This window comes from Pinus tabuliformis, chromosome 5_2 (assembly GCF_031772625.1).
Source record: "Pinus tabuliformis cultivar Carrire ecotype Pingquan chromosome 5_2, CPIR1, whole genome shotgun sequence".
NCBI lineage: Eukaryota > Viridiplantae > Streptophyta > Pinopsida > Pinales > Pinaceae > Pinus > Pinus tabuliformis.
In genome coordinates, this window is record NC_142306.1 from 161,251,567 (window position 1) to 161,395,745 (window position 144,179).

The following is a 144,179-nucleotide window of genomic DNA, read 5'->3' on the forward strand; positions in this document are numbered from 1 at the left end:
GGGCAGGCACGGATGGTCCCCCGAAGTAGAGGTTGAATCTCCCGTGTGAGAGACTCGTGGCTAAACAGTCGGTAGACTCGCTAAACAGCAGAGTGAACAAATGTGTGTTTGTTTGCAAATGTGAGCCACTCCATCCACCCATTCGATTTTCCCTCCAAGCATATCGAATGGCTAATTCGAACTCCTATGTGGGTGGCCCCCACATTCCACTAGCAACTAAATAAAGTCGATTTGGCCCTTAAGTCCCTAAGTCGAAAGTGTGGGGCCCTCTTCCTTAGTCAAAAATGTGAAAAATTGTGTAGCAGCACCCTGTTACTAATGTGTTTGAGAAGGGTCATGGCAGTCCTCCCCTCCCAAATGTTGCTTGCCCTCAAGCAAGCTCAAAGTTGGGTGCTCCAAAATATGCTCACCCTCCCAGGTGGCATCCTCATCTGGCAAGTTCTTCCAATGCACCAAACATCGCTTGTCCTCAAGCAATGCCTAAACAAACACCCTCTCTGACTATGGACCCCCACTATCGCTGCAGACATCACCAGGGTCCCAAATGTGCCATTGGATCGTCCCTGATCGTTGTATTATCCTATAGTGAAGGAGTCCCTCGATACCAGGATGCTAAGCCAACCTGATCAACGTGAAGCCCCCCTTGCTCCACTCACTATCCTGCCAGATATGGGCATTAGAACCCCTATGTCTATCACCAATAAGTAGAGCATCATGACGATGTAAAACTCTGCCCAAATCCTCATGAAGTTGCTTTACCGAATAGTCCACCATATGCACTCTGATTGTGGGCCCTTGAAGATACAACTCATTCCCTATGCAAATGAAGCCTCTCCTACATGAGCTCCTCCTGAAATCCCCTTGCTGGTCATCCTACCATGTTGATGAAGTCTCCCGCGCCCTTAGCGAATCACTAAAACCCAATGGAGAATCTTCTATAGAAACCAACTCACCCCTATGGGTATCTGAACTGCTAAGTACTATGACGCAAGCGTCCCATGCCCAACGCAGCAAGAAACTGTCTTGCTGACCCCGTGACACCCTAGTCATCACTAACTGTCTAACATGCTCGTACCAGAGCCTCCTCTCACATAAGTGTCTGCCACAATCTATGTGATGATCGAGGTTAGGCCCAACCAGCCAAAGCGACCAAATAGTGTCAGCGCCTATCCCTCCATGGCTGGCCCCAATCTTGAGCAACAATCTGCCTCACCCTATGGTGAGGGCTTCGGTGATTCCCCATGTGTCTACATGTGAATGAATCAATTCACATGTTATCTTTCCCAGGCTAACTGAGGCGTGGAGTATCCCACCAATCCACTAGATCCCTGGATCCCATAACCATACTAGAGGTCCACAACCCCCAATCCTCTCTGCATGTCGTTGTAATATGTTGCTAGTTGTTGGGACTCCTTCGTGCCCCGTCTTTGACTCTTGTAGGTATCCAATAGTTAGGCACCAAGCATCAAGAACCCGTGTTGCAAATAACCGATTGCTTCACGCCTGCCAAATTGCACAGCAAGATCTACTATCCCAACTCCTGATGACGTGCCCTGGTCCTGCTGGAAGCCTAGGCATCATCCTACCAACAAGGGCTACCATCCCTCGCACCTCATGCTCACCTAATGTCTCAAGTTGTCGAGCTAGAAAAGCACCATACAACTCCCTTTAGGTCACCTCCCAAAGTGTGAGCCTAGGGGTGGAACATATGCTACCTCAACAATCAACCATGCTATCCCTAAATCCGTATCTGTTAACTTGTGCACCTACCAAGTGTCTCAACTGGAGAGCCTCCTTCCAACCCATGACACGCGATGTCTCATCCAACTGCCTACGGTGAGCCTCCCATGCCCTGCTGCCTGAATGGAGAATGTCAAGGGGCAACAACCAAACATTATGTGACTGTAAGCAACACCGGAGGAGGATGGGTAGGTATGTCCCGAAGGGTATGATCAAGAGCTTGCCAAAATGCTCAAGAGTAATCCTACGGATGTCCCTGTCTCTGCCTTGGATCTGCTAATAACCCCCTCGAGGCCCTATCTTCACTAAACATGGTGTCACCAGATGCTCAACCATGTCCTCATCAATCCTAGGTGAGATGTATCCAATGGTACACCTACTGCCCCTGTCCATAAGTCTCCTTGGAGGTAACGCTCCAAGCGCCCACTGCACTGCATCCTTTGCCACTGCATACCACCCAGTATCACCGCACTCATCGAGATGCCACTATATACCGCAACCTGTCTCTGTACACCATGGAATACCCCCGACTACAGCCATACCATCCTGTATCATCCTATGTCCTGCCTGTGTCATTGCACCTTTCACTCCCTGCACGTCCTCAATTCGATGCGAGTCACTCCTCCTACCCCACAGCTATGGTATACCACCATGTATCTCCATGCTCCTCTGTAGGCCATTGCTCCTCGCTGCATAGCCCTACACACCACTAGGTGATATAGCCTAGAATTGGGTATGTATGCATCAAGCCACATCCATCTATATAAAAATGGACGCTACGACCTGACTTGTGCAATCTTGTGTACCACTGCCTACTATCATACCACCCTGTAACATATGGTATCCCGCATGTGCCAAAGTGTCTACCACTCTGATAGTGACCCCACCATGACACGTGTCATGTGCCCTCATCCATCCTAGTAGACCTGAGCACCCTAAATCCACTCCTGCTAGGGGGGATATCTCTGTCGTGTCGATCCTCTGTGACCCTTGAGTCCTAAACCTCAATGGGAGAACATCGCCTCCATACAATATCTGGTCTGGTGGCATACCCATGCCACCTCCTCCAACCATCTCTTGCCAGAGAATGCTAATCATCCTGCACCCCCATCCGCAACCAACATGCCAAAACAACCAATGGAGTCTGCTCACAAACCACCTGGCCACTAGCATCAACTAGAACTCCCCTAAGGAATGCATCCGCTCAGGCACGGGTTGACTACCTCATCAATGCCATAGCCATCCCCCCTGTTTGATATCGGATAGGAAGCCCCGCCTGGATCCCAATGCCAACCTGAGCCTCCAACACCCTCAATGTCTGAGAGCTCCCACTGAGCTTTACTCCAGACTACGACCATCTCCATGAGTCTAGCCCACTCCACTGGGTACCAACTCAAAATCTCTCGCCATCCAACCCCAAGAGAGGGATCAAATGCACAAACTCTAGCACATAGAACAAGCCCTCCATTCTGTGGGTGTTGCACCCTGCGCAACTCATGTTGCCTCAACTCACCATCCTGGTCAACACATAAAATTTGTCGGGGAGTCTCTGCATCTCTCTCTCCATGGTGCAAAGGTAGTCTAGCAATGTTGCAAGCCCCATCTATATAAGCCCAGAGAGAGCTATTATTTGGAAGTACTGCAACTCTGTTGACAGTCTGTGCATCTAACAGCTCTAAGTCAGTGGTGGGCCCCAAAGAAGACTGCTCGTCCTCCTCCACCATGGGCTCAACATGAGTCACGAACTGCCCCTCCATGACTAGCTCACGCCCCTCTATGTGCTCTCCATGTTGTTGTAGGTGGTTTTCATCCCGCAACTCTATCGTAGATCTAGGTGCCTCTGTACCTATCGGCTCCTCATCAAGGGTAGTGATGTCTCTTGGCACCTCATCATCATGTCGTGCACTGTTATAACCTGAAAACTTGGTCACAACCCTAGATATCTCAACAACGGATGTCACCTTCTCAATGATGGACATGTTTGTGTCTCCTAGCACCTCATCAATGGATGGTCCTATGGGTGTATGCTCTACTTTCTCCCCCAAGGTGTCAATTGGTGCTATCAAAGAGGCCTCCAACAATGGTGACTCTTGTGCCACACTGGGTTTACCAATGTGATCCTCACACTCCCGTGATTCCTCTACATCATGTTCAATCTCCTTAGGCCCCTGATGTCTAAGACCAGGTCTCCACCAGCAAAATCGTGTCCTTGACTCATCCTCTAACTGTCTCTAGCCTGTCTGCTCCTTTCCAGGAGATCTGGTGCCCTGATTCTATCGGCTTTCCACACATAGTGTATATGGTTGTACTCCCACGGCTTGTGCGCCTCTAGTGTCTATGTTGTAAGGACAAGGATGGATCTGGTCTAACACTTTTCTCAACTGAACCAACCTCTCATCGCTCCAACAGATTCCACCCCAGAATTCCTACATATTGAATCTCCCTTGAGCCGTAGGTAGTGTACGGTGTAACTCGTCACTGTGCATACATGCCCAAATCTCCCATGATCTTACTGGTTACCCACAGCTAGGCCGAGATCATACTCTGATAAGAACACATATAAGAACTGTAAATGGAAAACCTCTGAGCCATTTTATTAATTTTCTGCAAGGCAAATACAATAAATGATGGAATGGTGCACCTGGGCTTGTCTTAATGGACAAGCAAGACCAAACCCAAGTAGGAAAAGGGTTGAGTTGAAGGTTGCCCAGCTATTGCACCACTCTGCACTGCGCTACCTAGAAAACTATTGCTCTGCTGAAGTTCGAATGGTTGGAATGGGTAATAGAACCGCCCAGAAAATTATATCCATTTAACCTCGAACGCCTTGGCCAAAACCCAGAAAAACCTAGAAGGGATTTTAGTTGGTTTTGACTTTGGTTTTTCGACCCCCTTGGAGCCTCACCCTAGCTATGGCTGCCAAATTCGACCTACTGGAAACTAGCTGCAAATCCACCTGCAAACTCCTCCAAAATGTTGGGTTTATCCTTGCTATCCAACTCCTAACTCCCCAAATGAACTCTTGGCCCGACCCAGCTGCTCTCCAAGCACCACGAAATTCTGTTGTGTGGCCTCTACGCTGTCTCTCAGCGCAGAAGTGTGAATTTCTAGAATGTTGGCTCAGTTGGCTAAAAGCTCCAGCGAAAATGTTTGTCCAACACTGCTACCTCAGGTCCCTCACCTCTCGACAAGTTGTGTGATCCCTGTTGGTCTCAAACTCCCTCTGCATGATTCCTAGTTGCCCAAAAATAAGCATTCCCTTCCTCTGCACTGTTGCTCATGTGTGTCACAGCCCCGGAACTCCTGAAAACTCATGTAGAATAGCCTCCCTAGGGCAGGCACGGATGGTTCCCCGAAGCAGAGGTTGAATCTCCCGCGTGAGAGACTCATGGCTAAATAGCCAATGGACTCGCTAAACAGCAAAGTGAACAAATGTGTGTTTGTTTGCAAATGTCAAAGATGAAAACAAAATGAGAGTTGATCTCTCTTTATAACTCCTTTGGCCCCCTTAGCCTCATTTGGGCCCCTCCATCCACCCAATCGATTTTCCCTCCAAGTATATCGAATGGCTAATTCGAACTCCTATGTGGGTGGCCACCACATTCCACTAGCAACTAAATAAAGTCGATTTGGCCCCTAAGTCCCTAGGTCGAAAGTGTGGGGCCCTCTTCCTTAGTCAAAATGTGCAAAATTGTGTAGCAACATCCTGTTACTAATGTGTTTGAGAAGGGACGTGACATCAGATCTCCAACATTCTTACCAAGCCTTTGCCGAAAGGAAAGTTCTTGGTTTTCAAAGAGCAACTTGGACTGACAGATGTATCATGTGACCCTTCCTAGAGAGGGTGGTCATGGATGATAAGCCTTAGATGTGTGATATCCTTGTCATGTGTTGACAAGTGGATCCCCCAAGGCAGTGATGAGCCTTGGATGAGCGAGATCCTTGTCATGTGTTGACAAGTGGATACCCCCAAGCAGTGATGAGCCTTGGATGTGCGAGATCCTTGTCATGTGTTGACAAGTGGATCCCCCCAAGTGTGTATAGGGTGATGGATGTATCTCCCCTATAATGATTCTTCTTCATTAGATTGTAACATCATTGTTCCAAAGCAGATATAGCAGAGACCCTTGTATCAAAAAGAAATTCCTCCTGAGTTGAGAGGGAGTGTTGAAAATTGGCAGCTATGGGATGAATTTCCTTGAATAAAATTTCATTTCTGACCTTTCTAAAGTGACTTTCTAAAAATAGAAATTCATGTCTATGTTTGCAACCATGACTTTCCAAAAATAGTAAATCACCTTCCATCAATTTGTAATCATATATATATGATGGAAAATCACTTAACTTGTCGTTAATCAATCTCAATTGTTCAATTGTTTAACTTGTCCTTAATCAATCTCAATTGTTCAATTGTTTAACTTGTCCTTAATCAATCATCAATAATATTATTATTATTACTATTATCCTCTTTATGATATTATTATATTATTATTAAAAAGAAATTCAAGTCTCTCAATCATGAGACTCAATCATGTCATATGTAACTCCCCTCAATTAATGCATATGTTACTCTCTCTCTCTCTCTCTCTCTCTCTCTCTTTAATGCTCTTACACACCTCTTACACTCTCTAACACACTTTAATGACTCGTCGTAAAAAGATTCCTCTTACACTTACACTTATCTCCTAAATGCATAAGTTACACTCCTCTCCTTTATGGCATAAGTTACACTCCTAATTTGGCATATGTAACTCCTCCTCAAGGCATAGGGGTTACTCCCTCATGAATTCGACCGTCTTGCTCTTCCTATATATTTGTGCCTCTCATCCTCACTTGATACACTTGTGCTTGTGAAAGGAGAATTTGAACTTGAGAAAGAGAGAGTTGGAGAATCTATAGGAAGATTGAGAGAGAGAGCCTTGAAGAGTAAGAGCAAATCTTGGAGAGCCAAAGTGATTCAGTGTTTGCATCAACTACTACTATGAGAGATCTTCAGATTTGGGTGAAATTATCCATTCTCTCATTTTACTTTGTATCTCTGTTGAACAATTGATTTCTAATAAAATAAGAATCTGGTTGGATTTTCCCTTTGTGGGTTTTGCCTTGGTCATTGACCTAACTTCTTTATGTCTCATTGAGTTCTTGGTTGTCTTTCATTGTGCAAATGGTTTATATGGTTTATGTTCTATCTACAATTACTTAACTTATTTTGTAGCATAAAGAAGTTCTAGATTTAAGTGATTGTAACAAAATAGAACATCAGAATTTCAACAAACCCTCCTTACAACACCTAATTAGGGCATGTTCCCTTTCACATAGGTCTGATGTTGGATGACCCTTCAACAGAGATTCGAACAACCTTTTCCCATGGATCTTAACCATAGAAACTTATCAAAATAATTGTGTCCAGCAACCCTAACTTTGACCTATACCAAAACACAAAAACAAGAAAAAACCCACATCCTTATCTTCTTTAGGCATGACGTACCTTAAAATGTTTTCTTCTTGAATGATTGCACTTGTGATGTGTTTTGAATGAGCTCCAAGGGCTCCTATTTATACTAATCATTGGAGGAGCCAAGGGGTGCTGATGTGCCTAAGTGACCCTTCATTTAGTGATGCCAACTTAAGGAAGACCTTTTAATTTGCTCATGAATGCCTTGATATTGAAGCCGACATAATTACTTGCCCAACTAAATTATGTCACATTAAATAATAGTTAGACTGCCAACGAATAGTAATTTCCCTTTTATTAAATTTAAATTCTCTTTGGAGCAAGATGGATTCTCCTTGGGGTAGTTAGGCTTCTCCTTGGGGTAATTGGATTTCTCTTGGGGAAATTCATCCTGAAGCTACCGAAATTTCAACACACGAGAGGCAATTAAGCACGTCACAAAACACGTGGGGAGCACTAGTTTATCCAATGTCCAACAGTTTGCTCCAGTTGTCAAGTACACTTCTATTAGAATTATTATTTCTATTGCTTCTATTATGGATTGAAAATTACATCAGGTGGTTGTGGAGACCACTTTCCTCAATGGAGTAATTGAAGAAGAAGAAGTGTACATAGAGCTACCTCAGGGCTTTGAGGTACATGAGAAGAAATCTCATGTCTGCAGACTGAAGAAAGCTTTGTATGGACCTCGGCCATGAGGGAGCAATAGTGGCAAGACAATTTGCTTCCATGATAAAGGGAGAAGTCATCCCTACTTCAGTGTCAGGCGGAATTGACCTCCAAAGTTGAGATAAAGGATTTGGTTGGATATATTAATTCTTGAGACTAGAAGTGTAGCAGAAGTCGGGCGAGATCTTCCTTCATCAAAGGAAGTATATTATTACATTCTTTAGAAATTTTGGGATGATTGACAACAAGTCCATGGCCACTCGCATGGTTACCAATCTGAAGAAGCTAAGTAGCAAAAGGAGCATCCAGGATTGCCACAACAAGATCTAGTTCAATGTTAGAAGAAGCACCCAATCAGGATGACCAAAAAGTAGTCGTGGTAACTAATCCAATGACGGAAGCCAGTTAGTTTATCATTGAACCTAAGCACATGGCCCAAACATGTATTGAGATATCTGCATGGCACAGTCACTTATGTATTGAGATATGTCTCAATGGTGAAAAATAACTCCAAGAATATACAAATCGAGCTAAGAATGCAAAAGACAGGAAGAGCACATCACGATGTTGTTTCAGGATGAGTAGGAAGCAAACATCTATCGCACTCAACATTGCAAAGTCCAAGTATATTGCAGCTAGTTTGGCGACTTGTGAAGCAGTGTGGCTTCAAAAGCTACTCGCAGGATCATTTGATCAAGTGCAGGAGATGACTGTGATGACAAGTCGAAGCACATTAAGTACCACTATATCTGAGACATGGTAGAAAAGAGAGCAATGAGGCTCCAATGCATTTCTAGAGTCAAGAAGGATGCTAACATTCTCACAAAGGATTTGTCCTCGGGTGAAGTTTGTATGCTTAAAGCACAAGCTTAGAGTAGTTGAGAATGCTTCCCTTAGTTAGAGGGAATGTTGATGTTGTGGCATCAAGGACAGACATTCTCCCTAGGTTAAAGGTATTGACTAGGTTGCCATGTAATTTGGTTAGGGAAAATGGAACTGAGATCATCAAGGCCCAGAGTGCTCCATATTGCCAAGAGGTTCTTATCTAGTGGTTGGAGTGAGTGCCAAAATGGTATAGAGAGCATAAAGGCCCAAAGTGGTCCCCCAGTCAGAAAGTTCTGACCATGTTGCCAACAGGTGCTTGGCTAGTGGGTATAATGAATTCCTTTAGCATCAAGCAAGTGTGTTACCATTCAATTGGCATGTGAGAATGGTAATTGCCCAAGGTTTCACCATAGGTCACAAGTGCTAACCAGGTTCCAAGTGACGACTTGGATAATCGGTGACCCAAGACCAATCTTGACCCCAGAAGGCCAAAAAGGTATTTGGCGAGTGGGTGACTAGATCCATTTGCAAAGGTAAGTTGACTAGTAGGAAACCAAATCCCTTTGCATGATGACGATGCAGGATGTTTTCCACGTGGTTTTGGAATAGAACATGAATTGGATGGACACATCAACATAACTAACTCATTCAACCTTTTCTTTCCATGGAGAAATTTCTCAACTAAAGAACATCTAAAGACGTCAAGGCGAACACCTCCATAGCTAAGAGGGAGTGTTGAATTTTGGTTGTTGTGGTCCATATTCTTCAATCATAATAGTGCACAAAAATAAAAGAGAATGAAAATCTTAATTTGGATTCAAGTCAGCCTTAAAAGGAAAACTAATTAGAGGGAAAATTAAATTTTGATGTAGGCTCCAAAAATATAAGTCAGTCGAGTCAAAAGACACATCACTTGGGCAACCCTTCAATCACTATATATTTCCATTTGACCTCCTCACTTAGAGCAATTCGGATCACCCATAAGATCATCTTATTTCTATTCACACATGCGAAGGAGAGAGAGTCAAGAAGACCGAAATTTGACCCGTGTTGACCAAGCCTCTTTCTAATCCATTTGATTGATTTTCTAGGCAACGTTAACCAAGACTTTTTGGGTTGTTTGACCATAGTTGACCAAGGTTTCTAGCGCAGTTGCAGGAGGCCGAAATTCAGCCCTATTGGCCATAGTTGACCAATTTTTTGAAGCAGCAACAAGAAGGCCGAAAATGTGGTCTATTTGACCAGGTTTGAATCATTGGATATTGTGGTCAGTTTGACCTAGTTTCACTGGAAAAATCAGATTGTACCTCTTGTTGAGTTGAACAATTTCTATAAGAAAAGGTTGTTGGGTTTTTCCCTAGTTAGGGTTTTCCCAAGGTAAAAATTTGTGTCTTGTGTTTCGCTATCTCTTCATGATCCTATTGTCATTATTGTTTTACTATTGAGATTTTCTATGTATAATTGCTTAATGATGTATGTGACATAAGATGAATTAATGAAGAAATCATTGAGAGTGATTATTAGATTAGAAAGTGTTGAAAAATCAACATGGAACACTAGAGTAAATCTTGGAAAACTCAAGGAAGCAGAGGTTTTCTGCAAACTTGTCTCAATGTCATTTCATCACAGAGAAATTAGAACATAAGGTTCTTTCAAACAACTACATGTACTTAAATCGAACCCAAGGCAATATAAGAATTGCAAAAGCATTGACTATTCGAGAAAACAAGTTTCATTGGATTGATATGATTTTCTCAATTTAAAATTTTAAAAGATTTTACACCATCGGCATATTTGGTGAAGTCCTAAAGGTTGTTTTAGACCACTTTGAATCAAAACACAAATCAAAATATTAAGGCAAAACGATGAAAAGAGCTCATAACATCATAGTTTTAAAAATTGGAACCGGTGACCAGTGACTGGTTAGATCTCAATGAACCGGTTTTAAAAAAACACATGAAATAATTATTTTTTAATGAAAAAAACTATTTTTTAGATTTAAAACCATGATTCAAAACCAATAGACACAAAATATGCAGCGTTTGTTCATATATATACCATGTAAAGGTGAATATATCAAAATGGCACCAAGTGCAATACATATCAGCAACAAAATATATAATCAATGAGGCTCTAAATGGCCTCTAGAGTTCAAAAACAAAGCCTACAAACTATGGGGCCACTGGCCTACTACAAGTCTACATATATGATATTAGTGATCAGCATTATCACTTGAAACTTCTCATCATGATCAAACTCAGTTGGTTGAGTCTCGACTCCCAAACTTTGCAACTGCTTGAGTCACAAACTTCTCTATTGGTTTAGTGACTTGAGTCTCAAACTTCTGAAGGTATTCTACCCTAATATTCCATATTACTCCATTTGGTGCTCCACATGGCTTTACATGGCCTCCTATCCCAGCCAAGTGTTGCTTGAACCTGTTCATACCCCCTCCATCAATAGATTTTTGGCAATATTTGCAGATCATTTTGCCATTAATCATATCACAATGAGCCCATGCAGTATCCTTGGCTTTTGGAGGCATGATGACTACTACTTAGTTCAAACTCTTCGTTGTTCCACTACTCCAGCGAAATTCAACACTCTCCAAGCTCCCAATCAAACTCACAAAAACTCCAAATGACATGTATGAGGCAAATGAGGGGGTTGAGCTCCTTTTAAAGGGTTGGAGAGGGTGTTTTTGGAGGCAAACAACACTTACTTTCCCTCCAAACACCCAGGGAACTTCCTTAATGATAGTGTGTGTGTTCGTCGCGGCCTTGGCAGTGAACCGGCCGGTTTAGGACGAAATCTGCCGGTTTGACCATAAACCGGCTGGTTCCATCCTAAATCGACTGGTTAGGACCGGTTTTTGTGAATTTCGGGCGAAGAGGAGGCATAACCCCTGTTTATGCCTCCTCTTATAGGCCCTTTTAACCTCTGTCAAGATAATTGCATTGCCTAATATGGCCTTGGCTAGGGGAACATCTATGAGAACAAAATTAGCAGTATGCATACTAAAGAATAGCCTACATTCATAATAATAGGGGCATTCATGTAATGAAAAACGGTAGATTTGAGTGCATAACTATGACAAATGAATATTGGATAGGGTTGACCATAATACACTATACAAATTATATGCAATGGCCTCTCAAGGTATATATGATTTATTCATGAATTGTTGACTTGACCATTGTTGGGATATTTAGACACTTATGAGTTAGTTAAGTTCAACTCAGTGTAATATGTCTTTAACTAAAAGTTTGTTTCTTTAATATGCATTAGTTGCATTGTAATCCGATGGTCACGACATGTTCTAGACTTAGAGTGATCAGACGGCTCATATTCTCCTTGATACTAAGGACTATTAATTTATGGCTTAACATCTGATTGGTCCACGATCTCTATTTAAAGAGCATGGAAGGTCACTTTTGAAGATCAATTGTGAGAAACCTTCATATATACAAATTTCCTTTCGCATTAACAAAATTGCTTCAAGTGGCCACATTGGATGTGGTTATGGAGTATTTCCCACTTAGAGGGTTTAAACCATGTCAAAACATTGGTGTATTGATCTTGATTTGGTTGTGTGTCATTACTGAAGGTGTTCTTCATGTATGAAATACCTTATTTTCTCGAAGATGGTGTCAAAGACTGTTTAAATAGTTGCTCCCATTGTTCATCAAGATCTTGAATCTGTGTTGTTGCATTTATGAGATCTGCTATTTCTGTACATTTATGGCCTAAACATGTTCTTCCATTGTGTCGGGACCATTGCTTTCAGTTATGAAAGCCTTTCGTTTCATCTGAAAAAGTGTTATTTTCCAGAGACACAATCGTTTTGTCAAATATGAAGACATACAATGCAAATACACCCCTATTTTATAGAGTTCATATTTCGGTTTTTTGTTTCTTATTCTCAGTTTGCTACTTATTCTAGTCTGCACATGCAATTTTCCATGCACTCTGATTTTGGTGAATCAGAAACAAAGCAAAAAAAGTGATTTCCTTACTGCGTATGCTCTTTGGTATGCACTATATGTGATCTCAACTAATCAAAAACAGAGAGAAAACTTACATTTTCTATGCAAGCTAATTGAAATCTAGCCCCATTATTAATGATTTTTGGGTTTTTTTTCAAACTATTGTCTGTTTTTAGATTAACACATTTTTTCTTTTAACAAGCATGCACTTTGAGTCGAAACCCCAACAACAACAATACCCTCATCTTACTCCATTAGTATTGTTATGAATTTTGCACTAGCTCACTTGGATGAAAGCTACTTTAATTACTAAGATATCTTCAGTTCAAGTCTCTTCTTTTAAGTTAATTTTTGAAAGAATTCATGCAAACTAAAGTTATTCACAATTTTATTGAAGGTGTATTTCACTTGTATTATAAAAGTGAATTGCTATAAAGTAACTTTAATATTCTTTTTCTTAGTTACTTTTTACAAGCAGCTCTCATTTATAAAATAACTTCATTGTAAATGTGATCCTCACTTGTTTTATGAAAGTGGGTGAGTTCATAAAGTAATTTATTTGTAAAAGTGAGCTTATAGGCAAAGCTAGTGAAAGAAAACAAAAAATTGTTTCTCAGCAACATCACAAAAATGAACCATTATAAAGTAACTTTAATATTCTTTTTTTAATTACTTTTCGCCGGCCTCTCTCATTTATAAAGTAACTTCATTATAAATGTGATTCTCACTTGTTTTATTAAAGTGGGTCATTTCACAAAGTAATTTATTTGTTAAAGCGAGCTTATAGGCAGAGCTAGTAAGAAAATAATTTTTTTGTTTCTCAGCAACACCCATCACCATGTGAGCCAAGTTCTACTTGCCATGTGGCTTTTTGTTACTATTAATGCCATTATTTCTAAATGGGCATAACTTTTACATCTGAAGTCCGTTTTAGTGCCATTTTTTAAACAACCTATTTTTTCAAGAGCTTTCCATCTAGACAATCAATTTCAACTTTTGAATCCATATTATCTGTGTATTTTAATATGGCCACTCCAAGTGAACTTTGCTTGCCAGCACCAACTACTTCTCATGGAAATCCCACATGGAGGATGTACTAAAAAGTAAAGGATTGTACCAAACTAGCTTGGCAAAACAAAAAATACTCATTAATGTTGATAAGAAAGTCAAATGGGATAATAAGAATGAAGAAGCATGTGGATTAATCAGAATGTCCATTTCTCCTAATTAATGATATCATATTCAAGGAATTGATTACTCGAAAGAAGCCTAGGAAAAGTTGAAAATATATTTGGTGAACCTAATGTAATTTGATCTCATCAACTTGATAATCATATCATGACGTTAAGTCCTAATGATTTTTGTTGCATTGAAGATTATTTACCTAAGTTCAAAACACTTGGACATTTACTTAAACACTATCAATTTGATCTAAAGGATGCATCTTGCTATCTAAGTTCAAAACACTTGGACATTTACTTAAACATTGTCAAGTCGATCTAAAGGATGTCCACTGCATATATATTATTCTTTCCAAGCTTGGTTCTGAAGTCATTTTTTGTATCTAAATTTTATGCCACTAGAGACGCTCTAGGGATTGCATATCAATATCCTTTTCTTGAATCTTTTGGCTTCTTTGATTAGACAACAATACGAGCTCTTGCATATTGGAGTGATCAACATCATAGGTAAATCTAACAAGGCCTTAGTGGCCCAACAAAAAAAGTTAAACCAAGCATCCAAAGAAACAACATCCTCGAAACAATATGCAAAACAAGGGTCCCAACCCATCTCAGCCAATTTCTACTCCCAATGTTGATTGTTGTCACAAAACCTAGAAGGTCCGGTGAGGGGACTCACAAGGCAAGAGCCAAACCCTATGCAACAATGAGGAAGGAATGTCATTGTCACCTCAGCAATCTTTCTCTTGATGTTTAGTGGAATTTCACCACATGGGATGCTTCCCTATATTCACCTAAGGGTAATTTGTTTAGAGGGATCAAGGTGATATGAATAACCTAGGGAAAGATACCTTCAAGTTGAAATAGGCCCAAATCTTCTTTATAAAGGAACAAGGATTCTACCCCTAGATTAGCTGAGGACTGCCACAAGCTAGGATTTATTGATATGCAATGATAAAGAAGTATCTAGACATGTAGAAGTCAAAGAAAAGACCTCCTTAATAATTAAAATCAACAAAGTAATAGGGAATACCCTCAAATAGGCTTCAAGTTGAAGGATCGCTAGATATTAGGGTTTTAATGGCACAAAGGACTTTGGAAAGGATGACGCCAGCCTACTTAGGGCGGTTTTACCACACTCAATGCTAGATTTTGCAGTTAAGAGGTATATGGAGGAAGACCTTGGAATTTCATCCACAAGCATCCACTCAAACTCACCCTTATGGAAAAATCGGCCCTAGAAACTTGCCTTAAAAAGCCTAGGAGAGATTAAAAGAGGAAAATTTTAAGTTATAATAACTTTTTATCAACACATGCCTATTGTAAGGGGATAAATTAAATATTGAAGATGCACCATAGGATTTCATCTATAAGTTTCAAGGAAGAATAATTTTAACATGCAAATTTTCACCAAGATTTCCAATAAACAATATGCATTTAGTCATGGAACATTTAGAAACCTGAGTATAAATTCATTCACATGCAAAATATAGAAAAGTCAGCAATAAACTTACAAATTCCTCCAAGAAAGCCTTCTTTCAATCCCAAAAGACATCTACAATACAAAAATCAATCTCCAAAAGAAAGATGCTCCACAAAAATTACATTTTTACCAAGTAGCAATATAGACAAGGCAATTCGCACTCTCTCTAAGGAGGCCAAATTCACTTGTGTGATGAAGAAAAGAGTAATCAGAGGGATCCTCTACCTATATGAGGCCTATCCCTTCACTTTTACAAAATAATAAATAAGCCAACCCCATAGCTCAAAACAATAAAATAATGCCATAAATGTTCACAGTATGAGTCGATATCCTCCCAAAGCATGGCATCATCTCTTTTATGAGCAAAAAATGCCACAACAAGGTGTGGAATGGGCTAAGGAGATGCCCCACCATCATAATCAACTCCAAACAGCAAGAGGAGACCTCAAGAAGTGCTTCCATGTCCAAAAACCATGCTCTGGGTACCCTACATCACGCTTTCAAGGGCTAGGTGGGTGACGTGGCACCTTCTCTCTCTAGCGTTGGGGCTCTAAGAATGAATACAAGTCCTCCCATTTCATCCTAGGCATGACCATCATCATCTGAACTCCAAAAGAAGCAACGCTGATCAAATAGTGTCTAGGCTAGCCTAGGTTTGTACTAGGTCCATTAGGTATAATATCGAGTAAATCCAACACCACGTTTCAACATCTAAGGGCACTCTAGGGTGTCAATCATCATATGAAACCATCAAAGTGTCCAACACTCTACTCTGGAGAGGCAAAGTTGCATCTGCAAGGTCATCACTACTCTCTAAAAGGTGCAAAACAACTTGGGCATGTTGTGTAGTGGAGTGATGCAATGTGTCCTCAAAGGCCTTTGTTGCTATGTGCAGAACCACCTAACAAAACCATCTCAAGTTCAAGCGAAATCCACCAATCATTAAGGACAATGACCATAGATGCATCATAGTGGACCATACTTAATTGGTAAGGGCATAATTGTTGGAAACACTGAGAGAGGGTGAATCAATATTTCACTTCAATTAACCTCAATTAGTTAATTTTAACTTTAAAGAGCATTAATTATCATTAGCATTAGATTAAGACATTAATTAGCAACACCATTCAACAATGCACAACATCAAAGACAGTGCACAAGATATTTTTAGGTGGAAACATTTCCGGGAAAAAAAACCACCGAATGCTTTTAATATGGGTCTTTAAAGATTACATCAACAGGAAGCTCTGACTTCCAAGATTCTCCAGCAACCACTAAATGGAGGCTCCAACCCCCTGATTTATCAGCTCCAGCAGAAAGGATGTTTCAACGCCCTCATTTACCAGCTCCAACAAGAAGGACGCTTCAATGCCCTAGTTTTATTAACTCTAACTGAAATGGCACTCAATCACCCTAGTTTTATCAGCTCTGACTGAAAGGATGCTCCAACACCCTGCACAAGCTCCAACCTGCCCTAGCACCACCCTACCTCCTTGAAGTGTCCTTAGGCTCTGACTTGAAGGAGACTCCAATCTCCACCTTGCACCACCTAACCACCCTGAAGATAAAAGATAGAAGAATAAAATAGTTTATTTTGGATATGTTGCTCAACCACTACTATCAATACTACTGCTATATTGTCTATGCTCTTGTCATGTCACTATCAAATAAATGCCATTGTTGTCAAGGTTATCATTAGCTATATAAATTATCTCTACTCAAAAGATCAAATCCTAGTAGCATAAATAACTATGCCAAGTACAACCCCTATACTCAAGTCTCTATTAAACCCTAGTATCTTTAACTCAGGTAGAAACCCTTAGATCAGCCCAATACATCAACAGCATATCTAACTTTGACTCAACAACACTCTTCTTCTTTGTCCAACAAGAGGATGTTGCAGTCCAAAATCTCTTTACAATGCAAACCCAATCTCTGCCTAATGCATCAACTCTACCAAACCCTTGTAGTATCCCAAATCAACAACATGCAACTAAACTAGCAGCCAGTCCTGCAAAGTCACTTAGACATACTCTCAGTACGTGGCAGCTATATGCATGTACTCTTTATTGTACAAATCCACTACCAACCAATATCCTTCTCTGCTCTTCGATCTCAAAAGTATATCAAATCTTCAAACCTCAATACAACTCTTCAACAAGGACATTGTCATATGCTTGCAAACCTCAACAACTACCCAATCTTTTAGCATTGTATCTAACCTCGAACATTAGGCTTTGCTCAACAAATCGTAGCAACATATCAATGATCAACCACTATCCAAGCCCTAGCTCACCAATCCAGTTCTGTTGAATACATCAACAGTTGCATATTTAGTATCTCACATATGTATTCAAACATACTCAGCCATACATGAGGTCACACTAACAACCACACTCAGCCATACGAACATTAGCACCATCAGCTTTGATCTAATATATTATCGTCCTCAACAATATACTTATGAAATAGCAGCATCAAAGGCTACGAAGCTACATCTCCAAAAGATTCCATTCCTTGCAATACAAGCTCAGCTGAAGGCTTTTAGTATTTGTACTGAATAACATGTCCTACAAAACATGTTGCAACACTTTACCACTGAGCTCACATTAAAGACCAATCATGGAATTGGCAATTTTCCCATGCATCCATATATTGATGTATTCGCATGGCTATGTTGCATGGCCTATGTATACTATATTACTATGCCAACAGCGAGTGGTCTTTGTGATATAGTTCAATCACTAAATAGCAATGTTCCACCAAGACTCTGGGACGGGGAGACGCGAGTGCGGGGAGATGCACAAAGGGGACGTGTGGGAGTACCCTCAAATTTTAGGGAACTTTAGCGGGGATGGGGGGACGTCGAGGTATATAACTTTTTTCCTTTTTAATATCTATATATATATATATATATATCAAATTCATATTTTATAATGAAAGCATAAATACAATAATACATACATATTTGAATTAAATAATGAAATACATTGATCCATACTCATCATCCTTACTAATACATACATGATTCATCCATAGACCACGAGATTCAATAATGAAATACTCTGATCCATATTCATTATTCATTATTCACCATTCTAGAATCTACATTGATTTAAAAATTAAATTCATCATTCTAGATTCTAAATTGATTTAAAATTTAAATTCATCATTCTAGAATCTAATTAGTACTAAGAAAAATAGACTATAATAGATACTGAAATCTAAAGTCTGGAATAGTAAATTGATATAGCTAAAACTCAAAAACAGTGGAGTGATGAGTCTAAAAGTCACTCTAAAATACACAGAGGGCTTGGTGCTCTTGATTAAATACTAATTCCATACCCTTGTACATGACAAAATGCAATGGAAACATTGCAATCCATCGAATCCTAAATTCCTGAAAAACTGTTAAGTCTGCTGGATTTTGAGTGAGATCTAAAATTCTACTTTCTCCATATGAAATCCAATGAGGTCGGAACCACTCTCAAACATCCTGAGTCATTTCATGGTAATGTTAAAAATTTAAGTAAAAGGATGAAAATGAAAGATAAAGGAGAATGTCACTTTTACTTTAACAATTTAACATTACCATGAATTGCATAGCATTAGTAGGGAAATATGGTCAAATACTAGGTTTCCCATGTCATAAATCATTGTTTACAAGCAAATTTAAGGGGGGACACATAGCCTATTTTGAGGGGGGGACACCCAAGCGTCCCCCTTTTGGGGAGTCGCGTCCCCCGCACTAGGGAAGCGTCTCCCCGCGTCTCCCCAAAAGGGGGACACGCGGAAACGTTTCCCCAAATGTCCCCCCATCCCAAGTGCGTGGGGTGCGAGGGGTGCACACACTCGACCCTGGGGGGCGTGTCCCCGTGGAACACTGCTAAATAGTCAATATCATATTGCTACCTACGTAGCCATATAACAACCAATCACGAGATAGTTAGTTATACTTTCCTTCACAAACGAAGGTCCAACATGTCAATATGCATGTCCAGCTGATTCATCCATGTCAACCCCATATCACATATGTTGTGATTTAGTGCCAAATATAATAGCGCTCCTCCAATTTGAATTACATAATGTAAACAACGTTGTTGTTCGAGTGGCACATTATCCAGCTTCTGCCACATATAATGCTAAAAGAGATAGATCCTTAAGACGAACTTCTTAGAGTTTTATGATCATTTTGTAGTTAAGAAAAACACAGGAGCATCCTTATTCATCTTATTAGCACCATTGCATTGCTTCACTTTAGATACTGGCAGCCACACGATCAGATTATTAATGCATTCACACAACACGTAACTCAGCTCAAATATATTTGGTATTAATGTGCACTGTGTCAGCTCCAAAACGCACTTTGTCTCTAGTCGATCAGCAATTCAGATCGATTTGACATATTGAAGGCTCCAATCGTCCAACTTATTGAAATTCTTAGCGCTCGGATATATTCTCATACTGTGTCTAATCGTCGGTCTAACCATCAAAGGCATACACGAAACAAGATATCATAAATTCAGAAATAAATCAAACAAAACAGCCTTTGAGCCACTCCTTTATTGTTGTTCTAGATAACTTTATGCATTCAATATAAGTCAAATCTTTGCAAAATAGAATCACAACTTCACCTCAAATGGCTTTAGAATCACATCAGTAACATGATCTCAACCCAACGATTCACCAAAAAAAAAATGAAAAATGAAATCCAAAGCCCTTGTGACTCAGCCGTTGTGCCAAATATGCATTATGCTTCTGGCCTCAGACAAAAATTGCTTGAGATTTGCCAACGAAAAAGCAAATACCCAAAATACAAAATCAACCCAAAAAAAACTTTCCAAACTCGACCTCCTTCTCATTTGGGTGTGACTACACAGGGGCCTTAGAAAATCGCAAAAGATATTTCAAATTTACTGCTTGAGATTATGTTATTGAAGGGCAGACAAAGGAGGCTTCTACGAGGGGGGCCAACCTATTCAAAAGGGTGTGGAGCCGACCCTCTAAAAATTAAATTTGAATTTCAAAATTTAAGGAATTTTGGAGCCAAAATTCAATTTCCCTTTGAGGCCAAAAATAGGGAAATATTATTTTAAGTTGTCTTTTGTAGCTGATTGGGACTAAATAACTCCTATTTGGTGGGCAAAGAAAATCACACTTAATAATTAAAATTAGCTCAACCTTTGTCCAATCATCAAGCTGACTTTCAATATCAATTTGGGGCTCCTTGACTACATATTTTGGGGCAAAAACTTTGATCGAGCAAATCTCCTCGACCATGAAAAGTTATGAGGCGTGCCACCTACCGTTGGAATCGGCATGGTGAGGGCTATCAAATGAAGATGGAATTGCTTACAGAAACATTGAGCTTCTCATCCAAATTCTTCATCAAAAGCAAGGCATCATGACCATGTCGCAGGAGCTTCTCATCCTTCCAAGGCTTCTTGACCCATGGAGCTTCCAGTCAATGCTTCCTTAAACGAATCTTAAAAGCATTCAAATCTTGATGTTGCCATCAATGACAACACCATTCAACACATAATGACACTTCAAATTGAGATCACTTTCATATATCTAACTAGACCATGTCACATAAAAGTGTTCCCTACTTGTGTTAGAAATATCTAGATAGTCAACTCTATTAGGTGTTTCCAGCTCCTAAAGGGTGGTGACAAGTCCTCGGTCAAACCTTCAAACCATGGGTGCATGTGATAATAGTAGAAATGCAGGGGAAGGTTAAGTTGGATAAATATACACCACCACATACTCGATCAATGTCTACATATATGATGATGGTTGATTTTAGCAAAAAATTTGATAGATCTTGAGAATAAGGTTACCAAACATTCTAATAAAATCAAGGAGCTCCAGGATACAACAAAGAGAATAGAGAGTCCGGTCGAGCAGAATCATAACGAATTTAAAAAGGATCATGCAATCCTTTCAAATAAGGTGGATCGAAATCATAATGCAGCATCAATAGCTCATGATCAAGCAATGGTGATGTTGACCTGTATTTGTGACAAGTTGAAAATTACACCTGATCAAATACTTTACTGATCATGATGATAAATGTTATATATTGAATTTTGAAAGCTTGAAACTTTAAGATTGATGAAAATCATGAGACTTGATCTGTTGTATGTTACTAACTTGTAGACGTGGTTGATGAGGATTATAACTTCTAGATGATTGATGTTATAAGGTTCAATCCATGTTTTTATGTTTTTTATATCTAGTTCATCATTCTACATGATTTTGTCGACATATATACATCAAAATATATAAAAATATATATTATATAAAAATTCGCTCCCAATTCACTCCCAAATCGGGAGCGTTTGTGTTAAAATTGGCAACTAGGGTCAAACTCCATGTGGGTCATCTTATTTATCGCCGCTGATATTTTTCTTGGATCCCTCTCATCGAGAGTAGGATTGATCTAAAGTTCATCTGATTCCGATAAGTATTCATGGAGATATGAATTTATTTGTGTTATGGGACAATTCGTCAAGGTCGGCCAGCAACTAAATTGCCCCCACTTGTGCTCCAGGTTTTGGTATAAATACAATTGCCTTGCAAGTCATTTCAACACACAACTCTCTTGAGATTTCTTCTTCTCCACTTGTTTTGGGTTTTAGTGGAAAGAAGAATCTCTAAAGGAAAAACACAGGTCTAAAAGGAGACCCTATATGCAGCAAAAGAAGGATGCCCTAGCCGCAGGTCTTGTGACGGTTTGGTCGTAGTTTAAAGGGAGCTCCGTCCACTGTTTAAAGGAGCTTCAATAGCCCTAATCTTGGAGCCCTAGCCGCAGTCTATTCATAGACTAACACAGTCCTATCATGCCCTAAACGCAGGTCATAACAAGCCCTAGCTAAACGCAGTCATGCCCTAATCCATACACTGTTTTGGACGAGTTTGAGACAGCCCTAGACGCAGCAAAAAGGGATGCCCTGGCCGCAGTAAACAGACTCTTATACGCTACGCATACCTACTCCTATACGCTGCCCTAATCTATACGCAGCAAGGCAGCCCTAACCACAGCAAGAGGAGCTCTAATGACAGAATGAAGAATGAATGTGTTTGGGTGCTGGCAAGTGCTATTAGTTAGGCATTTGGATGCCACAGCTGTGTTAGGGAGATAGGTAAAAGTGTTGGGCCTGAAACTACCTCAAAGGGGCAGCATGGAGGGCAGCATCTATGTGGAAGACAACAGCAGTCATTAAGTGCAATTCTGGGCAAGTTTTGATGGGTTGTTAGGGACTGTGGTTAGTACCCTAACCAGTCCCAGAATTGCAGCAATGCACAGTAAGTACAGTGGCATAATGATGTGTTCGGTGGCAGCATGATGAAGGCAACATTGTGTAGTATGGTGCAGCAATGGGACAGCATGGTAATGATGGACATGCAGCAGTATGGACAGCAAGAAGTATGGTGCAGCAATGGGACAGCAATGCTACATGGTGCTGCAATGATAAGCAATGGGACAGCAAAGGCAACTTGGTGAAATATGGTACAACAATGGGACAACAATGGTCAATGGCATATAGTGCACAACGTAACAACAATGGTACAATGGTACAACATGGGACAACTAGAACTTAGTGCTGCAATGTTTCATGGTGGATACACAGGACAGCCATGACATTATGCAGCAGTGGCACAATGGGACAGCCATGACATTGTGCACCAGTGGCACAACGGGACAGCCATAACATTGTGCAGCAGTGGCACAATGGGGCAGAAAACATGCGCAGCATGGTGCTGCATGATGAGGTGCAACATGATGACGAGATGCAACACAACGATAGGTGAAGGAGTCACCTTGGAGAATCAGTTGAAGCAACATGTCTTCAACTGATCTCATATATCATCTTGTTGGAGATGATCTATTCTCTTATCTAGAAAGTCAAAGTGTTGACTTTTGTTGTAAATGTACTCTCTCTCTCTCTCTCTCTGCTAAACTATTGAAGAACATATAAGAAGAATTGATCAAGGGTTCCCCACATTGGGGTTTGTCCCTGGCTAGCGCCACATCTTGTGTCCTCTTGTCTTGGCTTGTCTTCTAGAATTTATATTTATGTTCTATCTGTAGTTTACTTTAATGCTGATGTGATTGCTAATCTGGAAAAGATATTGAGCTAACCGTGAAAATTGAAATAAATTGCTCTAGCATAGAACATACCTAAATTTAACATGGTATCGGAGCTGAGGTGAAGGCAATGCCCAAGCAAGAGTGAAAGAGCAATCACCGAAGACAGTTGGGAAAGGACAAAAGGATCAATGGATTCCTCATCCCTCTTCAAATTCACCAAGGGTGAAATCGAAGCAGAGAATATTACCAGAATAGCGCTGCGGAATATGGCCTACCTAAAGATCACTTCATTGGGAAGACCAGATCTCAGGGTGGAAGGAAAGGCAGATATCTAGTTCGGCCATTATGCGAAGAAGTGTCCGAATGGCAGGGACACATCACTTGATGATAATAACAATCATTCCAGGGACATCTTCAATGGTCAGAGGAATGACAGGTAAAGCAAGGAACCCCAGGTATGAAGAATCAAATGTTGTTTCTGATAAGATAAAGAAGCGCTATCTTGTATTGGCCCTCTCCTTCAGATTCTTTGGGAATTCGGCTTACTAATTGTAGTGCTCCAAAGCACTGCAATGGATAGAAGGGTGCTCTCTCTAATTTGGTAGAGATGGAAACAATCGTGAGATTATACTTGGAGTCGATGCCACCTATCCCGAAAAGGGTGTAGGATATATTACCCCTCAACTGAATGAGGGTAACTCGATTCATTTACAGAATCTCTTTTATGTACCTAATCACAAGAAGAACCTGGTGTCCATTTCGGCAATGGAAGTCAAAGGTTTCAGGGTGGCATTCATCGATGGAAAGGTACGTGTTTGAAAATAGAATTTTCAAAAGATGTTTTTACACATGGGCTCAGGGTTGGCAATTTGTATCAAGTTGCAGGATGGTCCATTAGGGACCATGTCAGTTGACACATCTCATCTATAGCACCGGAGGTCTACTAATTATAGGACCCTACACGATGTGAGTTAGATGGTGACAGGGATGCCTGAATTCAAGAAGAGCATGAAGGTACATGTTTGAGATGTACCGAAGGAAAATCTTACAAGGGGACCATTCCCCTCATGTAGCAGGTCCACAGATTTGGAACAACCCGAGGAGTTTAAGATTCATGATTGGGAATCTCATGTATACAGGTGGAAGAAAGCCCTCAATGGCTTGAAGCAAAACACCTTGGGCATAGTATGAGAGGATTGATAGTTGTCTGATGAAGCTGAGTTTCACTAAGAGTGAAACCAATCCAAACCATTGCTCGAAGGTTGTGGATGATAGACCTCTCATACTGGCACCTTATAAGGACGACCTATTTCTTACAGGTGCAGACCCTCTCATTTGCAGAAGTAAGAGGGAGTTGGAATCCAGATGTGGAATGGTAAACTGCAAGCCCGTGACTACCTCAAGCATCTTAACTTTCAAGAAGTTATATGGTAGTGATGTCGGACCAGATTTGGGAAATGCCTCTGAGTTTCATAAACTCATTCGCATTGATGTTCTTGGTGAACTTTTGTCCATATATATGCTTTGCAGATAGCATTGTGAGCTCATATTTGGTTGAGCCTCACTAGATTGGTGCCAAGAATCTTCCAAGATATCTTCAGGGCACAATCTCTCATGGATTGAGATACACTTCCAGAAATATGAAGCTACATGATTATTCAAATGTTGATTAGGCAGGCAGTGTGAAGGATCGTTAGAGCACTTCTCAGTGTTGGTTCTCTCTGGATTCTACTTCGATATCATGGATGAGCAGGAAGTAGAAGTCGGTTGCTATAAGCACCGCCGAGACCGAATACATAGCTACCAGTATGATCTCGTGTGAAGCTGCCTGGTTGTGGAAAGCTCTTCCGTGAGTTGTTTTGTACACATGATGAATACCACTTCGATTCTTTGTGACAACCAAGGGGGGATTCGATTATTGAGGAATCTCGTGTTCGATGATTGCCCCAGCAGATAGACATCAGATACTACCTCATCTGGGATATGGTAAGTCAATGAGCGAGGAGGCTCCATCACATTGAGATTGATGTACAGGTCGCAGACACTTTGTCAAAGCCTCGGGGAAAGGTCAAATCTATGATTTTCCCGAATGACTTGGAGTCATTGAAAGACCTTCGTACAAGGGTCCTGCATGTTGCATGCATTGAGCTCTGGGAGCTCTGGGGGGCTTGGGGTACTTACTGGAGCGACATACGACCACAAGGCGACTCACGCTCCCCTAGTGGTGCGCTATGTACAGGGTGACAGGTTCAACCTTTCCTTGTGATACCTCGTGGCGACTATGGAACAGGATGATTAGTTCTCCTGTGTGTCGGGATGATTAGTTCTCCTATGGCAACTATGGAACAAGATGATTAGTTCTCCTGTGTGTCGGGATGATTAGTTCTCCCGTGGCAACTATGGAACAGGATGATTAATTCTCCTGTGTGTCGGTATGATTAGTTCTCCCATGGCAACTATGGAACAGGATGATTAGTTCTCCTGTGGGCCAGGATGATTAGTTCTCCCATGGAGACTGTGAGTCAGGATGATTAGTTCTCTTGTGGGCCAGGATGATTAGTTATCCTGTGGCGACCAATGGACAGGATGATTCGTTCTCCTGTGGACAGGATGATTAGTTCTCCTACCGAGGCATCTACCCATGCAGTCTAGGACTCATGGGAAGTACCTCTCATCTGATCAATGAGCAGGGAAATGGGGTTAGGGACCATAGTAGTACTATCGATGGACGCATCGTTGTATCTACCATACTCCTTATGCTAGGATGACCTCCATTGGTCTGGGATCAATGAAACTGATCTAGGATCAGTATGAGTGGTTTGATACACTCTCTTGTGATATTGATTTGGGATCAATAAAACTGACCTTGGGTCAGTAAGAGTGATATGACACACTCTCTTCAGATGAAACTGACTTCGGGTCAGTAGAGAATGGTATGAGACATTCTCGATCAATTCTTCTTCTTCCTAGTTCAGCATAGCAGAGCAGTGCAACGCACTAATGACAGAGATAGTACAATCGGACATATGGATCAACGGATGGAGTTCTCCCAAGTTGACAGGGAGTGTTAAAATTGGCAACTAGGGCCAAACTCCATGTGGGTCATCTTATTTATGGCAGCTGATATTTTTCTTGGATCCCTCTCATCGAGGGTGTAGGATTGATCTAAAGATCATCCGATTACGACAAGTATTCATGGAGATATGAATTTATTTGTGTTATGGGACAATTCGTCAAGGTTGGCCAGCAACTAAACCGCCCCCACTTGTGCTCCATGTTTTGGTATAAATACAAGTGCCTTGCAAGTCATTTCAACACACAACTTTCTTGAGATTTCTTCTTCTCCACTTGTTTTGGGTTTTAGTGGAAAGAATAATCTCTAAGGGAAAAACACAAGTCTAGAAGGAGACCCTAATGCAGCAAAAGAAGGATGCCCTAGCAGCAGGTCTTGTGAAGGTTTGGCCGTAGTTCAAAGCATAGTTTTAAAAACCGGCCACAAAAACCGGTAACCGGTCTAACCGGCCGGTTGGAGGCCTGGCCGGTCCGAACCGGCCTAAAAATCCCGGTTTAATACCTCTTGTGACCAAAATCTGGCCCTAACCGGTCAAAACCGGCCGGTTTAGGGCGGAACCGGCCGGTTTGTAGCAAACCGGCCGGTTCCATCCTAAACCGGCCGGTTTATGGACAGCCCGCCGATTAATGAAAAAGGTGCAGTGGTTTTGTGGTTTAGGGGTGGTTTAGGGGTTTTGGGGTTGTGCATTACTACCTTGACTTGCCAAATATGATAGAATTTTCATTACCATTTCCATCCTTCGGTTATCCATGGGTGTCTTTCTTTCTTTAAGAGTGCAATTAATCCAGCTAAAACAAAAACATTTTCTAGAACATAGATATTACTACCTTGATTTGTTATTCATGGTGCAATTTCCAGCACCATTGAATGCTTTTGACCTCGACATTTAAACTTTGTTACAAGGCTACAGCTACAGATACTTGAAGTTTATTCAAAACATTTTGGATACAATACCACTTGATACAACATATATTAACATATTTATCTATCTATCCATCCCTCTACACAAACACACATATATCCATTTTAAAGGATGGTACTAATTTTAAATCAGATTCCATGAAGAAATAGAGTTAGTTATCAGAATCTAGCAGGCCTATATGCAAAAAAAAAACAATAAAACTGCAAATACAGATATGAACTGCAATAAAGAAAAATTTGATATCTGCGGAGCTCAAATTATAAGAAGATCCAAAAACTTAAGACTGTTAGAGGCACCGGAACACTCAAGTGGACTGCACCTGTAAATATGAATGTATGGAGACATCTCCATTGAAACTTTGTTGAATACATAGTTGAAGTGCAAAAAAAAGGTTACAAAAAAGCATCTGGAAGGCCCCTATGTACACAAAAGAGAGAGAAACCTCATATTTGAGGCCCAAGTTACTGTTGAGAAGTACCTAGGCCCTAATTACATGAAAATGACATTCATTATTGAATTTTGAAACATAATACCATAAAGGCCCACGGAAAAAACATTATTACAACATTATGAAGCTTAAATATACCTTAAATACATGAATTTGTTAGTGTGAACAAAAATGTTGTGCTTAGGTGCACAACATGCAACTCCCCAGGAAGCTTTGTCCCCAAAGCTAAAAACCGGAAAGGTGGGAGTCCAAGATTAATAATTTTGATGACAAGCAGAACTTGAAAGATGTAATTATGCCACAATACAAGTCCAAAATGCATAGTATAATAGCTCAAAAAATGCAAAAACATACCTCTCAATTTCAAAAAAAAAAAAAAAAACATTACAATTCTGAAGTTCATCAGTTTACACCACCTTTTGGACTCCCAAATAATCTGTGATTCAAAGAATATGGAATTTGGTTAGGCATGTGTATTTGCAAATATAAACTAAAAAGGTAGAGTAGGGTGACCCCTATACTTATAATCAGGCTAAAAATACATAAGAAATGAGCCTCATTTCTTATGTATTTTGCTATTTTGTCGATGATATGTATTGCACTCGGTGCCATTTTGATATATTCACCTTTGCATGGTATATAAATGAGCAAACTTTGCATATTTTGTCTCTATTGGCTTGGAATCGTGGTTTTACATCTTAAAAATAGTTTTGTTTCATTAAAAATTAATTATTTAATGTATTTTTTAAAAACCGGTTCATTTAGACCAAACCAGTCCCGGTTAGACCGGTTCCGGTCGGTAAACCGGTTCATTAGGTGGACCGGTCCGGTCACCGGTTCCGGTTTTAAAAACACTGGTTCAAAGGGAGCTCTGTCCACTGTTTAAGGGAGCTTCAATAGCCCTAATCTTGGAGCCCTAGCCGCAGTCTATTCATAGACTAACGCAGTCCTATCATGCCCTAGCTAAATGCAGTCATGCCCTAATCCATACGCTGTTTTGGAAAGGTTTGAGACCAGCCCTTAGACGCAGCAAAAAAGGATGCCCTGGCCGCAGTAAAAAGACTCCTATACGCTGCCCATACCTGCTCCTATATGCTGCCCTAATCTATACGCAGCAAGGCAGCCCTAACCACAGCAAGAAGAATGAATGTGTTTGGGTGCTGGCAAGTGCTATTAGTTAGGCATTTGGATGCCACAGCTATGTTAGGGAGATACGTAAAAGTGTTGGACCTGAAACTACCTCAAAGGGGCCGCATGGAGGGCAGCATGTATGTGGAAGACAACAGCAGTCATTAAGTGCAATTCTGGGCAAGTTTTGATGGGCTGTTAGGGACTGTGGTTAGTACCCTAACCAGTCCCAGAATTGCAGCAATGCACCGTAAGTACAGTGGCATAATGATGTGATCGGTGGCAACATGATGAAGGCAACATTGTGCAGTATGGTGCAGCAATGGGACAGCATGGTAATGATGGACATGCAGCAGTATGGACAGCAAGAAGTATGGTGCAGCAGTGGGACAACGATGCTACATGGTGCTGCAATGATAAGCAATGGGACAGCAAAGGCAACTTGGTGAAATATGGTACAGCAATGTGACAGCAATGGTCAATGGCATTTAGAACACAATGGAACAGCAATGGTACAATGGTACAACATGGGACAACTAGTACTTAGTGCTGCAATGTTTCATGGTGGATACATAGGACAGCAAGTACATAGTGCGGCAATGGTTCATGGTGGATACACAGGACAGCCATGCCATTGTGCAGCAGTGGCACAACGGGACAGCCATGGCATTGTGCAGCAGTGGCACAATGGGACAGCAAGCATGTGCAGCATGGTGCTGCACGATGAGGTGCAGCGTGATGACGAGATGCAGCACAATGATAGGTGAAGGAGTCACCTTGGAGAATCAGTTGAAGCAGCATGTCTTCAACTGATCTCATGTATCATCTTGTTAAAGATGATCTATTCTCTTATCTAGAAAGTCAAAGTATTGACTTCTGTTGTAAATGTACTATCTCTCTCTCTCTCTCTCTCTCTCTCTCTGCTGAACTATTGAAGAACATATAAGAAGAATTGATCAAGGGTTTGTCCTTGGCTAGCGCCACATCTTGTGTCCTCTTGTCTTGGGTTGTCTTTTGCAATTTATATTTATGTTCTATCTGTAATTTACTTTAACGCTGATGTGATTGCTAATCTGGAAAAGATATTGAGCTAACTGTGAAAATTGAAATAAATTGCTCTAACATAGAACATACCTAAATTTAACAGTTTGAAAATGTTGCTCCCCGCTCTAGCTCCCAAGTAACCTTGGTTAGGAGTACATGTGCTCAAACAGCATTTGTCCAAGGTGCCATTCACAAGATACGATGAAGCCCTTGGAGGGTTTCCCCGAGGATATTTTCTATGGAAAATCAAAAAAAGTGTAGGACATCGTGATCTTACTATCCACTGAAAGAAAATTGAAGCTTGGAAAGAGCCTCCTTTGTGGTATTAAAGACCATCGTCTTTGCTTTACGAAGGTGCACAACTTAGTGTCAAAGATCCAAAAACAAACCAATGAATCTAGTCAGCCCTGAAGCTCTTCTAGAGGTGAGGTTAGGACCACCATTGGCAAAAAGATAAGGAGAGATTGAGCATCCCCACTTAACACCAATGGTGCTACATATATAATGAAATAAACTAGCTAGATGGAAACAACCCAGAATAATCAAATAATGTCTCATGATAGCAGCTACCGGGAGCTTGAAAATGTGAATGGCCTATAGTGATCCAAACGGTGTCTAAGAATTGACCCACAGGCTTTTCTAAGATCAACAAAACAACAGGACTTTGGCCTCTTTAATGATGACTAGAGTGTGAAAATATGGTCCACTATCTGATAGACCTTCCTTCCGGAAAACAGCTTAGCCTTTAGCCATAAGGATTCTCTTTTTCAATACATTGGGAAAGTGCATTTCTAAGGGCGTAGCATAAAGTTTCACTAAGGTATGCCAATCTTAATATTCCAAAAGTAAATCAGATTTGGAATATCAGCTAACTTGTCAATAGTCAAGAAGTTAATTCCTTCATCCTCATGGCTAATGCTTGAAACGTGCCCAAGTTTATAGCAACTTGCAATATTTCTCAATATAAATTGAAAGGAAGATTAGAAGAGAATTATGAAAGCATGTTAAATGCGTGGTTTGAATTGGAAACAGGCAATATTTCCCATTAAACCAACTGACAACGTCCAAGAAAGAAATATACAGATTTGCATGATCGACACAACTTGGCACAATACATTTTTTGTGCAAGCCTTGCTCCATAGTTACTGAAATTATAGACCCACCCATAATTACAACAGATCAATCTCTTGAATTGTAGTTTCTCCAGAGAGACAGATGTTGACAGATCTTGCCACTTGTCATATACTAAGAGCAAAATTCCACAGGAGTAAGTAATAGCAAAATTCCACAGTACTACATACAAAAGGAAAAAATATTCTCAGGAGTAAGTAATAGCAAAAAAAGCTATACTTTAGTTCGTCATTTTCTTGTATTTACTCAAATGAGTAATGAAGGAAATGGAAGTCTGTGTCAGCTGTAAAATAAAAGAATACAGATAAATTCATTTCTCTCATTCAGTTTTCCATGGAAATATCTTAAAGAAACTACAATTACATATCAATTTGCAATGAGATTGCACAATCCAAAACTGAACATCTAATGGACAATTTTGGAAAATAAAATACATAGACAACTTTGGATTGTACACAACCCACAAGATCAAAATAGATAAAGCTGCAGCCAACTGATTTGACTAATTCGGCCACAATTAGACACAAAGGACATTAGCCACTGCAGTAATATGGAACTGCATTCTATGCAAGATGAGGGTGACAGAATATGAAAATAGTACCTTTGCAATCGCACTTGAATTATCACACTACATTTTCGTTCGATAAAGAAGCTATTAGCTGATATAGTGCTACTTGGGCAGGACAAACGAACCCCATCCTCAATAAAATCTAGTGCCCAGGTAAATCTTTAGTTTCAGTCAGCTTCACAGACAAATGGCCAGGCGTTTTTCTCAGTATTTCTGCTTCTCGAGCTATCTGAATATCAGAAGGCCAGAACCTTTGCTTCAAAACTTTCAAAAGAAAGCGAGGCAGCAGTGCTAAAAAAGTTATAAGGATAATATTTAGCCAATAAGATGATGACTTGGCTATTTGATATATTGTCCTGTAAAATACATATTTCAATTAGCATTTAGTTCCTAACCATAAGAGTAATTCAAACAAGACTACAATATATGCCTTGGTATTGCCCATATTAACAATAGAAATTTGTCTAGTAAGTATATACAGGCTGACACTATAACTCAACAAAAATATCTTACCAGTAGTTTGGAAGTCCAGGCAGTGAATCCAAGACAAGAAGACAGGCATATGTAACAATAATCGAGCCCCATACAGCAACATGAGTGATTAATGCCCAACGTTGAATATCCATTGACAAATGAACATTAACTAACACAACAACTGCAATCGTCCACAAACTCCCCATGCTCCAAATGTCAATTGTACTGTTCTCGTATGATAAGTAAGGTACATAGAAAAGAACAAGACTTTGCCATAGCGTATCGGCCATCGTCAGCCAAAAAAGTTGCAAGTTGTAACTTTCCTGCCTGTGTCCCGACCCATAAAGTTTAGGATAGCGAAGCAGAGTTTTGTGACTCAAATCTTTATCAAGAATGCCAACTACAATTGTCGGCACTGACGTATAGATGACAGAATAGAACACACTGCTCCAATCAGTTAAGGCAGATGTTGTAGAAAAGGCTGTGTACAATATATACCTGCAAAATACAATATAGAGCACATCGTTAACGAAAACTTGCTTCCGAATAACTATATTACAATATATCTAAAGCTTATATATATTGTTTATTTTAGATTTGTTAGCTCTAAGTATGGAGTACTACAAGGATACATAACGTTGACTATGTCATCAGAACAGTCGCAAGGTTTCAAAATTCCAAAAAAATTATTCAATTGTAGTCATGAGACTTGAAATTTATCTGCAAAGTAACGAACATATCCATAGTATCTTTTATCCAGTAAGTGAGAACTAACTCAGGATGTTAATTTTAAATATTCTATTGTTAGATCTAAGACTTTTGTGATCCATAATGTAAATATAAGTATTTCAAATGAATCGCATCGTTCCCATCGCTAGGAACGATGTGATTAATCCGAAAGACTTATATTTAAATATTCTAATTAGTTTTACAATTTTCTAGGTTGACAAATATTCACTCTTATATTCCTATTATTTGTGTTGCATCTTATTATATCGAATATTGCATCTTGGCCTTACTGAATATGGGGTATCCAATGTATCTGATGCTTGGACAAACTTTAGAGGCAAGCCATTAATAAATACTCTCGGTGTGTCTTCTAGTGGTGAGGCCTTTCTTTCAGCCCATGACTACTAAATTACAAGAGTAATATTAATTCTATAGAACCCTTAATTAAAACTATTCAAAAGATTGTACCATACAATGTGATTCAACACATTACTCATAACATTGTCGCTTGTAAGGAAGTAAAAGCAATCATTGAGTTTATGTACCCAAACATATTTTGGTTTAGGTGTTTGGTTCACTCATTGAACATCTTGATGCATGATAATATTAAGATGAAGGGTGTAATGTCCCTTTCCAAACCATAATAGCAGAAGGGATATCTTGATGCATGATAATATTAAGATGAAGGGTGTAATGTCCCTTTCCAAACCATAATAGCAGAAGGGATCAAATTGGTAGCCTATCCTGATTCCCGTATGCTATGGTCAAAAAAAAGGGATCAGTTGGTTTAATTGTTGGGTGACATTATAATTAAAAGGCAGCATTTTTATAATATTAAATAATTAAATAGGAGTATGGTAAAAACAAAATGAACCATGGTATTCCAAAAGGAGCAAATCGTTATAAAAAGAAAGAAGGAATCTTAACAAAAAACATGAGTTGATGATTTAAGAATTGAACTTGGAGATCGAGTAGCTTACTGTGTGAGGGGAAACCCTTGTGTAGAGCCCAATCTCGGTGGTGAACCTATCCACCCTAGCTGGTTGTGATTAGTTTCAATGGTGAAACATCCACCCTAGCTAATTTGAAGGGAGAATTATTTCAAGTTCTCCATTGGTGCTTAGCGAAGAATGGAGGATCAAAAAGCAACAATTTCTAGGAGTCCGGAGAGACAAATTTGCATCACCTCGCATCACTAAGAAGGGCCCGAAATCTACAAGCCAAACAACATCCCTAAAGTGGGTCGAATTACTTCCAAGGTTAGGTCGAATTCTAGTGTCATATGTGTTGGAAAATCAGGGTATTTGTAGATGGAAATTGATTCTCCTTACTTGATAATTACTTGTGATATTAGTTGGCCTTTTATTACTTTAGTTTTACTTCTTCTTCAAGCAATTACCAAAAAACATGAAGATCACAAAGACACAAGATATAGACTCCAAGCCAAGGCAAAACCCCTCCAAGGGGAAAACCCAGAAAGAATCTCTCTTCTTATAGAATCAAATCAAAATGAGACCTCCAAGACCCAAAGACCAAAATCAAGATTTCTTCCAAGCACCAAGGCAACCCTCCAATAAGCAGTGTTGATAAATATCGCGATATTTTCGGCGAGCCGAAATATCGCCGACCAAATATCGCGATATTTTCGAGTTTTGAAAATCGCGTGAGATTTACGATATTTCGGCGATATCTCGGAAAATATCGCGCGACGACCTAAAATATCGCCGGTGACCCTGAAATCATTCCGTGCGGCCTATATAATTCGATTTTTGGTTTTTTTTAAGTCATTTTGTTTTTTCTGAGCGCTAGAAGTCCAATGTGGTTGCTGCCAAGGAGGGTATGAAGCCAATATTCGCCAATACGCCACCAACAACAAAGATTTCTAAGCTACAAGTGCCAAGAACTGTAAGACAAACTCGATTCTCATTCTTCCGGTTCCCTACAATTATTTTGCTTGGTTTTTGATTTGATTTCAAACTGCAAGGGTTTGCATTGAGCAATACCACACATATTTATAGAAAATAACTTCATATTGATCACTGTCAAGGTAAACCGTAATACAATAATTCCATTCTCCACCTACAACAGTGGTATCACGGTTCCAACAAAAGAGACATATTAACTTCATCTTATTGTATCCTATACGGTTTTTGTTGCCTGTCTAAACAATCTCTTCTCCACAAACATAAACCACTTCCACCGGACAGGAGCAATCAACAGACAAGTCACAAAAATATGCTACCATTACCATATAATATATATGCACAGCGTGACAGCATAGAGGATTTACAGATGGCAGCTGTGTAATATGCTAGGCTGCAGAAACAATCAAGCATCTAATGTGCGGCTACAAAATATTTTCAGTGTTCACAATTACCCATTCTGCAAACAACATTCAATATACAGTTTCTCATGATCTTAACTTGATGTCCTCATGTCAGTTTTTGGAAAGAATGTAGAAGTATGAATGGGATAAATGAGCATATATTCCTCCTCTTCTACAGCATTTATGCCCAAAAGATGTAGGGAATCATCACCTACAGCAGGTCTAGACTCTAAATTTTAAAGTTATAAACCATTTGCAAACTACATATGTCATAAACCATCAGTAATGTGATGTCAAGTTTAAGAATGGAATGAAAAATGCCTCTAAAACCTCTCAATAGGTATAAATTTATAATGCTAGCCCATGGGGATATTGAACCGTCAAATATTTGATTACCCTCGAAGAACAAAAATTTCAGGCCTATACACTTTAATAGAATGCCCACAATTATCTAAGTTCCTGACTTCTTCTATTTTCAACATACTTCAAGAATGTCCATTGTCTACCTGATGGATCTTAGAACTTTAGAAGCCAATGATAATGCTTACAAAAACTCAGATGAAGCAAAGGATGATGATATTCTCAAAGATCCGAACCTTTTCAACTGCTAAAAACATGTTGTCATGGATAAGTATCAAAGTTTGAAGAAGTACTGTTGGAATTTGGAAACCTCATCTTTTCTCTCCCATATCGATGCAATCATCAAAATCCTCCCTCCATCAGCTCAAAAGGTGTTGCCTTCTTCTTCAAAGATTTCACCCTGCCTTGCTGGTTAAAGATGTAACTTTCTCTGTGCTCACTGCTATGAACTTATGAAGTCTAATAATGCATTATGCACCTACAGCAGTGGTATAAGTTATAAGTTATAACAGTTATATATTTTTCCCATGCTTGGCATAATTCTGAAAGAAATTGTTCTCATTCCGTGCCAATTTGCTATGTGTTTCATTTGCCATTTGGATACCTCACGTTACAACATGTTCATACTCTTTTGTTCAAGAGTATTCAACAGTCAACTTGTACTACACTTCTATTCAACAGTCAACTTGTATTACACTTCTATTCAACAGTCAAGTTAAAACTTTTTTGTAAAATGATGTGGTTATTAACTTATTTGTAATTTGAAAATTTTGTATTACTTATTAAGTTACTAATTCCAAATTTTTTTTGGTGCTCTAGGTTTCCGTTTGAGTTAGCCCACTACAAAATACAAATATGCCAAAAGCCTTGGACCCATTTTGGGAGCATGGGAGCCCTGATGGTGGGACAAATCGTGCATATCTTACATGCAAATTGTGTGGGGACAAGATGACAGGTGGGATTACACGACTGAAATACCATCTTGCTAGACTCAGTGGACATGATGTTGGGCTTTGTACAGTTTCTAGTCCGGAGCTTATACAAAAAGCTCTTGAGGCAATTGAAGAAAAGGACAGAAAGAAGGAAGAGGTGGAAAGAAACAAAGCTGAACGTGCAGGTAGATCTTTCGGGATATCTTCTCCTGATTTTGGTGTTGAGGGTAGTGGGCCTAGTGGCCCTAGTGGGAGGGGCTCCACAACTGGCACACCATCACATGCTACTGCTAGTGTGAGTGCGAGGTCATCATTTTTTGTTCCATGAACAGGCGTTGGAGCACAATCTGGCATAAAATCGCTTGTTAAAAAAAAGGAGAAGCAAGAAGCAGATAGAGTCATGGGGAGGTGTATTTTTTGGAGCGACTTACCTCTCAGCATCATGAAAACCAATCCATTTTGGCAGCCAATGTGTGATGCTATTGTTGTTGTGGGCCCAGGGTACAAAAGTACCACATATGAGGAGTTGCGGGGGCCAATTCTTCAAGCAGAAAAACAGGACATCAACTCTAGATTGGCGGAGTTGAAAAAGACATGGGAAGTCACTGGATGCACAGTGATGTCTGATGGTTGGACAGATAGGAAGGGTAGGACCCTTCTAAATTTCTTGGTACATTGTCCTAAAGGTACCATGTTTATTAAATCGTTGGATGCATCAGAAGATATCAAAGATGCAGCAACGATATGTGAGTTGTTAGATGGGTTCATTCGGGAGATTGGTGTGCAGAATGTGGTGCAAGTCATAACAGACAATGCAGCTAATTATGTGTCTGCCGGCAGAATGCTTATGGAGAGGCATCCCACATTGTTCTGGACTCCATGTGCAGCGCATTGTCTTGCTTTGTTGCTTGAGGATATGGGGAAACTCTCCTTCATCAAGGAGGCAGTTGATATGGCTAGGAGCATCCCCAAGTTTATTTATAACCATGCTTTTGTTCTTAGCCTTATGAGGAGGTTCACTAGAAACAAGGAGTTGCGACGTCTTGCCATCACACATTTTGCCACAACCTTTATTACTCTTCAGTCTTTGCTTCAATGTCAATTCGAGTTGAAGCAAATGTTTGTGTCTGATGATTGGCGTAATTGTAGATACAACAGGAGACCTGATGGGAAAGCCATTGCAAAAATGGTGTACTCTGAGAAATTTTGGCATGGAGTAGAAGAAGCATGTGCAGTTAGCGAACCTATAGTAAAGGTTCTTAGATTGGTGGATGGAGAGAAGCTTGCAATGCCCTATTTGTATGAGGGCATGGATAGGGCCAAGGAGGCCATTCGTTCCTATTATGCAAACAAGGGTTCTGCTGGCCTTGATAGGCAGATGATGTTATGGGATGTGATCGATAGTCGATGGACAGGGATGCTTCATCGACCCATTCATGCAGCAGCACTCTTCCTCAACCCCGCATTTTCATACAAATGCAACTTTGATTTTGATGGCGAGGTGATGGAAGGGCTCCATTCCTGTATTCAGAGGATGGTACCTGATCTTGAGCTTCGTAGCAAAATCAATCGCGAGGTACAGTGTTATCAGGATTGTGTTGGCCTATTTGGCTTTGATGATGCCATTAGGGAAAGGGCCCTCTTCATGCCACGTAAGTGACAAGTCATCACTCATTAGAAATTACAAATTTGAATTTTATTATGTTTTAACTTTTAAGTTTTTGAATTTTTTATTTCATTATTTTGTTGTAGATATTTGGTGGCGAAGCTATGGTGCAAGGGCACCAAATTTGCAAAAATTAGCTATACGAATCTTAAGTCAAACATGTAGCTCTTCAGGGTGTGAGCGCAATTGGAGTGTATTTGAGAAAATACACGCCAAAAAGCGCAACAAGTATAACTTTGAACTCAAACCTTCAGTTGAGCAATTACACTTATTGTACTTTTTAATTTTTAATTTATGACCTTCAACTTCAAGTGTCAAGAGTCAAGAGTCAAGACTCATTACTTTTTTTGACACTCTTACAGGTTGGAGTTCGCACGCCTCAATGATTTGGTGTATGTGCATTACAACATCCGACTTCGAGTGAGGCAAATAGAATCACCAATGGATCCAGATGCCATTTCCTTAGACAATATTGATGTATTGTCTCCGTGGAGGGTGGAGTCTGAGGAGCCCATATTGGAGGAGTCACCTTCATGGTTAGAGCCAGTGGCAGATGATCCATTAGAGCAAGGGCAGCAAGAGGAGGACTCGGAGTCAGAGGAGCAGCAGCACTTAGAGGAGGAGCAGGAGGAGGAGGACACTGCGGGAGCATCAGCATCAACACCATCTGCTATAGATATAGGAGAGCATAGCTCCATGCCTAGCACTCATTATTTGACATTAGGTGCAGAGGCAGGGTCAGGGCCTTCTACTACTAGGGGCAAGCCTGGCAAACAACCCATCATGTTTTCCCGTAAAAGGGGGAGAGGGCAGTAGATAGATAGCTACTAGTTTTATTTGTTATGCTACATGTAACTCATGATGATGAGATAATTTTATATATGTGATGTTATTTTGTATTGGTTCTCCACATTTGAGTCCTTGAATGGACAATTATCAGGGATCAGCAGGATTTGGTATCGCCTTTGATATATCATTTCTATTTGACATCATATATATCAGTGTTTTCTTCATATTTATGTGCCAATGTGTTTATTTCATGTTGTTATTGCTTTATATGTTTAAAAATCTGAAAAAAAATGAATATATTATGCATTTTTTATGCTTGCCGATATTTGCCGATATTTTCGTCGATATTGCCGATAAGATATTTTTTGGACCCTCGCCGATATTTTCCCGATACCGATATTATCAACACTGCCAATAAGATCTCTTCCAAACAAGCCAAAGTCCACCAAAGTCAACAAAGGTCAAACTCTCCAAAATCTTCCCTAGTCAAAGTTTCAGCCATCTAACTTCAGGTCTGCAATTTGGACCTGCAATTCTTGACCGTGCAAGTCGAACAAAAACCCTAATCTCTTCGCACGTGTGAGTAGAAAAGGTCAAATTTCAAGTCTCCTTCCTTTGCTTTTGACTTCCTCTTTTCTCCTTGACTTTCGTTCTTGAATGCCTTCTTATTTTTCTGCAGATCAAACTTGTGGATGTGTCTCCAAATGAGTCAAAGTCTCTTCCTATATATACTCTTCTCAAGAGGTCGAATAGGCCTCTCCTTGGCCAACTTATCCTGGCAGGGCCGACGTCGTCTTGGAGGAAAAAATGACTTTGCCAGACTCAAAAATAATGATTTTCTTTTGTTACAAAGAGTCCAAATAGGACTATAATACATGACAAATATTTTCCTTTGACTCAACAAGCCCTAGAAGCATGAAGAACACGCTTTGACCTAGACTTGAGCATGAAACCCATACTTGAACAAATAAAATTATTTTTCTTTTCATGTAAAATATACAATATCATGATTACAAAGTCATTATGAAGACGAAATCTAATTACATTCTCCAACAATATGGAGGGTTGAATTACCTTTAATAAAGGTCGAATTTTGGTGCCATTGGAGGGCCGATTTGCATCATTGGGAGGGTCAAATTCCAAACCAAAATTCTAAACCCTAGCTTGCTAAACAAGTACAAGAAGATAGTTGAATTGTTCTATGTCTGAGGTAGCCAAAATAAGGAAGCCACATTGCATTTATCAAGTTATAATCAACAAGAGGAGCACATAAATCGAGTAGACCAAAAATTGTGCCCAAGAATTCAAGCATTGATCTGAGAAAGTCGAGCTGGAGCTAATTGAGTTTGCCAATGTAATTGCAACCAGGGTTTCAAGCCAGAAAATCCTCCAAGAGTGGGCCAAATTATTTTCCAATGGCCAATATAGCAGGTTTTGCCAAAATAAATTAATGTAAATCTTCCTCAATATTTTTAATAAAAATTAGTTGGATTTTTTGGCTTTGGAATTGTTCCATTTTGTGGGTGATATCCCTAGGAGAAATCTTTTTCTCCAAGATGGTCCTCAACCAGCAGCGAGCAGCCCCTTGTAGCCACCAGCTAGCTCATTGTGCCATTTCTTTGCCACCTAAGCCAGCCATGTGATCCCTCACCCATCTACCATGACCGTATGTTTGAAGGTGGGCCTCCCGAACCTAAAGGTATGCCTTGTCATTTGGTAATTGAGTATTGTAGTTTGCTTATCATGGACACTTTTGGGCATGGATTAATGGGGGGATTCGGCGGAAAGAATGGGTTAGGTCTGTGCTCTTGTCCCCTAGACCCCTTTGGATATTAACCTTGGATTCTAGTCCCGTGGGATTTCACGAGAAACCCTGATTTTGGTTGTGTGGTCCCGCTCTCTTATCCGCTTATATTAACCCCCTTCCACTTATTATTACCCCATTCATCATTTCTCCCACCTAGGTCCACGTTCCTCCACTGAGTCCACATAGGGTTAGCTCGCCCCTTCCCCTTGCCCACACCTTGGGTCAGACCTGGAATGATGCCCCAGAGGTTGATGCAACTAAAAGGAAATACAAAAGCATATTTGGCCACATTCAACAAGAAAATGTACCACAAAATGCAAAGGATGGTAGGGGCAAACACATTTAGCACGTGGGCAAAAGTCAATACATGAGCTCTACCCCGTCATCATGGCCATCACCTTGGTTCCTACAGGTTCTATGAGCCTCCTTCATCATATAGGAAACCATGATTGTCCCAACCCCTGGTGAGCAATGAACCACCCTACCTTAAAAAGGGGTATTCAATGCTATATCTTATGCATCATGCTCTTACCCCTTGAGCCCCGAGCAATTAATTAAAGAAAATCATAAAAAGGCAAAAGCCATATAAAGAAGGGTGGAAAAATCAAGGCCGAGGCACCTCATGTACCACGATTGCTCCCTCCTATACATTATAAACCCCAAGTGTGGGCTTCCCTTTTATTAGCTACCCTTGTACCCCAGCATGTGAACCAACGCTGCCCCTTCTCATCCCCCACTTCATTCACCTATCTACCACGTGCCACCACCTTTTGAAAGATGTGCCTTGAACATATTGTCCCCTTTAGAAGTAGAAACCACTTAATAGGATACTTGGTTAACCCCATTTGGAGTTAGGAGACATTGGCACATCCCGAAGCCATTATGAAGTCCCGACCTGTGGTCCATAGTTGGTAAGCTCATTTACTCGATTTCTCTAATGACGTGTTGTACTGGAAGGCTAGGCGATGCATTGGATCTTATGCAGGATTGCAAATGGTCTCCCTATATGGGGTCGTAATCCTCCAGAGGACTACATTTGTTGAAGGAAATGTAACTAGGTTCAGTCTTCATAAATGTACTTTTGACATTTGTATTTGTTCAAGAAAAGAAATATTATTTTTATAATATATGTCAATGAGTTTCTTGCTCATTGAAGTACGTCTAGCACATGTCAAAGTGCTATAGGTGAGTCAAAGAGTCAAAAGAATTATGTTGAAGACCTTAAGGGTATGTTACATTATGTATATTTATGTATAAAAGTCAAAGAAGACACCTCCAAGCAAAGTCAAGTATCCTCCAAGCAAAGACATCATCAAAAGAAGCAATGGCACCATTAAAAGCACCTATTGCAACAAAGAAAATCAAGTCGGCCTCAAAGCAGCAAGTCGGCCTAAAGGAGGGACAGACCTCTATATATAGAGGTTGTCCACTCCCTCAAAAGACAACGCATTCCTCTCTGAAATCTGTGAAGGTACAAGGCAAGAAAAGGGTAACAAGAGTACAAGAAAAGGGTCTCCAAGGCACCGAAGAAAGGAAGAAGAAAACCGAAGTTTTAAAGGACTAGTTATAGCCACACATGAGAGGAAGGTAGAGTTGTCTCTGCGGTTATGACAGTTGTAACATACAATTTACCATATATCATTGTTTAGGGTTCAAACTAGGCCTACAAGGCCTCTCTCTCAAGAGTGGAAAAATAAATAAATTCTTCCAATTACATAAAAGTAAAAATAAATAAATAAAATTATTAATAATAACATTTTTGACTCGGTAAAATCACATAAAAATAAAAATTAATTATTACAATTGTTTATTATTAATAATTAAACCAGCGTACATCCATTTTAACTTCAGATCTATCAAGATCTGAGAGGGATCAAATCTCTCGAGGTGCAAAACTTTCCTCAAGTTTTGCACTCAAAGAAGAGGTTTGCACCTCGAGAGATTTGATCCCTCTCGGCACTCGATAGATCCGGATCTAGGCTAGTTACCAATCATAGTCATGCCCACTACATTTTCTGCAATCATTCTATGTTGGAGTTACTTAAGATTGTAAAGACCAAATTTGCTAGTCGTTACCTCTCGTTCAAGCGCATTTTGAAAGTAATAGAGACATTGGCTAGTATGGTCTCAAGTGATTTGTGGCAGGGTTTAGAAGACAAGGTTGCATCTACATCTAAGAGAAGAATGGCATGGGTTAAGAATGAACACCATTCTTGATGGTCATTTTTGGGCACAGGTTAAGTATCACCAAGCCAATTTAGGATATGATTCGATTTGCAAATACATATCAGTTGATGATTGTTGAGGTCTATAAGCAAAAGGACAACATGCTAGGCCAAATCAAAGACATTGTTGACCCAAGAGATGCAATCATATCATAAACATATGGTCAAAAGGTGGGATAATCTAATGTTCCACTCTATGCCTTAGCATATGTCCTTACACCCAAATATTATTCTCTATATTGGTTGCCCAACCAACACCTAGGGGTGGGGTTAGAAGAAAACCACATACAAATCTAAAGGTACATAGTGGGTATATGCTTGCATTAGAAAAATCGGTCCTTAATGAAAAGGAGTGTGCTCAAGTGTAACAAAAACTAAACAAGTACATCAATTAACATGGATTATTTGCTAATTTACATGTAACTAAAGATAGAAATAGGTTGAATCCTATTGAATGGTGGAACATGTATGGTTCCTCTAACACACATCTACATAAATTCGCAATGAGGGTTCTTTCACACATTGTTAACACTTCTTCTGCAAAGGAGTGTTGGAGTACCTACAACAATATCTATAGTTTGAAGAGAAACAACTTGAATGTAGATCGAGCAAGAATCTTGGTTTATCTGCACTGCAACTTGAGGTTGATTACTCATTGTTGTAAGGTAGTGAAAAATGATACAACATATGTAACTTTGGACAACAATCTAAAGGAGCCTAATATGGGGGATGGAAACATAGTTTTAGAATACTTGGAAGCAAAAATTTTGGGTGATATTTATCGGACTCATGATGGTGATCATGTAGTAAGGATGACCCCCAATCCAATAGTAGATTTAAACATAGTAGATTTTCTTTTAGCTTCACCACCTCCAACATTGTGTGGGGGCCATGTAGCTCATGGTCGTTTTTAATGACCACTTCCACCTACTACTACTCTTGTTCATAGATCACAGGAAAAGAAAATGTAAAAGAAAAAGTTCCTCGTGGCAACAGGAAAGCTTAATAGATAGGATATTAATTTGAATTTTTGTTGTTTAGAATCTAGTTTCTATAACTTATTACTTTCTCTTTATTGGCCTATTTTGTAAACATTATACAACAATTTAAGTTTTAATTTTGAAACTACCTTTGAACTATTAACTACATATTACAACTCTTTGGTCATGAATATGAAGTTCCATTTCATTTTATGGTTGATGTTATATGTTATATTCTATTGATCATAAATGTTATCTATTAAAATTTAAAGATAGATGTTATGGTTGGTCATTCAATGACAATGATAACTTAGGATTGGTAGACAATAAATATTATATGTATGCCACTTGGTTGATGCTTTAATAATTTAACATTAATCCAATCCTAAAATCTATGCTTTCATGTTTTCTGCAGCGAGTTTGACATTCTATATGCATCAAAATATATTAAAATATATATTATATAAAAAAATGCTCTACGCTTGAAAGCTTTTGAAAGGTGCTTCCCACTTTGCATTCACTCCCAACAACACAGCCATAAACCTCTCAAAAAGGCAATGGAATGTGCAAAAACAACCCACCAATGTCTCATAAAGCCACACTACTACAACAACAACAAGACTGAGCACCCCACGGTTATGATATTTCTCAATAATTAAATGTGTGGATAAAATGTAAAGGCTTTACAAAATTCAATGAAGCAATCGTCGACCTTTGAGGACCTCTACCTAGCCTCCTCATTGATAGCACAAAGAATGAATATATGATCCACTATCTAGTAATTCCTCTTTAAGCCTACTTGGACCCTAGCTCTCCACTCACACTACTCAAACCAATTGGAAAGGTCAAGATTAGGAGTTATGATATAAAGTTTAGTAAATGCATGACCAATCGCAATAATCATATAATTATTACGATCTGGAGCATTTCCTAATTTGTATATAGGGTAAATGATATTCTGGAACCAAGAAGGGTGGAAACCTAAGTTGCAAAAAACAGGGAAACGGGGACGGGTATGAAACGCGATCCCCCCAAATTTTGGAAACACGGAAACCCGAATATATATAGATATATATATTCCCTGGACGGGTATGAAACGCGATCCCCCCAAATTTTGGAAACACGGAAACCCGAATATATATAGATATATATATATATATATATTAGAATTTAGGACATTTAAGAAATGTTATGTGCAATCATAAAGCATACATGATACATTATAATTTATTACATTTAAAGTTTAAACATTATGATTAAATTTACATCACATTTACTCATGAATGATCACATAATGAAAATAACAATATCGGAATATCCAAAATCAACCTTTATTATATATCCAAATCTCAAAATCAGCCTTTATTATATATATGAGGCTGCAAGTACAATAAAGACTATAAGGCTGCAAGAACTATAAAGACAAAAGACTAATCCTCATCATCATAATCGTCATCAAAAATAGAAGCAGAAGCATGCTCAACAGTGGATGGTGGTGCTAAAGAAGATGATGGGCCAATTCCACTTCCAGGCTGGACCTCAATATTCAGGGCAGCAAGAGAGAGATCCAAATCAGGACTTTCTGCATCCACATCCCATTCTTTAGAAGGACCATTGTTGTATTCTGGACCCCTACGAGATGCAAGGCGAAGGTTGGAGTGCACATAAACAAGATCCTCTGCCTTCTGTGAGCCCAACCTATTGCGCTTCACAGAATGAATAAAACCATAAGTGCTCTAATTCCTTTCTATTGATGAAGAGCTTGCCACTTGTGAAAGAATACAAATGGCAAGGTTTTGCAAATGTACACCATTTGCTTCATGACAAATCCACCACCTAACTAGATTCATGGTGCTTCTCTCCTCCAAAGTTGATATATTTGTATAATCAACTATTCTTGCAGCAAAACTGGCAAATTCTTCCTTTACCTCCCTTGTGTAGATGAGCAAGAAACATTCTCATAAGGGCTTTTTTCACCCTATTATCCACCTCTCTATCCTTATGGGGTGTCTTCCTCTTCCCATTGCTTTGAGCAATAAGCTCCTCATCATAAAATTTGGGGTTCAAGGCATGTGCTAAAGTGTGCAATAGAGTGTTGAAATTGTTCCACCTATCAACAATGGTTTTCTTGACTAAATCAGCAAAATGATTTTCTGAATCTGCTTGTCTCCACTCAATCCGAAGTTGACTCACCACCATAGAAACTAATGCATGCTTAACCTCAACAAGGCGGCACAACATCAGAAAGTTTGAGGCATATCTTGTCTCAGCAACTTTTAACAACTCCAATTTGGAGTACTCCCGAAATATTGCCTGAGATTGGTGGTGGTTAGTGATGAATTTGACAATCTCCCTTGCTTCCCCTGTGATTTCCTTTATCCATGAAACTTTGTTGTCGATCTCCTCTAAGATCAGATTCAGATTATGTACAATGCATGGTATCCAAAAGTTGTGGTCATACCTCCCCTCAATAATTAAACCTACATCTTTGCAAACTGGTGCATTATCCGTGATAACTTGCACCACCTTGTTACGCCCTATTTGTTCAATAGCTTTTATAATAACATCAGCAATGAACTGTGCATCTTTTACCTCTCTTGAGTAGTCTTCCGCCTTGATAAACATTGCTCCTTTGGGGGAAGTGGCAATGATATTTATCAATGGTTTGTGCCTTGTATCTGTCCATCCATCTGAGACTATGGTAACCCCAGGGCTACTCCAGGAAAAACGAATTGGTGATAAAATATCCTCCACAAGCACCTTCTCATTTTTGAGAAGCTAAGTTCTGACTTTCTCATAGTTGGGCCCCTTGTACCCTTGAGGAGCTTTGTTAATTTCCCTTATCATATCTTGCCAGTAAGGAGAGCGAACAACATTGAATGGGATACCACATGCATAAATGCACCTAGCCACTCTGGAATCAGTTTCTTCTCTCGCTTGCACATTCACCAATTTAGCAATTCTACTATCCTGAACTAACTAAAGGGGATGCCCCTTTGGTATCTTTGGGTGTTGGTTGTTCACGTCGTTGAGTGACATTGGCTCTCCTCTTTCTTGCTTCAACTACAATCCTTGGCTCAATGTTATACGGAGCTTGAGTAGCTTGACTAAGCTCATCATGCCTTCTCTTAATAACATTCGCCTCATCTTGCTCTCTTTGATATGCCCTCCTTGCCAATGGGTTTGTTGTTTTTGTGCAACCTACAAGGCTACAACCCCCTGTCCTCCTCCATGCAAAAGATGTGCCTTCACTCTTGGGTAGGAGCCCTTGTACGAATTATTGCAAAGATTACATCACCATTCCCATGAGCAACCACCTCCACATTTTTTAAGCTTTTGAACATGCCTCCAAAGAGGATAATATTCTGAACTTTGGTTGGAAGCCATTGCTGCAAAGAAAAAAAAAATTGTAAATAAAAAACGTCTTTCATATTTTTGGCAACATAAACCCTCCAAAAATTGAAGAAATAGTAGGAAAAAACTAAGAAAATGAATGTTGCTTACCCAAATTAATTTTCTGTAGCTGAAGCTACCCCAAAATGCTAGAAAAGACAAGAGAAATATGGTTGTAGCTGAGCCAAAAGCCAAGAATGCCATAGCCAGAAACTCTGCACTCCAAATCTGCTACTGAAATCTCTTTCTCTTGCTGCTGAAATCTCCTTTGCTCATTGTTGAAAACACCCTAGCTGAAACCACTGCTCTCTTCCTCTCTTCTCCTTTGCTAAAATCGTCTGTCTCCAAGAGAAACAACTTGCTCAATTGTGTGATGAGAGAATGAGGCGAGGGTCACTTTTATAGCTTGAGAGAGATATCTAGAAGCAACTAGAAGTCACTTTGGTTGCCCAATAAAAAATTAGAAGATAAAATATTAAAAAAATACAAGAAAATGTCAAGTTGGAAGAGGAAACTCTGTTGTGCGGCCTGGAAACTCGTTTTCGACCGTACTGGACACGTTTCCTCCTCAAGAAACAGGTCAATACGGCCAGAAACAAGTTTCTAGGCCGTATGGTACGATTTTCCTCGTTTCTGTTTCGTTTCCGGTCGAAAACTGACCCTTCTCCAACGTTTCATGCAACTTAGGTGGAAACCAAAACAAAAAAACATATCTGAAATGGACATCTAAGAGGCAATACAAGGATCCCATCTGATATTTGTAGAATACATATTACAAACTATAAACCTTTAAGGTCAACAAACTTACTAGTGTTAAGTATATGGGTGGGTCTTTGGATAAGTTCAAGGGAAAAGAGATGACAAGAGGATGAGAGGATACATAAAAATGGGTGGATGGTCGAAAAATTCATAAAGAGAAGAGGCAGTGATCTAGCAAATGTCAGGGTCAATGTCAACCAATGGTCATTTCCCATGAGAGAAGGTGTGAAGACATGTCAAGAGTTGTGTGAAGCTCCCTTCTCTTAGTGACTAAGAACTTGCATTTCTTCAATCTAAGATGGCAGTATTACTTCTTATGGGTGGTTGTGACTATCTCAAGATGAATGGCTAGCCATTAAATCTCATTTGAGTTTTCTTAGCATAGATTTATAGTGGTCATGACTCATGATACCATTTATTCATAAGACATGAGGATGGGTCCACCACAATGAATGAAGGGCATGAGAGAAGAGTCGTGGGCAACAATTTAAAGTATGTGCCAAGAAGTAAAATTTTATGGAAGTTGTGGGGACTATTACCACAAAATCTAGCAAGCCTAGTGCAAAGCCTCACTAGGAAATCCAGGTCTTATGGAAACAAAGAAATTAGACACCATTGTCACCTTAGTGGCCTTTCTCCTACTGTTTTGTTGTTGAATGTTATCCCCCATGAGGGATACTTTCCTGATAAGACTTAGAGGTTAGATGACTAGGGTTCTGAGACAAATGTCTCTCTAAGGAGCTTGCAAATAAATCACCTAGAAAAGTCTTCAAAAAAAGAGGGCTTATGGGTGATAAGAGTCTAATGGTTATGGGAGAAGGTACCAGCAAGGTCTTGGAGGCCCAAATAAGAGTTACAAATGTGCAAGTTCACTTTCCACCAAGCCCAATAAACTAAAGAAAAGTTGTTATAAACTAGAGTTTTTATGATATGCATATTTAAAAGATGCAAAAGTGTATAACAGCAAAGAAATAGCCTATAAATGATGAGATCAACAAAGAATTAAAGGGTATTACAGCAGTAAACAAGGGATTGGCCAACTTTAGGTTTTTAATGGTTAAAAATACATAGAACAACAATATAAACCCTAAATGTCAACCCTAAATTTGGGGTAAAAACATGCAATAAATACAAGATTTTGTTCTCAAATATTAATAAATGCAATTTACACCTAGAGGAAAATAATATTTAGGAACAAAAATGCTATTAAATGCAAACCCGAATCCAACCCTAACCTAGTTACTAAGAATTAAAGAAAAGGGAAAAAATTTAAAAGGTGCCCACAATTAGACTAGTGCCTCTAATTCAATTGGGCAATGGAGTCAATTAGAGTGAGGCCAATGATGGAAGGACTTGGATAGAGAGGATGGAATCCTAATTTACTTCTCTTAGAAACCCTAGAAATTTCTTTCATAGGAAATTAAATTCAAAGGATGCATAAAACAAGCCCCTTTGATGGATTCTTAAATGAAAAATTTTCGATAATCACATCGAAACAAAAGTTCATAAAAGATATTGCTCTTTTTAATATGGGACAAGATAACCCTAATTTCATAAAAAGGCATGCAAAATGGAAGAAAATAGCATTAAACTTACACAATTCAAGTAAGAATCACTACATCAATCTAAAGGATAGTCTCTCCATGCAGAAATATGCTCACCAAGAAAATTTGCACCACTATTCGACCATTGCATCCAAGAAGAAAAGAGAAAAAAGCTAGTGCACACTCAAGAAAAGGGAGATGAATGTGTGTGATGATGATCCAAAAAATGACTCCCTCTATTTACATGAGGGAAATCAAGTCATTTTCATTAATTTACCATTGCAATGTGCCCTGCAAAGTCTGAATATACTCTTTGCCTTCCCTCCAGAAAAGATTTCTCCCATTCCAAAACATATCCCCAAGAAACTACAAACAAGGAAATGCCTTTGGAATATTTTGATGGGACCTCCCACGGAAATCTCCAGAGGAGCAGAAAGAATCCTAAATCTCTCAAATAATCACATCTCTTTTTCTGCTGGTATTGACAATGAATAAAATAATTTCCACGAATTATTAGCACTTGAATTTGTTTCGTGTTTGGCTCAGGTAAAAGGAATTTCCCACTTACAAATCCATGGTGATTCCCTGCTGATCATAAATTGATGAAAGCGGTTTTCTCAGTACAGCACTTCACAATGCAACTTTTATTTCAATATACTCGACTGAAGGAAGTTATTCATTGTTCTACTTAAAGCTGGTTATTGCTAAAGATAGACCTCTGTGAAATCTACACAGTCACAGCTTTGTATTTTCAGGAGACAACTTGTGTCTTGTATTTGCTGGTTTTAAATGCCCTCTTTGCCCCAAGGGTTAGCTCAATTGGTAGATGTTCTACTGCAAAAGTTCATAGAGATGTTGGGATCAAATCTCATTGAGTCCCTTGGGTTACCAGCCGGTATTTTGGCTGACAGTTACTACCATCCTCCATCCAGAAAACTGAGGAAAAGGAAGGGAATCCACAGGGGGCTGTAATGGCACCAGTGCCTTCACTTGGAATGTCTAACAAGTGGGCGAGGGACTATATTTCTGTATAAAAAATATATAGATATATTCTGCCACTCAAACAAGGTAGAAATGGAAGACCAATTCATGCTTAGATTTGTTGCTTCTGATTGTCTAAAAAGGTATAGAGGTGACTAATGTAATGTCTCATTGCATGGAGCAACTATTCAAGGAAAGAAGCTTTTCCATAACAGGAAAACTCCTGATGAAAGCAATGCCCGAGCAGGTAACACTGCAGGGCCTTCAGGCTTTTGAATGTGCAAGTAACAGTTGCACTAACAGTCATCTCTTCTATTCTTTTTCTCCATTACATTAACAATAATTGTTTATACATTAACAATAATTGTTTATATAGAACTACTATTTAATAAAAATTCATTCATGGGAGGTATACAGAAAAAGAATTTGATAGTGCTTCTCAAGGGAACCCCAAAAAAGGAGATTCAGGAGGGATCCCGTATCTTTCCTCAAATAACAGTATAGCCTTCAAAGCTAGAATTGGGCAGGAAACTGACAATTATTGTGACCTGATGGCTATCAAGTTAACCCTACAGTTGGCTCAAGAATATCGTATTATAGAGTTGCAATTTTTTTGGGATTCTCTTTTCATTATGCAATCCTTAAGAAAGGAAGCATCCCTCAAAAATTTCACCTTACAGCTTTTTTTGATGATATACAACAAGAATGCCAGCCTTCTCACGCATCTTTTTGTATCATATACACAGGGACAGGAATAACGTAGCTGATAGCCTTTAAAAAAAGGCATTGAGACTCAAGTGCGGTGGACCATCTCCATCGTTCAAGATGGGCATACAAATGGTTTCTCTAATGCACCTTGGGTATAAAATTATTAAAGTGGACAGATTCTTGCTTCCAATCTTCTGAAAGATGTATTTGTCTTTTAAGGCCATGAACAGTCATATTTGTTGTTAATACCAGTGTTGCACAACCCTTCCCCCTCCCCGAGGATCCAAGGCCAGAACAACGTCCCGTACTGATCCTTAGGCGATCGTCCAGCAGAACCGCAGATCTGATTTTGCCGTTTTGAGGCGATTCCTGGAAATCCAGAACCACGCTGGCCCGATCCGTGGTTGCAGATTCCCAATCTGCAGATCCGAAAAAGGATCCATCGCGGATCTGTGGAGGTTCAAGCGCGGATCGCGAGCAGATCTAGAGGGAGACAGGCGGTTCCGCAAGGACCCGATTTCTAAATTTTTTTTATTTTTTCTTTGACTTAAGTTGGGTTGGGGCTTCCAAGACACCCAAGGTGCTCCCTTGATGCTCCTTAGATGCTTCCTAGATGCTCCCTCATGGTAATGTTAAATTCTCAAAGAAAAAGTGATATTTTACTTAAACTTTAAACATTAACATGAAATGACACAAGATGTTTGAAAGTGGTTCCAGCGTCATCGGACTTCATACGGAGAAAATAGAATTTCATATCCTATTCAAAATTCAACAGACTTAACAATTTTCAAGAATTCAGGATCAATGGGATTGTGGCATTTCATTAGATTATATAATGTATGAGGGTATGTGATTGACATTTAATCAAGAGCACAAAGCCCTATATATACCCTAGTGCGTGTGGTGTTAATTGTTGAGCTCTTTTGTCATGGCCTTAGCAAAAAATTACCTTTCAATCAAGTCAGAATCATTGATCAAGCATGTTAAGCTTTTTCTACCATATTTTAAGGCTTGTATTAGGTAGTTTGACCAAACTTGGGCAATGTTAACTAATATCCCTAGACAATCCACCACAGAGGCAAAAGGCTAGACAAGAGGAGAAGAATCTAGATTCTATATGGTTGATGCTTGAATAATTAATCATTGATGTACAATGGATGCCATATCTATCTTGATTTATGTACAAATATGCATGTTTTCACATCTACAACTAATTTGGTATTTTGGATTTTTTACTATAAATGCAATATATATTATATAGTAGATGCTTCGCTTCCTAGATTTTTGGAAAATGATGCTTCGCTTCCAAAAAGCGTCCCCGCTTTGTGCAAAATTGGTTAATACAACTCATGGTTTTGTAATAGTGGACAGTTTTCAGATCCCACCATTGAAAGATGTAATATGTGTCCTTCCAAATCAAAAAACAATTTTGTTTTTATTTAGTTCAATGAGATGTAAGGCATGTATGCAAAATTGTTATGCTCAATCAGGCTATAGAGAACATTTTTGAATGCCTTGAGGCATATGACAAAAAAATTGTTTATTATGAAGTACTTGAATGCCTTTTGCATCAGATATGGCCCACTATGATACTCTTATGGCTTTTTCACCCATGATGACAAACTCACTTGATTCTGAGTATTTTTTAGATGCTTGCTCCCATGAACAACTACCATCCCTTTAGGAATTGTGTGAAGCTTCTCCAACACTTCAAACAGGATATCCAGCCCCATTTGATGACCACACTTGGCACCAGAGCCAAGACATTGACCGCCTTTTGAGAAGCATTGACCTTGGAGTGAATCCAACATTGTTGGTGACACTATGCTCTCCCTCCAGAACCTAAAACACTACACATCTAAGCTAGAACGTTACCTAGAGATCTAATGTGCCTCAAAAATGATAGGGCATCCCCAAGCTGGCATTGCACTTTCTTGATGGACATTGCCTTGTTTTTGTGCTGATTTGATGATGATGATGATGATGACTTAAAAGTTAAGATCCCTCTGGAGGGTATGGTACATTTCCCTAGATGATGTTATCATGCCCTAGCCTTATAATGTCCTCTTCATGCGGTTGGGATTGAGGGCGTGGGCTTGATTCATGATGATGTCTTATTGAGGGAGCCTTGTGATGAAGAGATCTTTCTTTTGGTGAGGAAACCTTTTTTTGACTCATCCATGGCATATTTTGGTGGAAATATGCACTTTTAGAGGATGGCATCACCCTTGGGGCCCTTTTTGCTCACGCATGGGTCAAAAAGAGGCTTATTTTTATGTTTTATCATTGAAATAGCTATCTTTGAAGTCGGTTTGTGACCTACTTAACTTGTGATCACATATTAGATATCATTTTTGGGATTCAACTGCGTTAAGTAAGTCATTCACGTATGACCATTTCCATGAGAGGTAGTCGTAAGTGACCAATTTCTCATGATTTGAATAGTTCACTTAGCACTCATTGCATCGAGTGATGCTCACAGGGGTGAAGAAGTGGGATTGAAACTGGTGAAATAAATCACATAGCGTCAATCATCACTTCCGGGGCTTGCACCCGGTAACCAGGACTTCCCGGGAGGTCACCCATCCCAGATCTCCTCTGGCTCAAGCGCGCTTAACTGTGGAGTTTTCCCCACAATCAAGCCCACTTAGCTTGCTACCCCATTTGCAAAACCTTAGCAAGTATTGTGCCTCATGAACCATTCAAGTAGAGATCCCTTCACTCTTTTTTGAATTTAATTATAGGGGATTTACGCAGTGCATTATATTAGATATCGTTTTTTGGATTCAACTGCGTTAAGTAAGTCATTCACGTATGACCATTTCCATGAGAGGTAGTCGTAAGTGACTAATTTCTCATGATTTGAATAGTTCACTTAGCACTCATTGCATCGGGTGATGCTCACAGGGGTGAAGAAGTGGGATTGAAACTGGTGAAATAAATCATATAGCGTCAATCATCACTTTCGGGGCTTGCACCCGGTAACCAGGACTTCCCGGGAGGTCACCCATCCCAGATCTCCTCTGGCTCAAGCGCGCTTAACTGTGGAGTTTTCCCCACAATCAAGCCCACTTAGCTTGCTACCCCATTTGCAAAACCTTAGCAAGTATTGTGCCTCATGAACCATTCAAGTAGAGATCCCTTCACTCTTTTTTGAATTTAAGTATAGGGGATTTACGCAATGCATTATATTAGATATCATTTTTGGGATTCAACTACGTTAAGTAAGTCATTCACGTATGACCATTTCCATGAGAGGTAGTCGTAAGTGACTAATTTCTCATGATTTGAATAGTTCACTTAGCACTCATTGCATCGGGTGATGCTCACAGGGGTGAAGAAGCGGGATTGAAACTGGTGAAATAAATCGCATAGCGTCAATAATCACTTCCAGGGCTTGAATCCCAAAAATGATATCTAATATAATGCACTGCGTAAATCAATTCAAAAAATTGTGATCACATATTTTATTATTTTAGGGCTTTTAGTCAATTTTAAAGCAAAATTGACTTGGTTGCACTCATATAAATATAGGGAAGTCAATTTAGTGAGAGATCAATGTAACACACTCATTCACACATTTGGAGAGTGTGCACTAGTTGTCTTTTTTTCCTTCGTCGCTATGGAGCATCGAATGACCAAATTGTCTTGGGGAGGATATTGTAATTAGATGGATTTTTATCTTGGATGATGACTGGTGATTTTGTGGTGACTTTGTGCAAGTTATTGTAAGCAACTTCTTCCATCTTGTATTTATTGTAAAATAAGGGTTTCGCTAAAATTTCCACCCACGTGTTCAATTTTTTACATCTCTAACATCTCAAGTTATTGTAAGCAACTTCTTCCATCTTGTATTTGTTGTGAATAAGGGCTTCACTAGAATTTCCACCCATATGTGTTCAATTTTTTATGTCTCTAACATATCCTTTTGCAATATTATCATCAAGCTCCCATAAAGGAACCCTAGTATAGCTTCCTCGCTTTTTTATCTCCAATTGATTGAAAGAAGCTAGGGTTTGTGATGAAGGGAAACCTCATTGTAGCCTTTTCTCTCTCATAACCCTCTTCCATTAGTCCTCTTCCATCAACCTTGCCTTAGACTCCATGAGCCCCTTGATTGAGAAAGGCACTAGTCCACTAGTGTGTCAATCCTCTTTTTTAAATTTAGAACCCTAAATTTTATCTTTTACATTTTATAGGGTAAATTAGGGTTAGGTTATGCCAAAATCTACATTTAATAGCATAAGATACCTTGGACCTTATACTATTAGGGTTAGGCCCTGTATGTACTAAATTGGAAATGCATAAATAATATTTTACATGCATTCTTCAACTATTAATTACGACTGTCGTCTAGGGTTTTATTGTTGTTTCATGTGTTTTCAACCATTGAATATTGTTGTAATCTATTTCCTAGTTGACTCATTAAATAGCCCTTTTGTTCCCACTTGTCTATTATCACTTTTGGACTATTATGTTTATTGATATTGTAAATCTTGCATGTTGTAAATTGTGCTGCTAAAAACCCTATTTTATACTAGCAATTTGTAATTTAAATGTGGCGTGTGTTTTGGAACTTATTTGAGCCTCTCCAAGACTCATTAAACCCTCTAGATTTGACCATAGGGTCCTCTGATCTCGTTACCTTGGAAATACAGCTCATCTCACTCGAAGCCTTACTCACTGAACATTATCCTTTGGTGTTTTTATTAACTAAACCATTAGCAGGTATTTAACCTAGGAGTACTTGGGTTATCTATTCTCTAAGACCTGTTGGGGAAGCCTGCCTGGGAGGATATTGTCCAACCACAAAATAGTAAGGGAACAGTTACTAAGGTGACAATGGTGATCGATACAATTTTTTCCCTTAACCTAGAGTACTTAGTGAGGCTTTGCACTAAGGTGTTAGATTTTGTGGTAGCAATCCTCCCTAGTTAAAAGGGGTCAATTATGTTTGTTTGCATTCTAGTTTGTGTCCTTGTGAACGTTCTTTCCTAGAATCAATGTAATTGTGTTGGCTCGGTACCAGCACATTATCCTTTAATGATAAAAAATATGCTAGAGGATTGTGATAGAGTTTTTCTATATTTTCAGTGCTTTGAGTTGTCTCCAACCTCTCTCTCTCTCTCTCTCTCTCTCTCTCTCTCTCTCTATATATATATATATATATATATATAATGAAAAAGGAAGTTTGTAGTGGCACTCTCAACTATAGAAGTTGAATACATCACAGTCACTTATGCAATAAAGGAATTAGTATGTTTATAGAGACTTTGTTTAGGTCCTAGTTTGTTAATTTTAGGTATGTTCTATGCTTAGAGCAATTTATTTCAATTTTCACAGTTAGCTCAATATCTTTTCCAGATTAGCAATCACATCAGCATTAAAGTAAACTGCAGATAGAACATAAACATAAATCGCAAAAGACAAGCCAAGACAAGAGGACCCAAGATGTGGCATTAGCCAAGGACAAACCCCAATGTGGGGAAACCCTTGCTCAATTCTTCTTATATGTTCTTCAATAGTTCAACAAAGAGAGAGAGAGAGAGATAGTACATTTACAACCAAAGTCAACTCTTAGACTTTCTAGATAAGAGAATAGATCATCTCTACATGAGATCAGTTGAAGACATGCTGCTTCAACTGATTCTCCAAGGTGACTCCTTCACCTATCATTGTGTTGCATCTCGTCATCATGTTGCACCTCACCTTGCCGCACCATGCTGCACCCATCATCACATTATTGGACCTCATTACCATGTTGTACACATCATGACATCGCTGGACCTCATGACCATGTTGTACACATCATATTGTTGCACCTTATGCTGCCACTGTTGTCCCACTGTTTGTGACATTGCCATTCCATGTTTCCCATACTTTTGTCCCATTTGCTTGCTCCATCAAGCTTCATTGTTGTCCCAAGTACCATTGTTGCACTTTGTTGCACCATGTACCAGCTGTACCATTTAGACATGTTGTAACTTGTTGCTCCATGTACTAGTTGTCCCATCTAGACATGTTGTACCTTGCTGCTCCATGTACTCGCTGTCCCATCTAGACATGTACCTTGTTGCTCCATGCACTAGTGTACCATCCACACATGTTGTACCTTGCTGCTCCATGCACTAATTGTCCCAACTAGACATGTTGTACCTTGCTGCTCCATGTACTGTTTCATGTACTTGTTGTCCATGTATTGCATCATGTACAGCTATATTGTTGTCCCACTGTAACACCTACAACACACATAGATTTCCATGATGTCGCCTACAGCACACATAGGGTCCTTCTTACGTGGCTAGGTCTCCTTTTCTAGCTGCGTATAGGTCTCCTCAATTGCTATGAATCTGGCCTCTCTTTACTGTGGACTTAAGCCTCCTCTAACTGCGGATTTAGGCCTTCTTTATAGGCCTCCTTTAACTGTGCATTTAGGCCTTCTTAAACTGCGGCCAGACCTCTACCTTAACTGTTGTTAGAGCTCTCCTCCATCTGCGGCTGAGTCTCCTTTCCACCTACAGCTAGGGCTTTTATCATGACTGTGGCTAGGGCTAGTCTGTGGCTCCATTTAGATTTGCGGCTAGGGTTAGGTCTCTTCTTTAGGACAGCAGCTTAGGTCTCTTCTAGACTAGCGTTGAGGGCAGTTTAGAACTTCTCCTTGCTGCGCTATAGTAGTCTCCTCCATGACTGCATTAAGGCTGATTAGGGCTTCTTCATTAGGGCAGCGTAGAGCCTAGGGCACTCCCTCTAAATAGCGTAGAACCTTTCTCCATTAGGGCAGCGTTATCCCTTAGGATCTCTCCTCCTACTAAAACCCAAAGACAAGTAGAGAGGAAGAGATCCCAAGCGAGTCTGTCCAAATGACTTTTAAGGCACCTCTATTTATACTAAAACGTTGAGCACATGTGGGGTTTATTTGGTTGTTGGCCAACCTTGACGAATTGTCCCATAACACAAATAAATTCATATCTCCATGAATACTTATCGGAATCGGATGATCTTTAGATCAATCCTACACCTCTCGATGAGAGGGATCCAAGAAAAATATCAGCTGCCATAAATAAGATGACCCACATGGAGTTGGCCCTAGTTGCCAATTTTAACACTCCCTCTCAACTAGGGAAAACTCCATCCTCTTATCCACATGTCCTACTGTACTATCTCTACCATCAGAGCCCTGCACTGCTCTGCTCTGCTGAACCATGAAGAAGAAAAATTGATCAAGAATGTCTCATAGCATTCTCTACTGACCCGAAGTCAGTTTTATTGATCCCAGATCAATATCACAAGAGAGTGTCTCAAACCACTCATACTAATCCCAGATCAATGGAGGTCATCCTAGCATAGGGAGTACGGTAGATACAACGATGTGTCCATCAATAGTACTACTATGGTCCCTAACCCATTTCCCTGCTCATTGATCAGATGAGAGGTACTTCCCATGAGTCCCAACTGCATGGGTAGGATGCCTCGACAGGAGAACTAATCATCCTGTCCCTAAGTCGCCTCGGGGTATCACAGGGGAAGGTTGAGCCATTCACCCTATACACAGCGCAACATTAGGGGAGGGTGAGTCACCTTATGGTCGCGTGTTGCTCCAGTAGTACTCCAAGCCCCCGGAGCTCCTAGGGCCCAATGCATGCAACATGCAGAACCCTGATAAGAGGGTCTCTCAACGACTCCAAGTCGTTCAAGAAAGTCACAAATTTGACCTTTCCCTGGGGCTTTGATAGAATGTCTGAGACCTGTATATCAATCTCAATGCGATGGAGCCTCCTCGCTCATCGACATACCATATCCCTGATAAGGTAGTATCTGATGTCTATCTGCTAGAGCAATCATAGAATACGGGATTCCTCAACAATCAAATCCCCCCTGGTTGACACAAAAGATCACGGTGGTATCCATCATGTGTACAAACAGCTCACTCAAGAGATTCCAAACCTAGGTAGCTTCATACGAGATCATACTCGTAGCTATGTATTTGGTCTCAGCGGTGCTTATAGCAACCGACTTCTGCTTCCTGCTCATCCATGATATCGAAGCAAAATCCAAAGAGAACCAGCACCCAAAAGTGCTCTTGCAATCCTCCACACTGCCTGCCTGGTCAACATTCGAATAATCATGCAGCTTCACATTTCCGGCAGTGTATCTCAATTCAGGAGAGATTGTGCCCCAAGATATCTCAGAAGATTCTTGGCACCAATCCAATGAGGCTCAACCATATATGAGCTCATCATGCTAATTGCAAAACATATGTCCGAACAGAAGTTCACCAAGAACATCAATGCGAATGAGTTTATGAAACTCGGAGGCATTTCCCAAATCTGGTCCGGCATCACTACCATATAAATTCTTGAAAGTTAAGATCCTCGAGGTAGTCACGGGCTTGCAGTTTTTCGTTCCACATTCGGATTCCAACTCCCTCTTACTTCTGCAAATGAGAGGGTCTGCACCTGTAAGAAATAGGTCGTCCTTAGAAGGTGCCGGTATGAGAGGTCTATCATCCACAGCCTTCGAGCAATGGTTTGGATCGGTTCAACTCTTAGTGAATCTCAGCTTCATCGGGCAGCTATCAATCCTCTCATACTATGCCCGAGGTGTTTTGCTTCAAGCCATAGAGGGCTTTCTTCCACCTGTATACATGAGATTCCCGATCATGAATCTCAAACTCCTCGGGTTGTTCCAAACCTGTGGACCTACTACATAAGGGGAATGGTCCCCTTGTAGGATGTTCATTTGGTACATCTCAGACATGTACCTTCATGCTCTTCTTGAATTCAGGCATCCTTGTCACCATTTGACTCACATCGGGTAGGGCCCCATAAGTAGACCTCTGGTGTTATAGATGAGATATTTCAATTGACATGATCCCCAATGGACCATCCTGCAACTTGATACAAATTGCCAACCCTGAACCCATGAGAAAAAGCGTCTTTGAAAATTCTATTTTCAAACACGTACCTTTCCATCGATGAATGCCACCCTGAAAGCTTTGACTTCCATTTCCGAAATGGACACCAGGTTCTTCTTGAGATCAAGTACATAAAAGAGATTTTGTAAATGAATCGAGTTACCCTCATTCAATTGAGGGTAACAATTCCTACACCCTTTCCGAGATAGATGGCAAGGGATCCAAGTATAATCCCACGATTGTTTCCATCTCTACTAAATTAGAGAGAGCACCCTTCTATCTGATGAAGTGCCTTGAAGCACTACAATCAATAAGCCATATTCCTAAAGAATCTGAAGGAGAGGGCCAATACAAGATAACACTTCTTTATCTTATCAAAAACAACATTTGATTTTTCATACCTGGGGTTCCTTGCTTTCTCTGAAGAGTCGGCCATTTCCTTGATGACCTGCATTACCTATCATTCCTCTGATCATTGAAGATGTCCCTGGAATGATTGTTATCATCATCAAGTGATGTGTCCCTACTATTCGGACCCTCCTTCGCATAATGGTCGAACTTATTGCAACCAAGGCATCTGCCTTTCCTTCCACCCTTAGATCTGGTCTTCCCATTGAAGTGATCTTTTAGGTACGCCATCAGAAACTTCCGCTGCGCCATTCTGATAATATTCTCTGCTTTGACTTCACCCTTGGTGAATTTGAAAAGGAATGAGGAATCCACTGATCCTTTTGTCCTTTCCCAACTGTCTTCGATGATGGCTCTTCCACTCTTGCTTGGGCTTTGTCTTCACCTCGCCTCTAATACCATGTTAATTTTTGGTATGTTCTATGCTTAGACCAATTTATTTTAATTTTCATAGTTAGCTCATTATCTTTTCCAGATTAGCAATCACATCAGCATTAAAGTAAACTGCAGATAGAACATAAACATAAATCGCAGAAGACAAGCCAAGACAAGAGGACACAAGATGTGACACTAGCCAGGGACAAACCCCAATGTGGGGAAACCCTTGATCAATTCTTCTTATATGTTCTTCAATAGTTCAGCAGAGATAGAGAGAAAGAGAGATAGTACATTTACAACCGAAGTCAACACTTAGACTTTATAGATAAGAGAATAGATCATCTCTACATAAGATCAGTTGAATACATGCTGCTTCAACTGATTCTCCAAGGTGACTCCTTCACCTGTCATTGTGTTGTATCTTGTCATCATGATGCACCTCACCGTGTTGCACCATGTTGCACCCATCATCACATTGTTGGACCTCATGACCATGTTGTACACATCATCACATTGTTGGACCTCATGACCATGATGTACACATCATATTATTGCACCTTATGCTGCCACTGTTGTCCCATGTACCATACTGTTGTCCCATTGTTAGTGACATTGCCATTACATGTTTGCCATATTGTTGTCCCATTTGCTTGTTCCATCAAGCTTTATTGTTGTCCCAAGTACCATTGTTGCACCATGTACTAGCTGTCCCATTTAGACATGTTGTACCTTGTTGCTCCATGTACTAGTTGTCCCATCTAGACATGTTGTACCTTGTTGCTCCATATACTAGCTGTCCCATCTAGACATGTTGTACCTTGCTGCGCCATGCACTAGTTGTCCCACCTAAACATGTTGTACCTTGCTACTCCACGCACTAGTTGTCCCATCTAGACATGTTGTACCTTGTTGCTCCATGCACTAGCTATCCCAACTAGACATGTTGTACCTTGCTACTCTATTTACTGTTTCGTGTCCTTGTTGTCCATGTATTGCATCATGTACAGCTATACTGTTGTCCCATTGTAACACCTACAGCACACAGATTTCCATGTTGTCACCTACAGCACACACAGGGTCCTTCTTACATGGCTAGGTCTCCTTTTCTAGTTGTGTACCCCGTATAGGTCTCCTCAATTGCTATGAATCTGGCCTCTCTTTACTGCGGACTTAGGCCTCCTCTAACTGCGAATTTAGGCCTTCTTTATAGGCCTCCTTAACTGTGGATTTAAGCCTTCTTTAACTATGGCTAGACCTCTACCTTTACTGTTGTTAGAGCTCTCCTCCATCTGCGGTTGAGTCTCCTTTCTACCTACAGCTAGGGCTTTTATCATGACTGCGGCTAGGGCTAGTTTGTGGCTCCATTTAGATCTACGGCTAGGGCTAGGTCTCTTCTTTAGGACAGCAGCTTAGGTCTCTTCTAGACCAGCGTTGAGGGTAGTTTAGAACCTCTCCTTGCTACGCTATAGTAGTCTCCTCCATGACTGCGTTAAGGCTGATTAGGGCTTCTTCATTAGGGCAGCATAGAGCCTAGGGCACTCCATCTAGATAGCGTAGAACCTTTCTCCATTAGGGAAGCGTTATCCCTTAAGATCTCTCCTACTAAAACCCAAAGACAAGTAGAGAGGAAGAGATCCCAAGTGAGTGTGTCCAAATGACTTTCAAGGCACCTCTATTTATACTAAAACGTTGAGCACATGTGGGGTTTATTTGGTTGTTGGCCGACCTTGACGAATTGTCCCATAACACAAATAAATTCATATCTCCATGAATACTTATCGAAATCGGATGATCTTTAGATCAATCCTACACCTCTCCATGAGAAGGATCCAAGAAAAATATCAGTTGCCATTAATAAGATGACCCACATGGAGTTTGGCCCTAGTTGCCAATTTTAACATAGTTTTAAAAATCGTTCAAACCGGACGGTTAGCTCCCTGAGATATAAAACCGGCCAAACAAATTTGATTGGTTGGTTGGTCAGGACCGATTGGGTACCAAATCGGTCAGATTTGTAATTGACCAACTGATTTTTGTAAAAAAACTGGTCAATTAGAAAGCGACATGGTTGGGCATGTCAATTGGACTCCCAGGTGGTTTTTGGCAAACCATGGCAAGTTCCCTTCTAAATTTGGCCCCCTAAGCTTATAAAAGGATGCCTAAACTCCTAGTTGCCTCACACATTTGATTTCTAGTGTTTGTGTGCATATGAGAGCTTGGACAATTCTAAAACAACAATGAGTTTTGGAGCCACAACAAGTTTGGAGGTTCTCTGTCATCTTGGAGCTAGTTTGGAGTTGTCTAATAGATTTGGGGGTGTTGATCCCAATGCAGATCTAGTAGTTGAACCAAGAGCTGAAAGAAGTGAACCAACAAGACCAAGCATGGCACATGGTGACTCATGAGGGAAGCAATGGTCGTGCAGCTTAGTGAACTCGTGCTTCTATATTTGCTAGGCCTAGTGATGTTGCTCATGCTACTACTAGTACTACTATTGAGGTTGGAGAGGAGTTTGAGGAGTCCTCAAACTCTGAGCTAGATGATGTTTATGTAGCTCCTAGTGATGATCCCATGTGTAGTATTAGTGATGAGTTTGACGAGTGATCATGTTGATCAGTGATTTCTAGTAGGCTAGTGGCCTAGTAACTTGAGTTGTAGCATTGTTTTTGGACTCAAGAGGCCATTTAGAGCCTCATTGTAGCATTGTTTTGGGACTCTAGAGGCCATTTAAAGCCTCATTGGTTATGTATTTTGTCAATGATATCATTGGTATGTATTGCACTCAGTACCATTTTGATATATGCAACCTTACATGGTATATAGATGAAAAGATGTTTCATATTTTGTCAATAATGGTTTGGAATCATGGTTTGTAATCTTTAAAATAATATTTTTTCATTAAAATTAATTATTTTATGTATTTTTTCCAATTCCGGTTTATTGAATCCCACTCGATCCAGTTTGATCCAGTTCCGGTTCGAATCACAGTTAGATAGGCAGCCGGTTCAAACCCCGGTTCTAGTTTTTAAAACTATGGTTTAGGTATTGGGTTGGTACAACGAGCTATGGGGATAGATTGTGGTAGTCAAAGTGCAATCTTCCTAGCAAAGAACTCAACATATAGAAGATATACAAGTGGTTATGTGTTTAACCTATTTGGAGAAGCAATCAATTGGATGAGCAAGAGACAATTTGTAAATGCACTCTCAACTATAGAGGTGAATACATGGCAACTAATGCAACTAAGAAAGTTGTAAGGTTACAAATTGGGTTCAGGGATTAGGTTTGTATAGCAAGTTGTAAGGTTAGATTGTGACAGTCAAAGTGCAAGCTAGCCAAACGCCTAATGATATTGGTGACAACTGGTTGAGTTAAACCCTTGAGGTTGGTATGGTTGTAATATATATATATATATACACACCAGTCTGCATAGACTACTATGCACCACTGAAGGGTCTAACTAGACCAGTTGTCTCCAATATTTGTTAGGCATTTGTACAGCTCCGTGTAAGCAGGTGCCTGGTTCAAATCCCCTTCAGTGGTGCATAGTAGTCTACGCAGACAGGTTTACTAGGGATGCTTTCCATTAATGCGAAGAAGCATCCCTTGAGTTTCCTCATGAGGTTTTCTTTGGAAACTAAAGATTACAGCAACCCAACTATTTCCTTATGATAGGCATGATGACTTTTTCACCCTGTCATAATTAGACAACAGCTCTATCAAGTACTAAAACAAAATATAAATAATGCACATTAAGAAGTAATAATTGTCATCAAATGAAAAAATAGAGAAACTTTCAAAGAGCTATCTGAAAATGAAGCAGGAATTGAAAGTGAATGAAAATGGTCTCACTTGAAAACAAAGCTATTATAATGATTCCAGGCAATCATACAAAGCAGGCATGAGGTAAGGAGGAAAAGGCCAGGTAAGCAATATAAGCAGCACAAGCCGGAGAACTAAACAAAGTAGAAAAAACAGAAAGAAGCAGTAAATCAGATGACTCAAACTTCAAATGTATATCTTGGAGATCACTAAATCCATGTTTACAGAAGAAAAAATCATATTCTTTGAGAAAAATAAGAATATGGCAAGAGTATTTACCAGAAAAGCATCAGAACAAAAACAGCATTGCGGTAGAAGTTGTATAACACCAAATACCCAACACGTTGATAGTTCCAATGACCATGAACAAGTAATAACCGTTTCAAAAATTTAAACTGTCCCATAGCAAAATCTGATGCCATCACAGCTTGCCGTCCTTCTTGACCACTAATACCTACTCCAACATCTGCCATCTGAATCATAGAAACGTCATTTGCTCCTGCAAGGCACAGAATTAAAGGAGAATATTTAAAGTTTAAACACATTTTAAATATACATCCTTCCATAAATTCTTACACAAAACACTAAGTATTCTTTACTAAGTTGCACAGTTATGGATATTGTATCGAGAATAAATATGGAAAAAAATACAATATTGCTAGGATACAGCAAGTATATACATAAATACATACATAATCTAATTTTGAGGTCACAGCCAATCCAGACACCATATTGGTGTATGAAACCCCCTTGTTCGTAGGACAAGGGAACCCCCTCTAAGCAGGGTGACTGCTAAAGTCTATGGAGATGTACATACTCTAGACTCTCTGGATTTGAACCAATGACATCCTAGGAGGAAACAGACGTTCTTAAACATTAAGCCCATTCAAGCTCTACATCCATATATGTATGTATACATTTATACAAAAAAACACTAGATGTTAGAAATTAGAATTTTAAAATACCATTCATAAATTTCAAGTTTGGAAATAAAGTCAAAAAGAGTTATCATTAAGGTGTTGAAATTGGGTAGCATTGAGAGGTACTGTCACATGCCCTTTGTGCTAGGCTTGTGAGAGAAACTCATAAAGTGTAATTTTATGAGTGTGTGGGTTTTGCACTCAAGTTGTGAGCTTTGTACCCAAAGTGATGAGCTGGTTTAGGGCTGCTGTAGCAGCCTGCAGGGCATAAGAGAGAGAGCCGAGCCTGTGAGAAGGCTGGCTGAGTCGTTTGAAGATCAAGATTACAGGCCACATCAGAAGGAAAGCTGTCGGGCCTGTTTTGGGGCCATCCAAGCTGGTTGGCTGAGTCGTTTGAAGATCAAGATTACAGGCCACATCAGAAGGAAAGCTGTCGGGCCTGTTTTGGGGCCATCCAAGCTGGTTAAGGAAGAGGCCTGACCCTGCGGAAAGGGCGGGATCTGTTGAAAGCTACAGGCTGCAGGTTGAGGAAGACTTGTATGAGGTTTTGGAGCAGACCAAGGTGCCCGTGTAGTGGCCGGGCCTGCTGAAAGGGTAAAAGTGGCAGACCGTTGTGTTTTAGGGCCTAAGGGGCAAGACCATGGCTGGTAAAGAGCACCAAAGGTTGCTAGTAGGGTTAAGGAGTAGCCTGTGTTGAGTTGAAGGCGAACTGTGTTGTTTGGAAGGGCTGGGAAAGCCCTAGGAGACCACAGGAAGGTTTTTGGGAGATGCTGTAGTAAAGAGACATCTACAGCACCCCTATGGATTATCTTATTAATGGAATTATAAGAAATCTAGTGCATTGATCTAATTGCTGGTATATTCCCGTGCAAAAGTTGTTTTAACGTTAGGCATTTCAGTGTGTTTATGTTTTCTCTCTAGACTCTAAACATAGACCAGGCCTGGGGTGCATGGAATTCTAACATAAGGGAGACACAAACCCTCTGTTTATTATAAGACATTAGGGTTAGAATTTATCTTTCTTTTTAGTGACCGAAACACTGGCTGAAACAACTGCAACCACTAAAATGCAAACAAAACGACCAACACGATAAAAAAAATTGTGATGCATTTCAAAGTTCAAACCACCATTCATAAATTTCAAATTTGGAAATAAAGCCAAAAAGAGCCATCATTAAGGGAGACACAAGCTCTCTATTTATTGTAAGATATTAGTGTTAGAATTATTTTTTTTAGTGACCAAAACACCAGCTGAAACCACTAAAATGCCAAACAAAATGACCAATACCTCTTCTAAAATTTTGGGGAGTCACTGATGATCTTCAAAACTCTTCCCTCCGCACCTCCATCCTCTCATCCCCTAACCACTATGAAACATAATCAATTATCTAATTGAAAGAGAAACCTTATCACTCTCTTTCCCTTTTTTTGCCCAACCATATTGCCACCCATCATTTTAGGGTTGTGACATGGGGAGACAAACAAGAAATTGGATCCTGTCAACTTGTTCAGACTTGGAATAATAAGCTCATGTACTTGATCTAACTTCATTCTCGAGAAACAAAAGAAAACTCAGTATGAGCTTAAGCTCAAATGTGACTCGCTCCCATTTGCGTGGAGTAATGTCCCTTGTCTAAGAGAGGCCCTTCATTCTTACAAGCAAGTGTACCTTTATTTTTCAAGTGTGTTAGCTTTCGAGGTTACTCTGAAAGTGCTTACACCATGTTTGGGGGTGCCTTATGACTCATGAGATTTGAGGTCTATGGTGTATGTTCAGCCCATAGATGGTCCATGATGGATTTACACGTGAGAAATGGCCCATGATAGATTTACACAAGAGATGGCTTACTTAGTGGTTGCTTGACCTTGATTGGGTGTTTGCATGATATTTTTCCCTAGGGTGTTGGGGATCTCCCAAGTTCTAACAGCTTGGTGACATTCTAGAATCTACACAATGGCCACATGGAGATGTGGTTGTTTGCTTGGAGAACGCCCTAGTAAGCAGGAGGAGTGTTTTGCATCATGGGGAAGAGCATCAGGCCCTAGACACCAAATGGTAGCTCGGATTCCTATATAGAGACTTGGAGTTGGCTCAAGGATGCCTAGATTGCAACAATGGTCATGTAGGGGCAGTGGGCCCAATGAAGTACATGGCTTAGGAAGATTGATAGAGTCTTTGGAGGCTTGTATGAGGTGCATTGGACACACATCGTGGTTTTCCATAGCTAGTGTCTTTGAGAATTGGAGGAGTGTATTAACCATGTGATAAGGCTATGGTATGTACATGAACTTCATCTTTATGCATATTAATAAATTTTTCAGCTAGGTAATTGAAGATTTAATTTTCATTCATCTATATTCTTCATGGTCTATAATTTCTGGCTCTAAATGTCTTGCTGATTTGACATAAGAGTGATTATGTTAATTAATTTAACATTGCAATTGAAGAATAAAAGTAGATTTGCTGCTAGTTATGCAGCTATAATAATAATTTTTAGAGTTGGTTTGTTCTTTGATAAGATTGCCCTGGAGGGCTGAAACTAATCGGAACACATTGGTATATTTTTTCTTGAATTCCCTAGAAATACTGTCCATTGTTTTTGTTGTTTTGTTTATATTTCATAACAGCCCAGAGGATGAAAATTCACAAGGTTACAATCCTAGAAACCTCTAGTTAAGAGATGAAATTCATGACTCCGTTTGAGCACAAATTTCCATATGGTATGAGAGCTTTTGTGACTGAGATCACTCTAGGTGTAAGTGGTAGCTTGTATTTCATTTGAAGATTACCTGCAAGAGCTATTGACATTGTTTGCGGTTGTTGGGTGTGAAACCCTAGGTTGCTTGAGACAAACGCTAGCAAGTTGCACATAGGAGAGGTTTTGACTAGTTTCTCTTGTGATGAGAGATGATGTATCTTACTACACGGATGGTTACTATTGATGTAGTTTCAGCTAGTGTGATGCCTAGGACCTATGATAGGTGGCTAATTTGTTCCAATGGTTGCCATCGATAGGTGGTAGATCTATGTGATTATTGGCTAGTAAGATTTTATTTTCAGTAGGTGAGATGCCCAGACGATAGGTGGTTGATTTGCAACAATAGATGCCTACGTATTTTTCACCTATGATAGATGGATGATCTTCTTCATAATGCATGTTTTTCAATATGGATATGGCTATGGTCTCTTGTTTGTCTATTAACACGGTGTAAAGTGTTGGATGGTATGTGGACAATGGAGCTTCAAGACATATGATATAAGATAGGTCATTATTCAGCAAATTTAATGAGCAAGAGGGGGCATGAGTATGGATCTTAGTAATGATGCTACTTACCTATGAGAGGAGATGGCTCCATTTCCTTTTAGATGCCTTCAAGTGATGTTCTTTTATTGGATAATGCTTTGTTTTTCCCGAGTTGAAGAAAAAACTTCGTTTATTTTCTAGTACAACAAATGTATAGTGGATAGTTGCATTTGAGGGACAGCAGTGCATTATTAGTGATTGTAGTCTAGCTAGTCCGAGGACTTTGGCTAGAGGGTTAAAGAGGGTGGCCTTTGTAGGTTACTTGCTCATCTAGTAGAATTTGTACATTCCAATAGGGTGTTGAAACAGCTTTCTAGCTTTGAAGAGGCACATGCATGGCCTAAAGTCATGAAGAAACGCTTAGAACCTATTGTCGTTTTAGTGATTGATTCCAGGCTTGTTGCTAATGGGAGTATTGTAGAGTACAAGGATAGGGATGATGGATTTTCTCTCAAACATAGGGAGTTGACAAAGATGTTACTCTTTCTTCAAGATTCTCTTGGGATGAGGGAGTTCATGTAGCTCGGGTTATTTCAATTGTGGAAGTGTTTGAGGTGAATAAGAAGGATTCTCATGTTGACAAGTTGTTTACAACTTCATAGCCCTATGTGGATTCTTACCTATACCACTAACTTGGTATTTCAAGATCGATTAGTTGACTTGTGCAGATTTCTATCTTTGTGATTTTGATAGATTTGATCCACTTGTCTTGGTCTTGTATGGAGATGTGATTAACTTTGCAGAATGTCCTAAATAGCTCATGATGTGGTTCCCAAACACTTGAGATGATGGAGTTTGGCAGGTTGCTTATGATCTAGGGTAGTCTTCCTTCATATTTACAAGTGGTCAGTGTTCTTTGGAGGTTCAAGATGTTGCCATAGCATCATGTATTGATGAAAGCGGTAATACATCCACAATTTACAAGATCAATATTCAACCACAATTGGAGACTGCAGTGAAAAAAGATGTGATGTTAGATGAAGACAAGAGATCATCCAATTCACAAGATTCTTCTTCAATGATTGACGAGAATGAGGAAGATGTTGTTCTAGAAACTCAAGATGATTCAAATTGAGATGGAAATGGGGTGAAATTGGGTTTAGATATGCACTCACCTTCTACGCAAGCATGCAGTTGTCCAATATGGCTCACCCAAACATTACAAGATGCACAAGGGCATGTAGGAGTGCCAAGATCTTTAGTGAGGCCAAGTATTCCTCTTAGGAGATCTGCTCGTCATGTTGCATTGGTTCCTCCATTCACAAACCTTCCAGTTATCTTGAGGAGGAGAGGTGTGATGTATTGATGGAGGGGTGTGATGTTTGGGAAACAGTGGTTAATCCCGAGATTGCAACAAGTGGCATGTTTGGTGCATCAACAAGTGTTGGTGAAAACACTTTTCTCATAAATATGGAGTGTTATCTTTCAAGGTTACTCCAAAAGTGTTTACACCAGTGTTGATAATATCGGTATCAGGAAAATATCGGCGAGGGTCCAGAAAATATCTTATCGGCAATATCGGCGAAAATATCGGCAAATATCGGCAAGCATAAAAAATGCATAATATATTCATTTTTTTCAGATTTTTAAACATATAAAGCATTAACAACATGAAATAAACACATTGGCACATAAATATGAAGAAAACACTGATATATATGATGTCAAATAGAAATGATACATCAAAGGCGATACCAAATCCTGCTGATCCCTGATAATTGTCCATTCAAGGACTCAAATGTGGAGAACCAATACAAAATAACATCACATATATAAAAGTATCTCATCATCATGAGTTATATGTAGCACAACAAATAAAACTAGCAACTATCTATCTGAAATCACTGCCCTCTCCCCCTTTTACGGGAAAACATGATGGGCTGTTTGCCAGGCCTGCCCCTAGTAGTAGGAGGCCCTGACCCTGCCTCTGCACCTAATGTCAAATAATGAGTGCTAGGTATGGGGCTATGCTCTCCTATATCTATAGCAGATGGTGTTGATGCTGATGCTCCCGCAGTGTCCTCCTCCTGCTGCTGCTCCTCTGACTCTGAGTCCTCCTCTTGCTGCCCCTGCGCTAATGGATCATCTGCCACTGGCTCTAACCATGAAGGTGACTCCTCCAAGAGGGGCTCCTCAGACTCCACCCTCCACGGAGACAATACATCAATATTGTTTAAGCTAAGTCACATGACACGGGGACACGAGACACGGAGGACACGTAAATACGAGTATTCAATACGAAACACAACGACCTGGAAACAAGACACGGGGGACACGTTTTATATATATATATATATATATATATATATATATATACCAAAATATAGTTTATTATCCATATTAAATTGCAGGTTGCAGCTTATCTAATCAAATTAAAATATAATTACCTCTCAAATTTCATAGTTCACTTTAAAAAAATAAATAGAATCAAAATTTACTATTTAGAAATTAGAATGTGATATGCTTGGTCTTGATTCTTGAATATTCAATGTTCATTGTTCATGTACAACTTACAAGCACATAAGAAAATAACTAAAGTTTAATCCTATTGATTTCCTCTGCCCCTCTTGTGAGAAAATGCCACAGCTTTCCCTTTCCCTCTAGATGTAGATGTTGGTGCTGGTGGAGTTGGCAGTGGAGTTTGCTATGCTCTAGAAGCTGAAGAACTAGAAGTAGGAGCTATAGGAGGTAGACCACGTCCTCTACTGGTGGCAGGGGTAGCTCGGGCAGGTGGTGTCACCTGGAAACATTACAATCTCCCAATCCTGAAATCCTAAAAAACTGATAAGTCTGCTGCATTTTGAATGAAATCTAAAATTCTACTTTCTCGATATGAAATCCAATGAGGTCGGAACCACTCTCAAACATCCTGAGTCATTTCATGGTAATGTTAAAAATTTAAGTAAAAGGATGAAAATGAAGATTAAGGAGAATGTCACTTTTACTTTAAGAATTTAACATTACCATGAATAGCATATCAATACTAGGGCCTAGAACGCTCAAACCCTACTTGGCAACAACCACATAGCTCTCCCCTTCCTTCTCCAACAATCAGAAATGAAAATGATATGAAAAAAAAACCAAAATCGGATTTTTATAGGCCGTGCAGAAATTTTTTACAGTCGCCAGGCAATATTTTCGATTATCGCGCGATATTTTCCGAAATATCGGCGATATTTCGGAAATCGCGCAATATTTTCAAAAGCTGAAAATATCGCGATATTTTGTCGGCGATATATCGGCTCGTCGAAAATATCGCGATATTTCCGAATATCGCGGATATCTCGACGATATTATCAACACTGGTTTACACCATGTTTGGGGGTGCTTCATGAGATTTGGTGTACATGTTGTATGTTGCACACTTGGATGGTCCGTGAAAGATTTACACATGAATGATGGCCCATGATTGATTTGCACACTAGATATGGTTTACATAGTGGTTGCTTAATCTTAGTTGGGTGCTTGCATGATATTCTTCCCTAGGGCATTGAAGAATCTCCTTACGACATTGCTGATGTGCTACATGATGGCCACATGAATATGGTTGCTTGCTTGGAGAACACCCTACCAAGGAGGAGTATTTTGCATCTTGGAGGGCATCAAGCCCTATATAGCACAGGGCAGCTTGGATTCCTGTATGGAGGCTTGGAGTTGGCTTGGAGTTGATGGACCAAGTTCCAACATTGATCACAATTAGACATGCAGCCTTCGAGATGATTAGCTATGAAGCAAATATCATCAAGTAAAATGGAGATACTTATATCAGTTTAATCAATTATAGTGATCCTATCAGACAAATCAACTAAGCTATTATATGTGTTCTATTTGATCTTGCTCAAATCGATTAAGCTTCCGCAAGTTTGATTGCAGAAGTAGATTAAATATTTTGCTTTAGTTATATTGCATAATCAGGTTAATCTACAGTCAGAATTTCTACATGGTATCAGAGCAAAGGTTATTAGAGCTGTGAACAGTATGCGGAGAAGCGAATTCGAAGTTTGAATTTCGGGATTGCAGGTACAAATCGAATTCATCTCATACTTCAGGTTGGTCAATGGCGTTGTATAGCTTGAGACTCGAGTATGACTTGGATGGCAGCTCGAATTACATAGCATGGAAAGATCGCATGGAGGTTATATTAGAAGACAACGGCTTGAAGGATTTCATTGATCAAGAAATCCCAAAGCCAGGTTCAACTAATGCACAAGAGTTGGCTGAATGGAAGAAGTGTGTGGCGAGGGCGAGACGGATCATCCTTGAGGGAGTTCAAGACCATAATGTCTCGAGTCTCCATGGGAAGGATACTCCATATTCAATGTGGAAGACATTGAAAGACCTCTACCAGAACAGTAGCGACCAGAGGAAATTGGCGCTCAAGGACAAGTTTTGAAGAATCAAGATGGAGAACGGTGATACTATTTCCACATATCTGAACAAGCTCACCCCCTATAGAGATGAGCTTGGAAGTGTGGGAGTAACTATTGCTGATAATATGGCGAGCCTCACTCTCCTTGGCCTTCCAAAGAGCTGGCATAGCTACCAGGACTCTGTGAATGGAAGGGAGAAACTGTCGGATTGGGAACGACTGTGGTCAGATCTCATGCAGGAGGAGATCAAGAGGAGCACACGAGATGGTTCTTCATCCAAGGATGATAAAGAAAATCTGGCCTTAGCAAGTAATGCAAGGAAAGGAAAGGGGAAAGCGTCCCATTCTGAATCGAATTCTTCTCATGGAGGGAAGAAGGTTGACAAGTCTAAAGTGAGATGCTTTAATTGTCACAAGATGGGTCATTATGCGACTAATTGCCCATCGAAGAAGTCCAAGAAGGGATCCTCGAAAGGATTTGAAGGTGAGGCATTAGCCTCTCTGTTCGAGATGGACTTTACTCTCATCGCATGCATGGTGTCATCAATGAAGGGTTGTGGTTGGTTTTTTGACAGTGGAGCCTCATTCCACATGACCGGCAATAAAAGTTTATTCAGTACCTTGGAGGAGAAAGACCTCAAGATACTCATAGAGATGGGTGACGATGAAAGGTATAGTGTTTCAGAAGTGGGCACGGTTGCTTTTCAGAGGGAGCATGGAGCTCTTATCACCTTGACAGATGTGAAGTATGTGCCTGGACTGAAGAAGAATTTGGTATCGATCGCGATGTTGGAGGACAAAGGCTACGATGTTGTCTTCAATAAGGGAAAGGTTTTCCTTAGACACATCACCACGAGACAGGTGAAGCAAATCGGTTCACGAGTCAAGAACCTATATGCTCTTGAGGTTCAAGATGCATGCAAAGCCTTGAGGAGCAAGGCAAATGTTAGAGACTTGGTGGTTGAGAGGGAGAGTAAATTACCTCTCAACATGCAGTCCCAGAAGAAGTCTCAGATAATTGTGGAGGAGCCACAATTGGAGATGCTGAGAGGAGACCGAGTGGAAGCATCCGCTCATGCAGAGACCTCCAGTAGGGGGAAATTTCGAGCCAAGTTAGCAGAGGGATCACATGCATCCATACCTCCAGGTGTGAGATGGGGCAATGTGAAGTGATAGTCTCAAGAAGGCTGAAATTGGGCAGGGTCCATTGAGAGGTTTTATCTCATAGATCGTACCTTGCTACGAGAGCCCAAAGTACATAGTAGCGGGAGGAATCAGTGGGATTGATGCAATCAAAGATGAAAGTGACAGAGGCTAAAGCAGTCAGACACTGAAGAGCATAGAGAAGGATTGACAACAGTGCAAAAAGGCAGAGTTAGCCGAAGTGCAAAGTTTTCAGTTGACAGAGTCAATAGCAGACAGAGACATTGATGACAGATGCAGCATACTGATTCAAGTTGGATGTTTTTTTTTTGAACTTTCTGGAGCAACAACACTAGAGAAAAGCGCTGCATGTAGAACATTCCAAAGGTTCAGGATCGGGATCGAGTTGAATTCCTTTCTTGTTGAGAGGGAGTGTTGAAAATAGCAATAGTAAATGTTAAAAATAGCATTCAGAATATTCCAAATTTGATTTGCCCTTGAATTAAAATTCAAATTTAGTCTCACCAGCTGCTTGAAAAATAATTAATTAATTCATCTTGAGTTAATTAGTTGGAGAAATTCAGGCTAGAAGCCTTTGTAAAGTCATGCATCGGTTATCCCTTAAATTAAGGAGATTATCCCTTAATTAAGGAGATAAGGATGAGTTGTAATTAGTTAGTTCAGTTAACTGAGTTATGTCCAGTTAAATTAGTTCCAAACAGTTTGAGGAACTAATTGTGAGTTCAGTCAGTTAATGCATGCATGCATCAAACTAGTGTATTCCAGATAACTGAGGATTCTCTCATAAATAACTCATGCATGTCTATTCAAAGAAAGACCCAGTTGAGATTAAAGACAAGGACATTGTACTATCAGTTGGGGGAATTTTCCTATAAAAGAACTCATCCATGCAAAAGGAACAAGGTTCCTTGAGGATTGCGCAGTTTTACAGGGTGTGAGATCAGTGTGAGAGATCAGTGTTACACTTGGTAACAGCAAGATCACCCAGGAGAAACTACGCAAGGAAATAGGAGGCTTGTAGGGCAGAGGAGAAGGTTTGTGAGAAGCCTTGTTTGCCTGTGAGCATCCAGGAGGATTGTACTGAGAGCTGGCTAGCTATGAGAGCTAAGGCTTTGTGTAATTCTTAGATATTTCCACCTTGTATGATAATACAGATAGTGGGGTTTTTCGCTGAGGCTTTCCCCAGAGTATTCTTCTGTGTTTCATGTGTATTGATTCTTCTTCTCTGTTATATGTGTTCTGCTTGATCTTGCTCAAATCGATTAAGCTTCTGCAAGTTTGATTGTGGAAGTAGATTAAGTATCTTGCTTTAGTTATATTGCATAATCAGGTTAATCTACAGTTAGAATTTCTACATATTTTTTCAAGATGAAGATGGGTTTAGGAAGAGGCACAAATAACTACTCAGAACTCAATAGTCTCAGACTTCTCCTTATATTTTCCCTTAATAAAGGATGTCAGCAGCTGCAAATCTTTGGTGATTCCAACCTTGTCTAACTGATTCAACCTTCAATCACAATGTTGTGAAAATTTATGAATCTCCACATCAGAAACCCTACTGCAATCACTGGTTTATCATCTCCTACTTGTTTTTACATTCAACAAGTTATTTAATTATTTCAACGTTGATGAAAAACACTACTGCAGACTACACTGACATACAGATCATAAACTGAAATAGATATGAGACAAACACAAAAGGGACACCGTTATTTTTGGACAAACGTCCTCTGAAAAACCCAATGCGGGAAAACCAGTGCAGTATATAAAGGATTTGTATTATTAAGCAAGCAGAATCTAAGTACAACAGGTTGCCTCTCACACTAGCTAACCTTTCAGAGAAATCTCGGCAGCAAGAAATACATACGAGAGTTTACCTCGTTCTCCAAGTCACAACTGATCCACTGAGTGACCTAACTCCGGCAAGCACTGCGAAAATCCCAGCGCAATCTCTGCTTGGGCCAGCGTCTTGCCTCTGGGAGACTGTGTCACTCCTTCTGCTAAATCGATTTGCTGGAGGAAGACTGTTGTTCAGCCCTCCCGGATCAAAACCTCTCTTCTCTGACAAAATCTCGAACTTCTGATGATTATCCTGCACTGCCACTACAAGAGACCCTCTTGGCCTGTGTCAACTCTACGTGAGCCCCTTCCTGGGCTACGTAGGCCTTTGCGCTGCCTCTCTGCCTAGTACTCGTTGGCTCAAAACTCCTTTCTGATCCAACTCTCTGCTTCTGCCCCTCTCATTGCAACTCAAATCACCTATTCAATTTTCTCAGCAAACCTCGCCCCAGAAAAATCGAACTGACTGATCAATATCGTGTATCTCCAACTGACCCTCAAGCCTCCTCTTATACTTTTCATGTTGATGAATCAATGGTCAAGATTAAGTCCCTAATCAACAGCTAAGATTAAAATATACTTGATCCTCGTCTCTTAGAAGATTCTCACCCATATTTTTATTAATACCCATTAATATTTTTATTTTCCTAAGTTTAGACTTAGGAACCCCATTAAAAATATTATTTATTTTAATAACTCACAATCCGGGTGGAATTTCTCCAAACGATTTATGGGTCTTGGAGATCTTATGTATTCTAGCCCCTCCACAAAATTTCAAAACTAGAGCACATTCGATGCTACCCAAAATCAACAAATGTCACATGCACACACTCAGAAATTTGTTGGATGAAATTATTGTTTTAAAATCGTAGTTTGACTATATATCTTGTCATCATATATACAAGGAAAGGAACTAGATTTCCAATAGTCTTTCCAAGGAAGCAACGCAGCAACCTTGTGGTTCTTTGCTGGTACAGGAGCAGGATGGACAGGAGTTCTATCAGTATTTTCACAGACCTTTCATTGACCAACAGCTTTCGGCGGCAACTACATAATTCTTCACAAATTATAGATGGACCTCCTTTTTTGTATTTTTGTGTGGATTATCAGAACTATGACAAGGTATATATCATTTTGTTTCTCACTTTATCAGTTACAGTTATGTAACAGCTACTCTTTAGACTTCAAACAGTAAGTGGCTTTCATGGACCATGGTCACAATTTTGGCATATGCTCATTATGCAGTGTCTACAGCATGTAATTTACAATATTTTATATAATGAAAGTTACGATTTTTCCTGGGGAAACCAAAAAAAAAAAAAAAAAAAAACTTTTTTTCTTTTAGATTTATTTTAAAAAATGTTATAAATTAAATTAAAATAAAATATTTTGATTCTGAAATGAGTTATGGTTTTTGTGCATGTGGTCTTCATAAGCCATGGTATTGGCCCATGATATTGTAACAAAGCTACTTACAAATTAATAATATCCATGGTAAAGTGGGGGTGAATATCCATGGTTCAGAATCTTGTTATACTATAAGTTTATTGTAATTATTATGTTTTTATGTGCTTATTAATTAAATTTAAATACGGTTACAAAATCATTAATTTAATGTATATGGTAAAAAGGATCTTAATTTGTAGCTACTATTTATATGTTATATATTTTAATGTGATATGTATATTATGACTTTATTTTATTTAAAAAATTATTCATAATTTTATTAATAAAACAAAATTACAATATAACAAATTAAATTTTATTATTTTTATTGCTTTTAACTTTTTATATTTACTAAGCCAACATTTAAATTTTAACACTCATTTACGAACACTACAACATCTCCCATATATTGGGTTTTATATTACTTTTAACCTTTTATTATTTTTTAAGTAAGTCAACATGTAAATATTTACAAACATTTAAACCACTACAACATCACCCCCCATACTGGTTGTAGAGTGCCTCTTGGGTCAAAGAACTCTGACAAAGACAACATAATATGAACCTACATATAACCAAGGCAACGGAAATAGAAGGTAATGCTGATCTTTGTAGCTCAAGCAGGTACTTCTGCACAGGCCCAAGTGTCTAGGTGGGTAGAAGTCACCCAAAGTCTTCTTCGACACTTGCTCTAGTGTGAACAAGGTGCAATTGTAACTTAGCCTAAATTTTGACTTAGGAAAAGCACATAAATGTTATGTTGGTTAATTGAGCTAAAGAAACATTAGAAAAAGTATTTACTTTAGTAATTATGTTTTAATCTCAAGTGACACGAGATCTAATCTCGGTCGTCAATAACTTTGGACATTAGGGTTAGGGCTTTAGCCCAACAAAAATTTATAAAAACAACACTAAGGACAAGGAGAAGATACACTATATAGTAGCACAAGACAAAGAGAGGCATCTCAATAAGGAGTATAATACTCTAGTGTGTTGGGCCTGCGGAAGGGAGGCAGCAAAGAGATCCAAATCAGCCAATGAGGGCTTGCTCAGCTAGATCAGATCTAGCGTTTACACATATTTCCTCAGTTGGGCCATTATTGTAGGAAGTACATAGTAAAGAAACACACTTTACCTAACTCTACATTATACCAAGTTATATTTAACTATTTCCTATGTGTCAGAATATCCTAACATCCCCCCTTAAGAACAACTTGGGATAGGATTGACGGATGTACAAATATGACACAATACGAGAAGGAAGGAGGCATTAGAGCCTATCCCCCCTTAGTGACAACTTCTTGAACTCCAACCATAAATCGAAGATTATTAAACTTCGCCCCCGTGAGAGCCTTTGTAAAGATGTTTGCAACTTGATCATCTGTTGTACAATATTGCACTTCAAGAACATGTCATGAATGAGCTTTCTGATGAATTGCATGTGTAGTTCAATGTGTTTGTTGAGCTGATGTTGGACTGGATCTTTGCATAGTTGAATGGCACTTTGATTATCACAACAAAGTGTAGTCGGATGCTGCTGCTGAAAGCCAAACTCTAATAGGATCTGACGAAGCCACAGGGCTTCCTTACTGGCTTCTACAACGCCACGATACTCTGCTTCTGCTGAAGAAAAAGAAATGGCACTTTGTTTCTTACAAGCCCATGTAATAGGTCCATAACCAAGAGTGAAGACATAACCTGCAGTAGACTTCCAATCATCAGGGTCACTAGCCCAATCGAAATCAGTGAAACCAACCAATAAAGGAGATGCTTCTGCACTGTAATGAATCCCAAATTGAATTATACCTCGAACATAACAAAGTATTCTTTTAGCTGCTTTACAGTGACTTTCATGTGGGTTTTGCATAAACCGAGCAATAAGGCCAACAGCAAAGGAAAGGTCAGGACAGGTATGGGTCAGATACAAAAGTTTTCCTACAAGCTGACGGTATAAGGTAGCATCAACTTCAGGGGACATACAAGTGACTGAAAGTTTGGCTCCAGACTGAAAGGGAGAAGGGGCTAGCTTACAATCTTCCATGTGAAAGTGATGTAGAAGATCACAGACATACTTGGACTGGGAAAGAGAAATACCTTCCTTGGATTGCAAGACTTGAAGACCAAAAAAATAATGCAAGGGTCCTAAGTTTGTCATTTCAAACTGATTTTTAAGGCTAGACTTCACATGGTTTATAAGGTTGGGATCACTACCAGTAAGGATAAGATCATCAACATAAAGAACAAGAATGATAAGAGACTTACCCACTTTCTTGGTGTAGACAGTATTGTCATAATGACACCTAGAAAAGCTAGTATCTAAAAGAAAGCTATCCATTTTGGCATACCAAGCCCAAGCGGCTTGCTTGAGACCATAAATGGATTTCTTAAGCTGATATACAAGGCTGGAGTCTATTTGTATAAAGCCAGGAGGTTGTTCCATATAGATTTCTTCATGCAAGTCCCCATGTAAGAAGGCAGATTTAACATCCATCTGATGGACTTCCCATTTGAAAGAGGCAGCAAGGGAAAGAACAAGGCGGATAGAGTTCATTTTGCCAACAAGGGAGAATGTTTCAGTATAGTCAATGCCTTCAACTTGTGAAAATCCCTTAGCAACAAGAAGAGCTTTATGTTTATCAATTTTTACATCTGGTCCAAACTTGGTTCTATAAACCCATTTACATCTAACAAGTTTTCTTCCCTTTGGAAGAGGAACGAGATCCCATGTATCATTTGCCAATAATGAACGATATTCTTCATTCATAGCTGCGTCCCAATCTGGATGGCCTGAAGCTTCTACAAAGGTGTCAGGATCATAATTATTTGAAGCCTAAGCCAGTAAAGAAGAGGCTCTATCAAACTGAAAACGTGTACATCGCTGACCTATAGGATCACCTGCAAGAGAACCTGTTGCATCCCGAATAGCACGGACCCATTTTGGACGCTGAAGGAAGACCCTGAGAAGGTGGGGGAGGATTTTCATCATCGTCATCATCTGAAGAAGAAATATTTTCAGAAGTAGAAGGGATAGAGAGAGGTGGCACATCCGCTGAACTACACTCGTAGGCCGATATATTTTCAGCAAGCTTTACATCTCTTTTAATGATAACATTTTTTGATTTAGGTGAAAGAAGTCCATATCCTTTGACATCTTCAGAATATCCAACAAAAATACATTTTTCACTCTTAGGTTTTAAGGCTTTATGTTTCTCATCGGGAATATGGGCCCATGCTTCACTTCCAAAAACACGAAAGTGACTTACATCTGGTTTAATTGAGCTCCATGCTTCTTCTGGAGTGATACTCTTTAAAACCTTAGTAGGAGTGTGATTTACTATGTAATTTGCACAGTTAATGGCTTCTGCCCAAAAAATAAGACTAAGTCCTTTAGATTGAAGCATACAATTAGCCATTTCCTTTAAGGTGCGATTCTTCCTTTCAGCTACACCATTTTGTTGTGGAGTATATGGAACAATATGTTGCATTTGAATTCCATGTTCAGTGCAAAAGTTGATGAATTTGTTGTTAACATATTCTCTGCCATTATCAGATCTTAGCTTAAGAATTTGGTGTCCAGATTGCTTCTCAACAAAGGCCAAGAACATGTTAAATACTTCACTTTTGAGTTTTAAGAAGTATACCCAAGAGCGTTTGCAGAAATCATCAATAAAAGTTAAGAAATACTTGTAGCCAGAGAATGAAACAACTGGAAGTGGACCACATAAATCACTATACACAAGCTGTAAAGGGGTTGAGGCATGCCAAGAGGCACGTTTTTCAAAACTATCCCAGTGATGTTTTCCGAGTACACATCCAGAACAAACACCATCTCTGCAAGATACCATAGGAAGACCTGTCACCATATTTTCTTTACATAGATTTTGAAGGGAGCGATAGTTTAAGTGGCCAAATTGCTCATGCCAAAGTTTGTTCACTTCATCATTATAAGCAACAAATACCGAGAGAAGAGTTGATGACCTAAAGTTGTTAAACTTATACAACCTTGTAGAATCGTCAGTAATTCCAGTAGCTAAAATCTGTCTAAGATCTCTGAGGTCCTTAATTACAACATCATGAGGTTAAAATTCAACGGTTTTACCTTCACCTGAATGAGTTATCTGATATACAGATACAAGGTTGCAGGATAAAGTAGGAACACATAATACACATTAAATTGACCATTGTCTAGATGAATAGTTCTAGTCCCTACAACACTAAGAGATCTATCATCACCAACATAAATATTTTTGGTGTTACAATCATTTAAAGAAGAAAACATGGCTTTGTTTTTGGCCATGTGATAAGAAGCTCCAGAATCGATGAGTCACTCATGAGAATGAGAAGAAAAAGATACATTTAGTGCATAACAAAACCGAGATGCTTGACAACCACATGCAGAAAGTGTTATTCCTGAAGATGAAGATGAAGTTGAAGTTGAAGAGTGCTCCAAATGGATGTTATGTTTCTTCATTGTTGCTTCCAAGGCATCCATCTTCTTAAAGCATTTGGATTCTAAGTAGCCATCTCGATTACAAAAGTTGCAATGTCTATCAGTCTTCTTTCCTTTGTTTTTATTGCCTTATCATTTTGTTGAATTAATTTTTCATTTTAAGACTGAAAGTGCTTAGGACCCTTGGTTGGTTTAGAACCATTCTTTTTAGGATATTGCTTCTTAAGATTCTTTGAACTTGGTTGCTGCTGGGCAGCTAAGGCTTTCTTAGAAGAGTTTCCAAGATTAAGAAGACCAAGATGTAAGAGTTTTTCTTGTTCTCTTATTAAAGAATCACAAAAGGCATCAAAAAAGGGGGACTTGTAGGCTTGTCCTTAAGAAATAAAGGCTTATCTAATAGAATGGAAGGTGGAAACAAACACAGAGCAGGCTGGTCCTAATTTAGTAAGAATGGAATAGATAAGACTACCATCTTCTTTCTTAACTTTAACACCTTCCAAGAGAAGTCTAAAGGTCTTGAATTTGGACAAAAAATCTTCAATGGAAGAAAAATTATTGGAGTCCAACGTAAGCAACTCATTTTCGAGTTGATGAACTCTAATTTCATTTTTAACTCCAAAAACTTTATTGAGTTGTTTCATTGCTTCATCAGGGATATCAAGTTTTGCGATATGGACTCTAAAGTCTGGAGAAATAGACATCCCTATCAACCCACGTGTTTGATCTTGCCTAATTTTCCATTTGGCTGCCTTATCTTCATATTTAAGTTTAGATTCGTGGCCTGAGGCTATTCTATAAAGACCTTTACTTCTAAGTAAATCCACAATGTAGAATTAGCATTGGAAGTAGTTGGTGTTGTCAAGAACAACTTGGCATGGACTTTCCATTTTAACAGAAACTGAAGTGTTCCAATGGAAATATCTCGAAAAATTAGGCTGATTCAAAAAAAACGGCTCTGAAAACGGCTTACGGATGAAGAAGTTATGGCTTTTTGAAGAAAAGTTGTTGAAGGTGCCGACGAAGTACGTGAATGTGCGGAAGTGAATGATATTATTATATTTAAACCCCCCCTCCAAACTTAATCTAATTAGCTCACTTTAAAAAAAAAAATATGTGACCCACTTTTATAAATAAGTGAAAGTCACTTTTACAATGGTACTTTATGAGCTACCCACTAAATTGTAACTTAAATAAAAGATAAAGAGACTTTAGAATTATAAGTGACTCATTTTTTATAATGGGTGAGAACACTTTTACATAAAGTAACTTTAAAACATAAGTTACATGTGTTTTTTTAAAAAGTAACTCAACAAAAAGAAAGACTTGAACCCAAGACCTCTATTCTCATGAAGTAACTTTGGACCAAGTGAGCTAGTTCAAAAGGTTAGTAATTTTTGGAAAAGAGGAAGGGGTTTTTTTTTAGTCACTAAAGCTTTGAAGTGTGTGCTCACTTGAAAAAACTATTTTTGCCTACAAAACAAAAAACCACGCAACCCAACACGGACATGCAAAACAAACCAAACCTTATGGCTTGAAGTTAGCTTTAGTCAGTAACTAAATATTTTCCTCAATGTTTCTGATTTTCCGAAATCACACTAAGGCGCGGCGGAAAAAAGCATACACATGAGAAAAATCCTTCCTCCCCGTTTCTGATTTGCCCAGATCGCACAGAGTTGCGACGCAAAAGCATACGTAGAAATGAAAGGTATAAATCCGGTAATAAAAAAACAGAGAGCTAAATAAACTGAAATAAACAGAGATGAATAACTAAAACTGCAAATAAAAATTGTATACCTCCAGATCTTAAAAATGACATAGCTAAGGCTACCAAAAACCTTTTCGCGTGAAACGAAAAAAGTTCCTCACTGGAACAGAGATGCTTCTAACATAATAGAGCAGTCCTCTCGGCCTGAAAGCAGTCAAAAACAATAGATCTACGAAATGACAGTCGGATGAAGTTCTACCATCTTCAGATTTGGATCACCAACAGATGTGGCCCTCAAATAGCTCTGATACCATGTAGGAATTTACAGGATAAGTTCCTTAGATAGAACACCAAAGGACACCGCTCACAAATAGATCACAGATCAATACACCAGTATTTTTGACATGATTAAAACCCTCAAAGAAGGAAACAGTGCACGGCCTGAGCCAACGCGGCCACTTCAAACAATTTATTAATAAAAGAAAGAAAATTTACATAAGATTTTCTCATGAACATTGACACTACAAATGAACCTCCATGCTCTTTAAATAGGGATCACGGACCAATCGGGTGTTAAACCATGGATCAAGTGTCGGTAATACCGAAGAGAAAATGAGCCATCGGATCACTTCATGTCTAGAACATATTGTGACCGTCGGATTGTAAGTTACAAAAGTACATAGTAAAGAAATACACTTTACCTAACTCTACACTAGACCAAGTTATATTTAACTATTTCCTATGTGTCGGAATATCCTAACAATTATCCCAGGACAGAAGCCCGAGTAGGTTTTGAATATTTTAATGATGAACTGATATGCTAGGGCAGAATCTATGTCATTTTTATGCGAGACTGGTTATATTTTGATTCCGCCAATTAATGTTAATAAGCTAGATGTGCATTCATTCAGTAGATCTGTAATCTGCTAGATCAACAGATTGCCAGGTGCTAGGTTTGCAGGTAAATTAACAGGCAACGTGAAAAATATAGCCTCTGGTTGTGACTTACAAATTGTAATGCTCAAAATTCTATTTGGATGGCTTTTGGAAGAAGAGATACTAGACAAGCAAGAAAGGTTACAAAGAATTGCAACAAGAGAACAATGGCAACAAAAAAAGCATTTAGATTTTTTTAACAATGTAAGTATTCTGTTCTAGATGAGGTGATACAAACAATGGCGGACAGATCAGCAGGTGCAAAAAAGGGAGAAAAACTGTGATGGAGAATTCCCAGCGTAACACGGAAAACAGCAGGAACAATATGATGAAACAGAGTGACACAGCAACAAGAAATAAGCAATTAAAAATTCATGCAGACACTCTGCTGCAACTCGTAGCAGCACAGCAATCACTGCATACAAGCAAACTGCAATGATGACCTGGGCAATAAGCATTAGTTAGTCAAGGTAAGTGAAAAAGATAAGCAAGGAAAAGTTAATCTGGGAATACTCAAATGAAAACATCCAATTCAATATTCAAAATCTGATCATTATAAATTTACAGAACTAGAAGTAGGTATTATAAAAACATTTCCACAATGGAAACTCCATCGATCATTGATATCTCCAGCCATTATACTCTTACAAAAATAATATGTACACGTGTCAACCATGACTTCGTGCTATACATATACAGAGTTAAAACCTACTTAAAAGGGGCTGTGAAGGATCACAATTCTCAAAGTATCTCAAGTCTTGCACAAATGAGGGTGAAGCAAGTTCTTTAAAATACAATCGACAATTACATGCATAATTTTCAGGCACACATCCCATCACAAAACTCTGTACATGAAAAATAAAAAAGGTGATACCCATACAAATTTCCTCCGTTATGGTTCCTTGACCAGAACCAAGGAGTTAAATCGAATAGGCTGCAAGTAGTTTTGGGCATATTACCCTTATGCCACATAAGCTGCCACCCTGTGACCTCTTGCCCCTAGATAAATCATAATATCATGCAGCAGTAATGTTTCAACTTTCAAGGTTCTGGAATCTGCACAATTGATACATCATGGATAACAAATAAGAATTTTCACATCCAACAAAAAGGGTACTCACCATCACCAATGGCCAGTGTCATGTCACTTGTCCTGCTCTTTATGAGGTCAACAACACCAGCTTTTTGCAAAGGAGCAACTCGACAGCAAAGAACTACTTTACATGATATTGCCAAATCAAAGAGCTGAAAACATCACAAACAATATCCATTGTATAAGATTAAAATCATTTAATAAATTATTACTGATCAAAAAATCTGAAGCAATGCCTCACATATACTCTCGAGATCCTAAAAAACCCATACACATATCCATTTTCAAGTGAAATGGCTGCAAACAAAACAAGCAAAAACAGGGTCCATCATATAAAATCATTTATAGGCACAGTTTTAACTTCTCTGCTAACAAGATAATGAAAACAAACTTGATAGCTTAAATTCAGAAGGCACATGCCTCTTGCTCCAAGTCACTTTCCAATATGTAGACAAGGCTGGTGCCATCAATTATAAGTGCCAAGGGTGGATGCCTCTCTGCTGCACCTACCGTACCATGGTCCTTAGGGATATCATTGATATCTGTAATCTGTCTGATAACATGTGACCTGGACTCAGGAAAGGCCTGTATACCCTCAGTTTCTTGTATACCCTCAGCCTGAGCAATATCAATACTTTTCTGCCTTTTTGAAAAGCTTTTTCTTGTCTCTACTCGACTTATTCTGTATGTAGCTTTTGCCTCTTCTAAAAGTTTCTTGCAAGCATCTTTAGAGGTGCCATTAATAATAACCTGCTGCATATTATGAGTAAGAAGCTTACATGAAAGACCAATAGAAATTGCAGTTTCTTGCTTATCTCCAGTCAGAACCCAAACCTTAATCCCCGCTTCTCTCAATGATTCTATTGTTTCTGGGACCCCATCTTGCAATTTATCTTCAATCCCTGTGGCCCCTAGTAGGTTGAGATTGCATTCAATTAGACTTGCAGCTTCCCTAAGCAATGCTGTCCTATCAATTAATGCTGTACTGGCTTCCTGATAAGAATGCTGCCATTCTTCAAGCTCTTCATCACTAAGGTTTTTTGCTCCCACAACAAGTGTTCGTAAACCCTGTGATGCATATTCATGCAGATGGTTCTCTGTTGCTTCCATATAGGTTACTTGATTGTTATTAGGAGTTTTGGACATAATATTAAGCATTGAACTATCTGCCCCTTTTACCAAAACTTTCACAGTATTGTCAGGACATCGAACTACTACTGACATTCTTTTGCGCACACTGTCAAACTCATGCAATCCCAACACATCCAATCTGTTTTTTCAAAAGTAAAGTGTCAAAGTGAGAAAGCGAATAAATGGACTACTCTGAAGGACACATTCTCTAAGATTATCTAGAGGAAAATATAAATTATTGCATTATAAACTCTCGATTTGCTTGCTAATTAAGATTAATTCTACATGAACTGGCAAGAAAATATCCCAATCGAGTGTAGTAGACCACCTGAAAAATCCTAGCCAATGAAGATACAAGAAAACAGTACCTTTGTCTTACACCCAATATATCAATCACAATGTGTCCAGAAGTTCGCTCAATAAGGGCATATCCATAAGCAGCAGCAGCCGATACCAGAGCCTGTTCATCGGGAGACTCCCCCTGATAATCAATCGATCTTTCACCTTCTATTATGGTAGGGACTATTGTATTGCAAGCTGCCATAGTGAGGAAGTATTCATATGCAACCTTTCTCTCCTGTGTAGAAAAACTTTTACCTAACAACCGAACAAGCTCAGCATCCACTTTTACCTCCATCTTTGGCCTCCAAACCTGTCTATCCAGTACTTCTGTAGTGTCTCTAAGGCAAGCATCCAACAAGACAAAGAAAACATCAGAAACAAAACCACAGCATGACACAGACTTGAAACCAAGAAATTGAAAACTAAATCATTGCTAAGAATGGCAACATGTAAAATGAGATATTCCATTGATATTCATAAATGAAAAATCATTTATCAAACTCCACAACCTCAGAAGTTCAGTACAGTTTCTTCCTTTCTTTAAAGCTAACCAACTGTCATACCGATTCAACAAGCAATGAACAAGAATGAAATTAGACCTTACAATGGAGAATTGTTAATAACAATAACCCAAGTTATCAGAATATTGATTGTCATTACTGTGTACCTATCAGTTAGGATATAAGCTAAGTTCCTCTCCATAAGAATATAGGAACAAATGTGGCTTAGGGTAATGAGGAAAGCCATGCTATATAGGCATTAAGAATAATATGCAGTGGTCCATGGAGACACATCGCCCACATTTCCCATGCTCCAGGGATGGGGCAGGCACCTCAGGAAATATTTCTTCACATCCCTCTGTTGGGGAAACATGTCCACAGTGTGAGGGACACATTTCCCCAAGAGTGGGGCATCTGGGTGTTTGACCAAGTTCACAAATAAGAGTTCTGTGAAAGGCAGCTTGAAGGATTTGAACCACAAATTTGATTGGTCAAATAGGTAAGGGTTCAACCCCAATCCAATCTCAAACGATGAATCCAATCTAGTCAGGTTTCTGATGCAAATAGACAGCCATACCAAACTTTGTGTGAGAATAAGAAAATTTCAAGACATAGACACAGCCTATATGTGCCCATGCATTAACCATGGTTGACTCAAATTTACTACAGAGACCAACAAATATTGACAGCCCAAATTACAGTGAGGAATAAATATTGAATTGAAGCAATTTAAAGCCAGAATCATACCATTCCTTAGAGATGATAAAAAATCTTATTTCCAAATCCAGGGTTGAAGCATGCACATACACACATATATACAAATTTATGTATATATGTGTGTGTGTGTGAACAAATTCGCTAAGACGAACTTAGCTTCTCAATGTCAAAATGATAGGGAGAGGGCCATTTGGTAGCTTCAACTTGATGGGGTTTCCACAGTTGGGTTTCTAAAGGAGCAACCTAGGTGGATGTTGTTGAGAAATCTGGAGGGCGATAGTTAGAATGATTTCTCTTATACTTGATAACTGCTTGTGATGTCTTCATACTTTTTCTTCCTTATTAGGTTCTTCTCTTTATATTATGTTGTTCTTATCATCAAACAGCTATCAAAACAAGAATATCAACAATACACGAACACAAGATATAGGCTGCAAACCAGGGCCAAAACCTTTCCACTTGAGAGGAAAACATACAAATCTCCTCTTTTTATAGATTCTTCAATTGACATATTCCAAGACCTCTAGACAAAGACCAATACCCTTCCAAGACCAAGTCCAGCCTTCTTGATGATGTGTTGCTTCCTTTGTCCAATACAAACCCAGTCAAATCTCTTCCAGCAGCACAACTTCGAACCCCAGCAATAGAATTTCGGCCTCTACTGCAGATCTAAGATTTTTGGCCCTCCCAACGATAGTTGCTTCCACAGGTGTGAACTTATTTCGAGTTCCAAGACTTCTTGAGACCTTCGCTTGACGTTCTCCTTTTACTAAGGCTTGAGGATGACCTAATGAGCCTTCCTTCAACCTTCTTTCTGCACTTTCTCCAAATTCGATCCTGCAGCAGCAAAACCCTAACCCAACAATGAAAACCCTAGTTTCCTTCCTCCGCACGTGTGAAGAGAGAGAGAAATGACCCAATCACTTGATCTTCTTCCTTCTTCTTTCTTTGCAAGCGTCTTTCTTCTTCTCCTTCGCTTGCTTGATGAGAGAATGAATTGTGTCCATAAGAGGTCGAGTTCCCTCCTATATATAGGCTTCCAAGGTGGACGAAGTACCTCAAATTAAACCGACTTCTTAGTTGGCAGGCCGAATTTGTCTTGGAGTATATTTTGACATTTTTAAATACAAAAAAAAAATCTTTTTACAAGTTACAATGTGTCCGATGGGTTCTTCATCATATGACAATGACTCTTTTGACTTCTTAACCTACGACAAAACCTAGAAGCACTCAATGGGTGCTTGGCCTCTAAATAAACGACCTTGAGCATGAAACCCATGCTTCAAAATAGAAATAATAATTTTTATTTCATTTTACAATATACAAGAATCAAAAGTACATTTCATATTTATGAAGACCGAACCTAGTTACACATTTTTCAACAGATGTAGGGTGGACATGTCAACAATGATGTCTAAATTACACTACATGGAAGGCAGAAAGGGGTATGAGGAGGAAGCTAATGAATTCATCAATGATCCACCAGAGGAACAAATGCTTTGTTCCAGAACTGTTGTAGGATGTTTGGATGTGATGCGGGATTCCAACAAGCTACACAATATGGGGTCTGAATCTTTGGAGGAGGTGACAATAACAATTTTGGCCGATTTGGCGCACCCACTGAGTGCATAAGGTGCCAAAACCTCACAGAAGACATAGAAAAGGGTGACGAGACTCACTAGCAATCAATCCAAGGAACACAATTGCTTAAGTACATTGCCCCATGCTTAGAGTTACAAACCCAATATTGGATCCATCAACCCTAAATGCATGGTCAAAGGAGGAGAACACTTTATTACACTCCAAACTTGAAATTGAGAACACATGGAATGAAGCATGTCAAGACATTGATTTCCTTTGCAATTGTGCTATCAATCAACAAGATTATTTTTCCAATTCAGGTTTGTTGGCACTTTGTTAGATTTGAAGCTACTAAGTGGTGTCCCATCCTCAAACTTGAAGGTGTTAGGGATTCAATCTCAAGAGGCTTCAAGAAAGCCAAAGAGGCACAAATGCATCAAAATGACAAAGTAGGCCATCAACCTGAGCCTGGGTGGTAAAAGTAAATTTAATGACAATGGAATTGGGGGATTGAACATTGGTAGGATATTTTCTTGAGAAGAGACTAAGTAGTGAGGAGTTGAAGAATTGGACAAAAATCAACTTCGAGCAAGTGGTGGAAGCCTCTCCATGCACCTTGATTCTAGCAAAAGGATGGTTGGTTTGGGCTCTTAGAACGGATGGAAAAACAAAAAAACAAAATACTACACTAACATTGAAAGTGGGGGTCTCAATCCCTGTTCTTGAAAAATGGCATATAGAGTTTGATGCTCAATCAACTAGTGTCCACATTCTCCTAATATGGGTTTGTATGCCAAGATTGCCATTGATTTTATGGTCCGAGAAGTGTTCGACAAAAATTGTAGCACTTTGGGTACTTTTTTACAAAGCAAATAGTCATTGTAAGAGGCTAGGTATTATGGCATGGCTTGAATCTTGGTAGGGTTGAAGGTGAGCGAAGGTCAAAGTTTACTTGTACCTTAAAAGGAGTGGAGCCTCCAGAGTCGCTGTTGCATGTGGATGCACCGCCAGTGGGCAACTGTTGAAGGATCTGGGCAAAGTTATCCATCATCGCGTTCCTTTGTTTCTCGAGGGCCTCCTCGAGCAATATTTTGATAGGATCTCCTGCCCCCTCATCTTTCTTTTCTTCCCCCATGGGCGGCTGTCGGGGTTTGCGAGGCTGATCTTGCAAAGGTTCAACCAGATCGAGCCCTAGCTCCTTATATCCCGACCTCGTTAGGGACATGCAAAGAAAAACAGAGAAAGAGCAGACTGCTCTGATACCACTAATCCGGATTTAAACAGGAATGCAACAAATTACAAATATAACCATAAATACAAAGATGCAATAGAAATAACACTTCATTTCATTAATATCAAATACTGAAATATGCTTACAAACAGAATGGAAATAAGACTAGCTCGAGCGATGGTAGCTTATCTCTGAGAAGAGATGTGGCGGCTACATGCCTCTGAACTGTGTTACAATGAGGCTCAAAGGCCTATTTATTGTTGAGAAATAATGGAAAACCCTAAACATCCAAAAACCTAACCCTAGGAGATGAAGCGCCAAACTATGGGCCCCGTTTGGGTAAATTGGTACATCAACTTCCCAAGGTCATAACTTTGGCATACGATCTTCGTTTGACGCGCACAATACCTCGTTAGAAAGATCTATCTGAGGACTACAACTTTTGAGTGACCAACATGGGTCTACGACGCATGTTGATCCCATTTTTCCCAAAAAAAACGTCGTTTAGGGCCTCAAAACGGCTCCGAAAGTTCAGGACTCGAAAAACTGCCAAAAATAGTAAATTGTGCTACAAATAAGGAAACTGAAAAACTGAAAGAAACAATGGTGGGGGTCCAAGTGGAATAGGCAGGTGGCCACCAATATCCACCTGAATCAAGTGGCCAAGAAAGAAACATCCTCTCACAACCTTCTAGGAGAGCAACTATTTAACAAGCTCTAGAGAAGCATATAACAAAGCGTCAGACCCCATCAAAGTGAATTCACTGGAAGTGGTCATGAAATATCCATTAGAATACCACCTCATCTTGTATAAGACATTGAGATCTCGAAGGGAATGAATACTCTCAGTCATATTCCAGTTGTATATTAGATGTATACTCCCATATTATTGTATTCATACGCATATATGGTAACTCCAGTGGTTGAGTGCTTTGAGCTTATGCAGCTTACAGGAAGTCTCAAGGTCAATACCTCAGGCTGGCTGCCTCTATTGTGTGCCTCACTCAATGTCAGGCCAGTCACCATAACCAGCACCAACAGATTTACACTAGGTACCATCCACAAAAGACAGGGAAGTGCCCAGTCCCCGGGGTTTTCCTAGAGAGATTTCCTTGTGAAAAAACATCTTATATATTATCTAAACTGTTATTCACCAGTCTCACTAAGTATTGTTTCAAGCAGATGAGTTCCAAGTAGAAAATATTCAACTAAGCCTGTAACATTTAATGTAATCAATTTAACAATGGGTAGTGGTACAAACACAGCTAGAACAGTCCCTACTGAGAGGCATGTTTGACTATAAAACAGGACCATAAGCAGAAGCATAATACAAAGAAGAAAAAACAACAAGAAGGTGACTTCCAGCCAAGGCACCCCTCCTGCCAGACCTGAAAGTTGATGATGACTGTCGCTAAGCCTGCACACTTCAATTGCAAATATCTTCTAACTGTCAAAATCCTGCACTCAGTGGCTGTGACAAACAGGATCGTTAGTGATAATGGTTAGAACAACAGTTTTGTTTCGATTTTAGATATATTGATTGGTTTTACCACAAACCATAAAATTCTGACTGACAGATGTAGGAGAGGATGAGATTACAAAATTTTCTATGATGATGATTTCTCTTTGGATTTGTTTTAGTGGACATATGTATTACATAGTCAAGATTCAAAATTCCTTTGCAAGGGCCATGCTGCCTTGTTTAGTTGTGAGGTATATAATCTTCCCAATCTTAAAAAAGTTCTTTTAAAACTAGTAAGTCCCTATAGTTCATATACCCAATAACGAGGATCATCAAACTTTATGGAATAAGGCAAAAGATAAAATAGATGAGACAGTCTGCAACTGAATCAAACCTGTACACAGATTAAGAACTTAAGAGATATGTTAGAGCAAAGATATAAAATACAGTAGACCCTGATGTTGACACCTAATCCTCTGCGATTGGGTGAATTTGAGTAAATAGTTAAATTAGGAATGTGAACAATCATCAGGAGATGAACTGAGCAGTCACATCCTTTGTATATAACAATAGCTACCTAATGAAATAAATCGAATCAGTTTTCTACCAAACTGGAGTTACTCCTGGCCTGACATGGTATCAGAGCCAGCTCCCTGTTTAGTCTTTATGTCTTTGTAACTCCTGATCTGCTCCATTGCTCTCTCTATAATTCTGTCTGCCATACCTGCGTTCTGTCTGCCACACCTGCGCTGCCCTGACATATTCTATTTATGATTCTTGCGCCCTGTTCAGTTGAATACGCTCAGACTCCATAAACGTTTCATATTCTCTGACCACTGACCATCCGTTTGAATGCGTTGAGTGCCTGCCTGACATGGTAGCTGCGCCTGACATGGTATCATTGCATACTATGACTGCGCGGATGACTGATTCATAAACGTTTCTGCCATGGACGCGGGCTTTGCCAGAGAGTTGCAGTGTACGAGCCCTTTCTAGATTCCAATCTCGTCCACTGCTGCGTAGTCTATTCGTCTCTCTCATTCTGCTGAGGCTTTGAAGTCTATCGCATAAAAATCGACCCCTATGAGACAAGCCATCAAAGGCCCAATCCCTCTGGTTTCCTTTTCCTTCAAATTTAACCAAAAATTGGCAGATACGGCCCCATAATCCTACCCATAAACCTGTTTTCTCTTAATTTTCGCATACGAGTTGATTGATTTCGGATATTAGTATGGCCAAGCTCATTGAGATTCATTCCTGCGTTCCTTCAACGGAGAGGGGCCGTGGGATTCTCATAGCAGGAGATGCGAAGACCAACTCTGTCATTTAAAGAATTTATTCCAAAAATCTTGTGAGGTTGCTCGAGGTCTGCGGATCGATTCCCAGCCGTTCAAGACCAGGTTTGATACCTCTGGGCCATTATTAAATCCTCAAGGAACGCGGCGGGAACATCGTATGACCATTCCTCTGGACTTGAAGCGAAAACTCAAACTGCTTCATAAATTTTTGTTAACGTTGTTCCATATATTTTGATAACGTTGTCCCAGTTGCTACGCAGAGTTGCACATGTGGTGCAGCTGCTAAGGAGAATTGCACGTCGGGGGCAGTTGCGAGACAGAGCCGCGCTTGAGCAGTTGATAGACATAGCCGCACTTGTCTATGGCTTGAGAAGAGTCCACAACAGCCGCATAGTCACAAGTTATGTGGAGTCCAACAAAGTGTTGAAGAAGGTGAATAGTATCAATGCGCAGTTTTTTAAAATCATTTAAATCATTTGAATGGTAATGTTACCCTGCTGCGTTGTATAGTTAAAGCATTGAAGTGATATGTAATATATAAATATATTACATTTTAAAACATTGAAGTGATATGTACATAATATTTCAATGAAATGCTGGATGCTTTTATCAAACATTGGAGGGATTTGAAGAAAATATAGTGCATAAAGTTGTAGCGTAAGGAAGACATTTGAAATCTTTTGAGAATGCCCTTTTGAGTACAATTTCACTGTATATCAGCAGAAGTATTTTTTCTATCAGCAGAAGTATTTTTTTTTACAGAATGCATTCAATCATCTCTATGGTAGGAATAGTTCTCACTGGCAAGGAGAGCTATCCTGAATGGTCCCGGATGATAAAACACACCCTCATCTTCAATGAGTTGTGGAAAGGAGTGTGTGTCATAGAAGGAGACAAAGACCCCGTACAGCCTACCTCAGATAAAGAGCTCGTCATTTGGGAAAACAAGAACAGCAAAACCTATGCATTAATCGCAGCATCTGTAAATGAAGAGGTGAGTCACCATATTTCGTCATATTCAACTGCCTTTGAAGCCTTACAAAAACTGAAAGAACTCTATGACTCACATTCTGCACTTGAAGTTGTTCAGCTCATGATTAAACTCTTCACTCTTGAACTAAAAAATAATGATCCTCTTGCTCTTGCATCTGAAGTAAAGTCTATAATGCATGATATCAATTCCACTAAGGTTGAGCTGGATATCCCTCTTATTGCTTTTCTCAAGGCACTCTATCCTACTTACTCCAATTATCTTGAGTCTTTGCAAGAAAATGGAAATCTCAAAGATATAACCTTTGACTCTCTTGTGAAAAAGTTTGCTGAAAGAGAGAAAGCTTTTGGAAAGAAGACAGCCCCTGAATCTTCTGAAGAGACTATGTGCCTTGCTCATAAAGAAAAGCATCCGGATCAAGATTCTACAAGAGGAAGAGGTGGACGAAGAGGAAGAGGAAGATATTTCAGAGGCAGGGGGGGCAGACATTCTCAAGGAAAAAAGGCAGACTTACACTGCATTCGCTGCAAAAGAAATGGATCACATGATGCCTCTACATGCAAGCTTCCATGGGACAAAATTGAGCAGAAAAGAAACCAACAGAAAGGTAAAACTGATGATACAGACAAAGGTAAAGCACCTGAATCCGCTCACTATATTGAGGCACAATGTAACATTGGAGTAAATGAAGATTTGTTTAATGCTTCACTTGCTTCTTCAAAAAATGATTGGTTGCTTGATTCAGGAGCAACCTGTCACATGACTCATAGAAAAGATTTTTTTGAAGATTTCACTTACAATGTTGATGGAGCAGTATACTTTGCAGATCAGTCAAAAATCAAGCCATCAGGGCTCGGCACAATCAGGCTTAAACTGCCTGGTCTTCCAGACTTTCTTCTGGATCATGTTCTATATCTCCCACAGCTCAAAAGAAACTTGTTGTCCTTGGTCCACATCCGCCAGCAAGGTCACTCCATTCATATGTTTGATAGCAAGCTTGAGGTAAGAAAAGCATCTAACCACTCACTTGTCGTGAGGGGAATAGAAGAAGAAAGGCTTCTCAAACTGCAAGGAACCCCTGCTCATACACAACATTTCTCATATATTTCTCATCATGAAGAAGGTACACTTCCATCAAGTTTATTATGGCATGCTAGATTTGGACATTTAAACAATGACAATCTCCGCTTATTGAAGAAAAATGGTGTTGCTGGTTTGCCTACGATTCCTAGGAAACATAAGCAATGTGATGCTTGCATTCTAGGAAAGCATAGAAAACAGTGTTTTCATGATTCACATTCAAGAGCACATAGGAAGCTTGAACTCATTCATTCAGATTTATGTGGTCCAATTCCTGCTCCTTCTGCAAATGGAAATAAATATATCATGACATTTATTGATGATTACACCAGAATGTGTTGGGTTTATTTATTGAAGAACAAATCGGATGCTTTTCAAACATTCAAGAATTTTCATAAATGGATTGAAAATGATGCACAATCTCATATTGGGTCTATTCGCACTGATAATGGAAAAGAATATACATCAAATGAATTTGAAAACTATCTTCGCCAACATGGGATCAAACATCAAACAACTGTGCCTTATAATCCCCAACAGAATGGTGTAGCTGAAAGAATGAATAGAACAATCTTGATATGGTACGATCCATGCTTTTCTTCAAAAATGTAAAGATAATGTTTTGGGCTGATGCTATTCTATGTGCTGCATATATAAAGAATAGGTGTCCATCTAATGCTATAAGAAACAAGACTCCTTATGAATTGTGGTATGGACATGTTCCTTCGATAAAACATCTCAGGGTCTTTGGTTCCACCTGTTATGCTTTGATACCAAAGGTACATAGAAACAAACTTGGTGCTAGAAGTCGTAAGTGTATCTTCCTGGGGTATTCAAACACCTCCAAAGCATACCACCTCTATGATGAAGTAAATAAAAAGTTTGTTGTAACTTGTATCTAGAGATGTAATTTTTCTTGAATCATCCAAAACTGACAATGTTGTTGAGCGACAACTTGATCGCTTGGATAGATACGCTAAAACAAAATCATTTCAAGAATTTGATAATCAGATTCCACATCTTGAAGGGGGGATTCCTATTCTAGATCAACATGTGGAATCTTTTTCTGAAGAACACTCTCACCCGAATGAAACTCCAACAACGGATGATGCTTTAAGTGATGTAATTGATAGAATTGGGAGACTCAATCTTGATTCAGTCCCAACTCAATCAACAGAGCAGCCTGGACCATCTCAGAAAGGTCCCCCAAAGTGGCTGACAAAGACACTTGAAAGTGTTCATCCTGATGAAATTGGAAAAACAGGAACCAGAGATTCAAACTGACAAAATGGAGGTGATGTAGATGACTCTAATTCACCTGTTGATATGGATGTTTCTTATGATTGTGAATTGAACTTGTCTACAGATTTTGAACCAACTTCCTTCAAAGAAGCGATGCAAAAGGAGTATGATGCCCTCATAAAGAACGGCACTTGGAAGCTGGTTGATCCTCCATTTGGAACCAAACCAATTGGCTGCAAGTGGGTCTACAAGAACAAGTACAAAGCTGACGGTTCACTTGACAAGCACAAAGTTAAGCTTGTGGCAAAAGGTTTTGCACAGAAGGAAGGGGTCGATTATGAGGAAACTTTTCCCCCACAGCAAAATGGGCCACCATTCGGACACTCTTTGCACTAACAGCTCAGAACGGTTGGAAAGTCCATCAAATGGATGTAAAAACTGCCTTCTTGAATGGAGATCTAAAAGAGAATGTTTTTATGTCCCAGCCTGAAGGATTTGTTGTGAAATGACATGAACATAAAGTATGCAAACTTGTGAAGTCCTTGTATGGCCTCAAACAAGCACCGCGAGCCTGGTATGAAAAACTAACTGAGCATCTTCTGAAACTCAACTTCAATCATTTTGATCTTGATGATGCAACTTTATTTGTCAAGAAAGTTGGCAAAACAGCTGTATATCTTGTGGTATATGTAGATGATCTTTTAATGACAGGGAACAATGAAAGCTACATTGCATCCATAAAGAAGGAATTGGGGAAAAGTTTTGAAATGACTGATTTGGGCTATGTTCATTACTATCTTGGCATTGAAGTAACCCAACATCCAAAATCCATATTTCTTTCTCAAAAAAAATACATTGGAGATTTGTTAAACAGATTTGGCATGACAGAGTGCAATCCTCTTTCTACTCCAATGGAACAAAACTTAAAGCTCACATCTATTGAAGGAAAGGAATTTGAGGATGCAACAAAGTATAGACAGCTTGTAGGAAGTCTCATCTACCTCACTACTACTAGACCAGACATTTCATTTGCTGTTGGAATCCTCTCCAGGTTTATGCAAAAGCCTTGTGAGGGACATTGGTCTGCTGCAAAAAGGGTTCTAAGGTACTTGAAGGGAACTCAAGACCTTGGAATCAAGTATACACAGGTGGACGACTTCAGCTTGATTGGATACTCTGATTCAGACTTCGATGGAGACAAAGAAACTGGGGTATCTACTTCAGGATATGCTATGAGTCTTGGATCAGGAGCTGTCTCCTAGAGATCACGCAAACAATCAGTTCGAGCAGATTCCACAACAGAAGCAGAATACGTGGCAGCAGCTGAAGCAACAAAAGAAATTGTGTGGCTCAGGAAAATTCTTGAAGATTTGCAGGTAAAACAAGTACAATCAACTCCACTCATGATTGACAACACCTCTGCAATAAAGTTGGCCAAGAACCCAAAGTTCCATGATTGTACAAAGCACATCAATACTAAATATCATCTGATCCGACATCATGTTGAGGCCAAAACAATCCATCTCCGTCATTGTTCCACAAATGAGCAAATTGCAGACATCTTCACCAAAGCGCTTGGAAGAGAAAAGCTTGAAAGATTCAGAACGATGCTTGGACTCACCAACATCCCTTCAGATTAAGGGGGGGAATGTTGACACCTAATCCTCTGCGATTGGGTGAATTTGTGTAAATAGTTAAATTAGGAATGTGAACAGTCATCAGGAGATGAACTGAGCAGTCACATCCTTTGTATATAACAATAGCTACCTAATGAAATAAATCGAATCAGTTTTCTGCCAAATTGGAGTTACCCCTAGCCTGACACCTGATCTAACCAACAACACAAATTGTCACAAGTGTAAAATCAACCAAGGTCTGACACAACAGGTATATGTAAACAAATTTCAACTTAAAATGAAGACCATGCATACAGGTCTAGATAAATGTAAGAGACCTCCAAAGCAAAACAGGAAAATAGGCAGTACTACTTGGGAAGAAGGACCTTGTGAATATGCAACACAGGCACTAGATAAAACAGATGTCACAACTTATAGCTACTGCCCAACCACTGAAGGTGTGCACAAAGAACATACAATCTTCTAGCCACAAAAAGATTCGGAAAATGGGAAACCTCAAAACAAAGATTTATAGCACAAAACAAAAAATAATAAACTCACCTCTGCACCTATTGTCATTAGTTTGTTTGAAAATTAAAAAGGCAAGGGAACTTCAGGCAGAGTGCTAGAGGTGGTGTGTTTTCCTTAACTAGCATCAATAATTGTAGACCTATAGTTGTTTCAAAATTGAGATACATAAGACTTCAAATGTAGAACATCTTGCAGAGTATATAGTTCTAAGTTCTGCTTCATCCGCAGAGAGAATCTTTATTTTGTACATAGTTCAAAGTTTTGCTTCATCTATAGATAGGAAACATGGGTAAGTGATAGAGTGTCGCATACTAATAAGCAAAGCAGCTGATGAGGAAGGCTACAAAGCAGAGTTCTTTAAGCACGGTTTCTGTGCTTTGGTTAGCTACTTGGTTGATCTCTTCAACCATGTAGTCCGTGAAGGTTTTCCACCAACATGGTCACACCACATCATCCATCCGATCCACAAATCAGGTTCCAGCTCAAATCTCAATAACTACAGAAAGATCATGGTAGACCACACGTTCTCGAAGTTGTATGCTACTGTTCTACATAAGAAGCTCTCCACTGAACTTGAGAAGAGACAACTCAGAGCAAGGGGATAGGCAGGTTTTCGACCGGCTCATCAGACCATTGACCACATCTTCACCCTTTGCTCCGTGATTGAAGAGGCACGACACCACTCTTCGAAGGTCTACTGTTGTTTCGTAGATTTTCAGAAAGCTTTTGACTTTATTCCGAGGGAGGCCCTGCTCCAGAGACTCAAAGATATTGGCATCTCTGCAACCCTATTGACCGCTATTATGCACCTATATGAGTTCATTCTTGGTCATCTTCACGCAGCCCATGGGATGTCTAATTTCATCCGAAGCACTATTGGGGTTAAACATGGTTGTCCACTATGCCCTACCCTGTTTGGGATCTATATTGATGAGTTGGAAGCATTTCTACACGAGCATATCCAAGACACCGATGGCTGCCTTCTTCACCAGGTTCTGATATCTATTCTACTCTTTGTTGACGACATGGTCCTCCTCTCCTCATCACCAGAAGGATTACAAAGGCAGTTGGATGCCTTAGCTTTGTTTTGTGATCATTGACAATTGACGGTCAACCTGTGTAAAACCAAGGTTATGATCTTCAATGGGGTGAAGAAAACCTCAGACCTTCACTTTCTATTCAAAGGGGAGGAGATTGAGATCACCAGCACATATACTTACTTGGGGGTGCAATTCTCAGGTCCCCGCTTCAGTACTAGCGCTTCAGCCTCGGATCAACAAAGGATATGGATCCTTAGCCCTTCTCGAGAGACAGTGCTTTCGACATCACTTCCAAGACATCTCGTCCAAGATGAGCCTCATGGACACCTTGATCCGTCCCACTGTTCTATATGGCTCAGAGATTTGGGGACCGTCTTTACTTGAGTCAGATTGGGCTTCAGCTGAGAGAGTCCAAATTCTTCTTCTCTGCCACATCATTAGGTGCAAACTGACAGTACCGCAACACATCATCCTTGCAGAGTTTGGAGCTCAGCCCTTTCGGCCTAAGACGGTCTTCAAATTGGTTTCATTATTGCATCGTGTCTAGGGCTTTGCAAACTCGATACAGAATAGGGACAGATATCCTTACTTGGCATATTGCTCTGCTGAGACTATTGCACGTTCTACTCCCTCAGGCCAAGCCAGATGTTGATTTACAAGAGTTTCAAATCTCCTAGAGTCAGTGGTAATTCAGTTGGATCATCTCCCTCTTTTTTGATATTCCTTAGATGCTCATGGTCACCTTTTACCTACTAGACAGGAGCTAAACAAGATCATCAGGGAGGACATCTACAGGCGTCCAGGTCACCTGGGCCAATCCTCCAAGAGGGTTGCACCTAAAGATGGCCTTCTACGTTGAGCACTTCTTGGAGTTGAGAGATGGGCTCATTGTTCGACCCCAGTATACTTTTTACCATTAGATGCATGCTCTTCGCATTCCTCTAAGCCAGTTGAGAGTAGGTTCTCATAGACTTAGGGTAGAGACAGACCACTAGGTGGATAGACCAGACATACTTTACCAGGTATGTCATTTACAGGAAGTGGAGACCAAGGTGCAGTTCATTCTTAGATGCCCTGTCTACTACGAGATCAGAGGAAGATTTCATTGCTTGTTTAGAGATTCTCGGACCCTCGCCAACTTTTTCAGGTATCCCAATCAAAGATGTTTGGCCCTATATATGCAGGAGGCTCTCAAGTTCCGAGCACATATTCTTCAGCCTCCCATCAGACCAGACCCCACACAGAGAATCACGACATTTTTCAGGGTACTACCTTCACACAGAGGCACCAAGAGATTGATTGATATCAGTACGTATCCAAACTCCAGATCAATGAGAATCCGTGGGACCTCACCTTGCCACACGAGATCTCAGCAACAGATCCGTCTCAGATCTGTTCCTGGGAGACGGACTAGGTCCTACAGCATTCAGCAGCGCGTGAAGCCCCCCAGGAAACGATTTAGTGGACAGTACGCACTTGCCACCGGCTCTTCATCGGGCTAACAGACTTTGTTGAGTTTCTTCAGTGTTATTCATACAGCCTCGGATGTTAAGAGAAATGGGTCTGATCCTCAGACCTATTAGCTCCTGGATCTTCTCCGTTAGGGCCAGATGTTGATTTACTTCATGCATTGTATCTTTTATAGGAGACTGTTTGGTTCTTCCGCTTTGTATAGACATCATTGTACTCAACAGTCCCTTTGGCCTACTTTGTGGTCATTAGTTGGACATAAATATAATTATCTTATCTTATCTTTTCTTTATCACATCTGGATTTCAACTTGACAGATCTAAGTTTTCTATTCAATCAATGAAGCTTTTATATGAACTTAGACTAGCAAGAAAGAAATGTTAACACACCTAACCTTTTGCATCAATAGTAGTTTTGTATGGCATTAATATTTCTATCATAAGAACTAATATTGATTTTATCTTGAGTTGCAGCTCTCATCAGACTGGTTCATCAAGAATGAATGGGCAGCACTGAAAACTGATATTAGCCTAATGGAAGCAATTAACTCGCTATCCACTTCCCTCCACCTAGGGAACCCCCAACTCCCCACCCAGCTCCTACCCCGTGCCTGGCCTCCTGCATGGTCTTGGGTGTATTTCCTTTTTGGATACAGGGAAGATGAACCTACTGCTTAATAAGGTAAGTCCAAAATAGCCTGCACTAAGATTTTCTGAATGGTGAATAGAGGAACACTATTATGTGACAGGTTCCAGAGTAGATGATATAGTAGAATGTTTACAACAAGGGATGTTTATGAATCAATCATGATAAAAGGGAAGGAAGTTTATCGAGGACATGAAAACTGGTTCTAAATTTCCATCCGGGTTCTTACTTCTAGGACTCAGAAGCTTTCTTGTTAAGAAAAAACATTATGTTTACAATTAAAGTTTGGTAGAATTTAAAATAGAACGGATTTTCCAAATACATGAAGAACAATTCTAAATTATTTTTTTTATTATTAATCCTAGGTACCAAAAGCCTTCGTGCTGAAATAGACACCATAAATTAGTCCACTCATTCACACACTTGAAAAACTTTTACAAGCCAATTTTAATGCTGCAACGTTATTTCATGATAATTTAGAATGGTCTCTGTAGAGGAAAGCATGCTCTCAAACAAGGCTTAAGCATCCAGTGCTGATGATTGGTTGAACGTGCAGATCTACGAAAAAATAAATGTTTGAGTTGCATTTGACAAACATTGCCCTCCCCAGAAAGTATCCAAAAAGATAAAAAAATAACATAAGAACCTTTCAAAATAAACATGCTGAGGATTAAATGCAAAGAGGAGTATTTTCCAAACCTGCGATGCTTTCCTTCTCTTCATGCCTGCCAGTTGATTCTTGGCCCACAGAGTCCATCGTAACTTTCCCATTGCAGTAATTCACCCCATATATACTTGCATTACGAAATTCCATCTTGTTCTCTGTCAGAGTACCCGTCTTATCAGAAAATACATATTTTATTTGACCTAAGTCTTCATTTATATTTAATGAACGACACTGGAACCTTGAATTTGAATTGCTGTCATACATCCTTGTATCCCCAATCATGAAATACGACTGCCCCAAACGGACCAATTCCATGGATATATATAGGGATATTGGAATCATTATCTGAAAAACTATCACAGAACTCAGAAATGAGATAAGGATTTCCATGAGTACACCAAAATAATTGCATTTCTCTCCATTGTCATCACCGCTAGTAAAATACTTCTTCCTAAAATATGGAGAAGTATCAAGTTGGTCCCTGTGGCGCTCTAGCCACTGACCCATTCCTATTGCAACAACTGCACACATAATGAATAGAAAGACAGACAACCACAATGTCTCTCTGTTCATGTATGCTTCCAATCTGCTTCTCTTCGAGGGTGTCCCTGAGCTATTCAGCATTGCTTTTGTTTCTTGGCCAGCATAAACAGCCACCCCCACTGCCCAATCAGTATTTTTCAGCTGACAACCCCGGAGAAGAATATTGGACGGTACAAGAGGAATGCTTCTCCCACCAACTTCAACTTCCATGTTCGCAACAAAACCATATATGTTTCTGTTTGGTTGTTCACAACGAATGATGCCCGAAGGAGGTTCCGTTTCAGGCTTCTTCGATGCAGTCTCTTGCCTCGCATATCTGGTTTTCAGATTTGACTCCCCATCGAGATTAATGGTCTGAACATATGCAATTCCACTCGGGTCACTTGTTCCTAACAAAACCATATCACAAGAAATTGTTTCAGTCGCATATACCTTTAGAACTTCCCCAACCCTGACATCCTTCCACTTCTTGTATTGAAACTGACCGCCCTGCAGCACCTCTACCAACCTGTTATTTTCTTTCCTATCAGAACGATGCCTGCGCCAATCCTCATACCCATCTTTGATGGCCGTCACACATAAAACAAACAGAAGAGGGAAAAGTGATACAGTCCTCCCAAAAACTGCAAGCCAAGGAAGCTGATTCAAAGCAGCAATTACCAGAAAGTAGATATATGCAACACGATGAAACTGAACAAATAAATTCTTTGGCAAAAATGTGATGACAGTGTACTTGCTAGTCCGGATCTCATTTCCTGTGAACTCATATTTGTCATTTGTGAACTCCGGATCATTGATATGAATCACCCTCTCATTTGCATCACCTGTAGTAGAATTTTCTGTCCTCGAAGGTTTTGATCCGTGGTGCCCCTTTGCTAAATCTGCTTGCCGTCGCGCGGCCTCGGTTTTCTGGGGAGAAGGAATGTTTGTTGTGCTGGAAATTTCAAATGTGCCTCGATTCGATAACCCTGGAGGACCGCCGTGGAGCTCCGATGAATAACTTTCAGGCTTTGACTTTGAGGCATGGCATTGGGTAGAATTCGCATTCGCACACTGTTCCAACTCTAAAGCCTGCCAATCGTCTCCTAAAGAAAAGACACCCTGCTGAGTTTCCCAATCATATAATTCACTGACACGAATCGCATCTGGGTTGTGATTCTGTCCAGGATTTTTGTTAGGGCTTGAACCTGAACCCCGTATTCCAGGCATCGAAGGACCGTTAGTATTATCAAAGGAAGGCATCTCGAAGAGAAACTGAGATTCATCCCTGCTCGAATTCAAAGATCGAATCGGAGGAGAGATACAGGAACCATTTCCATTACGAAGGCAATCAAAGCTTCCATTGTTCAATGGAGGAGAAACGGAAGTCACCGTGAGAGGTGACGACGACAGCAGTAAAGGCTGGTTGGAAGTCATAATTGTGGATTAAAACAACATCGTAAATGCATAAATCTCCAGATTTCTCAAAATACCAGCATCAAAGATAAAGATAGCAAAGCACTGAAAATCTAGAAGCAGGGAAGAATTGGAGGCCCGGAAATGATCTCCTCACCTTCCGTTCTAGGCCAGAAAGTATTAATCACTGGAATTTGAAATAACATGAGATTGAAAGCCATTTCCTTTAACTTGCCATTTTGCACACTCAACCAGCATTTCCTCCTCAAACTCTAGCCTTGGAAAACATAAAGTGGAGATCAAATCTCTAGCGTCGCAGCACTAGTAAAGAAATAGCAAATTAAAGCAAGCAAGTCGGGGTTTTCTTACCTCGGCAATGCCCCCATGTAAACCCTAGAGAGTTTCGACATCCACTCAAAATACGCCATCTGAAACACCAATCTGGCCCCAAATCATGACATATTTAAGATAACCATTCATCTGAAAGTTATCGGTCCCACTCTTGCTCTTCTCGCGGTTTTCTCCGCGATCGAAGATGCCATCGCTTTCCCATCTGTTTCCTGAAAATTTCTTGCAAGTGAAAGCGCTTTCCCGTAGTCAAGAAACGGATGACTGTCTCTGTTGAGAATCGAACCTGGAACCTGCGTGTGCCGATGACGAAGGCTTGCGAGCCCCTTCTCAGTACTTTTCTCGGGCGTGTACTAAATTATTCCCTGTGCCTTTTTTGGTGATTAATTTTGTGTTGCGGATACATTTGCTTGACTTGTGCCAGTTCCACCAGACGAGGAGATCACCAGTGCAGCACGACGTGACGACCACCACGGCCGATCCGTCAGCTGAACCTGACGGACGATGACGGACCTCCGTTTCTGTCGAATGGCACGTGGAAAGGAAAGTTGTGCCACGCTGGAAACTGACATGCCAATTTCGTAGATGCTGACGGTGGTGGTGAGGGGTATTTATGTTTTGAACTACCAGCGTGGCCACCTGATGTAGCCTGTCTTTTTCCCTACAAATCACATCATTCGTTAAAGACGACGGGGGATCAGGATCGGGATGGGTACACGGTAAATAACGTCATTTTTGTCTTCAGATAAGGTGGGCACACTAGGTATATATAGGCTGTACTGGATTTCCAGGGTCGGGTCCTCGGTCACCCGGATCCGGATAGGATTGAATTTAATTTAATTGCTATGTCATAGTAAGGGTTAATCCAACCACTATGACAATCATATTACTAATTTCTTGATCAAGATTCATGGTAAAAAAGGTAGGTTTATTGGGAGGGAAACTTAGAGATCGTGATGTTTGTTTTGGTCTGTAGTATAGGTCTTTTAAACTCGTGAACCTCATTAAAATTTATTCAATTCAATTTAAATAATTTTTATGTCACAATTTTATTCTCATAGATGTTTGGAATTTCCTACCTGAAATGAAATACATATTTTTTATTATTATTTTTTTTTCTATAAATAATTTTTTATCTCTTTAAAGTCTAATAGACTATACAAGTTTTAATGGACTTTAATCATATTTGTACAGCTGGTTTAATGATTAAGAATATATGTTTTCTTATTAGAGAGGTATGGTATGTATATTTTCATAAAATATGTATCTCAATTTTTATACATGAGACTCTTGTCTCGTAAATAAAGGAGTTTTGTACATCAATTTATTGTTTCACTATGTTGTAATCATACGTTAGATTATTAATAGCACATATGCATCAATAAAGGTGTCTTGCATATCAATTTGTTGTTTCACTATGTTGTAATCATACTTTAGATTATTAATAGCACATATGCATCAATAAAGGTGTCTTGCATATCAATTTGTTGTTCACTATTTCGGAATCATACTTTAGATTATTAATAGCACATCTGCATCAATAGTGAATGCCCATAAGGATTATTAACCATGTAAACATCTCTCCTTCATCAACTACACATTTCTCATCCACCAACTATATAGACATTTTTAATTTCATAATTAATAGTTGAACAATTAAAGTATTGAATGGTAGGGATTAAAATAAACCAGCATAGATCCATTTTAAATACGGATCTAACATGAGCCGAGAGGGATCAAATTTCTTCATGTGCATGTTTTTTATGCGCTGACATTATTTAAATGTTTTGTATAGTTATTTAATTTATTTATTTATTTTCAAAAAAAGAAAATGGTCAGCATGAGAAAATTTTCAAAATTTTAACTTTGATGATGGACGGACAGCGTTACACAACATACTGGGTTGTAGAATGAGGCTCTCGACTCAACTAGCATAGATTCGTCTTAACTAAGGATCTACTAAGCATTGAGAGGGATCAAATCTCTCGAGGTGCAAACTTCTTTTTGAATGCAAAACTTAAGGAAAGGTTTGCACCCCGATAGATTTGCTTCCTATCTTCGCTTGATAGATCCTTAGTTAAGATAAATCTATGCTAGTTCTCAATAATATTATTTATATTATATTATTTTTGCATCTCTATATATAAAAGTATTCTCATTTTTAATTTTATTAAAACTTTCCTTTAATCTCTATGGAATATCCACGAAATATTTTTAGTAGTGGTGAGGATAGAGAGTTTAAATATATCTCAAAAGTAATTATAACCTTTTTGTTTTTAGAAGATTTTAGGATAATTACTCTGACTGAAAACTGGGTTCTCATAGACACACTGTAAACACACGCTATGGAGGTTGGCATGGTTCTTGAGTATGGCAATGGAGAGCCCCTGCCTGTGAGAGAAATTCTGGAGAATGCCAACAAACATTACCCAGGGCCAGACGCAGAAATGGCAGGAAAAGTTGACGCTTGTGAGGGGTGCCCTAACCAGCAAATATGTGCCACTGCTCCCAAAGGGCCTGATCCAGCCGACAAGCTCCTCTGTGAGAAAATGGACGCCGAGGGTCTCTGGAGATTCATCGTGGAACCGAGAAAAGTCGTTTCAGCACTTAGGGTCGAGTTGTTGTCAGTGCTAGAGAGTGCCATTGATCCTGCTCGGCTGGTTTCACAAGCTCTCAAGGGTTTTTATGACAAGGGTAATAGAAAAATAGAGAAGAAGGACTCGGGTCTTGGGCACCAGAGACGAGCCTGTTCTTTGTTGCTAGAATTGATTCTTCCCCTCCTGGCAAACTCTATAATGGGAGCCGAGCAACCCGTTGTGTCTCAGAGAACTAAGGAGCAGGCAAGGTTTATCACCAAAGAGTGGAAGTCGAGGATCGATGTTGATGTGGATCCCGCCAATAACGCCAAGTCCTTGCAGGTACAGGCATTCCTGCAGCTAGTAGCTACTTTCGGCATTGTCGTTGAGTTTCCGGAAGATGATCTCTACAAGCTGCTTCTTACGGTATCAAGGCGCAGGCAGATTCTGAAGCTCTGTGGTGCTCTCGAGCCTACAGAGAAAATGCTAGATCGAGCCCAACACCAAGCAAATCCAATCAATCCTGACCTGGATCTGATCCAAATCTTCATAAAATCACCTTAAGGAAAGAGTATCTGCAGGAGAATCACGAGAGGGAGATGGATCTAAGATTTAAGACACGAAATCCAGACAAACTTAGGCATACCAGCAAGCATGCAAAACCTTATTTACACAGGACACGGCCTACAAGATAACCACACACTATAGGATTATGGTATTGACATAGACTCAAATATCATGGTCAATCTGCGGCTGCGAGGAGGATGCTCTGGTATCAGTGCAAGGGGCACTGGCACGTTTAAGGACGCAGTCAAAGGAAAGGAAAAAGCCTAAACCAATCCAATATTATCCCCTAATCTACCAAGGCCCTACATAATGGAGCAAAAATCTCATAATCCCACCTACACAGTCTCAATACCTAAGGTAAATCGGTTGTACTCTAATTTTCTTACCAAAGCAGTCATATGCAAATTTAATGGGTTATGTCCCAAATCTGATCATTTGCACCAATGGATTTTTGTTGCTTGGTCACAAACCTGTGAATCCTTTTATGTTCCAAAGGGTTTTTTTATTGTTAGATTCACCACAGTTCAAGAAAAGGAATATATACTCAATAAAGGACCATGGTTCAGGGGCAACGCAGGGCTCTTCATGACCCCTTGGTGTTGGAAATAATACTAGGGGGGGGGGTTGAATCAGTATTATCAAATCAACCACTTTTCAATTTTCATATTCTGATTCATATACGCTACTTCAGTTAAAGATATCTGCATATATACGCGACTGAGTTAAAAGCAACTAGCGTACATCCAGTAAACTTTATGATTTAGTTAGTTCATCTTCAATGAATGCATCAGAACATTGTTAACCATATGAACAGTAAACAGAACAGATCATCACACATAAAGAGCACACATGAACACCATGATATAAGGTGGAAACCCAATGTGGGTGAAAACCACCTGCTGCAATTTGTTTATATCTTCCTTTAATAAGAAACTTCTTTTACAATGTATTGGTGCAGTCCTTTACCAGCACGCAGGCTGCAACCTGCAGAAGGCTACAACCTTCTTAGCTCTTGTACTAGCCGATCCATTTACTAGTACGTAGGCGCCGGCCTACTGAAGGCTCCAACCTTCACTCGTTTTCCAGCTGCTCCTGCAAGGGAGCTACAACCCCCTAGCTCTTGTACCGGCCGATATGTTTACCAGTACGTAGGCGCCGGCCTACTGAACTCCACAATCTTCCCGGGACCACGTTTCATACATTTTCATACTGGATCCACAAAACAATCACCATTGCAATACAATCATCAATCTCTGAATCACCCAATACTGAAACCCTGTCAACAACACCGTCACCAAAACACAGAACAGAACACTGAACTCTGCAACAATATTCAGAACCAACCTTCAACTTCAAATATCATACTTCATATTGTATACGCTACTCGGACGAACCCAGCTTGCGTGTATATGCGCTTTTACCAAAGACAACCCGCGTACATATCTGCAAATTCTAACTTATAGCTTTGCAGCTATTTCAGACATCAGAACATAACATTTACAGAATAAACATGCGCCAATAATTCAGATCTAGTCTATCCATAATCATACCATATAATCATAAACATTCCAAGCCTTAATATCCCGATCCATCATCCATCATCATCCGCATAGGTGCATCCTTGATTCAGATCAAGCTAAGCATCACAAACCCATAACCAGCATACTAGATCTCACACTTCATCAAATATTCATCACCTTCTCACACCTCTCTTGGCCTAATGATCTTCTCCTTATATAGGTTTAGGCTTCTCTCAATACCATGGCCCAAAACCATGTTGAACCAATATTGTGGACCCAATACCTGGGGTTAACACTTCGGACCAAATACCACGGACCAATACCATGGACCAAATACCACAGACCAAAACCATGGTTTCCGACATGTGCGCGCCTTTCCTTCTGTGAACCTGCGTGTGTACGTGTACGCGCATTTTGCTCCGCTAACCCGCGTGTATATGCACTTTCATCACAGTCAACCTGCGTATACCTCTCTCTTGACCTACTGCACTATGATCTGAGTTGCCATCAAGGACAACACTTGTATCATACCTCTGAGTGAGTTTCCATCAAGGACAACACTTGAATCACAATGCCAACAATCTCCCCCTTTGGACTTGATGGCAACAACCATACCAAGTCACTCTCCCCCTTTGACATCAAGGGCAAAGGGCGGACCAAGATATTCTCTTCTTTAATCTCCATATGTTGTCCATACTCCCCCTGAGTACCTGCTGAAATCTCTGATTGAGCTCCCCCTTTGTACATGCCAAGATGTTCCAATCCGTCCATGCTCCCCTTGAGCACATGCAAGGTCTGCAAAGGCATAACATGACTCTATACATACATCAGTCTCCCAATCAAGTGGGAATACACCGTTTTGACTCATCCACCCAACCAAGTGGGGATATACATGATTCAAATTACATCATTCATCCCATGCATAGTGGGGTAACACAATACATCATATGACTCACAAAGACCAAGGACCTAAACAAGACCATGATAGTTATCAGCAACTATCATACACCATATGATCTATCATTAGCATCCAGACTTGTAACCTGCAATCCATTCTTTTGGCCAAGCAAGATATGTCAATAAGCATCATCACCATAGACTTCTAACCATAATGACAACAATGCATTATTTGAAGTATATGCTCCCCTTGAACCTGTGCCATGCCATCATCAAAACAATGACTAAATCATATCAGACTTCTATACTGCTGCTTTTATTCAGAACATCATATATGTGACTGTGCAGCATATAACTCGCGTATATACGCGACATGTCTTCATGAAACCTGCGTATGAGATTTAGAACACTGATGTTCCACACTTCTAGCTTCCTCTGAATCTGTCATGTCTGTGTACTCTGCTATGCCACATCTTTCTGGTTGTACTTCCTTTTTCTTCCAAATCTTCAACTATGATGATGTTTTCTTCTTTTGGTTTGGTGTCCACAATCTTCTCCTGCATTCTTTCGCTATATGTCCAAGCTTGTTGCATGCATAACATCTTACATGTTTCATATTCCTCCTAAAACAGTCAATGGCTTTGTGACCAAACATATTGCAAGCAAAACAATATCCCTTAAAGAACCTGGAACGTGATGATCTTTCTGTTTGACGGTCTTGAAACATTCTACTTCTGCATCTGGCTGCAGCATGTCCAAGATTATGACATACATAACATTCAACATTATTCATTGGAGGAAATAATTGTCTATCACTCCCAAAGTTAGGAGCAAAAGATTTTCTTTAAGGAATTCCTTTCCTTGGCTGTTGATGGGGTTGTCTACTTATCTCCTTGTTGATCATTTTTTATTTCTCATTAGAGTTCCTTGCCTCACCTTGTGAGCTAGATTCACCTTTAGCAGATTCATAAAAACCAAGACCAGTTTTGATAGCAGGCGACCTTTGACTACTAAGAATATCATCCAAGATCTTAGTACTATCTTGAAATCGTAATAGCTTATCTTTTTCCGCTAATTTACCTTTCAAGATATTTACCTCAACTTGATGTTGTTCTTCCTTTTCCATACATTGCTTCGTCAAAGTTTCTTCAGACTTTCTTCCTTCTTCCACTTGTTGCCTTAGTTTGAGAATCTCATTTTCTTGTTCTTCATTCAGCACCTGCAGCATTTGTCGTACTCTGGAGGTACATCCCAACTGAGCTTTTAAGTTGATAATTTCTTCTTTGAGGGCATTCTCCCATTGGCTAGTTAGATCTTGTTGATCTATGATTTTATCTGATGCTTCATTTGCTTCAACCTGAGGTGATTCAGGCTCTGAATACTTGCTTCCACTCAATAGCAGGCTGTCATTGTTCCTTTGAGTTGTCTTCTTCTTTTGACGCGCTTTCTTTCCCATTGTTCTACGGATCTCCTTCAAGCGATCAAGCTTCTACCAAAGGACCTGCTCTGATACCAATTGTTGGAAATAATACTGAGAGGGGGGTGTGGGGGGTGAATTAGTATTATCAAATCAACCACTTTTCAATTTTCATATTCTGATTCATATACGCTACTTCAGTTAAAGATATCCATGTATATACGCGACTGAGTTAAAAGCAACTAGCGTACATCCAGTAAACTTTATGATTTAGTTAGTTCATCTTCAGTGAATGCATCAGAACATTGTTAACCATATGAACAGTAAACAAAACAGATCATCACACATAAAGAGCACACATGAACACCATGATATAAGGTGGAAACCCAATGTGGGTGAAAACCACCTGCTGCAATTTGTTTCTATCTTCCCTTAATAAGAAACTTCTTTTACAATGTATTGGTGTAGTCCTTTACCAGCACGTAGGCTACAACCTGCAGAAGGCTACAACCTTCTTAGCTCTTGTACTAGCCGATCCATCTACTAGTGCATAGGCATCGGCCTACTGAAGGCTCCAACCTTCACTCATTTTCCAGCTGCTCCTGGAAGGGAGCTACAACCCCCTGGCTCTTGTACTGGCCGATATGTTTACCAGTACGTAGGCGCCGGCCTACTGAACTCCACAATATTCCCGGGACCACGTTTCATACATTTTCATACTGGATCCACAAAACAATCACCATTGCAATACAATCATCAATCTCTAAATCACCCAATACTGAAACCCTGTCAACAACACCGTCACCAGAACACAGAACAGAACACTGAACTCTGCAACAATATTCAGAACCAACCTTCAACTTCAAATATCATACTTCATATTGTATACGCTACTCGGACGAACCCAACCTGCATGTATACGTGCTTTTACCAAAGACAACCCGCATACATATCTGCAAATTCTAACTTATAGCTTTGCAGCTATTTCAGACATCAGAACATAACATTTACAGAATAAACATGCGCCAATAATTCAGATCTAGTCTATCCATAATCATACATATAATCATAAACATTCCAAGCCTTAATATCCTGATCCATCATCCATCATCATCCCCATAAGTGCATCCTTGATTCAGATCAAGCTAAGCATCACAAACCCATAACCAGCATACTAGATCTCACACTTCATCAGATATTCATCACCTTCTCACACCTCTCTTGGCCTAATGATCTTCTCCTTATATAGGTTTAGGCTTCTCTCAATACCATGGCCCAAAACCATGTTGAACCAATACCTTGGACCCAATATCTGGGGTCAACACTTCGGACCAAATACCACGGACCAATACCATGGACCAAATACCACGGACCAAAACCATGGTTTCCGACATGTACGCGCCTTTCCTTCTATGAACCTGCGTGTGTACGTGTACGCGCATTTTGCTCCTCTAACCCGCGTGTATACGCACTTTCATCACGGTCAACCTGCGTATACCTCTCTCTTGACCTGTTGCACTATGCTCCGAGTTTCCATCAAGGACAACACTTGTATCATACCTCTGAGTGAGTTTCCATCAAGGACAACACTTGAATCATAATGCCAACAATTGGTTCCCAGAATTTGATGCCAACACAATGGTGGTATCAAAAATGCCAGTTTGGGTCAGATTACACAACCTCCCATTACACTTCTAGCATCATCAAGTGTTAGAAGGTATAGGAAACTCCCTGGGGAAGTTCATAAAGATTGATCAAGGCAGATTCACAAGGGGCATATTCACTTTTGCCAGGATATGCGTCGAAGTAGACCTTAGTTAAGGACTACCCGACAGTATTACTTTGATCTTCAATGACACACACTGGACATAACCTCTGGATTACAAAAATACAGCTTTTCGGTGCCGTGGATGTTTGCAGACAAGCCACCTTCACAGTGCTTGCCCACAAGTTAAAAAAGATCCTGAAAGGAACAAAAAGCAACCCAAAAAACCAAGTCGTTGGCAATGCACAGACATTTTGGGAGAAGAAGCAGGACAAGCAGAAGCAAGAGAAAATAATGCAGAAAAGGATTTACAGAAGGACCAGAACAACACACAAAAGGAGGAGACAGACCATACCACTGCCTGCATTTTGAGGCCCAACAACCCCTTGTCGCATCAGGAGCCCCAAATAACAGGAATGGAAGTACACAACAGCAAACGAACTCATGGATCAGAGGGATCTGATTCTGACAAAGAATATCCTATACACAGATGAAAATCAAATGTCCATTGTAACTTCCACTCTCAACACTGGAGGTTGGAGAAAAGTGGAAAAGAAGAAAGGTAGAAAAGAATAGGTTGTTGTAATTTCTAGTTTCTTATATGTATTTTGATTTAACATAATCAACTTATTTTTCATATGTTATATTAGCATCTACAACATGTAATCTTGTCTTATGAATAAAATTATGATTTTTCCAAGGGGAATTTTTTTATTTTTTTTTTTTTTTATTTTTATTTTTAGATTTAATTAAAAATATGTTAAAAATTAAAATTAAAATAAAATATTTTGATTGTGAAACGAGTTATGGTTTTTGAGCATGTGGTATTGATAAGCCATGGTATTGTAACATACTCTATTTACATGATAATAATATCCATGGTAAAGTGGGGGCAAATATCTATGGTTAAGAATCTTGCTATATTGTAAGTGTATTGTAAGTATTAATTTTTTATGTGTTTATTAATTAAATTTAAATATGTTATATATGTTAATGTCATATGTATATTATGATTTTATTTTATCTAAAAAATTGTTCTTAATCTTATTAAGAAAAACAAAATTACAATATAACAAATTGAATTTTATATTTTATTACTTTTATCTTTTTATTATTAATTGAGCCAAATTTTAAATGTTTACACTCATGTATGGACACTACAGCATCTTCCCCATATTGGGCTTTATTTTACTTGTAACCTTTTATTGTGCCAAGAGGCGCTCTCTAGACCAATATGGTAGAGATGTTGTAATGGTTAACATTTTAACTTGGTCAAAAAAAAAAAACATCCAACCCCAACCTATATCCATCTTAACTCTAGATCTACCAAGTGCCGAGAGGGATCAAATCTCTTGAGATGCAAACCTCTTTTAGAATGAAAAGAGATTTGATCCCTCTCAACGCTTGGCAAATCTAGAGTTCAGATAGATCTAGGGTAGTTATTTTTTAATTGAGTCGAAATGTAAATGTTTATAAGCAAACTTATACATCACTATGACATCTCCCCCATACTAGGTTGTAGAGCGCCTCTCAACACAATAATATTGGATGTGTCCTTACAGTGCAATCTTGACTCCTTGTTGGATATGGTTTGTTGTGAGAGTGTGCAAATAATACTAACTTATTGGTTGTGTATCAAGCACAAATAAAATGGAAATAAGAACTAGAAATCATAGCTCTAATTTATGTATGCCAAACCCAAGCTTCCATTGTTCATGAAGTAAATAGACAAAGCAAGTGAATAAAAACATACAAAGAATAAAAAAATGTTTCCATTATCCAACAAAAATGGCCAAATAATACACCTATGAAGAGAGTTTGTTGAAAAGTTGTGGACTCCAACCCCTCCCCCCTTGTGATGGGTCTATGGATTCCTTAATGTGTGTAGATCCCCTCCTTAATGTGTGAGCAAAGTAACTAAAAATGAAATTCACTATTAAGAGGAAGAGATTCTCAAGGTTTCTATTGTGAATTCAACATGTCCTTACTATGAATGGATGGTTAACGAGTGGAGTGATCTTGAGACTTTATAAATAGGGAAATTAGACACCCTTTACATCATCTTCAATTTTTTTTTAAAGATGACCAAATTAATGCCAAGAATAACAATTAGGATGCACTTTGAATTCAATCTAAACTCCACTCCTTTCTTTTGCACGAAAGTGATTATATGTGAAAAATCTTGGAGAAACATTCAATAAATCTCTCACAGTACCCAACCAACCCTATAAAATATTTTACCTTTGAAATGTTATTTGGTGATGTCCATTCTCTAATTGCCTTGATATTTTTTGGGTCCATTGTTATGCCATTTTCTAAGATAATATAGCTTAAATAATGGATATAGTTCTAATGAAATGATCACTTGCTCAACTTTGCATACAACTAATTTACATATAGAATTGTAGTACTAATATGAAGTGTTATTGATGCTCCTATTATATCCTATAGTATATGATAATATCATCCAAGAATACAGTCGCAAACTTGTCCAGATACTCTTTGAATACTCCATTCATCAGACACATGAAGAGAACTAATGCATTTGACAACCCAAATGGAACCATTACAAACTCATAATGGCCATACCTTGTTTGAAATGTCACCTTTCTAATACCTTCTTCTTTGATCATCACCTAATAGTAGCTCGACATCAAGTCAATATTGGAAAACATCATTGTACCTTTCATCTAATCAAGAAGATCATCAATCCTTGGCAAATGATACTTGTTCTTTATGGCAACCTTATTAAACTTTCTAAAATCAACACACAACCTTAAGGTTCCATCATTCTTATTCACAAAAAGAACTAGGGCACCCTAAGATGATACCCCTGGGTGTATATACCCCTTTATTTAAGAGTTATTTTAGTTACATTTGTAATTCCTTCAAATCTAGTGTGTTCATCCTATAAGGAGTTTTAGACACAACGGAAACTTTGTGCATTAAATAAATGGAGAAGTCAATATCTCTCTTTGGTGGTAATCATAGTATCTCACCAAACACATCTTCAAATTACCTCAAGGCTACATAATCTTTGAGATCTGGCACCTTCTCTTTGGTTTCCATTTCCATATGATTTGCATATACTCGACATCCTTTCATGAAGCTTATTTTCATCTACAAGTCTAATATTTCTATGGTTGATACAAGCCTTGGAATAGCTTGAAATATTCTTAATTTCCTTTCCTCATGAAGGCATGTGAAATCTTTCTTTTAGCAATCTAGGACAACAAAACACTTGTCCAATAAACCATTCATATGAACCAAACAATATGAAGTTCAAATCTTCCTTAGTGTTGATTCCATTCGTGTCCATTGGACAATCCTTGATAAACTCATTGATTCTTCTCTTGGTTCTAGTGTCCAGTTGACCCGACCAAGGTTGTTCATGCTTCCGTCTCTTCACTTTAAACCTTTCAACTCGCTTAGGATTTATATAGTTATGACTAGCTCCATAATCAATAAAAATAAATATGATTTGATTATTTATTTTACCTTCCACTTCAATCTTGCAAGATTGGTAGCCTATTTACCTATCTCCCAATGTTGCATAGATCCTTATCAAGCTCTTGCCTATGTCTTCCACTATATCAACTTCTTGGATGTTGTGAACAATTCTCATCCTTTCTTCCTTACAAGGACAATCCTGTGCATATAGTCTCCTTCAAAAGCTCACCACTTTATGGGCTATTATCATGGCCTTTTTTCCAAAGGATATGGTGTCTTTGATTCAATTTGTGCTTGTTTCCCTTGCTAGTATACCATGAGTTGTTCTTGAAAAATGTTTCCTTGTGTCCCTTCTTCCTCTACTCCATCTATCCTTTATTCTTATCATCCCAAGCCTTTTGAAAAAATAGCCTTCCTTTTTTTCCTTATAAAGACTTAACTTTCTTTATGGCTTCCCCCAAGGCCTTGATCTCATGAAATTGAGCATTATCCCTGTAAAAATAAATTAATATACTTAAGAATCTTTGCATCTTTACCTTCTCAACCTTGATGAAACCCACATACCTCAAAATTTCTAAAAACTTATTGTCATACTCTTCCATGGTTCTATTTCCAAGCTTGAGTTGAAAGAATTGTTGCATATTCTTGTCACAATAATTCCCTAACAAGTATTGTTATTGAAATTACATCTTGCATTGCTCCAAAGAGAATCTTTTCTCATCCAAATCTTTAACCTATTTCAATTGATCCCACCGCATGGATGCTTTCCCCTGAGGATGGTAGATCGCAATTATTATGTGAAGGCCTAAGTAGAATTTATGAAGCTGTAAATATTTTCCCATTCCCAACAAACATGCTTCAACATCCTCATTTTTCCTATTCTCCCCATGAATTATAGGTGACTTGAGCTTCATGAGCTCTCCTTAGAAATGGTCCAACTCAAACCCTCTACTTCAATGCTTAATAGGAGATATACTTGGGTTGCCTACTTACTCTAAGGATGTATTTCCTCTCCTAATTGAATGTTTAGGTGAATGCTAATGCCTACTAGCAATTGTTGAATTCTTTTATTCTCTATGATCATCCCACATATAGTGAGGTCTTTGCTCCATTGCATGCCTTATATTAGATTCCTTATATATTTAATTTTACAAATTGTTTAAACTTTATAACGATTGAGCATTAATACAGTTTTATTCTTCTTAGGATCTTATCAACCTTCCATTATAAGCCTTGTGTTGATTTTCTAGTACTTATTAGATGAGCACAATTTTTTGTAATTGATAATTACTTCCAATGATATATGATATGACTTTCGCACACCCTAGAACATCATTAAGTAATTACACTAAAAAAATTCAACCTCTTAGAAACTTAGGCTTCTTCCTTAGTTTTCTTCCCACATGAGAGAGAGAGAGATAGGGAGAGAGAAATATATGATTGATGAGTGTGTGTGAGCAAATGAGAAGTTCAAGTGTCTTTTATAGTGATTTTAGGGTGCCTTGAGAAACACATCTCTTTGAAAATTAATTTTTTTCTTTCTTTCTTTTAATTTAAAATTGTATTTTTATTTCTTTCAACTTGTGTAGCTGGGGAATACCTCTTGCAGCTACCCAAAAATCAACACTCCCTCTTAGTTAGGAAGGCATTCACCTTAACTTCCTTAGATGTCCACTTTGCTAAAAAAAAAATCTCCATCCCAAGAAAATATTGAATGAGCCATTATGTTAATGCATCCATCCACTTCATGTTCCATTCTAGAACCATGCACAAAGCATCATGCATCAACATCTAGTAACCCACTAGCAAAATACCCTTTGGAAATATGGTCAGATAACCCCTGATTAGGTTAAAACTAGTCCTGGGCCACCAACTAACCAAGTCGTCACTTGGAACTAGGTAAATTCTCCCTAATCAATGGTGAAATATTAGGCCTATTTACCATTCCCCCATGTTGTCACATGGAACTTGAATGGTTAAAATACTTGCCTAATGCTTTAAGGCACTCACACTGCCCACTAGACAAGTAACCCCATGCAATATGGTCAGAGCTTTATAATCGAGGGAGTACCCTAGGCCCTGATGCTATATGGGCCATTCTCCCTAGCCACATTACATGGCACCTAGTCAATACCCTTAACCTAGAAAGAATGCTTGTTGTAACACCCAACCCCACATTTACCCACTTTAACCTACTTACCAAGGTAAACATCAACTGAGAATTACTATGCATGACCCAACTTCCAAGATTCAATTATGGAAATGGGGTCCACTTGTCCAAAACTTACTACAAACACTCAAAGAAACATAATCAACTTGACATCATAGTATCTTTCCTTGGTGATCATTTCTCCAAAGCTTAGACCACTTCTTAACCCAATCACTTCCAATCGACATGCATGCAAACCTATCAGTGCAGCTAGAGGGCTCCATCCGCACGCATAACCCATCCTCCATGCGATTGTGGCCAAGATTTCCTCTTTCCGTACATGCGACCACAGACTCAGTTCCATAATTTTAGGGCTAACCTACAGTCCAACTACCAATAATTCTCCAAAACGCTATCAATGATAAGTACAAGTCTTCATGCTCTGTTTATAAACCTTGGTCTTGTTCAAGCTTGCCTAATACAAGTTATTTGTTTTTACAAACATGTTGTGACCAAGGTGCCTATAGGTTTAGATGCATATTTGTTCACAGTTTTATTAGTTTTATTAGAAATTCATCAAGAAGGCTTGCTACCCTCACATACTAGCTACATAAACCACAAGTTAGCTCATACATCCATATAAAACATCCAAGAGCCTGTCAATCATGAGCAAGAACAATAATGGGTGCACATCATATAAAAAGAAATATATCATGGATGTAATACGCATTTAACTAGAATGAAACCATGAAAAACTAGTCACATAATCAACACATTAAACCAAAACTTGTTCTCATTAATCTCATTAAAGAATAACACATATTAACATATGTATAATGTCAACCAAATCAGGGACTTCCACGTACCACCCGACCATAGATTGGGGCTGAAACAATTCTTTATTCTAGCCCAATCACCCTTGTGCTATATGCCAAGCTTGAACGTGGGATTACATGGGATAAACCAAAACATAACCAAATAGGGAATCAAGAGGAAACCACCTCCACCCTCAAGCCACAGTTATTTCACCTAATAAAAGGTCTAGAAATCACCAGAACCAATACAAGCTTGGATGCCTTAAAATTTCTTCACCATACCCAGAGGAATTTTCATATTTCCACCCACCTATCTAAAGCTTCCCGAAGAAAACCATCTCCACCCACCTGTCAAGAGCTTCCTGAAGAAAACCATCTCCACCCACCTGTCAAGAGCTTCTCGAAGAAAACCATCTCCACCCTCAACCCTTGGTATTTTCCTAAGACCACCTCAACCATGATCCAAAATCTATTAGAAATCCAAAGCTCAACCAAACAGGGAACCCACTACATCATAACTATCGAGGAAATCACATAAGGCAAGGTTGTACATGACTCCCAATCCAGGCAAATCTCCATGCCAATGACAACAAAATGACCAACAAACCAATGTATAAACCATGCATTCAAATCCCAACAAGATAATCAAACACGCACAATGGTACTTGCAAAATCCACAACTATTTTCTGTCCTTGTTATCTGATGTCCAAACCTTCTTCCTGGATGCCAAACGAATCCCTTTTCCACTGCTTGCTTTCCTTGCTTGTTCCTTGTGTGTGCCTCACTTGTATTCCTTCCTTGTGTCCAAGTGTTGTAGTGTTCTCTCTCCTTTTTCCTTTATTTTCCAAAAGATAAGGCTAGAATGTTGTCTCTCCAATTTTCTTTCTTTTCATTTTTCTTTTTTTGTCTCTTCCTCTTCCCCACTTGATGAAGTGGAATTTCTTCATTTTCCTTTATTTCTTTTGCATCCTTGCCACATGCCCTTGCTAGTACGAATAAATCATTTTTCATTTATTGCCTCTTGCCTTTTGCCAATGCCAATTTCAATAACCAATAAATCATTAACAACAAGTGGATCCCATTGTTATGTTTTCCCCCTCATTCATCTTGGAATACATGTCCCATGAACTTGGTTTTATTTTTTCTTTCATAATGTTCATACATTATTTATTTACATGGAAATTTAACCCAGGGTTGTTACAAACCCATCCCCTTCGGGGGAACACCATCCTTGGTGTTCTTATGACTCTTATGGAAAAACTATGTATATATATATATATATATATATATATGTATATATCAAGCCCAAGAAGAGCTCCTTGAAGATTGGGTCATGTGTCAAGTTGGCACCTCGGTATTGTGTGCCTTTTGAGATCGTTGAGAGGATTGGACTAGTGGCATACAAACTTGATTTTCCTCCATTAGGGAAAATCCATGATGTTTTTCATGTTTCTCCACTTAAAACATATATACAAGATGTTGTTCATGTGATTCACTGGTTTGTATTGCAGGTGGAACCAAAAAGAGAGTTCTAGCCAAAGCCTCAATGCATCCTAGAGTGAAAGAAGCTCACACTCTAGAACCGAGCAATAGAGCAAGGTAAAGTGTAATGGAAGCACTTTGGGCCCGATGAAGCTACATGGGAGATGACTTATCAGATGCAGACATTATATCCTTCTTTATCTGTTGGTTGAATCAAATTCACTTATATATATATATATATATATATATATATATATATATATATATATATATATATATGCTACTTGTATAGTAACATGCTTATATGATTTTTACCAATCCTGACGTTAAAAATCTCCTTCTCTGTCTTGATTTTCGAAGGATACAGTTGGGTTACATTACAGGAAATTAATGTTAAATTCATATGGATTAACTCACTTATTCTCGTGGTCTTCTACCAAAATTTAGAACTTCTCAATGCAATTTTAGTTTGCTTGTTGGCTAAAATTGTAAGACCTTTATCCAAGTAACTTAAATTGTGGAAAGGAAAATATTAAGTTTTAGCGTATGTAGTTAGGTAAATTTGTGTGTTTTAAAGGATTTATGGCTTTTATTTCATGATTTTTACCATAGAAAACTCATTATTTTCGTTTTGTTTACATGCCATAAGATGGGGGAAAAAGGAAAATCTACTGCAACAAGGCAAGCGGTCGAACATATAAAAGGGAAGTTAAAAGAGGTAAACAATCTAGAACCTGAAGAATATAACCTCAACCCATCTATGATTTCTGACTCCACCTTCAAAACTCAGAAAGCAGGTATGATGAAGTGGGAGGAAATTTATGATTTCTTTGAGAATAGAAAATGGTTAAAATCTATAAGAGCTTCTTAGTCGAAAAATAATCCTTTAGAGGGTATTAGGAAAATTGAATTGCATCGGGTAGCATCGAGGGCCATGATATTTCCATATTATGATACGATTGCTTGGATTTTGGCACATGTGGATATCCCAACTCACACTGTATCAAATCATAATAAAAATGTTATAGCCTCTTAGAAACCTGAGGTCCTATCAACCATTTACAAGCTTAGTCCTCCTAAAATCCCTTTCACCATTGAGTTTTTTGGATAATTTCCAAAATGTAGTTTTCAAACCATGTCAAGAGAAATACGACAAGGTAATAAATGATTGATTACAAGAAGAGGAAGAAGGGTTTAAGCTTAAGTCTTCTAAAGAATATCCCATTGTTAGTTTTAAGAAACACTTCAAATTCATTATCAAAATTTTATCCCAATTGTATGGAGAAAAGGATCCCGCACACTGTAAAGTGTAGTGGATCCCCTTAATCCATAATATCCATCATGATTCAAAGTGTTTTAATTGGACCAATATTTTATCTCAAAACATCAAAAAGGCCTTAAAATTATCATTGTTATCTCCTCTCAGCTATAAACATATATTTTGTATGTTCGATTTCTTATTGATATTGTTATTGCTTCAGTTCCATTTCCCTTAATGAAATGGAATTATCTGATTAATCAACAACTCCCCATTCAAAATTATGCCCCAATCCTATGGGAAAGAAATTTGTAATTCCATTTGTATGACATTTTCCATTTCTTAATGATTCCCCTCCTTGAAATTATTTTTGGCAAAGCTCCTCCCCAAGTAGTGAAAGTCTTAAAGAAGCCCTAGAGTTAATAGGCCATTGGTTTGTAGAAGAATTATTCTCTTACATAATAGTTTATGGCAGTGAAGTTGGTCCTCATATTCCATATGTATTCCTAAAAGAATCGCTTTAATGGAGGTGGCAAATGAGGCTGCTTTATATGGCTAAGCTCGGAAAATGACCAAAATTCAAAAGAAAATATGGCCAGTTTTTCCAATTAAATTTGGAGAAATTAATATAAAAGACTAAGGACATTCATTTAAAGAAGCAGAAGAACTCCAATATGTTTGGCTTTACTCCTATGAGTATGACCTCATTATGAGTATGACCCCCAGGGAATTATAAGTAGTCATTATAAATTGTGAGCTATGTTAAAACCTTCATACATCAAAATACCCCTTTTGATGATTTGTTTACATCCATTGATGATTTCCAATAAGATTTTGATAGAGGGAAGCTATTAAATGATGAAGAAAAGGCCAAATTGCATAAATTTAGAGAAGGTATTTTTGAGGGTTTTCTAAAATAGAAGAGTCTCCATACCAATATCCTAGTTCAGGAACTCAAAGCTTCTAAATTTTTAAAATTTGAATTTAAATATATTATTTTATATCCTCCCTCTACCTCTCAAGAAGAGAAAAATGATCTAATTGAAAAAGAAGAAAGTTTTTCTATTACGGGTAAAGAAGCAGTTGCAAGTGCAGATATGATCACAAAGAGTTAAGAGAAAAAAGAAAGAAGAACCAGAAACGATAAATTCAACAGAGAAACAAATGTCACATGATCAAGACATTATTGTTATTCACCTACCTGAAGATACAAATCAAAAGCAGTGAAAGGATAAAGCAAGTGAAGAAGACTTTGAAGAGATGGAAGTTGATGTGGAAAAAGACAAGCAAATGGATGATACTAATTTTTCTGAAAAAAAAAAGATAAAGAAACAATGGAGCAACATGCAAAGATTACCAAATTCCCAATTGAAACATCTCATGATACTTTAATGACTCCTATTGCTACTAAAATTCCTTGGGATTCCTTTCTATTTAAACTTGTTTCTGAACTTGAAACAATAGATGATACTATTCATTCCTTAACATAGTATTATTTTAATTCCCAAACTAAATCAATTGTAAGGAAGACTAAGAAAAGAAAGCTTGATTCTCTTGAAATTGTTTCTGAATACAGTTGGCAAGCTTCAGGAGATGTTAAGGAAAAAGAAAAGGAATATTCACAAGCCCTGGGTGCCTTTGTGAATTACAATCAATATCATCTCAATGAGCTTGTAACTTCTTATGAAAATAGTTTACGGAAGATTAAGGAGTTATAAATGCAAATAAAGAAAGGCAAGGTATTCAATGAAGAATATTAGCAAAACCATTCTACAACTCTTGTCCAAGGATTTGCAATTGAAAGAGAAAATATACATAATCAATTCCAAAAAGAATTGGATGAGTTAAAACCGAAAGTATGCCCAACACATTAAAGAATTAAGAGAAGGTCATGAGAATCAGAATAGAATTCTGAAAGAAGAAGCTGAAAATAATATTGAGATCATGACTACAACTTTGAAAGAACAAGTTCATTATCTTCAATCTCAATTGAATCAAATCCATGGAAAAAAAACAAAGTATTGAAGTTTACAGAGAACAAGCATTACAAAGCAACTCAATATTGAGGAAGGATCAATCCAAAATCTACGGACAAATGGATAAAATCTCAAGATTTTGTCAAGAGATCTTAAATATTAATTAAAATATTGAATCCATGGTGAAAGAAGATAAATATATCAAAGTGAATCTTTTGTCCATTTTTGAATGGGAAGAATAATTATAGCCAGAAAAAATTCCAAAGGTTTCCAAAAATGACAGAAGACTCATGCATGCATCTTTAAGTTGCAGAGAAACATAAGCCAAAGAAATCAAGGAAAGGGATAAGGAAGCCCTTTAGTAATGTTTATAAATATGGGAAAATTGAACTGATTTTATTGAAGAATTTGATCTTCCAGGTTCTAAACCATTGAAAGAATCTCTTCCAAGAGAGTTCAAAAAGTCATTGAAGGACAACATCACTAGATACCAAAAAGATAAGCGAAATCAAAATATGGACACAACAAACTTTCTATAAATTTTCGCAGTTTCCTTTTGAGCAGATCAAGCTTATTTCTAAATTTGGTATCAAATATCAGAAAAGGGAAGAAAATAATTCAAAATTCAATCTTGTTTCAGGTCAACACAGATTATCTTCATCTGATTCATTTCTCAGTTGTTTGTCAGATATATTCAAAATGGGTGAGTCACATCCAAATTAATGCATCACTTCTACTCCACGTGGAGGATAGAGACTATGAAGATACAGAAGAAAGTTGAAAAAACTTGTCATATTTTGAGGAAGGAATCAATTAAGAAGCATAAAACCTTTATTTTTAGAATTATTGCTTTATTAGATAAAAAAATTTAGGATTTTTCTAGTTTTAATTTGTCAAATAAACTCATCTTATTTTTGAAGTATTTATACGACCTCTTACATTGGAGTAAGAGCTGGGAAATTGTGAAGAACTCAAAACTTGTATTTTTCAATCAAATTTTGAAGTAACAACTTTTTTGAAGACCAAATTCAAAATCAAATGTGCTTTTGAACTGTGTGGTTAACGTCTGGTCATCTTTTTATTTATTTAACATAAGTCTCTAATATTTATCTTTAACTTGTGCATATTTATTTTTGATTCAATATTTGAGTATTTTGCTTAACGTTTCTTAGGATATGTTGCAGTTTATATTTACTATCAATGTAAATTTATGAATTGTCATATGTTTCTATTTATGTTTGGTGGCTGAAATATGATATTCAAAAGTTAGAATATAAGTTGCTCTAGTTTTCGAGATAGCAATATTTTCCCCTTTTTTTTGTTCTTGTTAATGCATGCATATAAATTTAAAAAAAAACTAAAAAATAAAAAATTATCACTTTGAAAGAAAGAAAAATCTTATAAACATCTTTTTTGGGCTTTTTATATAAAAGTTCTCTCAAAATCAACTTGTGTGGCTAGCTAGACCCAGATTCCAGCTAGATTCAAACACACACAATATTTCTTTAAGTTTATTATGTTTGAATAAATCCCCTTCCCCACATCTCAACCGTTGTCTAGATCTGTTTCATCAAATCTCTTACATGCACTCAACAATTTGTTTATATTTTTTTAGATAACTATAAATATAAATTATGTCATATATTTTCCCTTTTGAAAGCTTTTATCTAGCATTTTTTTAGAACATGCAATTGGGCCTTGGTTCTAGAGAGTATACAACGATTTCAACGAAAGGGGTCTAATTGGGACCCTGTTTGAGCTAATACTCACTCGTTGAAGGAGGAATTCTTTCGCCTATCAACAATTTGGCTCTAGAAGGAGGGCCACTTATATTGTATGGCTGATAAACCTACTGATTATATTCATCCTATCGCATCATCTGACACCAGTACCTCATCCACAGTTGTTCATCCAACCGAAACTCAATCTATTTCATCAACAACTACATATTTTCCAGAAGAATCAACTAAAGTTTCGTTGGTCCCTGTTCATCCCTAATTACAATTTTCAAGAGTGTATACTCGATCTCAAAGTAAAGTTTCAGGTCTATCTCCTACTTTATTTGATATATCTAAAAGGAGAATACCTAGGCAGGAAGTCGAAGCTATAATTTCTTCTTCTTCAGAATCTAGTCCTAGATCATCAGCAAAAATTAGACTTGAAGCTTCATATGAATTCACTGCTTATATAAATCTTGTGTTTCCTTTGGAAGAAGTTTATTAGGAAATTGATCCCATTGCATCTCGAATAGTCACTGCTTCAACTACTTCAGCTTCTACCTCACTAGTTCAATCTCCATCTTCAATTCCTCTGCCTTTAGTTCCTCCACCTCTATTTATCCCTCCCATAGGATCATCTCGTCTAGGTCTCTCATCTCCACACACAACAAGTTCAATTTCATCTTCCCCAAGATCACATATGGCAGGTCAACCTTGGTTATTTGTTGGACCCATCGTTGTTGCTTGAGATCAACATGGTCTACCAAAACATTTTGAAAGATGGCTTCCCAAGTATAATCGTGATGGACCTATTATTGCTAAAGAATACGTTAAAAAATTCATGTTATCATTGAAATTAGGAGCAGTACAACATGAAGATCAAGTTTGCAATTTATTTCTGTTCACTTTTGAGGGAAAATCTACAACTTGGTATTTTACACTAGCTGATGGTTCCATCACAAGTTGGAAGATTTTTGAAAAATAATTTATCAAAAAATACGGTGAAGATAAAACCAAAGCATCTTTAATTGTAGAACTCTCAAATATTAGGATGAATCTTAGAGAACCAATCAAGGATTTTAATCAAAGACTGCTCTCTATCCTCAATAGAATCCTTGCAACTTCTAGACCAGGCAATGATGTTTTAAATGAAGTCTATACTACTGCTCTTCCTTCTAATATTGTATTTGCTGTCAATAGAGCATAAAAAGCCACATTAGCTCTAAACATGGATGAGGCTTTGAATGTTGAAAAACAAATCCTAAAAATTGCAGCAAAACAAGCAATAGGACAAGAAAGAAACAAAACAATATCTACTTCTAAGAAAGCTTCAACTAGTAAAAGGGTCGAAGATAAGAAATAAAGGAAAATATTGATTTAGATCCAATCCAAAAGGAAATTAAAAAGATGTCTAATGAAATCACTAATGTCAAAAATGTTCTTTCTAAAACACCAGTCATTAAAAAATCGTGGAGACCATTTAGAAGAAATCCATGGTCCAATCCTAATCAAACCAATATTGAAGAGTTCAATATTGATGATTATGCTCAAGATGACTTTTGTAAAGCTCATAATGATAAACATTCTGAAAAAACTTGTGCTTCTTTTATAAATATGTTTAAATTATTTGTAGAAGTTGAGGAGGAGAAACAACCACAAGAAGAAAACATAAATGGAGTAGAGTCTAGTAAAATTAATGTATTGTGGGATGTTTCACAGGGAGGATTAATTTATAATGATTCCATTGAAGACGAAGAAGAAGTCAATGATGTTCAAACTAGATCAAAAAGTCAAAATCCCTCTCCTATTCAAGTGTCACCGTCAAATATTAATCCTTCCTCTCAAACCAAAAAAACATGAACTTTTGATAAAGCTACTTCTACATTTAATATTGTTCCTTCAGGTGAACATTTAGATTGTGATTTAGTAGAAGACATGAAGAAAACTCAAACTAATATCTCTTTATTTGAATTATCAAAACTTACTCAACAAAGAGATAAACTAATCAAAGCTCTAAAAACAACCCATCTAAAAATCCAAATTCCAATAAAGCTCATACTAAGAAGATTTCCAATATCAATGCAGCTTTAATTGGAGATAGATCATCTTCTTGAACTCCTCCTTTTCTTTTGACTTCTAAAATCTACAACAAAAATGTACATAATTGTCTAGTCGATTTATGGGCTTCATCCAATGTAATGCCATTATCAGTTGTTCAAAAATAAAACTTACCTCCTACGAATTCATCTACTCATATTGTGCAACTTGAGAAATCAAGTGTGGAAGTTTTAGGAGAAATGAAAAATGTGCTTATCAGACTTGCTTTAAATCCAAAAATATTTCAAATTATCGATATCATTGTGACTAATATTCTAGAATCATATGGATGAATTCTCAGTCGAGATTGGTCCGAAAAGCTTAATGGTTATATTTCAGCAGATTGGTCTCATTTATGGTTACCTTTAAATGGTAAACCAAATAAATTCAAGGTAGACCGTGAACAACACATGAAACATATAATAACGGACATTGAAAATCCAAATGAACTAATCAATTCTCCTGATTTTTCATTAGAAAATTATACATTTGATACCTACCTTGGAAATTTCTCATATGAAGAATATGTTGTATTGGAAACTCAAATCGAAAGCCTAAATTATCTCAAGGTACCAACTTTGAATTCAAGGAAAGTTTCATATGTTGAGGTTCCATTTATTGTTACAATTGATCAACTTAACAGTTGGATTTTATATTTTGATGGTTCAAAATCAAATGAGGGGACTGGTATTGGATGCATGTTAATAGACCCCCAAGGGAATAAATTTCTCTTATCTTGCAGACTAAATTTCCCTTGCACCAATAATGTGGCTAAATATGAGGCTTTACTTCAAGGTATTCATAAGGCTATCGAAATGGAAATCAGAAATATGAAAGTTCTAGGTGATTCAGAGATAACAGTAGGACAAGACAATACAACTATTCATTGCGTATATACTCTTTTGAGAAATTACAGACAAGAAGTATGGAACTTAGTTGAAATTTTTGATAGATTTGAATTAAATTCCACACGACGTTCTCAAAATAGTGATGTTGATCTACTTACTAATGTTTCATCAATACTTTTGCCAGTTGAGAATTTTCTCTAAAACGATTTTCGGTTGAAAATCTTTTTAGACCTTCAATCCCTAAAAACATTCAAAATTGGAGAGTATTTGATGATGACGATCAAATCAAAGATTTTTTAACTCTAGCAGATACTTTCAAGGAATCCATTGTTAATGAAGACCAACATTATTCTCACTTGCAATAAGATTTTTCAGATGATCAAAGAAATCAAAATTCAATTCCAAAATCTGTAGTCTGATTAGAAAATTTATATGAATTTCAAAATAAATTCAAAAGTAGTATAAATTACAAAACAAATAGCTCTTCAATGCAATTTGAAGTTGTAAATCTGGGAACAAAAAACAACTTCAAAACATTAACTTAGAAAGCAATTGTACACTTGTTGAACGATCTAGATTTATTAAAATTTTCAAACAATACAACAATGTTTTTGCATGGACTTATGATGATTTGAAATTATGTGACACTAAAATCATTCAACATGTAATTTCAATCAAATCAGATACTAAACCTTTACAACAAAAAAGTAGAAAAATGCATCACAGACTTGAGGGTCAAATCAAAGAAGAACTTAATAAACTCTTGAAAGCTCAGATTATTTTTCTTGTTAGACATTCACAATGGGTTTCAAATATAGTCCCAGTTCGAAAGAAAAAGAAAGATATCGAAATCTTCATTGACTTATGTAATCCAAACAAATCATCTGAAAAAATCATTATCTTGTTCCTCCAATGGAACATATTTTACAATCTATTGCAGGATCTGAGATGTTTTCTCTTCTTGATGGATTCTCTAGTTACAATCAGATTTTGGTTACACCAAAAGATCAAATTAAAACCACTTTTCGAAATAAATGGGGCACATATGCTTATAAAAAAATTCCTTTAGGATTAATCAATGCAGGAGCTACTTTTCAACGAGCTATGGATAATGAAAACTTGACTAAATTAGTGGGGGGGGGGGGGGGGGTGGGGGTGAATTGGTTTAGTACATTCATGGACATTAATTTGATTGTCTTTAAACTCAATAATTGAACCATTAAATGAGTAGATTGATACATAACGATTACAGATTTAATATGCCAAAAAAAAGGTGATAAATAAACCAAAAACGTCACATCAACACATATGGACACTAGATATAAGTGGAAACCCATAAAGGGAGAAAACCAAGACTTTTTTATTGTTGTGATGCAAAGGAAAGCTCCTACTCCCTTATTACATCTGATTTCCTGTAGGCTCCAACCTATAGGAGGCCACTACCTCAATCTTTCTGCAAGCTACAACATGCAAGAAATCTCCAACTCCACCTAGTTTTTTGTAGGCTACAACCCACAAGAGGCTCCTACCTCAACAAGCTCCAACATATCATATATCAAGATGGAACTTGAAAGGAGACTACAATCCCTTGATACATAAGGAAAACAATGTGTGGGTTACCTGGTCTATAAATCTGCATATCTTCATCTTTGCCTTTATTTCTCCTCCTCCTCAAATCTACTTCACATCAACTCTTCTATGCGCCAGGTAATTAATGAAGAATGCCTCAATCAACTCTCACACCTTCTCTCACACTCTACCTTTCAAAATAACATCTTTTATAAAGATAGTTTTGCTGGTCGTTTGTATTCGACATAAGGATCTTGACTCTTTGCCTTCCACTCATTCGTTTCCAAACCCTTCATATTTTGAATATAAGAACACACATAAGTGCTCAAAATATTATTTCATCTATCTATAATGAGTAAGTACACCAATATCAACATAATGCCAAAAACAACACGTTATAACAAGTGATATGCATACAACATTCACTCTCCAAAACCATATATATATAAGCCCCAAGGGTTAGCTTAGTTGTTCGAGTTCCCGTTGTTAAGCACCTTACATTGGGAGGTATATATATATATATATATATATCTATACACACACACACACACACACACACACACACATATATATATATATCTATAAGCCCCAAGGGTTAGCTTAGTTGGTCGAGTTCCCGTTGCTAAGTACCTTGTTGTTGGAAGGTCATGGGGTCAAATATCCTTGACGCCATTGGGGTTAGACCCTGCTTGTTTGGCTGACGAGTAGATCCCTTCGGGTTGATCTGTCTGGATTTTCCTATGTATGTAGCGGCCACCCAATGTTCATGAACCACCCTTTATATATATATATATATATATATATATATATATATATATATATATATATATATATATATATATATATATATATATATATATATATATATATATATATATATATATATATATCTGATCAAAGCCATCTTTTCTTCTTGCCATTTCCTCAATAACCTTGAGTCTTGTCTTGTTTTTGTTGTCATAGAGTTTTTCCTTTGTTTTCATGGAGTCTTACTTTTGCCTTGCGTCACAACAATTTAACATCACAACAAATTATTCAACATAGTAATCTATGCCACATATGTATCACAACTCCTTTATTCCTTTACCTTTCATTACATCAGCTCATCATGACTTATCAAAGCCATAAAAACAATATACCCAAATGCAACAACGTGTTCATTCAACTAGGCCATACGATTATTTTTCTGCTCCTTTGCATACTTTCATTGATCTTGTTCACCAGCGCATACATTATCATTTCATACATTGTCTTGTTGTTACGTCTTTATTGTTCCTTTGCTTCCTTTAGTGTTCCTTGTTGCTCCTTTATGTTCCTTGCTGCTACTCCTTTATTGTTCCTTGTTGCGTCTCCTTTGTTGTACCCTTGTAAATAGTCTCTTGTAACATCCTTGCCTTGTTGCTTCTTTGACTTGATACTGCTCCTTTGCCATCAATGACAATAATGCCATCAATGGGTATTACTTTTAATGGAGTTATTAATAATTTCATGGTGGTATATATGGATGACATTACAATTTATTCTAAGAAAATAACTCAACATGTCGATCATTTAAGGAAGATCTTTCAAAGATGTTGCAAGTATGGGATTTCATTAAACCCTAAAAAGACTACATTTGTTGCCTTTGAAGGTAAGTTATTGGGTTTCATAGTTTTTAAAGCTCATAGTATTATTGATCCAGATAGAATCAAATCAATCTTGTAAATTGTTCTTCCTTGCAATAAAAGATCTATGACATCTTTCTTAGGAAAGGTCAATTTTGTTCGAAGGTTTATTCCTAGTTTTGCAAAAATTGTCAGACCAATGCAAGGTATGATTAAGAGAAATCATGTCTTTAAATGGGGTCCATTAGAAAAAGATGCTTTTGAAAAGATCAAAGAAGATTGTAGAAATTTCTGTTTTCCCACCCCGGTTTTCAGTTTCACCTTATTTCTCCCATATAGTTAAATGCCCATTCCCATATCCATACATTTAACACTGAAAAAATAAATTTTTGCTGAAAACACAAATTCTGGAAATTTTACAGAATGCTGGAAAATGCAAAAATAAAATTCAGCAGTTACAAACAGCCATTAAAACACATTTAAACACAGAGATTTTTGGTCAAGGTGACCCTGGAAAAACCCCCTACAACTCTTGGGGAAAACCAGTTCGAGAGCTCTTCTTTATTTCTGAAAATCACCTTTTTTACAGTGGGAAATTTTCAACAAAAATCAGCAAGCAAATTTACAACTTATCTCGATTTCTGAGCCTCACAGCCCACTGGAAATTTCCAAACAGCAACACAATGCTGTACGACCACTATACGGACGGTACGGACAGTACGAACAGACTGTATGGACCTCGATTTTTGTGCAGAAAATTAGCTGCCTCGATTTCTGTGCAAAAACAAATCTGCCTTTTACTGTTTGCTCAGCAAAAATCTGCCTTTTACTGCTTACTCATTCAGCTGTAAAGATTTGCTTAAATGCTGCCTTGGTATGTGTGCCAAGCTGCTGCCTCCTTCTCCTCCTTGTCCAAAAATCTCCCTTGCTCTCTTGCTCTCTCTCTCTCAATCTGCTCATGAAAGAATGAATGATCTTTTCCTCCCTGAATCCAACCCTGAGTGACTTTTGGGTGATCCCTAAATCCAATAGCTGAAATAGATTGAGATCTAGGGCTGAGATTAAATGCACATTTAAATCTCACTTTCTATTTTTTAATTCACCCCACTTTAATAAAGACTCACTTAGTCATTTATTTCCAAAGTCACTTTTCCTTTCTAATTTTTCATTGACTTTATAAAACTCACTTTTAAAATTAGACTTTAGTAACTTTATCACTTAAAGTCACTTTTAAATTAGATTTGACTTTATAAAAATTATAAAGTCACTTTAGGAGAAAAATTAAATTCTTTTGAACACTTTTCCCTAGGCCAAAGATTAAAGCCTCAGGGAACCACCTGTCCTCCGGTACCAAATTTCAACACTCCCTCTTACCGAGGAAGGTGTTCCTCACCACACCTATCTTGTCTCTGAAGTAGTCATGCTTGCCCCATGGTAAGGCTTTGGTAAGAATATCTACAACCTGCTCATCAGTGGGAATATACTCAAGCTTCACAGCACCCTTCTGAACACAGTCTCTGATGAAATGATATTTGATCCCGATATGCTTTGACCTGTCATGAAATACTGGATTCTCCGTGAGTTTAATGCAACTCTGATTATCACAGTAAATCACTGAAGGTCTCAACGGCTGACCAAATAAGCCAAACAACATCTTGCGAAGCCAGATGGCCTCACAACTAGCTAGACTGGCTGCCATATACTCTGCTTCTGCTGAACTCAATGCTACTAACTGTTGCTTCCGGCTGAACCATGACACTACTACCGAACCCAACCCAAAACAGCACCCTGAAGTGCTCTTCCTATCAGAAGCACAACCTGCCCAATCAGAATCAGTGTAACCTGCCAATCTCACTCCATCCCCCTGCCTGTAGTCCAGACCATAATCCATTGTCCCCTGCAAGTACCACAAAATGTGTTTTGCAGCCACCCAGTGAACCTTCCTAGGCTCACACATAAACTGACTCATCGTGTTGACTGCAAAACAAATATCTGGTCTAGTGTTGACCAAATACATCAAGGAACCAATCAGCTGCCTGTACAATGTGGGATCCACCAACTCAGAATCCGAAGCATGAAGTTTCTTCCAGTTGGTGATCATCGGTGTCGACATGGGTCTACAATCCTCCATGTGGAATCTGCCAAGGATGTCCACAATATACTTCCCCTGCCCCAGGAAGAAATGCCCCTCCTCCTGCCACACCTCTAAACCCAAAAAGTAATGCATCAAGCCGATGTCCTTCATCTCAAACTCTGCCGCAAGATCTCTCTTACAGTGCTCTATGAGTCTCTCTGCACTTGTAATGACCAAGTCATCCACATACAACACCAGAATGAGAGGCTCCTCACCTATCACAATAAGGTAAAGGTTCGGATCTGCCTCACTCTTTGTGAAACCCAACCCCTGCAAGTATGTATCTATCCTGGAGTACCAAGCTTTGGGAGCTTGCTTCAGGCCATAGAGGGCCTTCTTCAGTCTGCATACATGGGACTCCTTCCCATGCACCTCAAAGCCCTGTGGCTGCTCAATGTACACCTCCTCCTGTATGAAGCCATTGAGAAATGCAGTATTCACATCCATCTAGTGGATCTTCCAACCCATCTCTTCTACTATCGATATAATGGAGCGGATCGAAGTATATCGAGCCACGGGAGCGAAGGTCTCCTCATAATCAACTTCCTCTACCTGGGAGAATCCTCTAGCCACAAACCTCGCTTTGAATTTCTCAATGATGCCATCTGCAGCATGCTTTACCTTGTAAAGCCATTGGAAGTAACCACGGATTTGCCCTCAGGCCTCGGCACCACCTCCCAAACATCATTCTTCATGATAGAAGAATACTCCTCCTGCATGGCCTCTCTCCAGACCTGCTGGCTAGCTGCCTCCTCATAGCTAGAAGGCTGAGAGTCAAGGATGCTAGTAACCATTGCCATATAGCTACAAAACCTCTCAGGTGGTCTACTCTCTCTGACCGGCCTCTTCGGCTCAGCAACAGATGTGGCATCTCTCAAGGTGTCTTGAAGCCACTTGGGCTTCCTCTTCCCTGAGTGCACTTCTCCCATAGGAGAATGAAACTCCTCCTCCCCATCATCATCAGGAGCCTGAACTCCTGACTGTCTGTCTGCTATCCTCCTGCTTGCACCTGAACCTGTAGAAGCTGAGGTACCATGTGCATTGTCCATCAGTGGACTCCCTAGTGAACTGCTATGTGAATTGCTCTGTATGTTGCCCGGAGCACCACCCCTCTGGCTCTGCGAGCCACTGCTCACTGACGGACCTGACATCCTCATAGATGTACCTCCAGATCCTCCTGATCCCTACCCACTGGATCCCTGCGACTGACTCAACTACTGTTGAGGGTCTGGCTGATCCAGATACTCTAACTCCCGTGATCTCCTAAAGGCCCTGTCCTTCTCGAACTTCACATCCCGCCTAACAACAACTCTCCTCTGTGTAGGAATGTAAATCCGAAAGGCCTTTGAGGTCTCACTATAGCCCACAAAGATACCCTTCTTTGCGGTGGGCTCTAGTTTGGTCCTCTTCTCCTTGGGTATGTAGGAGTATGTAATGAATCCAAAGATACGAAGATGACCAATATCAAGCTTCTTCCCAGAGAAAGCCTCCTCAGAAGTCATGTGCCCCAAGGCACGATGCCGACTCCTGTTCTACAAGTAAACAACTGTGTTGCAGGCCTTTGCCCACAAGAACAATGGCAACTCCTAATCATGTAACATGGCTTTGGTAGCCCCTACGATGGATCTATTCTTCCTCTCCGCAACCCCGTTTTGCTGGGGGTTGTAAGGAACAGTGAACTCCCTCCTAATGCCTGCCTCCGCACAATAGTCAACAAACTCTCCAAGGGTGTACTCTCCCCCATTGTCCAACCTTAGGGACTTGATCTTCCGACCTGTCTGTGTCTCCACAAGAGCTCTAAACTCCTGAAACCGCTTGAAGACCTCACTCTTGGTCTTCAAGAAATAAATCCAGGTCCTCCTGGAGTGATCATCAATGAATAAAACATAGTACTCATATCCACTCAAGGAAACATGAGACATCCGACTGCTCACATCAGAATGAATCAAATCAAGTATCCCAGTCGCTCTGCTGTCACTGCTGGGAAAAGGAGATTTGACAAACTTGCCCATCGCACATCCTCTGCAAGTATCAAAGTGATCAATATTGAAATCTGGCAGACCTGTAGTGATCTCCCGCAATGTCCTCAAGGCTCCATGATACATATGTCCCATCCTGCAGTGCCAAATCTCACACAGCTCAGAACTGCTAGCTCTACTGTCGGTACTACTGCTCAATGCCACAAGGGGCTGGAATGCAAACTTGTACACCTTTGCATGGCGTACACCTATCACTCTAGCTGAATCAGCTGGAGTGCCCCTGGGATACATCAACAGCTTTCCTCCCCTGAACTGTACCTCATATCCTCTATCCTCCAAAGCTGAGATGGATATGAGGTTCTTCCTCATCCCTGGCACATAAAGAACGTCTGACACCTTCAAGGGAGGTTTGGACTCCCTCTGAAATGTCAGTGTCCCCACCCTGACTGCTCTGACAACTCTGTCATCACCGAGTACTACCTCAATATCAGTGCCACTCTATGAAAGCTCTGAGAAGTACTCCCGGACTCCTGTCATGTGAAGTGAAGCCCCACTGTCCACATACCAGATACCTGAAGATGCTCCGCTAATCGAGGGAAAAGCATGCTCCCTCTGAACCTGTGTGGCAGGTGATCCTGCACTAGGGGACTCATACGCAGTGAACCCAAACTCTCGATCAAAACGAACTGCAAAGTCCTCAACCTCTGATGAAGCTGCCACGTTCTGGTTCTTCCTCTTCTTCTTCTTCTTCTCGGACACACAACTGCATAGTGTCCCATCTTTTGACAATTCCAACACTTCACCTTGGAATAGTCCTTCTGTGTGTCACCTTGTTTACCTTTACCTTTGCCTTTGCCCCCACCATTGCTTGTGGAAGCCTGCTTCTTTCCTTTGCTTTTCTTGCCTCCTGCCCATAGTGCTCCATCCTCATCCTGCTCAACTGGCTTGGCTGCCTCAAGCTGACCTTTCCTGATCTCTGTCTGAATGCAATCATCCCAAAACCTCTCCCATGTGGGAAGGGTCTCACATGCACAAAACCCATCAGCAAAGTTCATACATGAACGGGGGAGGCCATTCACTGCAATCCGCACCAACTCAGTGGGTTGAATGGCATCTCCAATTGCTGCCAAATCATCTCTCCAACTGCACTATCATTACCCATCTTAATGTTCTTCAGCTTCTCCTTCAGGACCATTTTCCGGTTCTCATTGGTACTCTGGTAGAGATTGGACAATGTTGTACACATCTCATGGGCATTTCTCTTTCCTCCCACATGAGGAATGCAATGGTCTCTGACTCCGTCTAGAATCAGCCTCTTACCCTTTTTGTTCTTTTTATTATACTCAGCTAACTGAGTAGCATCAGTAGGTACAACAACATGGTTCTGTGTGGTATGCACCATGATATCCCAGACTTCTGCCTTCTCAAAGATACTTTGCATTCTCTCCTTCCAAACGCTGTAATTTGTATGCCCATCCAACCTATCATCCACCCTCAATCCCAATGACATCCTGTTGTCTTAAAACTGAAAAATAGCACTGCTGTAGTAAAGATAAAACTGCTGTTTGTGAAAAATCAGCTTATTGGAATTTTCTGAGTGAAAAATCAACAGCTGTAATTTTTTCTCCTTGCTGTCCCAAACTGCACTTTATCACTCAAGCTCTGATACCATGTAGAAATTTCTGTTTTCCCACCCCAGTTTTCAGTTTCACCTTATTTCTCCCATATAGTTAAATGCCCATTCCCATATCCATACATTTAACACTGAAAAAATAGATTTTTGCTGAAAACACAAATTCTGGAAATTTTACAGAATGCTGGAAAATGCAGAAATAAAATTCAGCGGTTACGAACAGCCATTAAAACACATTTAAACACAGAGGTTTTTGGTCAAGGTGACCCTGGAAAAAACCCCTACAACTCTTGGGGAAAACCAGTTCAAGAGCTCTTCTTTATTTCTGAAAATTGCCTTTTTTACAGTGAGAAATTTTCAACAAAAATCAGCAAGCAAATTTACAACTTATCTCGATTTCTGAGCCTCACAGCCCACTGGAAATTTCCAAATAGCAACACAATGCTGTATGGCCACTGTACGGACGGTACGAACAGACTGTACGAACCTCAATTTTTGTGCAAAAAATTAGCTGCCTCGATTTCTGTGCAAAAACAAATCTGCCTTTTACTGTTTGCTCAGCAAAAATCTGCCTTTTACTGCTTGCTCATTCAGCTGTAAGGATTTGCTTAAATGCTGCCTTGGTATGTGTGCCAAGCTGCTGCCTCCTTCTCCTCCTTGTCCAAAAATCTCCCTTGCTCTCTTGCTCTCTCTCTCTCAATCTGCTCATGAAAGAATGAATGATCTTTTCCTCCTTTTCCTCCCTTAATCCAACCCTAAGTGACTTTTGGGTGATCCCTAAATCCAATGGCTGAAATAGATTGAGATCTAGGGCTGAGATTAAATGCATATTTAAATCTCACTTTCTATTTTTTAATTCACCCCACTTTAATAAAGACCCACTTAGTCATTTATTTCCAAAGTCACTTTTCCTTTCTAGTTTTTCATTGACTTTATAAAAGTCACTTTAAAATTAGACTTTAGTAACTTTATCACTTAAAGTCACTTTTAAATTATATTTGACTTTATAAAAATTATAAAGTCACTTTAGGAGAAAAATTAAATTCTTTTGGACACTTTTCCCTAGGCCAAAGATCAAAGCCTTAGGGAACCACCTGTCCTCCGGTACCAAATTTCAACAAAGATATTGTTGCTTCCCCAACATTAATCAACCCTAATTTTGATAAAGAATTCTTATTATACACATTTGGATATGATGTTTCATATGCAACAATCCTCACTCAGAAAAATTCTAAAAATATCGAAATTCCTATTTCTTTCATGAGTTCTGGTTTTCAGGGTGTTGAATTAAATTATCCAGAAATAGACAAGCAAGCATATGCTGTTTATAAATCTATCAAACACTTTAGACCTTTCTTGTTGAAATCTCACACTAAAGTGATAGTTCCACACCCTTTAGTAAGAAATTTATTGGTACAAAAAGGTTTAGGAGAAAAAAGAGCAATTTGGATGACTGCATTACAAGAGTATGATTTAGAAATTAAACCATCTAAAGTCACAAGGGGACATGGCCTATGTAAATTATCAACTTAATAGAAAGGATATTATTTTGATGAAGACGAAAATTCTAATTCAGAAATAGGATGGTACAATTAATTTGAAATGAGTCAAAAGCAAATCCTTTATGTACTTGTACTGACAAATACATGGTATACGAATACAAAGCATTTCCTAATTCATGGTACTTCTCCTGATCATTTATCAGTTAAACAAAAATGAGATTTACATATGAAATGTTCCAAATATCAATTAATTGATGACATTCTTTTTAGAAAAAATTATGATGATGTATTACTAAGATGCCTTGAGAAATCTAATGCAGAAAAAGTCCTAGCAGATTTACATGATGAACCTTTTAGTGGGCATTTGGCGAAGAAACCACTGCACATAAAATTTTATGAGCAGGCTATCACTGGTCCACTCTTTTTGAAGATTCATATGTATATGCACGGAAATCTAAAGAATGTCAAACAACAACAGGAAAAGACAAAAGACCAATTCTCCCTCTTCAACTTATTGAAGTCGAAGGACCATTTGCGAAATGGAGATTAGATATCATTAGTGAGATTAATCCAAACTCTTTGAAGTTACATAAATACATTCTCACAACCACTGTTTATTTTACAAGATGGATTGAAGCATTCCCTTTGAAAATATTTAACGATGAACATGCGAGATCTTTCCTTGATACTCATATAATTACCAAGTTCAGAGTTCTACCATCTTTTGTATTTGATAATGCTTCATATTTCTCTTCTCTTAAGACGATTGAATTTTGTTTGGATAAAGGTATCAAATTAAATTTTCTGCTAAATACTTCCCTCAAGGTAATGGCTTAACAGAGTCCACAAACAAAAATTTGATCCAAATTCTCAAAAAGACTATCCAAAATCATAAGAGAAATTGACATAACCAATTATCCAATGCCCTGTGGGTTGACAAAGTTACCCCTAAAAGAGAATTAGGTAACTCCCCATATTTTCTGGTATATGGTAAGGAGGTTATACTACCACCAAACATTTTTCTTCCATCAATCCAATTAGCTCAATCTATAAAGCATAATTCAATCAAAGATATGGATGTTCGATTATATACATTGCTAAAATTGCAAAAGGAAAGACAAAAAGAAAAATCTAAATTTCATGATCATCAATAAATTATTAAAAGATAGTTTGATAAACATCTAACATCTTATAGAGATTTCGTTGGTGGTGACTTAGTTGTTAAGTGGGACAAAAACCATGAGGAGAAAGGAAAACACTCTAAATTTCAACATCTTTTGATTGACCCTTTTCAAATCTTTTCAAAACTTGGTCCTTCAACTTACATCTTACAAACATTGCAAGGGCAAGTGGAAACTTTTCCTTTAAATGAGAAAATTTTGAAAATACACTTTTCATAAGAGAATCTCTCTTGACCATATGTAAATAAGTTGTTTTACTAAAGGGCGTGGGTGTCCTTAAATTTTTTTATTTTTTTCTTTTCAAAATTTATGTGCACAATTTTATTTTATTTGTTTCTTTAGTTGCAGAATTTCAACTATGATTACATATTTCAAGAAGTATATTTTTATCAGTAAATTATTTTATTTTTCAAATAAATCAAAGTTTAAGGACAAAGTATTCTCAAAATATGAAAAATCTAGGTATGCTTGATATTACTTTATTTTTTATATAAACTCTCAATAGTAGAAAAGTGTTTGATTGATTGTTTTATGTTATGAGAGTCCCATCACTTTCACATATTAAAAAATAAACCAAATTCTCTCAAATAATGAATAATAAAATACAAAGTTTGAGTTTTTAATAAATTAAAGCATTTGCTATCAAAGCAACTCTCTAAAACCCCGCTTCTGTCACTAAGCTACATGTGATATATTTTCAAATTAGTCATAAGCTTTGAAGTGAAATCATGAAGTTTAAAGCGATTTAAGGAAAAACAAATAAGCGCGACGGGCTTATAAACTATTTCTGGGAGCGGGTTGATGTTTGTAGTTAAGCTAAAGGGGATATTTGCGCTCACCAAAGTGAAGCGGTCAAAAGTTTAAAGGTAGATGATTATAACACAAAGCAAAACACTTTGATGGAATTAAAATATTAAAACTTAGCTTTAAAAAATTCAAAATTGAGTGAATTTTAAGGTTTTAAAATAGAAATAACATCATTATTTGACTCTTATTTCATAAAAAAATCTTATATTTCATAAGTACTTCTATTTGATTGTTTGCTTTTCATTTAAAATATCAAGTATCTCAGGATTGATCATAAATTAGAAAAATATTCTAAAAGTTTTCCTGTATTTGAATTTTAAATTAATCCTGATAGAAATAAATGCTTCTTCCAATGTGTCGTCATTTGTTGTTAGGATTACAACAACCCTTCTTTTTATTTCTATTTTTAGCCTTTGCAAAAGAAAGAACGAGGGACCCTATATAATTTTTTCTTTTATTCCCTAATTAAAAGAAAAATAAAGTATTAAGTATAAATAAAGTCAAAGGTCAAAGCATGTTCTATTGTACAAGTACTAAAAAATAAAATGTCAACCCCGACTTTTCGAGTACACACTAGGTCCGCCCAGATCCTGTCCAACTCATTTTTTATTTCCAACTGTTCGACCTTCCAACTTTGGACGACTTCTGACTTCCCAACTTACAGTATCATCCAAATTCATTGTAGTCAGGGTCAGAGGTAATTAACATCTTAGGATACTCACCATCTAACCACCCGACCATCCAACTTCCCGACCAACCAATAAAATAATATTTTTCCTTGATATGTGCGAATTTTTGGTTTTAGCTATTGTTAATAAATTGATTTGAAATCTGTTTTTCGCTTTTACATGCTTAAATGGTTTTTATCCATCGTGACACTAAAACTCTCTTTCTCTGTCTCGATTTTCGGAGGATACATTTGGGTTACATTACAAGAAATTAATGTTCAAGTCATACATATTAACTCACTTATTCTCGAGGTTTTCTACTAAAATTCAGAACTTCTTGACACAATTTTAGTTTGCATGCTGGCTAAAACTATTAGACCTTTTTTAGAGTAACTTAAATTGTGGAAAGGAAAAGATTAAGTTTCAGTGACTACAGTTAGACAAAATTGTGTTTTTTTTAAGGATATATGGCTTTTATTTCATGATTTTTACTATAGAAAACTCATTATTTCTTTTTTGTTTACAGGCCATAAGATGGGAAAGAAAGGAAAATTGACTACAACAAG

The 144,179-nt window shown here is 38.8% G+C and overlaps 2 protein-coding genes across 5 annotated transcripts; one reads left to right on the plus strand and one right to left on the minus strand.

The window, feature by feature from the left end:
- Positions 1 to 31,374: 31,374 nt before the first annotated feature.
- LOC149158027 (phospholipid-transporting ATPase 1-like) lies at positions 31,375 to 106,498 on the minus strand. 4 transcript variants are annotated; one of them, XM_089436094.1, is made up of 9 exons: positions 106,022 to 106,496; positions 105,810 to 105,924; positions 103,747 to 105,658; positions 87,670 to 87,970; positions 86,591 to 87,440; positions 86,199 to 86,322; positions 65,223 to 65,442; positions 32,262 to 32,720; positions 31,375 to 32,104 (listed from the first exon to the last, which is right to left on the minus strand). In XM_089436094.1, the coding sequence occupies exons 3-9, from the start codon at positions 105,497 to 105,499 to the stop codon at positions 31,891 to 31,893; spliced, it is 3,921 nt and encodes a 1,306-aa protein (XP_089292220.1). In that variant the 5' UTR covers positions 105,500 to 105,658; positions 105,810 to 105,924; positions 106,022 to 106,496; the 3' UTR covers positions 31,375 to 31,890. The 4 variants fall into 4 exon arrangements, with proteins under 4 accessions (XP_089292220.1, XP_089292219.1, XP_089292218.1 ...); XM_089436093.1 differs by having other exon boundaries at positions 105,810 to 105,929; XM_089436092.1 differs by having other exon boundaries at positions 103,747 to 105,924; positions 106,022 to 106,498.
- Positions 106,499 to 108,345: 1,847 nt separating this feature from the next.
- Positions 108,346 to 109,140, plus strand: LOC149158028 (FRIGIDA-like protein 3). Its single transcript, XM_089433858.1, has one exon. It carries the CDS (start codon positions 108,346 to 108,348, stop codon positions 109,138 to 109,140), a length of 795 nt encoding a protein of 264 aa, XP_089289984.1.
- The last annotated feature ends 35,039 nt before the right edge of the window (positions 109,141 to 144,179 follow it).

Coding starts and splice junctions, on each gene's coding strand:
- LOC149158027 (XM_089436092.1), bottom strand. CDS start 105,673: ATGACTTCCAACCAGCCTTTACTGCTGTCGTCGTCACCTCTCACGGTG. Junction 65,443..86,198: donor GACACTGGCCATTGGTGATG/GTGAGTACCCTT, acceptor TGTGCCTTGCAG/GAGCAAATGACGTTTCTATG. Junction 32,105..32,261: donor CCTGGACTTCCAAACTACTG/GTAAGATATTTT, acceptor TGTATTTTACAG/GACAATATATCAAATAGCCA.
- LOC149158028 (XM_089433858.1), top strand. CDS start 108,346: ATGGAGGTTGGCATGGTTCTTGAGTATGGCAATGGAGAGCCCCTGCCT.